This window comes from Numenius arquata, chromosome 14 (genome assembly GCF_964106895.1).
Source record: "Numenius arquata chromosome 14, bNumArq3.hap1.1, whole genome shotgun sequence".
Classification (NCBI taxonomy): Eukaryota; Metazoa; Chordata; class Aves; order Charadriiformes; family Scolopacidae; genus Numenius; species Numenius arquata.
Window position 1 is genome coordinate 4,447,715 of NC_133589.1, and position 138,992 is coordinate 4,586,706.

Below are 138,992 nucleotides of genomic sequence, written 5' to 3' on the forward strand. Positions count from 1 at the left end.
CTCCTCGTTACTCGGGAAGCAATTTGGCTGAGCTCTAGCCGTTGCTGATCTGTCCATGGGCTAAGAGAGCTTGTAGCTATTTAAGGTTTGCCATTTTGACCTCTATCACTCCGTGGAGAGATCCAATTGCTCCCTTTGCAGCTCGCTCCTCCTGTGCGGTAAAAACAGACAGTTCTGCACATTACACATGAGCGAACAGGCCAGAACCCGTTATTTATTTGATGCATTTCAGGTCCTTCTCCGTTTGTCTGAGAACTGTGTACGAACTTCAGTCACAGATTCAAGGATTCACACATGCAAAAATTCCAATTTATTCCATTGAAATAATTACCTCAAAAAGCCCAGAAAATATGACTTGCTCCGGATACATTCCTGAGAAGTTAATCACAATTTTCAGTACTCGAGACTCGAGCTGGCCCCGGTTTCTGTGGTATTATTCTGCTCCTGACGGAACATGCCGAGTTCTTAGAGTCAGATTTTCAGGGTGAATAGTCAGTTACAAATTCAAGAGGTGGGTGTTAACATGAACTCTCTAATTTTCACCTCAAAGCGGCTGTTTATCTGAATCTTCCTGTTTGGAAACTCTATCCCAAGCGTATTCACCCGAAACACCCACAATGGCAATAGCTGCAGAGTAACCGCATCCCAGACGCTCCAGCTGAGGCAAAGATAGCAGAGAAATACTTAAAGCTGATACAGAAGCAGTTGTTTCAGGGCAGTTCACATCCTCTGAGGGACTGAAACAAGCCAGGCTGTAACACAACAACAGCCTTTATCCGCTCTGCTTGTAGCAAACCCAAAGAATTTAGTCATCATAAACGTGGGGCGTAGGAATTATTTTAAAATGAAACTCTAATCCCATCACCAACATGGTGAGGTGCTGGAGCAGGTCCAGAGAAGGGCAATGAAACTGGTGAGGGGTCTGGAGAATAAGTCTTGTGAGGAGCGGCTGAGGGAGCTGGGGGTGTTCAGCCTGGAGAACTGGAGGCTGAGGGGAGACCTTCTCGCTCTCTCCAACTCCCTGAAAGGAGGGTGTAGCCAGGGGGGGTCGGTCTCTTCTCCCAAGGAACAGACGATAGGACAAGAAGAAATAGCCTCAAGTTGCGCCAAGGGAGGTTCAGATTGGATATTAGGAAAAATTTTTACACTGAAAGGGTTATTAAACATTGGAAGGGGCTGCCCAGGGAAGTGGTTGAGGCACCATCCCTGGAGGTATTTAAAAGACGGGTTGACATAGTGCTTAGTGACACGGTTTAGTGATGTTTTTTTATCAGTTAGGTTAATGGTTGGACTAGATGATCTTAAATGCCCCTTCCAACCTTGACAATTCTATGGTTCTATGGCTGCTCCTGCATGGATTCGCTTTGTCTGGCACAGGTCAGCTCCTCTCACCGATGAAATCCGCCAGTCCACCTTGGCAAGAAGGGCGCAGCCAAAGATGTGACTTTGAATGAAGGCTTCATGAGATGGCCTTTCTATTTCAGCTTCTTGTCCCTGTACTCCAGCAGCCGAGTTCATAAACCACCCTATAAGGAGAGGAAAGACGAGGAGAAATCCCCACGAAACAAAAGCATTATCTGATCTCTCCTGAGGGACCAAGGCTTTCCCAACCAGGCTCCCAGCGTTACAGGCTGCTGAACTTATGGATAAGGAATGTCTTGTCTCTTTTAAAACCAAAGTGTTGGCTCAGGCCCTTTGGGCAGCTCCGAACGAGCCCTTGTCACATCACATCTTCCAGGATCACAGGTTTAGCCTGGTGGGTACTTGCTGTGTGTAACTGCTGGGAAGAGGTGTGGGGTGGAGGTCAGCAGGGACCTCATACCTCCACGGGGCAGAAAGAGAAGAGCACAGTGCCTGCGGGTGTATATGAAGCCCATCTGGATCTATATTCACTGTGGGTTTTTTTTTATAACTGGTACACTTGAACTCACTGGTATTTTAACCTTAAGTTTATTAAATTCTATGTAATTTTGGGGAAATGAAATGTCAGAATTTTAACTCGCCCCCAGTTGTTGGCATGGCCTTACCACTTCCTTGACCTAGGGCCTTTGGGACTGCATTTATGCCTAAGCTTTTAAGAACATATATTGTCTCTGGGTACCTAACAACACAGCTGAGGGCTGCCCTTAGAGGAGCTAAGCACCAGTCACTCCTACTGACTTAAGGCCAGAATAAAACAGACTTTTTGCAGGTACTTTATCTGCCAAAGACTGGACTGATTTAAATTGATTTAAGTTGTTGTCATGCTGTGCCTCAGTTTCCCCAGCTGTAAAAGGATGGTGAAGCATAAAGAATCTAAAGTTCCATAAAAATCTGAGACCTGCACCCAAGAAACTCTGAAGTTTTTCCAGTCACGTGCATTTATCTGCTGTAGGTGTTTGGTTTAACATTTCATTGATCTGTTGCAGAGACCATGCAAGTTGGTGGACTTCACAGAGGTGACAGACACAGTGTAGTCCTGAGCCTTCTGTGGAAAGGGGCCATAGACTCAATTCCTCAAAATATATTGCAAATATGGCCATCTAGAACCAGCAAGTCTCTAGATTTAAGTATATAGATTGAGGGGGGAAATGGCTGCTGAGCTGTTACAGTTCCTTATCTCTGCCTGATCAGAATTGGAAATTGAGAGGAAAGCTTCTCCTTCCCACTTTATGGGTGACATTCATCCCAGAGCAGCAGATTGCGATTGATAGCGTTAAGCCAGGATCTTCTTGAGCCCTAAAACCAGTTTCCAAAGGTGCAGAGCTGCTGCCTTGGAGCCCTTGCACGTGAATATTTTTAGACCACCAAGGTTTTCAGGAGGATGGTGGAGAAAATGAGATCAGCAGAAGGGCCAGCGCCGTCACCGTCTCTAAGCAGAGCCAAGCCCAAGCAGCAGCCTCGAAAACCAGACCCTGCTGGCAAAGAGTCCCCCACCCACCCCGGGGGCATCTTCCTCTTACCCCAGACGGACTCCTCTGCCTCCTGTGCAGACTGTGACTCACCGGGCTGGCACAAAGCATTGCTTGGGGCTGTCATCACAGGGGCTGCAGAGGTGGAAAGGAGAACAGCCCTTGGCCTGGGCAGTGTGTCCGCACAGCGAAACAAAGCCGCAGCACAGCCCGTGTTCCCTTTAATCTCAGTAACGCACGGCAGTGATGAAATCAGCTTTGCCTCTGCAGGGAGCAACAAGTCGAGCAGGTATTGTAGGCACGTCTTTAGGTAGCTGGACACTGACAAAGACTACTCACCATCAGCAGTTTGACTGTTGCCTTGACAACACTAAAGCTAGTTCAGATGTGTGGGTGGGGGAAGGAAGACTGCCTGGAGTGCGGGACATAGTCTGCTCCCAAGATGAAACAGGTCCCAAAAAATGCAAAGCCCTGTGACATGAGTCATGTCCTTGAACTCTCCTGCTCCCTCCTGTGGAATGGCTTTGCCACAGGTATGGTCTCAGGTTGTGACAAGGGTGAAAACCACCAAGGGGCATGTGAAGTGGATGTGCCATGGACTCTCCTCCATTACCCTGGTGGGTTTTGATGGTTGAGGACAGGAGCTGACGAACCAGGTCCTCCCTTTCAGGTTCCTCTGAACCCTTTTTACAGCTGTGCCTGCGTTTGTGCTATTTTGTGCTTTTCTGTGGCCTCTCACGCTAAGAGGGTCTATGCCCACACTGCACAGGAGGCACCTGCACGGGGGCTGCCTTACCCCAGGGAGGGGGTGAGAAGCGCTGTAGTTGCTTTGACCTACAGCTACTTTATGGATTTCTCTGGGAATCACAGAAAGCCACCAATGCCCTCAGTGCTCCCGAAATCCCACTGGCACCCCCCATCCAAGAACTGCCCTGGCCAGAATTGAGCTTTAGGGTCTTAGAGTTTTCAGGAACAAAAGATGGGAGAAAGGCCCCCTTTCTCAGGCATAGGCAGGTTCCCAGTGGCCTGGCACTGGACAACAAGGAAGGCTGAAGAGAAAGTGGAAATATTCTTCCTGTTTCTCACCAGTTAAGCCCTTGTTTCCTTGCCCCTCTTAGGAACTACCACCCAGGTTTGGGAAGTTGTCTTGCCTGTTCCTTCTGCTGCAGGTTCTTATTGAACTGGAAGGTATTGTTGGTATAAAGAGGACAGCACCACAGGAAACTCCAGGCTTCTTCAATCTCTGCTTTCTCAGCAATGTGGGAAGCACTGTTCGCCTTCTCCTTTCCTTCTAGTTTTACCTTCTGCTTAGATGTCTGATGCTTATAAGGAAGGGTGTGTGGATGATGCTGACCCCACGCAGTTCCTGGCTTCTCCTGAGAAAGAGAAAACTGAGGCCATGAACAAGCTCTATAACATCAAGACATCCTGCTGGGTGAAGGATGAGAAAGAGGGCTTCCTTGCTGGGGAGATCCAGTCTGAAAAGGATGACAAAGTCACGGTGACGATGGTAATCAACAGCTAAGCTCTCCTTTATGGGTTCAACAGGGAAGCAGTAGCCTGATGCCCCCAGACAAATGCAACCACGTCAGAGTCCAGACCTGTTTTGCTCTGTGGGTCAGTTGACTTGTGGGATTCCTTTTCTGAGGCCACCAGCCAGGGCAGTGGCAGCTAGAACAAGACTTGAAGTGGAAGCATGTCCGAGAGAGCATCTTCCCATGTGGTCCATGGAGACCTACCTAGGGTAACACCACTTACTTTCTGTTCCCCAACACTGCAGATCATCATCATGAAGAATGTCCAGCAGATGGATGGAACAGTGGACGATGAACTCACCCAAGTTCAACCCAGATTGATGACATGGCAAACATGAACTTCCTGAACAAGGCCAGTGTCCTGGACAACCTGTGTCAGCAGTACACCCATGTGAGGATCTATGACTTGAAAGGGCAGAGGGGAAGAAACAAAGCAGCATGGGGTAATGGCAGGACAGGAACTGGTCCTGACTCAGAAGGCCAGCCTGTGCTGCTGTAAACTGGGTGGGTGGGTGTGATTTAAATCTTCCAATGTCAGCTCGTGTCCAAGCCCCTTTTTCCTGCCTGTCTGTCACTCGTTAAAAGCAAATGGCAAAGCACCAGGACATTTCAGTGCTCTGCTTTCCTCTTCCCTGTCTTCAAATGAATTCCCTGCATTTCTTTTTTTCCCATTCATAAAACAGTGTGATATTGATCTGTGGCTGCAACGAATCTACCCTCACACTGAGCTCTGGGGGCTTGCAGGTGGTCTGGAAACTGAAATAAACAGCAGTGGGAGGAATAATCACAGTGTTTGCAGAGAGCATGGAGATTCTTGAGAGAACAGTGCTGTAGAGCAGCCTCAGGGATCCTCGGCCAGGTGGGATTTCCCAGCGCTTTATTTCCTGCCACCTGCAAAAACAAAACACAGTAAAAAGTGGTTTATCTGGGTAAAACATTCTGAAGAGCAAGTTGTCCAAATAATAAAAGAGACAGAAGCATCAATAATCAGGGAGTGAGACCTGGTCTTTTCTCTCATGATAGCAAAGAAGTTTGTTTCATAGCAAATAGAAAGAAGCTCTCCATGCTAATGGCTGCTTCACCATGCAGAGGCATTGCAGCTTCTAAGGCTGAGAGCAGTGGTTTCTCTTCTCTCTTTCTCTTTTCCTCTCCCTCTGACTCTACTATGGGGGTCAGTAAAACAATTCAGGATTTAAAGACATAAATAGCAGCTACATTTGGCCTTGCAGCAAAAATCCTGTTATTCTAGCCATGTGGGATTCCTTCGGTGGCTTCCTATTTCTCCTTCCAGCTTCCTCACCACCAGAGCTCCGGACTGTCATGTCCCAGCTTGTACCTCTGTGCCTGTTTCCTCCTCCACAACTTCTCCCCCCGAGGCTGTCCCTACCCTACACACATTCCTAGCCTGTCTTTTGCTGCCCTCTATCCTTGGAATAACCTTCCTCTTCCTACAAGCAACAAACCTTACTCCTCTTTCCTAACCTTCTGCCTGCAGATCCCAGCCTTGCCCTACCATTCCCCCGTGGGTCTCTCAATCCTGGCACATCCCAAAAACTCTTCTCTGGAAGACCAAAGTTGTAAGCACTGAAAACTGCATTGCACTTTGCATTTGGTGTTGCTTCTTGGAAATGGGGAGATCAGCCAGACTCCTGCCTGCCCCAAATCCACCAGGCTGGACCTCTGTGGAGAGCCTTTGGTAGGACTGAACCTGGAGAGGAATTACTGCTCACAGCAGTAACTCAGCTTTCTGTGGGAGCTGCCAGAAAATGTATTTACTGGGTTGCTTTGCATGGTGAGGAGTAGTTGTGCTCAAAGCCCAAGTCTTCAGTGTTGAGCATCCTGCCGATGCTGACTTTTACCTTCTTTTATTTTTGTGTAGGAATCCCTGGAAGATCACATAATCCAGGCGAATCCTGTGCTGGAGACCCTTGATAATCCTAAAACTACGAGGAAGAAAAATTCCTCCCGTTTTGGAAGTACCAGCCCTTCACTAATAGGTCATTGGTAGGTCATACAAAGATGTTCCCTCAGAAGAAACAAAAATTATTTTAAAATGCTTTCTCCAGCACTACAGATAGTTTATATTTACTAACATTTCACGGGAAGCATTATTGGTTCCCATTTTCTTGAACTAAGTTTGTCAGTTGATATTGTTTTGACTTCGTATTTTTATATGTCAAAAGAAAAAAACAGTTTTCATCAACCCCAAATCCATGCCCTTTCAACTGTTTACTTCTGCAAAGCAGTAAACTTCTGCTTTCAGTTTTTGCAAATTATTTTTAATTTTGAAATTGTCAGTGAAAATGTAAAACATTGGGCTTTTCAACTGAAGTCTCATTCCTCTGGTTGTGTGCACTACATACTTCTGCCATATGCTGCAGAGAAAGGAGGATTTCTTTAAGCTCTAATACAGAATCCAAGAAGAAAGAGGTTTTTTATAGATCTGATCTTTGAAAAGATTAAATTTCCTCTCACTGACTTGCAAATTTGCCCCTACAGGCAATGCTGTCTGTCCCTGATGAATGCTCAGAACCTCTCAGCTACTTTCTGTTTTCTTACAGATATTGCAATCTTGATTAACAGACTCATCTTTTATTTTCTCATCTAGGGCAAATTTATCTGAATTCACTCTGGTAGCACAGGGAAGCTGGCTGGGGCTAACACTGAGAGCTGTAACTACGCGCGTAGTTCTTCATATTAATTTTGCTTTTGGATTTTTTCTTGTGTCGAACGGACCCCGTTCTGATTACATCAGACACGTGCAGGTCTGAAATAAATTCTGTTAACTTGAGGGATCCGCTCTGCTGTAAATGAACCCCAGATCTGCCCCCACTTCTGCAGTGAAGTTACGTGCTTCAGATGAGAAATTTCTTATTTCTTTAGTTGCCTATGAGACTCTGTGTGAACACATAAAAGACACAATGCCTCCCCCAAAAGCTGTGCACTTTTCATTCTACAATTATATTGCAACCATTACTCACATTCGTCACTACAACGGTATAATTGTCTTGCAACCAAGACCCTAAAAATAGCTGTCCAGGGAAGGTGCATTGTTCCCTGTTTGCACACGTGCATCCAAGACTAAATTGAGAACCACAAATCCCAGCTCTCAAGGTAAAAAGACCCCACCATGTTTCCTGACTAAAGCCCTTTAGCACACAGAAAAAAGAGAGAGGAAACATATGGACGGGTTATTCTTTAATGTGGGATTGTCTGCATCCCTCCTACTTTCAACTCATCCCAGATTTGCATCACACCCAGAGACCGTATGTTGGATTTGCCTCTCCAGACAATGGGCCAAGGCAAGTCTCAGGTTGTTTACTGGCAGGTTGCATCTTCTGCCAGCCTGGTCTGGAGAGCAAGGGCATGGACAGATCTTCACTCTGCAAGCAGCAGCACCGGCTCAAGGTCCTTCTGCACCCTCACTGAAGCTCTGCTGGCAGCAGGGATTGTATGAGTGCTCCCCAAAGTCACCCGGACTAACTAAAATTGGCAATAAAGGTTGTTTGAGTCAACCCAAATTTGTCTGAAGAACTCACATGATGCCGTTCACCAGCAGAGCTATATGGACAGAAGACTTCAGCTGAGAGGCAAGGAGGAAAAATGCCCAGCCAGGACTTCCAGCGAGATCTGGTGATTTGGTGCAGCTGAATGAATTGATACAATGAGATCTAGAGGAGGACGGTTTTTGTGGAGACCAGAAGCCAAACCGAGCACATTAGTGCCTGACAGAAAGTATGGACAGAGTGACTACAAAGTACAAAATATATTTTCCAGAGCTCTTCTCGGAAGGAAAGGGCAGTATAAGGACATGTTTCACAGGTCAATCTTACAAAGCATGCACTGGCAATTCAGAGGATGCTTAGAAGTACAATGAGTTAGTCTGGAGATCTGTTCCTGAACCCAGCACTGACATAACTGGACAATTCATGGCATCTTTTGCCTCCATTTCACTACCTGCCAAAACAGCTGCACTAAAACTTGTGCCAGGAGGAATGTTGTGAAGCTTAAAAGCATGCTCTGACAGTATCTCTGAAAGATACTGTGGTTCTTGCTGCACTCACAGGACTTCCAAAGGACATAATTGGTGAAATGACGGTTTCGCTGGTATTAAAAGCAAAATTCTCACTGACATCCACAGAGCCATGATTTTTCAATCTCCAGCTGCTTCCTACACCTGGATGTGTTTCCTTTAGAATTCCAGGTCTGGAGAAGTCACATGTCGCTTCCCAGGAAGCAGCTGACAGATGTTATCGTATCTTCCATCAGATTCTCTCCAAGAAGAAACTCGAACTTACTGGTACGGCACTTTGTGTGTGTTACTCACTCCCTTTAACGCACACATCCGTGCTCAATCCGCTCTTTCTAGAATAAGAAACCTACTCACCAGAACTGTACTTGGCTGGAGATTGAAATAGGTTCTCTGCAGTGGGGGTTTGTTACTAATTATCCAGGAAGAAGAGGATTGCAAGTGACTTTTCCTTAGGCAGGCCAGGGTGAGAAAAGAAAGCTGTCTTCCCTTATCTTGATCAATGCATGGGAAGGTCCCGCTTGATCCAGCAGGGCTGCCACTAAGGTAAAAATGATAATTTTCAAACTGAAGTGTTGAGCTGCTTCACGTCAATTGCTTACGTCTCCTCAGGACAGGAAAGACAGCCAGGACAAGTTTTTCAATAGTGCTGAAAAGGTTTGGGTGTTCAATCCCACTTACTTTGACACGGCTGTTGTCAAAATCTCCTAGGTAGTCTAAGCAACTCATCCCATAACAGGCTTTTTTCTGAAGTGATGCACTCAAAACGTGCTCAGATATTGAAACCTGAGGGAGAAGAACCCTCAGTGTCCAGTCAAAAAGCTCATGTTTGATTGTACTGATGGCAATTGGTGTAATCACCTCTTGGTCTGTCTCTTGCTGCAGAAACTGCTTCTTGTGCCCAGTCCTAATCATTACCACCGGGTGCATCGAGGTGCGATCACAGCAGATAACGCGGAAGATGGGGAAGAATCACTTTCTTACTGAAATAAGGAAGAACATCAGTGAAATTGAAAATACAGAAAACAGGATGCTGCTGCCCCAGCCTGAGTTTCCCCTAGGAATGAAATTCGGCTTCTTCAACCTGAGGATAATTAAGCTACTGAAAGAGCAGCTAGGGATAACCTAAAGATTTCTTCCAATTGTTTGTGAGCTGAAAGCTAAATGTAAAAGATGTGCTCCAGAGCAAATGAGCTTGACGGAGGAGTTTCTGGTTAACATTCAATGGCCTGGGGTTTGCAGGACTTCAAACGAGCTAGTATAGGGTTTGTTTGAAGCCTGAAAACTGACAGATCTGAAAGCCGTAGCAGAGACCATGGGTTAAAACCTGTTCATCTCGCATACATATGTAATCTCAAGGAGCACCTTTTTGGGAGAAGAAGACTTGACCCTTTGTCTGGTTTTGACACACGTTTTCCTTTTTAATATCATTTTGAAGAGTATCTGTTACTGAAAAGAGCTTATTGGTAATGTCTGTTGGCTCCCGAGACTATTATTACAAGCAGGACTTGAGCTACAGAGAGATCAAACAGTCTCCAGCTGCTGAACTTACAGTGCCCCTTCCAGCAGCTGTTGGTATTTTATAGCTTCCAGGATTTGTACATTGGGAACAAGCCTTTTGTACAAAGCAGATATGATTTTCACAGCCTCTACAACAGGCAGTCCCAAATCAGGGCTGCGAAGTTCTCTTGGTGTGCTCCGAGTCGTGCGCTCTCCCTTCTCCGGGCACGTTGAGAGAGCAAAGCACCGTGTTCCCTGCAGAGCTGCGCATCCTCCATAGCTCTGCCGCCTGGGAGGTGGGATAATTGCTACAAGGGGATGTTGCTGCTCACGTCCTGCTGATTTTAAAAAGCGTGGTGAAGAGTGGAATGAGCTGATATCCCCGATGCATTTTGCTCGTGGTATCGGAGACACTTAGAACAACTGCTGTCAAAGCACATGGTTCTTAGCTGGCATAAATCAGTGTACGAAAGAAAAGCAGAGGGCTGGTTTACAGCAACACTAAGCTACCCTGTCCCACGCCAGTCTGAAGGGACCTGGCTGGTCAAATTTCAATGGGCTGGAAAATGATTTTAGATGTTTAGCACTACGGGCTGGCTTCCAGCTTATGGTGCAGATTAAGAATTCCCTTGTGTGGGTTTGTACCCCTTCTGCCAGGTGGCCTTTGATGTCCTGGGCTCCAGTCCAGAAGAGAGGATCTGTGTTTCCAAGCTGACGAGGGGTATCGTGCACTTGGGCGCTGTGAAGTTCAAGCAGAAGCCAAGAGAGGAGCAGGCAGAGGTGGACAACACGGTGGCAGGTTGAGGTCTCACGCCTGGTGACAGCAAACCAGGACGAAGCCAATACGCTACGAGCTCAGCCAGTTCGCTAAGACTGAAAAAGCTGCTAAAACCAGACGCTCGTTCCCAGGGAATATAAAATGACCTTAAAAAACACACTGATTTTTTGTTTTTTGTTTGTTTTTTTTTTTAAATGAACAGATGTGCTATTGAGAGTCAGAGCTGGCATTCACAGCTGCCACAGGGCAGCAGGCTGAACCAGATGGCTGAGCTGTCAGCTGAGGACTTGATCCTTCTTTGTGGAGCAGCCCTGCTTTGCAGGTGTTTTTGGAACCAACGGTGGAGCAAACTGGCACATGCCTCCCAGAGCATATGGGAGCCCAGACACGGAGCAGTTGCTGTAACACCTTGTTTGAGGTGTGTGTTATTGCCTCGGCTCCATACAGCGAGCTCTGCTGGATGGGGGGTGTGTGTGTGAAGGGACAAAGCTGAGACCTTCTGCCCTTCTCTCCTTCTGGAGAGCTGCCCTGCCCCTGAAGACAGAGTCTGGAACCATGTTTCCGAGTACACAGCAAGGGGATAGGGATGATGAGCAATTTTCATCCTTTCACTGAGGTTAACATGGTCATCTTCTTCCCTCCAACTGACAAAGTTGCTCAGCTCATGGGTCTGAACTCTGGAAAGCTCCACAGGGCCATCACCAGGCCCAGGGTGAAAGCAGGGAACGAGCTGGAGCAGAAAGTCTCTCTTAGGCTACACTGCCAGGACCAGGGATTTGGCCAGTGTGTGCATGTTCCCCAAGGCCACTGATGGTCAGTGAAGGCTGCCATCTGTAAAAACCACTAGGTTGGCACAGCAAGTGCGGACCAGGGCTGCTTCTGCCACAGCCCTGTCTCCAACCCCGAGAAAGCTGGCATACGCACTGAGCGAGGGCAGACACGAGGCAAGTCCTCTGTATGAAGAGATCACATCCAACTTCCATGGGTTTTAACGCACAAGAGCATTGGAAAAAAGTACTTTGTTGGTGCAAATTAATGTGGCCCTGTTGCCCTAAAGAAGTACTGCAGCCAGAGAGTGGCTCAGAAACGTGCATCTCAGAAATAATTTCCAGTAACAATTAATTGAAAACACTGATTGTGCAAATGTCTGACCAGTGATGCAACAGCTGAGCATTTTAACGTACACAGAATCTTCAACATGTTGCCACTGGCCTCCATTAAAAATATAATCCTTATAGATATTCTGAAAAGGAAAAGAAACCCAAAAACTCAAGCCCACGCTTGTTTCTAGTAACACAAACCCATAGGAAAGCTACCCAAAAGGCACATCAGCCAAAGGATTAAATTAATTTTTGCTTCTGTTGCTTACATGTTGCTGGAAGAGCCAGAGTCCTGCAGTTCGCTGCAGCTTGTCGAGTCTTTCCTGGTGTATGTGACTTGCCTCTCTGCTGTGCTGTCAAGCAGCCATGCTAATGCCTACCAGCGGGAACAGTATTTAAGCATATTATCAAACTCCACCAGTTATTCATATACTCCACTGCACAGACATACTGACAGAACACGATCAGAGCATGACTCACAGGCCCTTTGCTCTATCTTTTTTACACTCAGCAACTATTTCCTTTCTTTGCTACCGAGCAGGTTTTTGAATGTGACATTTTGACTGTGCCAAAATATGTTCTGATTGTACTCGGTTATACCAGTCTATAAGCCACATTGTCCCCTCTGTCAGCGTAACCAAGTAGGAGCCTAAAAGGTAAAAATATAATCTCTCCACAACATCCTTTCCGTTGGCAGTTCTGCAGAATCCTTTATTCAGGGCAAATGGGCTTTCCATGGTAAGGGCCCCTCGTGAGTCCCGAGGCTCCAGGGAGTGCATTAATGCTATTCCCGTGCCAGCATTTACTCGTTTCCTTTCCCTGCACCCACGGAGGATTTCTCCCTCTCTCTACACAGGTTAACAATCAGAAATCTGCTTTCTCATGCCCTGCTGCTGGGCTATTTTCTCATTGTACCTGAACTGGGCAGGCCTTTTCTCCCCTGCTCCTTTCCATGTGTGACACGGTATCACAGGGTGGTAAGAGAAGAACGACGATGCCCTGAATGAAGCAGTGGTGGGCTTGCTCCCGAAATCCAGCACTGCCCCTGCTCTGGGTCCTTTTTAAAGAGGAGGAGGCTGCAGGGAGGGTGAATGTTATGCGGTACAATCAATACTGTCAGCTCAACGTGTTGGCAAGCAAATGTCATCGGTTCTGGTGCCCAGTGCTTCCCCATCATTCTTTCCTGGAAAGGATTAAGGCTGTCATTATAGCACTCTCTTCATCCAGGTGACAGCCTGTGTCTGCCTCCGCAGACTTCTCTTCCGTGCCGAAAGACAATCTAGTTCTGCCCTTGAAAATTCCACCCCTCCAGTACCGAGAGGCAGCCGGCACACACCGTGTTCACTTTGCTCGTGAAGGCACTACCGAGGGCTGCCACAGAAACACGCTCGCACAGATGGAAGCGTGAGCGCAGGCCCGGCTTAATGACGAGCTACATAATCCCCTCCTGGCAGTCAGCGGCCTTCTGCTGCCCAGACAAATGTCAGGTTTCCATCAACCAGAAAAACTTGCTGCCTACTGGGATTGTCATCAGCCCAGGACTCTGCAGCTGAAAGGTGAACGGGAAACAGTTTAGGAAACTGCTTGTCAGATTTCGAGCTATCAAATAGGGTGGGATCTTATTTCTACTTCCTGCATCTGCAACTCCATCTCAGCCTACGCTAAACTGGCAAAGCAGCACCAGCGTAAGTGAGAGGAGACCAACTTAGAGTGCAAAAAATTGTGAATGCCAACATACTGTGAATGCAGCTTCTCTTCTTTTCCAAGGATGATGTTCACTTCTGGCTTGAGGATTTCTTTAGGGTACTAAACAACAAAAGAACAACCTCTAAACCAAAGCACAATGCAGGTAAAATGATGCATATTTTTATTTGGTTGGTAGTTTATCCAGACAGCACTGATCTGTTAACTTCAGTCAGTCAAGGCAGATTTATGTTGGAGGCTCCAATATACTACTGCAGTGTGATTCCTTTTCAAGAGCATCGCATCTCCCATATTCTGTGCAATAATATTGATTTTAGCTGGTGGCAGGAAAAAGGGTCCTTTTTTGTGACTGCCTCCAACTTCTGCAGGGTAAGCGATCATCTGTGCCTTTGTATTTAAACTGCCATCAATGCCTTTGTATTCCAGCAGCAGCTCAGTCTCCCTAGTTCATCTTCAACCTTGCCTAAGGCTGGATAATGGCGTTACCCTCATTTTACCAACACAGATCTGAAAGAGTCTGCAGCACTGCAGAGGAATCCTCAGGCAAAGCCACACCGTGGCTCCAGCACAAGCCGTGGCTGGTGGAAAAACAGATCTTTATTCAGGAATGAAAGAAGTTGGGTCATCGCTTCACAGACTACCTTGTACCCCTTCAAGGGAATGTTAGTCTGAAAGATGCTTCCAAGCGCCAGGGCTAGAGACAGGATGTCTAATAAACCTCTAATTTTGTGAGAGAAGCATGAAGAATTAGGAAATACACAACCTGGAACTAGACAAATTGGCACTATTATTCATTAGGCTGCATTGCCTCCTGCAACCCTTTTTTTTTTTCAGTATCAACCGCAGAAACAGTGAATCGCAGAGAGGAAGAGCAACCTAAGTTTTTACCTATGACATATAATAAAGTGGAAGGGCAAGTAATGGAAAGCAGTTGGAAAACGGCAAACAAATCTGCTATGAATAGGCAGTTACTCATGTTGTTTGAATTCCAACACTATGAATGCACATCTTCCACTTTCAGATGACGGAGGTGTGCATCCTGTGCAGTGGTTTGTCCGTAAGGAATCAGAGGGAGTGGGTATGAATGCCTACTTCTAACACTTCTGCGTCCCACTCCGAGAACTTCCACTTTTCACAGATGGATAGAAATGTCCACAATCTTCCTTACCACTCGTATTTCAGTCCATGCCCGTGGGGCCAGGAAGCTAAACCAGAGAAGATCTTAAGCAGCGATTAGCCTTTCTGCACTACCGCTAAATGTAGCTCTTATATCATTATACCTGTCTTTCTCATTTTAGATACCAAAGGCTGAATCCCGGCATAATCCCTCCAGGGTCTGTGGACAATAAGAAGGTATCAAAGTTGCTGCTTTGCTCTGCTGACCTGGGGGAGAGAAAGAACAGAATTGGATATAATGAGGTCCTGTTTACTCCTACCAAATTGAGCTAAATAAATTGCTGGCAGTTATGACTCAGCATGCCTTTGGTGTAGATATAGCTGCAGAGTTAGAGTTTCTACAGCAACCCACTTCCTCATGCATGTAATGTTCTCTCTTACACATGCTCCCCCAAACTGACTTTTAATCAGACAGTACAGTTAATATAATGCAAATGAAGTGCACCTTAAGCTATGCAATAAATCTCACTTGCTCTTTACTATTCCTTAGTCAGGCAAAAATCCTACTAACTGATCATTTATCCAATTTAAGACTGGAAAGGAAAATGGAGAGAGACTGTTGTAGCTGTCTAATATTGGCAGCATATATCATTAATTGTGCATATATGTTTTTGTCATAACATAATGAAAGTAGCTATTGTAACAGCCATGCAAAAGGGAGTATTCCGTTCTTGGCATGAACCTAAAATCTGCATTTCCCAACTTTTATAATAATTACACAATATTCATCGCTTCTCCAGACTATTCTAGCCTTAAATTTCATCTTATGGATGGAGTTTAGGTGGGCCAGACACTGTCCCTGATGTTACTTTTAAAGACAACAGCCACAAAATTACTACTATTATTCTTTCATTGTCACTGAGACAATTTTTCATTGTCACTGAAAGGAGAGGAAAGATGGAAGGCAAAAAACACCCTTTCAATTAACTTACAGTTTATTTCTATATTTGTATATTTTTATTTGTATATTTCCAGCAGTATTTGGCTCTTCTACAATTTTTTAAACAAATTCAATGCTGTTGTCCCTTTTCCTATGTCAGAAAGCTGCTATGGCTCTTCTTGCATGCTAAAAAATTGTGGGGCATCAAGGTCTACTCCATTTGACCAGGACTACATATTGACTCCAGCATTCTGCTGCGTACAATTGAGAGTGAACACTTTGAGTCCCCCTACATACAGCACCTGGAAACAGAATTGTTTCTAAGCCACACACGTTCTGTTTGCTGCAGGCTAGACCTGATGGCAATGCAGAGGAATGTCCAGAAGTTTCTGCAGCTGCTTTTCTGGGGAGGGTGGAAATTGTATGGTAGGCTGAGGAAAGTACTCTGAGGTTGTCCTCATCTGCAGAATTAAACAGTGGCAATTACAGGCACTGAGAACCTTGGGATGTCTGGGCAGGAAAGATAAGGGCTGGGAGAAAAAAAATATAATGGCCATGTTCACTTAAGTAAAGACACTGGGAAAGCCAGTGGCACTCCTGTTAATTATTAATAGGGCAAGGGGCCTGAATGATTTCCTTCCAAATCAATGTCAGAAAAGTTAGTAAACAGAGAAAGTCCTGAAATCTGAGTCTAAGCCTGCTTCCTCCAGGGAGTGGAAAGAGAGTGTCTTACAAATTCAAGACCTGGACTTCCCACTTCTCAAAAGAGCATCTAGAGAGGTGGTGAGGTTATGAGCACGGGACTACAAGATTTCACTAGTCATTAACATTTAAAAGCCGAAATAAAGCTGCTTAGTTCACTTCTCTCAAGCAGGACCACATTGTCACCACGGAGGGGCAGTTCCAGCTCGGACTCTCTTCAATTAGTCCCAGGATGGATAATTCAGTTGGTTTTCTGGTAAGAGAGGAAAGAAAGTGTTGACCAAGACACTCAAGCTTAAGTAAAACAAAACTATGTTAAAGTCAATCTTCCACACGTAGGTGAAACAAAATCTGCCTTTTTACCTGGGGACATACCTTCCCAACTCCAGTGCAAACCAAATGAACTTCCATAGCCTTAGAAAGAAAGAGCTTTCAAAGGATTCTGGTCCCATTTGGATTGGTACGAATCAAGAGCATTATAAGAATCATTCTGCATTTATATCAGTTCAGAATCTGGAATGCAGTCCTGATTTCTATGCTGGCACGCAGATCTGCTACTGTGCACCAGAACAACCTTTTCTAGGAGTGGTATTAGTCACACTATAGATATGAAACTCTCTGCACTAAACAGGCATTTCAGGAAACACCAGGTCTCCCACTGGTATGCAAAAACCACCAGGATCTGATAATAAAAGGACCACCTCAGGGCTTTCAGGGACCATTATAATAGAAAAGGCTTGTTTGGGGAACCTCATTGCTTGAACTCCTTACTTTCAGGTGAAGCCTTTGCTGAATGTGGCCCAACAGAAGAAGAAAAAGTAACAGAAGGAACTGGAGCTGAGAAGCATCATGTCAAAGACTCGGGACCCCACAAAACCCGCAAAAGAGCAGAGGAGCAGACAGGGACCCTCAGCGAGGAGAAGAATGACCTCCCCATCCAACTGCAGGCTGAGTGTTATCAGTGGTTAAAGGCTTCATATTCGCTTAGGCAGGGCATCATCTTTCTCAAATGACTCATAAGAGGCTCCTTTTCAGAATATGGAATGAATAAAGAGCATATGGGGATGATGCATGAGATTCACAGACAGCCTGACTGTATCTTAAATAAAGTTAAGTCCTTAGAAAACAGAGGAGACTGAGAGGCCTCATGGGTAAAGCAAAGGAGCTCTTGTCACAAGTCCCTAGTTCTCTTCCTTGTCAACCACTGTTGCACAGCATGATCTACAGCCCGTCAGGGTGGCATCTTTTTACAATGTAAACTCTTCTTTAAGGACCTGTACGTGTATAAACAAACAGATTTTTTGATGCTTAACTTTAAGAAGCTATGGCCTGAGTCACGGAGATTCAGATCAACAGGTATGTTAAAGGAATCTTAATAAACTCTGCACAAGAGGCAAAATCTTGCACTTCTTGCTAATGGAAGTTTCCTGCTGTAAGAGACAGGATTGTAGCAGCCGTTCATTGTATTAACACTGGGTTCTCATGCCTTCATTAGGAACAAGAGAACTTGTTGGATGCTGAGGGGCACCTGGCCCAAAAGAGACAGATCCTGGATATGAAGGAGCTGACATTAAGTGCCAGCAAGCGGATCCTGGAGGATCAGCTCAGGGATCTGAAATGTCTCTTGGAAGGGCTGGAGACTACCTTGACTAAAACTCAGAAGGAAAAGCAGGCATGAAGCATGACAGAGAGGGTTTTTTCTGTCTCATTCTTCAGGGAAATGAACCCCAACATCCATTACAGCTCCTCCAGTCAGAGCACCCTGTAAGATGCTCAGATTCACTCAGCTGATCATCCCCAGAGTTTCTTATATTGTCTTCCAGCATCTCATATAACCTGGGATGGATTTAATTCTACACTTCACCCTTCTACCCCATAGTAATACTCATTTCACACCAATTTCTAGGGATCCCTAGAAATGTCCCTAAAGACATCTGCATCTCCTCTACATTCTTTATTAATTATACCCACTTTTACATGGCAATATTGGCCAGCCTCTACTTATAAAATGCTCCCCTCCACAGCCACGTAACTCCTTTCCACCTAGCTTTGGAGAATACTTTTCCCTCTCCTGCACCTGAACTGTTTTTGATTTAATGCAATTGGAGAAGTTTTAAATCAGTACTGTAGCAGCCATGTGGCTGTCTGCTGCTTCTTCTGAAGTCTGTGTTAACATCCACAGGATGTTAAACTCACAGATGCCTCATATGTCTCAGAATTTATTAACTGAATCTCAGATCCCTTCTAAAGGAATATAAGCTTCCAGTGACATTTTGTCCCGATGCTGCTAACGGCTTGTGCGATCCACAAAACCTGCATGATGTTCCCTTTCCTGTCTCCAGGCATTAGACCACAGAGTCTGAACTCTGACTTCAGATCTCTCTGCTCAGAATGACTCAGTCACTAAATTCCAAAAGGAGAAGAGGGCTTTGGAGGAAGTTCATCAGGCAGAAATAACTGCTCCATTTTTCTTTACTTTCTCCCATTCTCATTCTCCCAGTCTGGGGAAAGGAAAAAAAACAACACTGTCTGCTTGCTTAAATACTGCGAGACCACAGTTTGCTGCACAAACAGGAAGGGTTTTTCTAGGTATTAACTCATGGCAGCACAGTGAAGTGTTGCCAACTTGTGCCACTGCCCGAAAGAGCTACATGAATTGCTGAGGGCGAGCAGGATTCTTCCGTAAGAGTCAATGCTGGACCAGATTCCTCTGGGCCTATTGAAAATACACACGTGAAGCGCATACTGCTTTCGGGAGGCATCTCAGATGAATCTATTCTTTGGGTTTTCAGGCTGAGTTAGTTTCTCACCCAACTCTGTGCACTAGTCTTGGTCTCTCCCTTCCTAGAAAACTGCAATGTGAGGAGAACAAGGTGAACCACCCAACCAAGAATAGCAAACCTACCACTCAGATGCATGAGGTGAGGTGCAGTTGCCATGGTCTGTATTTTAGATGGCCCTCTTCGATCTGCTTTTGGTATCTTGGACCCTTCTGATAAACATCACCTGTATGTATGTTACAAAGCTCTTTTTCACACTGATTCCACTTTTTTCAACTTGCTGGAGGACAAGTGGGAACAAGAAAAGATGATCCATGGCAAGGTGGAAAAGGCCCATCGTAAAGCAGAGAGTGACCTCAAAATGACAATTGCTAACCTCAATGAGATTAAATGAGCCAAACTTGAAAGAGGTTGTAAAGAAGTGTCAATTGTAACAGAATTTCCCAGGGTACAGGATCCTACTGGGTGCAGTTGTGCTACATCATAGCTCTGACAGCATTAGCTATACCTGAAAAGTCACTTGATCGTAAAGTCACCGGGAAAATCCAGCGTCATAGCCTGATCTCTTCAGTATTAACCTAATGACAAGCAGAAGTACGGTTCAGTAGATCATGCAAGCAGAATCAGAAATACCGGATTTTGTTTCCTGTGTCTTTCTCTGACTCATTGTCTGATATTTGTAATTCATCTTCCACGCTCACCCACATATAAAAAGTGTATAATCACCGGGAAGTTATGAGGCTTAAATGATTCATGTTTATGTAAGGCCTTATGATCCCCAGATAAAAACTGGTTTAGAAATGCAAAATATTATCACAAATTAGAACTTTATTTTAGTGTCACTATTGACTGCTTTAGTGATGGGTCTGCCAGCATTTCTCTGAAAAACCTCCCCTTTGAAATTAACTTCCCAACTCTATATTGGGAACTCTATATTATCCAAACCACTAATTTACCTAGTTAAAGAGCTAAGTAGCTAAGGCAATGTGTACAATCATTAATAAATACTGGCAAGCTTTGCTAATTCAAATTCTAACACAGTGCTCCACGGGGAGTACAAGATGCTTGTGCTTCAGAGCAAGGCTACTGGGACGCTTAAGTGACAGAAGAAAAATTAAGTGCTGGTGTTAGTTCTTCTGAGCTGCAAACAGACAATTCAACTTCCTGGGGTGCTTGTGCCTTTACTTGCGGACTAGTTAATAATGGGGTAAGGAGCAGCTTCCACAAAGGAAAAAGGGACTTAAGTGCCCTTCCAGTTCTACCAAGGAGACAGGACACTAGATCTCAACCCGCTTTCAACAAAGATTAACGTGTTCACTGCATCGCAGAAACACTTATTTGGCTTAACTCATTTGCTGTAACATCCTTCCTTTCCTTACCCGGCAGTAGCCTGCTTGCGCAGCTTTATCTTTTTGATAAGACTTAATTGGCATAAAAGATTAATACAGCCCTTTTAAACCTACCCTGTTAAAATGGAGTCTGGAGCCTATCACTCTTCAAACCCTTAAATAATAGAACCAGCTGAGATCTAGTATTTATTTTTCCTCAGGTAGATTTTGACTTTTTTTTTTTTCTGCAGCAGGTTCCGACTACTTCTCTATGAGCTTGTGAAGCCCCTCAGCTTGCAAACATTTGTCTTTTTAGCTTCCAGTGAATCAATAGCTCAGCCAGCTCTGAGATGCAGCTTGCCTTGTATATTATCCACTCACTGTACACTCCGCTTTCTTTGAAGTCTGGGAAACGGTATGCTCACTGCAGATGTCCTGCCATGCTGCTATGGCCTGAAGAAAGGTGATGTGCTACAGGCACCCCCTCTTCTCTTTGCAGGCAGCCAGCAAACACAGCCGATAGATCTCTTCACTCACATTAATGCCAAAGGCTCCTGGAAGGCATTCTCCCTCTCACCATAGAAGGAAAGGCGGTAAATAAAACCAGAAATGAAGCCACAGCTCACAGGATGCACAGTGTTACCATTCTGAATTCAAATATTTCTGTCATCCAACATATTTCAGTGCCCAAAACTCAGCGTTTTAACAAAAAAAAAAAATGACCCACAAACCTAGACTGCAGCTATTTCTACAAATAAGCCTCTCTTTCCCTCAAGTAACCAAATCAGCTTGATTATATTCCTGAAGGCCCAATTCCAACATGATACAGGGAGGTAACAATGCTGCAGATAACATCAGCTGTCTGCTGAGACACCTCGCCAGGTCTTTCCTGCTTTGTTGGCTGAGTATTCCCAGTAGATCTCTCCCAGGGAAAAAAAAAATCCAGTAGAGCTGACAGACATACGGAAAAGGGAGTGAAGAAATTACAATTCTTGTTTGTATTTCCACAGATTTCTCTCACATTTCTTGCTCATAGCCACTGCTGTGTTTGTGTGCACCCTCCAGGCCCATATATTGAAGAGTTGGAAGAAGAACTAGAAGCCGAGCATGCTCTAAGAACACAGGTAACATTATCCAAGGAGGGAAAAACTCCCCAGGGGAGTGATTACACCTCTGAAAAGACCTAAAGACGTTAAACTACTAATTAAAAACCCAAAATTCCTCATGAAAGAGTAGTAAGATGGACAACAATCTTGAACTCTAGTTTTAGCCCAAGCAAACTCACCGTTATAAATTGAACATGCTACTCCTTTCATAGCAACCTCTGAGGAAGCCAGTTACGGATAGGGCAGTCCTCCACAGAGCAGGAGAGCAGCAGGTTGGGAAAACAGGGATTTCTCTGTCCCGTGTTTCAGCCATCAAATCACCCTATCCACTTTTTACAGTTCTGTAGTGATGGGTGGATCTACTCTAATAAATCTTTCGTAAATTGCCAAGATGTGGTTGTTAAATATATAATCAGATTCATTAACAATGGAAAAGCCTGAAGATAATTCAGTCCCCAAAAAGGTTATATTTTAATAGAATGCTCTGAACACAGTCTAATGACTAATACAAATTGATAGCATCAATAATAAGAAACATTTCCATTTCAGTTCACTTTAGAAATGCTAGCTAATTAATTCTCAACCATATCAGGAGATAGGTCAGTGTTAGACACCTTGCACAGGTGGGAAAACACGAAGTAAAAGAACTTGTCCAGTGACACAAAAAGCAGCAACGTGAGTTAAAGCAGAGCACAGCACCGGGGAATTCCTCTTCCCTCTCTGATTATGCCCTCGCACTTGCTACCGTTCTTTCCAAAATGGTTATGCTTCTAAATTACAAAGGCTCTTTGGCATGGAATAAGAATTTCTTCCCCTCTTTCCCACTAGGTGGAGAAACAAGGAAGATTGCCTGGAAGAAGCTGGTGTTGCAACAACTGCTCAGGTAAAACACATTCCCAATGTCGGAGCATCTTGTCTCTGCTCAGAGAACGACAAACATCACTGGGACTCTCCAAAGAAAAAGCCTCTTCAGCAGCTTCTCTGAGCTCGTAAGCGGGCGAGATCCTGCAGACCTTACCCAACCTTCTCCTCACCCTGCAGACCTTGGAAGGGGTAAAGCACCGAGGCTCCAAGAAATTCACTGCGAGCTTTGTTATTCCTATAGAGTTGGAGTGGAAGGTGATCAGAGATTCATTAGAAAGTTGCTAATTCAGAAGCATACAGTAAAAAGAGGAAGCAAGACTGTTAGTTGTATTTTCTATTGTTTTGCAAGGAAAAATACAATGCCTGCAGTCCAAAGAATTACTCTGAGCTTTAGCAAGGAGGCCTAGAGATGGTTAATCTTCCTGGAAGAGACAAGCCACTGACCTTCTAATGGATAAATACCAAAGATGGGATCTGTCCCAAATAAAGAGACTATTAAGGCTAAATAAAAAGCTTCCAGAAGCCTTTCTTATAAAGCATCCCCGAGGGCCTTACCGAGACTCCAGGGCTGCCAGATCCCAGCTGACAACACCCACTTGGCCCCTTCTCAGATCTAATAGAACTGCAAGCGGGAAGCTGGGCTGCTGGAGCTGATCCTGGAGCTGGAGGAGGAAGCCCGGCAAATCAAGGCCACAGGCTCTACCCTGCCCAGGAAGCACATAGCTGCAGATGGCAGAGCTCCTGGAGCATCCTCAGAGTCAAAGGGAAGCTGCAGACAAACAAATAGGTCACGAAAACAGAGTGCAAGCATGGAATTCCTGCAGAAATCCAAGGTGAGAGGCCAGGAGGGAATTCCTCAACAAACTACCAATGCAGCCACGGGTGCAGCCGTCAGTGCAAGGCAGAATTCAGCCCTCCACAGCAGAAGATAACCCACACCAGCAAGCAGCTGTCTGCAGGTGGTGCGAACGCTGCCCGCCCCAGCTGATGAAGCGGGCATCCCCCTCACTAAAGATCCGGACACTCTCCGCTCTCCCGGGCTATTACAGTAATCCTGTTATAAATACAACCAATTGGAATAAACTTGAGTTTGCAAGAGAGGGAGGATATTTTGGCCCTTCAAGCCTTACTCAGCATCATATGACCGACTTCCCTCTCACAGATTAATTCAGACGCTCTTGTTCACAAGCTGGAAGATAACCTGTCTGAAGCCAATGCCCAGCTGGCTGAGGTGGAGAAGAGCCAAGCTGAAATTAATGCCATCAGGCTCCAAGGTAAATTCCTTGACAGCTTTGTGCAATGTTACCTCACTCTGATCCTCCTCTTCCCCTACATTTCGTTTAACCCTGGCAGCCTTGCCCTGTCTCCTCTAGCAAATCTGCCCAATCCTTCCAGCCTTTGCTTTTCTTTCTCTCCAGTCAGATTGAATTAGTTCCTCTCCTGCTTCGTTATGCACTTTTCCCACAGACGAAAACAGCCAGCTGAGTCGGGAGCACAAGGAAGCTCGGAGCAGGCTTAACCAGATTGTCTACATGAAGATTTCTCTTGCCTCGCAAGCAGATGACTTCAAGAGGCAGCTGGATGAAGGGCTGATGGTACTGGGGACCACCAACTGCCTACAGAGGTATTGGGAAATGTAGTGCCTGCTTTTTTGCATGCTGTCCACTGCAGAGTAACAAATCTTTTGTTTCCTCACAAAGGAAAACTTTCTCATCCAAATTAATCTCTGGGCTTGTCACCAGTTGATCTTGGAAGCAGTGGGGGGAAGGGGGCATGAGCATGGATATGAAAATAAGATACAGAATCTGCAATGAATCAGCAGTGAAGAGCAGAACGCACACCTCTTGATTCTCAGCCCACTGTCCATTCAGTGGATTGTACAGCAGTTTATTTGCATAGATCCCACAAGTTTGGCTCAAAATATACCAGCATTTCAGGTCTGTCTGACACATCTGTCTTGGAAATTTCTGCTTATCTCCAAAGAGTAATTCTAGTGCTGCACCTGTATATCAAAAGTCTGGCAAGAATTGCCTGTGTGTTCAGAACAATCACCAAATGGGTTTACTGTCATAATTCTTTTGAAACACTGTTTGAGAGAAAACAGCCATGATGACAAGCCAAGTTCTGTTTTCAGTTGTATGAACTCAATTCAATTCACTGCAGTACAGCAAAAAGCAGGTACAGAGAACAGAAACTTGGCTCCTGACCAGGAAGGTATTTTGAAGCTTGAGATGTTTCTAGCTGGTTCAGAACTGGGTTGTTCAAGTGCAACACTCCAGCTCCGGGGAGCGGGGTCAGTGCATTCACGCTTCCAGTAGGACAGATTGATGGTAACAGCTGTGCTGTCCCGAGCCCTGTGCTGCTGCTGTAGTGAGTCTGGCCAACAACAAGCATGATTTGGACTCAATGAAAGGGTAGTTGGAGGAAGAGGAGGACAGCAAAGCTGAACTGCAGTGCCTGGTCTCTAAACTCAATACTGAAGTGACAATCTGTAGGACTAAATACAAAACTGATGCCACTGAAAGAACTAAAGAGCTGGAAGAAACCAAGTGAGCACTTGGCTTTCAGAGAATCTGGGATGGGACTTAGAGCAGGCTCATTATTCAGTTTGACTGCTGAGTCACAGCTTAGTGGTGTGATCTGTTAGGACTCAATTCCGTAAGACAGAGAGAAAGCAAAGAGCTCCAGCCAAGAGAAAGAAAATAATACTTGCAATAATAAACAGGGACTATTCAGACCTAACACTTACACACTGACAACAGAAAACCAACACCAATCCTTTCTGATAAAGGTTTGGATTTGGACAGCCTTTCTTTATTCCAACAAGGACTTTACTCTTCCAGCAGCCCTATTGCTTAGAATCAGGTCCTTGAGATCTGGTATTACAGGCTAGAAGTTGAGCCAATCTTTGCAGCAGTCTCTCTAACAGAGCTAACATAAAGATGCTTTCACGTTAAGAGCAACAAAAGTTAAGGCATCACTATGCACCTGAACAAGTTAAGACAAATGGAATAAGGTAGTACATCTCTGCATGACTTTGTACTGAATCCCAGGGATAGTCACAAGGGAGGGAGCTCCTTTGCTCTGAGACACTATCCCAGTCCTTCAGATACTTTAATGGGAGGTGGGAGTGTCTGTCACCGGGTTACAACCCAGTAATAAAGAGCTGAGCTGTGGCCCAGTATGCCATACCCCACCAGTGGAGGGGATGAACCAGCCACATCCTAGTAATGGTTTTGCAGTCCCTTTTCTGAGTCTGCTGCCAGGTTTTCACCTTTTCACTGGTGAAAACAGTGATGGTACTCAAGATGAGGGCTCCTGACTCCTACCACTCCTCACTCCATGAACTACTTACTCACCGGGATATTTCTGCCCTCTCTCCCTCTGGAAAAAGTTGGCTGTGAGGCTCAAAGGAGCAGAGGAGACAGCTGAATCAGTCCAAGCCTGGGTTGCCAACATGGAGAAAACTATGCAGAGACTTCAGAAAGAAGTGGAGGACCTCACTGTTGACCTTGAGAAGGCAAGAAATCGAGGCTATTCAACAGTGCATCCAGCACAAGCCTGACCCAGCAAGACCTAAGACCTGGTATTGGAAGCCCCGGGAATCTTTCTGTTAACTCAGGTCAGCTTTGGACTGGTCCCTTATTTCTTAATATTTTAAGATCTCTCTATTTAACGTCAAGTAATCTGTATGACCATGAGAAGCAAGGGTAAGATTTATCACATCAAGAGAAAACCCGTATGAGAGCCGCAGCTAATTCCTAGGAGCACACAGCATGCTTCTGGTAAGCTCATTAGCTGACTTCCAGAAACAAGAGTACAGCTAAAGCAAAAGCCCTCCTTTACTGCAAGCCAAGGTATTCATCTTCTTTTTAAGGATAATGATATCCTGCTTTGAACTTTTCAGTGTTGCAGTACCAGTGGGTTGGCCACTGGTTATTAACCACCACACTCCAAGCAGATCTAAACAACATGCAGCTTAAACACTAGCAACAAATGCTCCTTCATTAAATTAGTATTTCTATTCTTGCTAATGTTGGTGTAAGAGCATGAATAGTAGTGCAACTGTGGGGCGTTTGAATAAAAATGTTACTCAAAATAGGCACAAAGGCTGCTCCAAATCCACTGAAGTCCTTGGGTATCTGCCAATGACTGCAGTCGGCTTTAGAACAGGGTCTCAAGAGCTGAAAATCCCACATACATCATTACATTACTGGGCTGAAAATCTGTTTCACCATCACTTTCTTTAATGAAGCAGTTCTTTATTCTATGGCTCCTGTGGTGTGCTTGTCACCATGGTATCTGAACGCGTGTGTGGATCATAAGGATATGTAGAATATTTGTGATTAAAAGCTCCTAGGGAAGAAAAATGTACCTTTATTCCTTCCCTTCATGACAAGCAGTTAAACACAGTCCAAAATAGTCTTGAATAACATCTTGTTTGTAACTGAACTGTCTTTGAAATAGAAAGAGTCATACTAATCAACCCAGGCAATTACTAACAGCACATCTGCACAAGGAATATCTGAAGTGGAAAACATTTGCTCCACAGCAGCATCATTATAACCGCAGGAGCAAGGAAGACTATCACACTGATGGGAACTGGGTGATCTTGTTAAATTCCTAACGGTGAGGAAAGAAAGCCCCGTAAACATTTTAATCATCCATTCAGAGTGACCAAGAGAAGCTCTGCCAGTCATTACAGTGGCTGCCAATTTAACTGTGACTAGCTGGCAGCACAGGCAGAGAAGTGAAGTGTAAAGAAAACTTGTGTCCGGTGAATGCTTGGCTTTATCTTTCCAGGTCAATGCTGCTTGTGCTGCCCTGGACAAGAAGCAGAGAGCCTTTGGTAAGTTGCTCGCAGAATGGCAACAAAAATGCAAAGAGGAACGTACAACTGAAAATTTTGAGCTAAAGACTGTCTACGAAGAATGCTTGGAGCACCTGGAATCTATGAAGAAGGAGAACAAGGCCTTTTAGGGTAAGGACTGGTTTGGTGTTAAAAAACTCTGCAAATCATAAGCCCCCTGATTCCTACTGGTGTCTCCCAGCACCAATTCCACTTTTCTTATTCCTAGCAATACTTTCCCTCTCCGGAAACATACATTTGATGCACCTGAAGTCACAGGTTAGATTCTGCTCTTGGGACAGCAGAGTCTAACACTAAAGCACTGCATAAGGGAATAATGGACTGGTTATAGCATTAGGCTTAAATAAAACAGAGGCAGTCCCAGTTCCTGGCTACCAGCATTCTCTCTAATTCTGAGCAATTCACTTAGGGGACTATTAGCAATGGCCAGCTTTACACTGGGAAGATGTTCCCTTGAACCTCAGTGGGGAGGATTAGGCATCTCCAGGAATCAGTTCAGAGCAAGTCAGTTAAACTCCTGCTCAGAGTGTTTCTCTTGGCTTTTGGTTGGTTGTTTTTTTTTTTTTTTTTAAAAACACTTCTGTAAATTGCAAAAATTGATCTCTTACAGGAGGCTGGAAGATGACACTGTAAATATTTAGAAGATGCTACAATCTGCTGCCCTTGCAGCCAACAGAAAACAGCGATGGACTCCCTGGCACAGCCCCGGTGTTTTCTGGGCTATCTCCCCCAACCCTTTGCTCTGGCCCACATCAGCTGGCAGAGAGCCCCGCTCTGTTCCACAGAAACGATGTGGTGCCCTGTTTTCATGTTGTAAAAGCAAACATCTGAAAAGGGGGAAAGGGGCAGGCTGGATAAAAACTGTAAAAAAATTCTCTTGATTTAATAGGCTTCATTCTTCCACCTCCATGAACACATGCAGCGAGGGGGGCTCATTCAGAAATCCAGGATCATATTTAGCAATGAAAGAAAAGAGCAGCTGATATAAAGTGACTGGAATCATTTCATGCCACTTCCATTCAAAGAATCTGCCTGGTGCAGTTGGTAAAGTTCATAGTCCTGAAATAAACCTATCATATGAAATATCTGTTTTCTTCCCTAAAGGAAATTAAGGATCTAATCAATCAGCTGAGGGGGAGGAAAGAGCATTCATGAGCTACAAAAGACAGAGACTGGAGATTGAGAAGGATGAACTGCAGGTGGCACTGGAGGAAGCAGAGTCTTCCCTGGAGGTACCAATGCCACAGATGCGAGAGCCTCACGCCAGCTGGGTGGCTGCTGCCCACATTCCACCAGACAGATTTTGTATGTTTAACCCCACAAAGGGCATTTATTCATCTGTTGCATCCTTCCTTTCAGGCTGAAGAAAGTAAACTGACTTGTATTCAGCTGAAAGTGGCTCAGGTTAAAGCTGACATTGACAGAAGAACATGAGAAGGAGGAAAGTGAAACAACCAGGTATAGTGATGATATGACATTAAGTCTCAGGTTGCAGAATAAAGGTTTTAACTTAGACGCTGGGAAAGATTTATAATCATTAAGGAGAATTACTCTTTAGACCAAATTGTCTGGAGTTTGTAGAGTGCCCGTTATTGGAAGTTAGGTGCAGTCTGGTCACATGTTGTCTGGGTGGACTGGTTTAGCAGGAGGTGATCCAGATTTTAGGCAGCAGACTTTCAAGATGACCATTTGAAAGCCTCTCCCTGCCCTATGTTTTAAAAGAAGGTATTCATGAATGGCTTGGTGCAAAATACTGGTTTCTCAGTTTTAACTAGGTTTGAAAAGTTCTTATATATTTATTACTTGGTGGGCAATAATTTGATACAGAGGCTGGATCAGACTCAACAGAACAGAATGTTGTACCATATGCTTCGCTGGACTCCACAGCAATAACCACCAGCGCGCAATTGAGTCTCTGCAGGCGAGTCTGGAGGCTGAAGCAAAGGGAGTGCTGAAGCTCTCAGGCTCAAGACGACGGACACTCACCCGACCAGAATGGAAATGCAACTGGATCACGCCAACAGGAACGACAGTGAGCTTGTAGGGAAACTGAATAAACGGCAACAGCACGTCAAGGTAAACTGGAGAGGGTAGAAGCAGGTCCCCGAATGGCAAAGCAAACCAGTTCTATTTTATAGCTTAAGCAACAGAGCAGTGGATTACGTGCTCTTGTTTAGACAGACATTTTGAACAAATTGAGAATTTATATTCAAAAGCCCTGGTTCTCCCACTCATATCAATTTCAGTCTGCAGTAGCTCCAACAAACCTTATACGAGACAAGCATTACTATCAGCTTTTGTTGAACGAGAAACCCAAAGAACTAGTCCTATGTAGCTAAAACAGAAAAGTCTTGCTTTTAAGATTAGTTGTAATTGCTGTTAGAACAGGATAACCAAGAAATGGACTAGAAACCAACAGACGTAAAACTAAGGAGCTTCCTTTGATTCTTCATTTCCAAAATAAAACCAAGTAATTCAATTAGTAAAAGGCTAGTCTCTTTGTTGGAATAAAGTGGTACAACTGCTGCCAAAAATCCAATTTTAGTAACCTGAAGAATAACAACAAGGATTCTTTCTCTATATACACATGTGTGTATATATATATAGACACACTCAAACCTAACTTGTCCTCAGTTACATCAGTCTCAGTCAGAAGTAATTCTCTTGAAGTCAGCGTGGCTCAAAGACCCAAAACAGACATACATGATAATGGGATCTAGCGATGATTTTGGGTATTTTTTTGGGGGGGGAGGTTTTTTATTTTTTTAATTATTTTAAAATCTGCATCACCTTGAAGACCAGCTTTGCACAGAGAGACCTCCTACATCTTTCAGCTTCCTTTCCCTTCATTATTTACATTAATCCTTCGTTTTCTGATCTAAACAGATGAGGATGCTTGCCAGCCTGAGGAGCTGCAGGAGCAGTACATGCTGCCTCGGCCCGCTACAGACAGCGCTGGAAGAAGTGCAGACCAGCCTGGAGGGCAGCAAGCACTCTTACAAACTCCTAGAGCAGGCAGAGGTCATGGAGAAGACATAATAAACTCAATGTCCATGCACAGAGAAAGCAGAACTATTTAGAACTACTTTGTCAGAGAGCTTATGTACAACTGGTTGGGTAAGAAGACTTAATTCTGGGTAAGAAGTGCAGGCTTAGGCCAATAACGGGTAACAGTGGTCTCTAAGATAGGTCTGATAACTCCGCGGAACGTGAAGACCTCAGTGTCCTGGGTTGAGAGACACAGGACTAACTTTTCTTCTAATGCTGAGGAAAATTGCACTTTTAGAAGACTCAGTGTCTGAATTTGTGAAAATATTTACTTTATAGCCAGCCAGGCTCCGTGTGATTCAAGGTTAGTGTTTTCGAGCCTTGCCAGGTGCAGGGACAAGGAGGAGCAAGGCCTGGGCATTTGACCCAGGCTGGCCAACAGGAGTATTTCATACCATGAACGTCACATCCAATATAAATTAGAAAAGTTTGCTGCATAGCGGGCTCTCTCCCTGATGGTGACGGGTCCAGACAACTTCTTGCCCCGGTGCCGGAGCCCTGAGGCCTTCCCTTCCTCCTGAAGCCATTGCGCTCCCAGTGTCCAATACTTGCTATCCACTGCTGGGAGTGCACAACTTCCTACCGATATAGTTGGCTGAGTATAATTCCTGTATATCTCATATCAGTATCGGGATTAATACTGGTTCTTTAGTATTATTGTTAATTATTTAGTCTTAGTCTATTAAATCTATTTGTATTTCAACCCTTGTGTTTCTTTGTGTTCCCCAATTCTCCTTTCCGGGTGGGAAGGGGTCATTGGGTGATAGAATAATTGTCTAACGACAATAGATTGTTATGGGTTCTCTCAAACCATAACACCCAGTCTTTAGAGATATCACACCGATGATAGCAGGATTTTTAAAAAAGCACCATCTTGGCCCAGCTTTGCTCCTAGCAAGGCCTACGAAAAGACTTTTAGCAAATTTGGTGGAAGAGTTAAGGCACTGCCAAGCACTTGTGAAAAACCTACCTTAAAAGGGACAATGTAAAATTCTGCCTCCATTGAAACTATAATTTTACTAGTTGTTTCCATGGTGCTCGGATTTCTTCCATAGACTGTAGCCCACAGTGAGATCCGTTTTAGTGAAATTTTAAGCACCTTGTGTTACAGATTGCAGTATGAAATAATATACCTGCCATTTCATTTTGTGCATGGATTTGAGAAGCTACTTTAACATTGACCATTATAGTCTGCAGTTCTTTTTCATAAAGACCACACGTGCTAACGTTTCCAAGGAGAAGCGTATAACTTCTGGAAAGGACTGATAATACAAGAAACATTTCTCAGCTGCAATTATGGGACATCAGCTATAAAAACCGAGTCATAAATGTTGCTTTTATTCAAATAGGTTAAAAAATGCAACCAACACGTTCACTTCCAATCAACTGATAATAAAAGGATACATTTTTAGCAGGTGAACTGCTATCTCCATAGCGAATTTGGGGTTTTAAACTCATTTAAATGTTATACAAAACCTATATAGCACAGAACTTGTGCAGCATTCTGGAACACAATGGCACATTTACATGATGATGTCTTGCTGAAGAGCAGCTTGTGTTCCTAGAATGCAGTTTTTCCTATTAAAGCCCTTGTAGTTCTCCTTCCTTAGCGTGTTTGGTTGTTTTTTTTTTTTCAAAAAAAAGATATTATTTTTACAGCAGCAGCAACAACAGTACTCCAATAATTCGTATCAGTAAACAGTAAGCACTAAATGAGCTGCCGGGCTCATATTTTCCAAGAGATAAAGAGACACATACATATTGTAAACTGTGGAGCACAGACTACGTTTGTTTAGAATGCAATCAAATACAGCTTCAGCTGGGTCTAAAGCCAGCTGCTGCTGCAGCATAACTTTGAAATAAATAATATTGGTATAGAAACTCCAATCCATACACACAGAAATTCAGAAAAACAGACTCAGACTCAAGGCCTTCATAAACAACAGGGTCTATTACTGCCTCAGAGGTGTATCATCATTTTAGCTCTCATTTAGCGTGCAAGTAAATACACAGGTCCTAATATTCTGTAATGCAGATCCAGCGGGGATGAATCCTACTTGGCTTAACAGTGCACAATTTTATAGAGAAAAAACAAACTCTACAGAAGACTGATGCACAAATCATCCCTTTGAGAGCCAAATGGAAGAGCTGAGCAGATAAGACATTCTGAGTCTCTAAGACTGCTTTTTGCCCTCTGGAATCCATCTGCTTACTCTTAAATAAAAGCTGGAGCCTGACCTTCCAACACACTACTAATGAGCATGAGGAAATCATCAGTGAGTACTGAACAGCTGATGAGAGAGCAATAAAAGCTGCGGCTGATATAAGTCACCTCCTCACCTTTCTGCCCTTTATGTTCGTAGCTGGAAACCTTAAGGTATATATTCCATTACTTCTCTCCAGTGCTGATTTGAAAGCAAAGTGTTAATAATACACGTTAGCTCTTGCATTGCTTTTTATGACTCTGAAAAGCAGAATGCATGTTAGCTCACTGATTGCAGCCGCCTGGCAAAATTAATCCACAAAAGAAGAAATCCACTTCCTCTCTGCCTCCCTGGTAATCTACATCACAGATGGCTCACTGAGGAATTCCTCCATTTCCTCTCGATTTGTCCTCTCTTTCACTTATTACACAACTCCACTCATCACACCTATCAGGCCTCCAACAAAGAGTAGGCCGGCTTCCCTCTCTAGCTAGTCAATGGTATTCGTAATTGGCACAGAGGGGAGAAAAGTTGCCAGCACTGAGCAGATTGCTCCTTTGGCACTGTGCTGACAACTGGCACTTCAGAAATATCATAGCTAGCTGTGGATTTAACGCACAGCATTTCTTCCCAGAGTGGGGCTGAGCCTTCTGCCACCTTTGTGCTTTCAGCTACCGCATGTTCAGACAATATCTTCACCTTCCATCTACAGCAAACTCGCAGCCACCTTCTTTCCATTGAAGGGTAGAAATAAAAGCCTGAGGCGTCATTAGAACTAAAGCTATTGACATAATAATAGGTGGGAATAATACCCTTGACTAGTCCAGTGGTACTAAGTGAACATACCATCACCTGGTTTACAGTCTGATCTAGAGTTTTCCAAGGCAGCTGGGATCACTTCCATTGATTTCAGTGAAGTGTGGATCCAGTCTTCAGAAAAGCAGCCTGTAATATACAGAAAAATTAAAGATATGGCAAAATTTATCAGAAGATAACATATAGATATCAGATCTACATATCCCAGTTTTCAAGGATCTGTATAAATAGCTGTGCTGCCAATCTGTTTCATACCTTCTTCGTAGGCTTCCTGTGTGGCAAAAAATCTGTCAGGAGAAGGATCATTACGTGCATCTGGAAAAGATTAAGAAGCACTATTAAATAGCAATAAAAGACCTGTAAGTCAAGATGGAATAGGCTGAGCAGTTAACCCTGAAAGGAGAAAAAAAGCACCACCATGAAACTCCAGGGTAAGAAAAACATGAACAAATATATTAGAAAGATCATTCCAACAGAGCAGCTATGAAACTCCTTCCTGCATCTGAGCTCCCACATTCAGCACAAATACCTGAAGAGAAACATTATCATTTAACAGCCAACACGTCCCAAAGGGAATGCACTAATTTAAGGAAATCCACACCAGGCAGAAAAGATGCATGTAGGGCACTCTCGGCCCACTGGAGCGCAACAGAACTTCAGCACTTTGCATCCTGCACAGAACTCATCGATCGGGATCTTTATGGTGCTTGAGTACAGCGGTAACAAGCCCCTGGTATCAGCAGCTGATCCACACCCACAAAGGAGAATCTGCAAGGTGTACTGTCATCAGCGGCATGACTTGCTGTTTATTTTTCAGCTGCTACAAAAGTCTAGAGCATGAGTAGCTTCAAATTCCCAGGGTGAATACCATCTTCCTATTTCTTTTTCTAATCCTCATAATTGCACATCGACACTTCAAATCTCTTCCATAACCATTTATTCTTCTGCTCCTTTTCAGATTAAGGAACTGGAAAAGGAGCTAGACTCCAAACAGAAACACCACGTGGAGACTGAAAATTCTGCACAAGAAGGGGCCTCTAAAGGAGCCGGTCTTCCACAAAAGGTGGCCACAAAATCAAGCAGTTGCATGCAGGAACAGCTGGAGAAGATGCAGGACAAACTGAAAACTTATGAAAAACAAACTGTCACACAATCATACCTTGTGCACGGAGGCATATTGTCTCTCCGTACCACAGGAAGCACATACTCAATTTAAACTGTCAGCACCCCTAGACACGTGGCCCATTGTAGACTTGCACACACCTATTCAGACTGTTACCCACAAATGTGCATCACTCTTTACAAAGGATTACTCTCCTCTCCCTTCTTTGCAACCACTTCCTGCCCTCTAATATGTGCATAGATACGAACACACAATTAAAACCCCACTTATTAACTACCATTCTTTAGGGTCATGACTGTACTCTTCACCTTGACGTCACTATGCTGAAGAAACTCATCAGACACGTTCAGGTCAGCTTTTTCCAGTGCAAAGACTTCTCTTTCTCAATCAAACCCTTTCTGGTACAAGAACCAGAGGCCAACCAAAGCCTGGCCAAGGACAGGAAGACCATACATGAAGTGGATGATGCTGAGGAGAGGGAGATGGGATGGCTGAATCAGCTCTAAACAAACTGCACATCAGGCATTGTGTCTCAGCAAGCAAAGGGCTCAATTTTGGAGAGATTATCCAAGTGCCTAAAGTGCCTAAACCCTCTTCCTCTGCGTCAGCAGCTCAGCAACAGGCACCAAAGACAGAGCTCGCATGTTTGAACCCAACTGCCATGAATTTACTAGAGCAGAAAAGGGCGTGGGATGGAGATGAGGAAAACATAGGTGTGTTCTCAACACAGCTGACTCATGCAATTCCCTACAAAAGGGAACAGAGATATTCAAGTCCCTTTATGCACAGAGATAAGTACAGAGGTGTTTTCACTAATAAAACAGAAAGGGGAAAAAAGAAGCATCCTTCTACTTCCAAAAGGGATGCACATTAAGGGCTAAGTCTTTTCTCAAGGGCACCAAAATTGCACAGCAAGGACCGTTCTTAGGAAAAAGCCCACCTCACCCTGGCGTGGTACTCCAGGACACTTCTGTACACACCAGCAGCCTAGCAGGGAAGACAGGGACCAAAACTACACAAAGCAAGTATGCAATTCCTCCACCCTTTCTTTCCTCTGGGCTAAAAACAAGGGGTAGCACATCATTGCTTCCAAAAGTGATTTCTTTCCACAGCAAGAGGTCTGATGGGCACGTGCCTACACATTGGTAGCGTTTCTACCTTCCTTCTTAACAAGGTTTTGAAAGGTAAATAAGGTACTGCTGCAACACCACTTCAATCTATTTTTTTCCTCCAGAATACTATGCATCTTGCCAAGAGCTGCTCATTGAAAAATTGCTTTAGTACTGATTAAAACACAGGTTTAAGTCTACATGGGAAAAAGGCTAGAAGACAGAAAAAGGATGCAATGATCTGCAAATAGAAGAATTATCTGTGTGTTGGACCTGAAAAATTGCAAATAATATTTCTCAAGTATACCTGGAACGGTAGAAGACATCCAACACTACTTGAAGGATCTGTGTTAACACAGATTTGGGATTTTTCACATAAAGGATAGGAGGTGGGATCTGGGCCATCTCTTGCAAATAATTCCTCCCATCAATAGCCTTCATTCGTAGCCTTAATAAAGCTTATTGTATGGGGGAAAACTTGAATTTGTTTGCAGTGAGACAGCAGAACATTGTGGTTAGGGTTGCTGCTCAAACCTAAGATGTTAGACATAGCAGGATGCTGCAACAAGAGAGAAGAGCATCACAGAAAGAGCAAATTCAGACAAGCTGGGAGGCAGAAACAGCTCCTGTGGCAGTGCAGCTGGGTACAGCATGCAGGACGAGACTTTGTCCGTTGTAGGAAAATTACTCCAGAACTAAGAGGGCTGACCCCTAAGGAATCACAGAATGGTTAGAGTTAGGAGGGACCTTAAAGATCATAGAGTTCCAACCCCTCTGCTATGGGCAGGGACACCTTCCACTAGACCAGGTTGCTCAAAGCCCCATCCAGCCAATGAACCAGCCAATGTTAACAATGCCAATATACAATTTTGCTGCCATAATCTAAAAAAACGGTGATAATCACTGTTGCCGTTTCTTTTCTAGTGGTCATTTTCTGTAGGAGCTAGAGTAAAACATGGCTGTCATCCAAACACCCTGCTGCTGTTCACCAAGCCCTGCTCAGACAACTGGAACAAACGCATTTAGGCGTACAACCTTTGAAAAGCGGGCTAACGGGGTGCAGATGCTGCCAGATGTCACACACTTTACACTTTGCTCTGAAGGTGGTCATTTACAGCCTGAGCCCAGGGGCCTGCCAGCCTGAGCACGCAGGCTCCTACCTGCTCCACCGCTGGTCTTCCCTTCCAGGGGGCAAAGCAGTCAGTATCAAGCTCACCGCTACCTAGAAAACCAGTATTGCAAAGAGACTGCACCAGTAAAAGTCTGGTCAAGCTGCACACGGTGGGAGCAGTCTTCCTTCTATCTTATTCTGCGTTATGACCATTGCACACATTCCACATAAAGCTAAAACAGGAGTTGGTGGGGGGGGGAGACACAGAATTAAGTAGCAAACAAGCAAGACATTGGGATACATTGTCTTCCCCTGCTTAAAAATCCCAAATTTGCAGTGATTCAGATCATCAGTGACTTTACCAGTGATCTTAAGGCAACGTTCTTGATAATTCAAGAATATTACTGAAGAAAACCGATTCTGACAAATTACTGTGATCTACATGGCAGTTCTAGGGAAATGGGGAATACAATTAGGGGAAAAAATTACAGTTGTTGCATCTTCCTTTTAGACATCAGGCATGACATGACACCGTGCTGGAAACTGCTACATTTTCAAATACTAGGGTGAACAACACACATTGTTGTATTTTCACCCGCAATTACCTGTTTGTATCTCTAACAGCCTGCTTCCAAAAAGACCTCTTTTTGAGTAGCCGCTCCCCATCCACCTGCATTCACTGCATGAGGATGTCCCACCTCAATTTTTTTTTTTTTATATATATCTTAAGGTCAGAGTGCATCTAAACTACTTTCACTAAGATTGGTTCAGTCTTGCTTCCAAGGCCTTAATCTCAAAAACATTGGCATCCTTTCTGGATTAGCACAGCAGAATTGTATCAGCAATAGAGCAGGAACAATGGTGGAAAATTCTCCGGAAATCTTCAGCGGAGAAAGAGCCTTAGCTTTTAATGCTTAAAAGCTCTGCAGAGTTCCTCATTTGGATACTTTCAATCCATCTGGTGAAAATCGTTTTGTAAACATAAAACCATACTTAAGCGTAATTCCATTCATGTTACGTAATTTTACTTGTCCTAGTTGTGTATCTTTAATCTGTACAGCTGATCTAGTTTCATCGTTAAGCCAATAAGGGCTGCAATGATTACATATCTCGCAGTTACAGAACCATAGTGACACTGATTTAGGAGACCATCGACTCTACCCTCCTTCCCAAATGCAAGATCTTTACGGCACTTTTGCCATTCTGACAAATATTTGTCTGATCCATTCTTAAAAATCTCTAAGAAGAGCCTTGCATCCTGCCACGTCAGTCCAACGCAGGGCTTGACTACTTCAAAGGAATCACCGAGAATTTTTTTCACTGTAACCTAGATCTGCCTTGCTCTTATCTCAGCTTACGACTTCTCACCCTACCCCCAGTGGACATAAGAGAACAGATTGTTCTTTTCCTCATAGCAGCAGCCTTTTATCTATTTGAAGGCTTACCACATCTTTCCTCAGTTTTCCGTCCCCTCAACAGGCTCAGCAAAAGTCATGTGTTCAAAGACTCTGATCATTATTGCCACCTTTTTCTCCAAATCATCCATATTTCTCGTGTGGAGCCCAGGACGGGACATACTCTTCTAGCACAGTTCAGCAAAGCAGGATTCCTGTGTATGCGTTAATAGCATTTTCTTACCTATATGGACCTGCATGATGTTTGCTCCTTCTAAAACAGCAAGATGTTATGGACTCCTGTTCATCTTACGACCCACAGCAGCCCCTCCATCCTTTCCTTTCCCAGTACAAACAGCTGCCCAGTTCTTCCCAGTCTCGCAATTCTGAAGTTGGTTACAATAAAGTGTGCATCATGCACCTGCTACCGAACTGCATCCTATTTTTTTCCACAGAGCTCTCATTTTGAAACCTAGTTCTTTGTGTTTATTCTGCCTTCAAACTCGATCTCATCTTGAGATGCAGTAATTACACTCTCTATTTCATCATGGATGAGTAATGGACCCAGGATAATTCCTTGTACAAGCACTGATATCAAGTACATTTTTCCTCAACCAGTTCTGCAACTCCCTTAGAGTGGTATCATCTAGACTGGTTTCCCAGTTTATTATTAGAATATCCTGCAAGCCAGTGTCAGAAGCTCTACTAAAAATCAAGATATATGACCTATACTGCTTCTCCCTTATCTGCAAGCTCTGTTATGCTGCCAGAAAAGGAAATTAGATTGGCTCAATTCATTCACAACAAAGCCATACTGGCTAGCATTCACCTTCTCGTTTCCTTCTAGATGCTTATAAATTGTTTATTTTCTCTCAGACTTGAAATTAAACTCACTACTCTATTGCTCCTTAGTATACCTGGGAGTCACTAATCTCTCCCCATTCCCCCCTTTTGCCTTTTGTTGTTGTTGTTATACTTGAGTTCACAAAACCCCACAGGCAATGAAGTTTCGCAGGAGCCAAACCCTGAGACCCCAAACAGCAAGCAATTCCTCAAGGGGATTAAGAGTATGGCAAAGTACTGCAAACGCACTTCTGTATTCCAGACAGATATGAGGGAAGGTCCTACAGCATCTGAATGAGTTAGGATAGGATTGTTATCCCCTGCAGCAGGGAGCACCTTCCTTCCACCCTGCAGCCCCCAAAAGGGGAGGAAGGTCACAAAGACTCCTCAGATGGCAGCTCTGTAAGTCAGCCTACGCTGAAGAAGCCCAAATGATCTCCCTTCAACTCCTCACACTCCTTCCCAAACCTGTGGCTCTTCCCTGGTGCTGCCCACCTCAGCGCTGACACAGCCCCTAGCGCAGGAGGCCTCACCCAAACCAGCCCCAGCTCACACCCAGGGGACCTGCAGACACCTGGCTCACGCCCCTTCCAACAAAAGCAGCCACGACCTCCTTCACCTCACAAAGCGACAAAGCGACAAAGCACCGGTGATGCCAAAAGCTCCCTCCCCTAAGACGATTTAGTACCTCCCCATCCCCTATCGCGTTCACCCCTCCGTGAGGAGCGACCACCCCTCACTGCGCCTGCGCGCCCCCGGCGCCCGCCTTTGTCTGAGGCACGAGCACGGCCCCCCCCGCCCTCCCGCTGCGCAGGCGCAGAGCGGCTCCCCGGCGCGCCCCGGCTCCCCCCCCCCCGCCCCTGCAGGGCGGCGGTGGCGCAGGCGCAGCCCGCGGGGCGGGGCGCAGGCGCAGAGCGCGTTTCCTGGCTCCCTTGTCAGTGCCGGCCCCCCCCCCCCCCCCTCGGCCTCCGCCGCCGGCCGCTCCCTCTCCCGCCGCCCGGAGCGGAGTCGCGTTGACTGACCAGAGTCCGCGAGTCCCGCTCCGCTCCCACCGCCTCAGGTGAGTCCCTGCAGCGGGAGGGAACGGGGGGTGGCTGTCCGTCGTGCCGCTGGGTCGGCCTGCCCCCGCCCCGAAAGGGATGGGGGGGGGGGCGAGGGGGAGCCTGCAGGCCCGCCGGTACTGAGGGGATGGCGGGGGCGGGGAGTCACCTCAGCTCCGGGGGGGGCGTTGGGGGACATCCTTCTGAGGGTGAGGCGATGGGGACCCCTCAGCCCCTTCGACCCGAAGGGCCGGGGCCGCGCGGGGGGACGGATGGGGCCGGGGAGGGAGCAGCCCCTGCCCTGCCCCTGCTCCTCCGCGGCCTCCGCACCGGCGCTGTGCACCTGCGTTATCAGCGCGGGGCCGGGCCGCAGCCCGCAATCCATCCCAAACCGGTCGGCTTTATCATGCTAATGGTGTCCTGTGTCAGTAGGCTCGCCTGCGAGGAGTCACCCTCTTGGGAAAGCTGCGCGGAGCGACTTGGAAAGGAATGACAGTAGTGGGAGGCAGTGCTTAATTATAGGCACTTCTCTTCCAGATGTTTGAAAGTGATGTAGGTGCTCTGAAAATAGGCAAGGATTAAAAAGATGCCTTTCTTTCTCTGTCACACACGCATACGTTATCTCCACTTCTGAGTCTGTATGCTTGCTAGTTGCTTGTCCAGGGATGGCCTCGTGCCACATATTTCTCACCCCATTGAGAGATGACAGCAGCTGAGTCCGCTACTTCCCAATTGTGATCTTTTCAGTCTATGTACTGAAAGAACCCCTGCTGTACAAAGTTGCAAGATTTCCTTTTTTTTTTCCCCCCCCCTCGTTTTTTAAATTTTATTGAAACTCAAGGACAGTTACTTTGCATTGGAAAGAAGGATCAGGGATAGCTGCGTTAAGTACTTGGCTGACAAAGTTACCATAACAGTATATTCCCTGTGTGAGATTCAGAGGCTGGCTGACAGGAAGGCATTGAGGAGTTTACTGCATATGAATTATATCAAGAATCGTAGAGCCAGTTGCAGTTTCTCTAGTGAAATATGAGTTTGATTTTGTCTGTGTATTGGTAAGGAATAAATATAACTGGAAGACTTCAGTAAGATTTATCTTCCCGAAGAAAATAGCTCTGCAACTATCAGATGACAGAAATAGTAGTGCTTTTTGAGATTATCATCACTGTTGTTTTTTACGAGTTTGTTACCAAACTAAAATGGAAAACAGTTGCTTGCTACGAGTTACAGTGCTCAAGAAACTGAATCAATGGGAAAGAATGAATGATATTGCTTGTCTAGTCTGTCTTTGGGAACAGCGTGTAGGTTAGTAGAAAACTCTGAACTAGACGTTAGGATGGGACCATATGGTTTATGTGTAGTGCCAGTCCGTGGAGTAAATACCAGGGTTGTATTAGAAAGTGTTTTGAAATAGAGCTGCGTTCCTTGGGGAGGGGAGGTTGGATATTTTTACATTTTATTTCGGAAAGAGTAGAAAAAGCTGAGCATTCCTTGTTGGTAGAATAGCTCTTCAACTTTTCCTGTATATGGAAATGTACTGCTACTGAATGTTGGCATGTACTAAAGCAAGATCGTGGAAAAAGCGATTTGCAGTTGCGTTTTGCTTATATTAACACATGGAATTTTAAATCATGGCTGTCCAAGGTCAAAGGTAACTTGGATTATGTCAACGTTTTCTCATTAATAAAAAGTAATTAATTATTTTGCTCAGGACTGCATATATTTAAAAACTTCATTTGATTGGTAGAATATGATTATTAGAAGAACCCTGAAAATCATGCTGGTTAAAATTGTGAACTGGACTTAAAGCTTGTATAGCTAAAAGTTGTATTTGAAGTACATTTGAAATGTAACTGTAAGTAGTATTTCTTCAAAATAGCAGTGCTTGATTTCTTTAAAAAAAAAAAAAAGTAGATCAGAAAAGAAAAAGTCTCTCCAATTATTTGAATTGGCGAAGTACTGTATCATCTCTGCTCCAAGATTCAGCACTTTCAGCATATTTGTTAAATGACTGGAGTGATAGTAATTGCTGAGCTCCGTAAGAACGTACTCATCTTTCATTCACTTCTGAGTTTCTGTTGGACTGCCATTCGTTTCCTGTTTGCTTCCAAATTCCTACCTTGTCCTGAAGTCTCCACCCTCTGCTAACATGGCCATACTTGGGTATGTTGTAATTTCAGGCTGTAATGGGTGTGGATGTCTTGGAATGACATCACAGAGAGATTTCTTTTTAGATGTGTATGTAGGGGTAAAAAGACTTTGAACCATCAGCCGAGGATAAATTACTATGAAAAATTAGTGGAATATATGGAAGGAATTGAAAAATCCAAGTTATATGTATTGATTTACGTGCATTTTAATTATTCCAGGTGACCTTGAGTTTTTATGATGTTATCTTCCATTCATTTATGCTGCCATTGATTAATACAGGACTTAGAATACAATATGATACTTTAAACAACTTTGTAATTGTGGGTCAGTGTGCCTCCAATTGCCGATGTTCAGCGTTTTCTCTTGTAGCAATTATAAGTTAAAGAAAAAAACTAGATGTTTTAGCTTTTTAAAAAAACAAAATACTTAAACACTAGAATGATTCAGCTTGTTCTTTTAGTGTTTGAATCTCATGGGGCCAAATGGTTAACTATAAAACAGTTAAGTGCTAGGATTAATTTGAAGAAATTAGTAATTAGTTGATTAGTAATCTTAATAATTTTCCCCTAGGACACATATAAATGGTTTTATCAAATAATACATCAGCAGATTACAGTTACGTATCAGTATTCTGGACACACCAATTTAGCCTCCTGAAAAGGAAGAAGAAAAAGATTTTACTGTAGTGCTGCCTGTGAGCCTTGATACGTGTCAGGATCTTGAATCCATTCATTGAGCTACCTCCCTAGAATTTTTATTTTTTTTCCAAGCGTTCTATTTCTGTAGTAAAATTATTAGGTTTGTTAGATATCCTAACAACCTGCTGTCTTGCCTGTGAGGATATGCCAAGAAGTAAGCGTGTATGGCTTTTAGGTCAATCGCGAATAGCAGGACAGTTAAAAGTCATTGGCCAACTGAAGATATCGGGGTGTTTGGCAAAGGCTATTCTTTAGTGCCTTAACATATGAATAAGTTGTGATCTTCTGTAAGAAAATTGTAATAGTGGACTGAAACAACCTTGGTAAATATTGAAGGCTGACTTTGTTTTAATGATTATCGAATTTTGAAGTGTTTTGTTTTCAATTTTACGCCTTTCAGCTTTTTCAATTTTTACAACATAGGAATATCTTTAACTCGGAATGTCTCTACATCAGTTTTTACTAGAGCCAATCACCTGCCATGCATGGAACAGAGACCGTACTCGTAAGTAATATGTTAATTTAAATTTTTTTTTTTTCCAATTGCTGTTTTCTCTTTGCTGTCAGTTTGTGATCTTGTAATGTTCTGGATAATATTTAGGAAAGGTTTGATCAAATACATAGTGCTACATGTTAAAAGTTCCACTCAGGATCCAAAAAGCCCTCGTGTTCTAAATCTGAACTTCTCTAAACCTGTTACTGGAACTCTGGCATATGAGCAAATCTAGTCTTACGAGTGTTCCAGAAAGCTTTGCCTCTTGGTCTGCACCTCGTGAGAGTATAACCTGCCCTTTTTAACCTCTTTGACCCTCTATTTCCATACCCCAAACCAGCCTTTTTCTTGTAATAGCCTAGTTTTCCACTATAATGTGGACTGTTAAGTCTTTCTGTGCAGTATACTCATGACCATGTTACTTGAGATTATCCAGGAATGTTGGCCCTTCATTTACAAAACCTATGTAATGCTCTGAAATTTGAGAATACAATTTTCAAATTGGAAAGCCTTTCCAAGTAAAGCATTTGGTATTAAAAAACCTTCTGTACTATTGGATTGTTTTATTTCTTCTTCAAGAGATTGCCATTAGCCCTAATAATCATGAAGTCCACATCTACAAGAAGAGTGGGAACCAGTGGGTAAAGGCTCACGAGCTGAAGGAGCACAATGGGCACATTACAGGTAAGAGAAAATTGTGCTGTGCCACATAGGAAGTTTTTCCGCCCCCTGCTTTCCCCAGTTGAGAATCTGAACAGGAAATCTGCAAGTGTTGAGTAAATAGATCTTTTTATAGGTTGGCATTCCCACTTGCAGAGAGCTTTGCAGCATTTTTCTGGACTACATGCAATGAATGTTAGCAGGAAAAGCCCTATTTCATTTCCAGACATTTTGGTAGAGTAACTGAGCCTGCCTTTCTTATCTATTGCTTATTTTTCATCCATGAAGACATAATGAAAATAAATTTTCAGTCTTCTGAAGTAATCTGGTAGTGTGTCAAACTCTCCTGGTGATACATGCTGCTCCCTTTCAAGTGCTAGGGTTAAAACTTCATCAAGTGTACAACTGTTGTGTCAGTTTGTGGTTTCCGACAGCAATAAATACCTTTTTTTAGGGACTGTTTAAGCGCTTAAAGTGGTCAGTCCTGAACTTGTGACAGGCCGTCAGTGAGCACATCTTACTGCAGGCCCAGAGTATCTGTAGATCCACAGTGGAAATGTAACAAGAGCTGCTATGATGAGTCACAAGGTGTTATTTTTAAAATGTGATTGTCCTGCAGTAGTCGATTATATTACTGGGGGTTTTTTCATGGTGATATTTTTATAAGGGCTTAATTCTCTAAGGAAATGAAAGTAATTAATACAAGCACTTGCCCAAAACAGCAGTATCCTTTATTCTGTTCTCAACTCACTAATGGGCGGAAGTATCTGCCCAGCAGCGTTTTGCAGAAACTTTATTCAGTTTATCTGATTCTGTGTCAAAGAGCAGACCTGTACGTGCCCTTTTGTGAAGAGTCACTTGGGCTGAATTTACAAATGACGTGCTGTTCCCCAAAGACATTTCTCTGCATTTTCCTTGTACCTGTTAGTGTTAGAAGCCAAATATTCATGACTTGGGAAAAGAGCTCTCTCCGCTTTCCTGCCTAGCGTATACCTTTGGAATACTAAGTGCTGTGGTTGTCGTAAAGAATAGACTTAAACTGTGGTTAGACACAGGAGATAGACTGATCAAACCGCTGGTTGCCTCTGACGGGAGTGATTCAACCGCTGCCACTCTGGCTTCTGCTCACGAGGGACAAAGGTCCCTTGTCTTGCCTTCTGTGTCTTGATTCGGGTATTTGTGGCGAGTTGCCTCTGTTCACCTAAAGAAGCGTAAGCCTATTTTGGAGTAGACCATATGTGACCGATACAGTAAAATTAGTACAAATTCTTTCTATAATTTATATCCTTTTTTCAGTTTGTGTGCTTAAGGAATTTTTTTAATACCGAGCACAGTTATGGAAAGCCATTGAAATACAATTTTGTGGCAGGAGAGTTAAAGATGGCACTCTGCATCTCAAAGAGGGATGCTAAAGAAAAGGTGAAAAATGATGTTGCTGTGAGACTTTCCAGTTGAGAACATCCTTCACTGCATAAGAAGGGAAAGAAGCAATGGCAGGCTTATCAAAGGCTTTGTTTTATTCTTTGTATTTGTTATTTTCACTTGGTAAACGTTTTCTTTCTCATGGCACAGCTCAAGTAGGCATGGAAAAAATGTAAGGATTATTATCAGTACATAAAGATTAATAATGTCTAACCAAACAAAAAAACCCTGCTATCTAAACTTTTGGATCACGACTGTGGTCTGGCAGCAAACAGACATCTATGTTAGAGGTTTGTGCGTAGTTTTAGAATTGCTGGGTTTCTGCTCTCAAATCGGGTCTCTAGCAGAAGTCAGTGGTTTGAACGATGCAGACGGAGAGGCCTTAGCTGGTCTGCAGAGCTCCATCTGTTGGCCAACCCAGAGCCGGCCTCCTCAGCGGGCAAATTCCCTGTGGAATCGGGAAATTTGGGATCTGCAGTTTTGATGAAAGCTAGAGGGACAAACCGATATCCCTAACAGTTTAAAATGGTGCCTGGAGAATAAGTGAAGAAGGGGAATACTAACATAACAGTAATTACTGTCTCTGTAGTAGGCAGTTTCCATCGTTCCAGTTGTCTCTGTTTGGCTTACAGTAAAACAAATGGTATAAAGGTAAAAGTTTATTAATGTGAACTCTACTTTTCAGGTATTGACTGGGCTCCCAAAAGCGATCGCATTGTAACCTGCGGTGCAGACCGTAATGCCTATGTCTGGAGTCAGAAAGACGGTGTGTGGAAACCAACCCTTGTGATCCTGAGAATTAATCGTGCCGCTACCTTTGTGAAATGGTCTCCCCTGGAGAACAAATTTGCTGTGGGAAGCGGAGCTCGACTTATATCCGTGTGCTACTTTGAATCTGAAAATGACTGGTGAGCTGTTTAATTTCCATTTATGCCTTTAAGGTCTGCACAGGAAAGCTAAAGCCTGGAGTTTAATGGTGGTAACTAGGTTACTATTTTACTAATTTCTACAATCTGCAGGAAATGTAGAGGGATAAGCCTCGTTAGTTTTTTCATGGCCTTTTTACATCTTAAGGAAAAGGTTCCCTCTTAGTTCTTTACTCTGATGAAGCATCTGAAGGCCTTTGACTTAGCATAGTTTCAGGTTATACATGTTGGCGTGGACGTGTTCCGGCTGACTGCCATAAACATATGTTGCTTTTCTAAAAGTGCAAGAATTTCTACAGAGTAAAAATTTCTTTTCCACAACTGTATGATTGAAAAAAGAAAAATGTTTCCTCCCCCACCTCCTTCCAGAATGAATGAAGAAACCTTGACTTGAGTTCTCTTCCGTATAGATTATTTTGGGCCATTTCTTGTCATTAAAGAATTCAAGTCTGTCACTTATCTCCAGGGTGCTCTGTTAGAAGATGTTTGAGCTTGTCATTTACCTGTTCTGTATTCTGTCCTATATTTTTATCATAGCTTACAGGTTTCAGACAGGACTATCACAAATATTTCCACCATTAACATTTTTTTTTTTCTCTTTGGCATCTAAACTTAGTGCTTCTGATCTTTAATGGATCTACATTTGTAGCTGTACGTGTTGGAGCATAAACATGCCTAAAACCCCAGGTGTCTGTGCCCGCCTTTCTGTGTGCAGTCTTCCACATGGAGATGGTAAACAGTGATACCATCTGTAAAATACATTTTAAAGATTGTTTTGGACTTTTATGCTTTCCAACACATTCAGTTATTAACATTTTCTCTGCCTCACTTGTTTGCAGAAGAATCAAAACCCCATATGTTGAAGACAAATAATTTAATGCAGTCCTTAAAACTGCTTGTGCCTGATGGAAGTACCATCAAAGAAAAAGTACCATCATCCCAAAGGCCATCAAGTGACTCAGATTTTGTTACTGTTTTGTAAATAGTTCAAACAAACTAAATCTGTTGAGACGTATTTAGGCTAATATTGATTCATTCAACATCAGGATCATTTTTCACTGTATTTCAAGTAACTGGCATGTATGTGCTGGTCATATCATTGGCAGTTCACCCATTTACTTGTTACATTTTATAATTAGTGTATTATCGAACAGTAGAAAAGTGGATAGGCAAGAGAAATGACTGTAAAACTCATGGGAAGGAGCTGGAGAGGACTTTTACTTAGTGATCTGAGAAAACAGTGCTTCTTATCACAATATCACAGTCAAAGCTGAGCTCTTCATAGGATGTAAGGGACCAGGCAATTACTGTGCAAAATTCACATTAACGAGTTCCCAATCTGATGCATTATAAAAAATAGTTAGAAGGGGAATAGGACTCGGGTGAAAAGATATATTTAACATGAGCTTGTTCATAGTATTTAAAATTTAATTAAGATAACCATATAAAGTTCACAGACAGTACAAGGGAATGTGAAAGATTTGGGCATAATGTGCGTTTTGCAAAACTGATGTGTTTAGTCATTGGGAAGGGAGTGCTTTTTTGAGGGGTACTTCAAGGACTTGGGGGAGTCCGGTAAAATATTTTCATATAAATTTTATCCCTTTTTTTTTCTTTATTCTTTTTAAATCTAGGTGGGTGAGCAAACACATTAAAAAGCCCATTCGTTCCACTGTCCTTAGCCTGGACTGGCACCCCAACAACGTTTTGCTGGCTGCGGGATCCTGTGACTTCAAATGCAGGTGAGAGAAAACAAAGCATCCTTAAATGGATCTGGATCACTGGTTCATGTTAGTAGCATGAGCGTGTTGATCATGCATTTGCTATTAGAATAGAAGACGGCTCATTTCATACTGTTGTTGTTACTGAAATAAAATATCCAGCTTGAGAAACTTTGGCACTGCTGCATGCAGACTTTGGGCTACTAACGTGTCTGTGGAGGGACATGCCTGAATTTAATGAACTGGTGGGTTTCTTTACTAACGGTACACAGAAGTGGTACTACTGTATGTGCACTGAGTGCTGAGATCTGCTTGTCAGGCTGAAATTAGACTAGCAGGTGCTATCTTGTAGAGTTGTTAGGGTTTAAAAAGCAATATCCTAATGATGCGGTTCCAAAATTCTGAGCAACTTGGCATTTCCAAAGCTTATCTTTTTCATCCCGAGTCACTTTTTCTCTCTTCTTCACCGGTGTTAACCTTAACATTCCTGTAGCCCTGTGGTGAGCAAGGTCAAGGAGTTGATCCACCTGAAACTCAGTGCAACAAAACACGTTTTTGAAGAGCATTTAAAAAAACCCCAACAGATTGGTGTGTGAGATAGGTGGAGTAGTCTTTCAAACTGATTGTGAAATTACACCGTGAGGGATAGGTCCTGCCATTTGCTCTGTGCTGAGTGATTGAGGTCACTGCAATGAAGTCTGCACGGGGACCTGTCTGCAGAGTTGTTACTTTAATTCAGATTTTACTTAATCACTTGTACCTTGAATAATCATGAAAGCTTCTTTTCTTAAATTCTTTATGTAATAGGGCAATTTTTAAGCTTCAAAGTGTGTACTAAAAATGGCTAAGAAGGAGTGGGAGGGGGAGGTGGGACTGATTATTACATTCCTTATTTCAGAATGAAACCTATGCATCTAAATTCGATCCTTCGATACCTTTTTATGTAAGGAGAGACATTAAATGGAAGCCAGGAAGGTGAGGACAGTTGTCCCCCTTTCCTGCCTTATCTCCAGTGTTAATTAGATAAACTATTATACATGTTCACTTCCTTTCACAAAAAAATGTGATGTAAACGTACTCATTCATCTTCCAGAAGCAGCTGCTTTTCATGTGTGGAAATTTTTTCGTGTGTGTTCAAAAAGCATCTCAGGACTCTGACATTAGGTCAGCTGAGATCATATATATCTATCTATCACTTTGGACTTCAGCTCCAGGCTTTGGTTGGTGCTTGTTATGTACATTGCATCCCAGATTGTCTCCTCTTTCCTGTTTTCATTGCGAAGTTAGACTTCAATTATTTCCTGTTCAGTATAGGCTTGGGGATCTTGGGGGTTGTTTTTGCTGTTGCTTGTTTGTTTGTTTTTTTGGGAGAAAGTCAAGATGTCAATTCCAGTCGATTTCCTGGGAGCATTCTCTGGAAGATTTCCTTAGTCTTTTGTTTCCCATCAGAAAACTCATTGTGTCCTGCATCTTATTTCTCTGAAAAATGGTGTATATTTTGAAAAAAATCAGATCTTGGTTTAAAACTTTCTGCTGTGGCTTAACATTTCACTTCAGGATTAATCATTCAATAATATTTTTCCTTTTATCATAGAAATCTCCATATAGCAACATTAAAGGAAGAAAAATAGTGGAGATTGGTACCAGGTTTATGTTTCTGTTTCTTCCCCAAACCCAGGAAAGAATATTCTCTCTGCTAACTGATGAACATAGATCTCTAGAATTCCAGTTCTAGGGAATGTTTAGTTACATATTAAAGATAATGAAGATATCTGGGCCTGAAGTCTGCATCTGTTCTGATAGGTGGTTCTGAAGAAAATTACGAAATGGAGGTGCCAGAGCCACTGCTAGCTAATAAGCAGCTTAAGTGGGAGACAGTTTGGCAAAAGAATGGAGGGCAGAAGAGGCTCCAAGTTGATAGGTATTCAGCAGAGGTTTCTCGGTGGCTGACCTAGATGAGCTCCTCTTGTCTTTAGAAACATATATATATATATATAGCTAACAGCACCGCGTAGGTGTGAATTTTATATTCTTGCTGGAACAATGTTGCTGTGTGAATGAAAGTCATTTCCCAATGTTCTTTGAAGGCTGGGGCCTTCAAGCTGAGATGATTTTGGTTTTAAAAGAGAGGAAGACTTTAGTAAGGGTAAAGACTTTTTTTGGTTTTGTTTTGGTGGTTTTTTTTTTTTTCACCTAACAGTTATTCTTCAAGGTCTTCCACTGCTTAGGAATGATTTTTCTGCCTTGTGTCAAAGGCTGTTGCTTTAAACATCTTGTCCTATTTCCATACATTAAGAGAACTGTCCTTTTAGATGTCTCTACAAAATTAAGTTTGTGGAAGGATTACCAGTAGATTATATATAAACTGATAGAGCCAAGTATAAATTTGTACTTAATTCTCTGAAAATCTGTACCTAATATAGCTGCAGTTAAACCCTTCTTGTTCCAAATGATCAGCTTTATTTGAATAAGCTGAATATAGTTACCTTTTGAAGTGCATACCCCACACATCTAAAAGATTTAAAAAATGGTGAGGGGGGAGCGGCATTTCCTTAAACTCACTATAAAATAATTCCTTTTTGTGTTTAACTGCAACCATGAGTATTGTATCATGGTTTTTCTTTTATGCTGAGATGTTTCTCGGGTAGTAGTATGGCGTAGCTCCCTTGCTCCTCCTGTTCAATGGACTCTCATCCTATGTTTGTGACGTCCCAGTAACTTCCATGGTAACAGTCAAGAACACCATATTGTGGCATGTCTGAATCATGCAGAAGGAATTTGATGAAAGGGGGAGGATTTCTATTTAAACATATTTTGAAAATTGTAGTGCTGGGAAAAAAACGTATAAAAACATAGTGATAACTCAGGTTGTCAAGGCATTCTTTCAGGAATGAGCCAGAATAAGGTGGCTCAGAACCCCTTTGCTGGCATTTGGACATCGGGATTTTTTTTCTTTGAAATCCTGCTAAAAAAATGAATGCTCTTTAAAAGTGGATAATTTTGTAGGTGTTTGTATTAGCCTCTAATTATACAGTGCAATTTGTGGGTTTTTTCCCTAACTGAAGAACTGACTGTGGGAGTTATTAGCACTGCGAAGAGATGAAAGGGAAGTCTTTGCACAGTGGAAAATGGAATGACAGTGTATGGTTTTGTGCCATCTTCTGGAAAGAAGGAGCAAGATACAAGACAGTACATTTATGAGAACCCTGCAGGCCTTACACCCTCTGTCCTGTTGCTTTCTCTCTGTATGTTGAAAGTTCCCAGCTGCCAGTGGCTTGTTTAATGATGCTGTAGTATTTTATTTTGGTAGAATTAGAATGCACCTGGTTGTTTCCTATATGAAATGTGTATGTAGCTCCCAGGAGGTTTTTTTAACATGCTGAAATCTTTTATTTGCAGGGTGTTTTCCGCTTACATTAAGGAAGTGGATGAAAAACCAGCCAGTACCCCGTGGGGCTCCAAAATGCCTTTTGGGCAACTGATGTCAGAATTTGGGGGTGCTGGAAGTGGCGGATGGGTGCATAGTGTCAGTTTTTCTGCCAGCGGGAATCGCCTAGCCTGGGTCAGTCACGATAGTACCGTGTCAGTTGCTGATGCCTCAAAAAATATGATGTAAGTATGATTTTTTTCCTGTTAGTTCTTAGCTGTTTGACACAGAGGGAAGCAGTATGTGGAATGTTGTGCTTGCAACAACGAGAGCTGTGAGTGCTGTTTCCAGTTTTGACAATTTTACTGTAAATTCCAGGAGCCTCCTTGAGGCCTGTGTAAATAAGGTAGATACTTAGAATTTTAAATTATGTAATTTAAATTTCTTATAAGAATTCTTCAGTGACAGTGTAGTCAATTTGCTTGGGGGGGAAAGCATTTGAAAAAAAAAATGCATTCCACTCTAGTGATTGGGGAAACAATATTTCCTTGTAAATGGATTCAAGAGGATCCAGAAACATGCTCACTCCATAACTACTTAAACCCTATCCCCAACCAGGATCTGGAAAACAAGTTGTTCATTTCATGAAATGTTAATTCCAACCACTGTCCTTCAGATCCTGCTGCTGCAAGGTTTCAACTTACACCTCCCAATCCAACCAAATATTTTATTAACAATTCCCGCTTCTCCTTATTGAGTTGAGTAACTTTTCAGTGTTCGTGGCTTTCTAACCAAGAAGAAAGAGATTCCCTGTACGTTTTGATAGTAGAGATCTCTGGTGGATCATCCAGGCATTGCTGTGCTTCATTGTGAATTATGGTTCTGATGGCTACAGCTCTATAAGTAACTGGTTGGGAGCATCATTAAGTGTAAAGTGTTCCAGAATTCTTTTCTCAATTGTTATAAAATCACAAAAGTTGACTTAATTGACCATACAGGCTTTTTCCTCCTGAAAAGATGATGTCAAGCCCTAAAACTTCAAGTGTTTTTTAAATGCAAATGAAATGAATAGCTTCATCAATTTGAATCTTTTTTTGGGGGTGTCTTTTTTTACTCTTGCCGCTATTTACACCCGATACTAAATAACTTCAGCCTTTCACCTGGAATACTTCATATTCATTATAAATCTTCTAGGACACCTCCATTAGGATAAAACTTATTACCACAAATTACAACTTTCTGGTGTCACCTCAGGACAACTGAGCTACACTGACTTCTTTTCCAATAATCCTTGTGTGGGAACGGTCTCTATTTTTTGTTGGAGCCAAAGATGAGAGATTTCAATGAAGTCCTCTAACAAATGTTCTTGTGTTCAGGGTTTCGCAGCTGAAAACAGAGTTCCTCCCACTCCTGAGTGTGTCATTTGTCTCCGAGAACAGCGTGGTGGCAGCTGTAAGTGTCTATTATTTTCTCCTTGTAGAGTGTTGTAGTGTTTTGGAGAGGGAGAAACACCATAAATTACAAAGTTAGTAATAAGCAAGCTCTGCCATAGTGTTTATCTTTGCATTTCTGCAATTAACAGCAGCAGAAAAAAAGAAATGGTGACTGTTGGTTATGTTTCTTGACATTCTTTCATGATATCTGGTTGCAGGGCCATGACTGCTGCCCGATGCTCTTTAACTGTGATGACCGTGGCTTGCTGACCTTTGTTTCCAAACTAGACATTCCAAAACAGAGCATCCAGCGCAATATTTCTGCTATGGAACGCTTCCGAAACATGGATAAAAGAGCCACTACAGAAGATCGTAACACTACCCTGGAGACACTGCACCAAAACAGTATAACGTGAGTGTCTCGGCCGCCAATCCAAGGGGAAGGAACATTCTCTTTGTCAATTTGGTTTCCCAGGATATATTGTAAACCTACAGGAGCTCAAATGTGCCACGCCAGATGGGTGTAGCTGGTATCCTGTTTTCCTTTTAGTCTTTCGCTAACAGCTGTCTGTTTCCAGGGCTTAGATGGAAGCTGGTGAAGTTAATCATTAGCAGGGCATGCGTGCTTCTGCTGTTTGCTCGTGTTTAATGAGTTCTGTAACTTGAACACAGTTTATCTTATCAAATATGTAGATAGCTCACAAGAGGTTGGTACCACTGTGCAAAATCTAGGCAGCAAAATTCACCTGAAACAGGAATTCACATACCAGGTTCCTATTTCAGGTGTTATTTCCATGTGTATTTATTCATTAAAAGGATTGATTCAGGTTAATCGAGTAAAATACCCTTGCATTTGAAAAACTGTGTCGGCCCAAGGAAAACGTTTAGGCTACAGCCACCAAGCAATAAAAGAGCTTTCAGCATCCTTTTTCTTTGCTTAGTTTTCTGAAGTGTTGTACCAATAATCTAGCATGAGCTCTGCTGTACTCATGTCTCCCTTTGAGAGAGTAGGAGTTGAATTCAGCCCAAATTTCCCAGCTTTTTGGCTCTCTGGAATGGGTGTCTGTGTTACAGCTATCGCTCTCTGTTTTCAGCCAAGTGTCTATTTATGAGATAGACAAACGAGATTGTCGTAAATTCTGCACCACCGGCATTGATGGAGCAATGACCATCTGGGATTTCAAGGTATGCTTTTACTACAGTGTTTATGTGAACTGGGTGTGGTGGTGGGGTGGTGGTTTTTTTATGATCTCTGGCATCAACTTCTGGGGCTCAGCCCTAACACAGGTTTTATCAGCAGTAGGAAATCCAGACTGGAATATTCAATACCATTAGTGACCTCCCTAAGGAAGACAGATCCCAGATTCAGCAGAAATGTAGATATACTCTATTAGCAGATGGTGCTAATTCAGACTTCATTTTTTTTAATGGAACTGCTTGTGTCCATGTAGGAATCCCACAAATTCTTTTCTTTTCCAACCTCTACCTCAGCCACAAGGTGGGGAGAGACTCTTTAGCAGGGAGTGGAGCGATAGGATGAGGGGCGATAGTTTTAAACTGAAAGAGGGAGATTTAGATGAGATCTGGGGAAGAAATTCTTTGCTGTGAGGGTGGTGAGGCACTGGCCCAGGTTGCCCAGAGAAGCTGTGGATGCCCCATCCCTGGAGGGGTTCAAGGCCAGGCTGGATGGGGTTTTGAGCAACCTGGTCTGGTGGGAGGTGTCCCTGCCCAGGGCAGGGGGTTGAAACTTGATGATCTTCAAGGTCCCTTCCAACCCAAACCATTGTATAATTATGATTTGGAGGAAGTGCTTGCTTTGCTGAGGACTGGCCAACAGAGGTCTCTGCTGGTCTCCCCAGACTGCTGAGAACTGTGCACTGCCTTTTAGGAAGAGACTAGTTTGTCCGTGTTCTTTAATGCCAGAAGGCTCCAGTGGCTCCTGTCCAGTGGGGACAGGAGCCAAGTAAGAAACTGCGTTAATGCAGTTTCAGGGGGAGAGGGTGGAATCATTGGTCTCTATATGCATGAGCTTGAAATGAATGATTGGAATGATTGTAGTGGTGTCTGGCTCTTGAATATAAGTCTGATCTCAAGCATTTGGGTTTGTTTTTTTTTAACTTCAGCCTTGACACTGAATTATTTAACACAGGATACTGTAGCAGATTCTGATTAAGATTTTTTCCTCTCTTTCAAGACCTTAGAGTCCTCTATTCAAGGTCTACGAATCATGTAAAGATGGATTTCCGTGATCTAGCAGGACAAACTGCTTGACAGAATGCAGCTCCCACATCTGCACAGACCCGAAAAGGGAGGAGGAAGGTGGAATATTTGGAAACACTGAGAAAATACAGCTTGGCAGATTTTCTTTTGAATCTAAATTTGGTGAATTGTGTTGGTTTCAAAATCAGCTGTGATTGTTCTTTTTTTTTTTTTATTTTTTTTTTTTTGGTTGGTTGTTTCATTCCATTCATTACCAAAGCTGCTCCTTAAGTAGTTTATTGCAGGAAGTTATGAATCACTAACTTAAAGGGGGAATTTTATGTAAATTGTCTGCTAGAGATAATGATAATAATAATAAAAACAAAAAGAAAAACTGATTCTTTGTCTCGATGCTCGTTAGCAGGGATTAAAAAAGGGATATTAAGGGAATTAACTCTGCAAGAGAGGGCAGGGAAAACCCTGCAGCGATATTTTATGGCTTTAAAACAGGAAGAGTTCATCTTAACTGAAAGTTTTGTAAAATTGGCAGATGATGACCCAGAGTTCTGATGGTCTGGATGTGAAGGTTCAGCTGGGCTCCTTTCAGAGGAATTGTTCTCTTGAGGTGATGATATTAGAGGATGAACAGTTTTATCCTGCTAACTCTTACTGCTGTCTGCCCGGCATTTAATCCAGTAATAACGGCAAATTAACCTGAATGTCTTTTTTTTTTTATTGTCCGTTTAGTGGATCATAGTTTTCCAAAGGCAAAATGACCAGAATTATTTTGTAGTTCCCTTTTAGGATTTGTCCAAAGGCTTCTCACAGTGCAGTGCCTGGAAGGGAGGCTGCGTGTGGAAAGGGAGGAAAAAAAAAAAATCTGCTGAGCCAGATCTTGGGAGGACAAATTTAAAAGCAAATCACTTTTTAAGCCCGTGACGCTCCCCAGGCCTGGGTGCCGTGTTGGAGCCGAGCGCTCGGCCTGTGAAATCCTCTGTTTATAATCGCTGGTGGAGAAATGAAACACCCTTAACAGAAGCATCGGCGCGGTCTGGCTTCTCTGCAGATCCTTTGTCTCCAGGTGACCGGATCTTTTCAAGTTCAGTTCTGAGCCCCGGTAGCTCACGGAGGCGTTTGCACATAACTTATTTTATTCATGTGGTTTAATTACTCTTAACTGCGTTGCTGCTGTGAGGCTTGAGACGGGCTGTGCTCTGGAGGGGATTATCTGCCTCCCAGCGTTACTTTACAAGGTTTCAGACTTTGTAATTTCTGTTGAAAATGCAGAAGTGTCTTAAAAAAAAAAAAAAAACCCATGACTAAATTTACCACTTCCTCTGGAACCGGAGTTGCTTCGTATGCTGCTCGTGTCTCAGCTGGGAGGGATTGAGAAGGGAGGGTGGAAGATAAGCTCACGAAGCTGACGACTGCTGCTGTTCTGCTGCAAGTGAAGTGTGGCTATCGCAGAACTGGATCGTTCTCAGGTGCGGTGTCGAATCAACTGTTCAAACCCCAAATTTTTGATTTGAGATTTAACTGTTTTTTCCAGTTCCTTCAGGTTTTCTTGTGCCTTCCTCCCCTGGCAGTCGAGTGTGGCTTTGCAATTTCCTCTCTCCCTTCTAAGCATAAAATGATGAGTATGTACCCTCTACTCTTGCAGCCCGGTGACCCCATGTGTGACCCGGGGGGTTGGGTTTATCAGCTCAAATACGGCGCCAAAGGAGGTCGGTGTCTTCTGAAGTGACCCTGCCAGCCTTGGCGGATGGACAGAGGGACATGGGTTTGGCTTTGTCCTTCCCTGTACCCGCTATTAGATGCCTATTTCTCACAGACAGGAATGATTTTGTTTCTGAAGTCACTTCTGAAGGTGTGGTGGTTTATTTCCAGTCCCTTTATTTCCCCCCCTTTAGGGGGCTACAGGAGAGCTGGGGAGGGACTCTTTATCAGGGAGTGGAGCGATAGGACGAGGGGTAACGGTTTTAAACTGAAAGAGGGGAGATTTAGATTAGATATTAGGAAGAAATTCTTCCCTCTGAGGGCGGTGAGACCCTGGCCCAGGTTGCCCAGAGAAGCTGTGGCTGCCCCATCCCTGGAGGGGTTCAAGGCCAGGCTGGATGGGGCTTGGAGCAACCTGGTCTGGTGGGAGGTGTCCCTGCCCAGGGCAGGGGGGTGGAACTTGATGATCTTTAAGGTCCCTTTCAACCCAAACCATTCTGTGATTCTGTCATTTCCAAAAAGTATTAAAAAAAGTGGATTTTAAAATATCTGGTCCAAGTAACATAAAAGGATGGAAGAAATCTAACGAGAGAGGGGAGAAAATGGATCTCTAAACGTTTGTGCCTTGTTCTTTTTCTGTGTGAAAGAGCTGGAGAAGGTGAAATGAGCCCGTAAAGGTAAAAATGGCAAGAAACTGAGGTTTGATGAAACTGCTCAGGGTTACTGTCTGAGAAAGGCTGAGATGAAAAGCAGATCGGAGGTGTTTATATTAGAAAAGGACTGAGCAAGGGGAATATAAACAACCATCACTCGAGGTGTAATTCGGCTTACGACTGCCAGGTGCAGGGTGGCCGGGGAGAGCTCTGCGCCTCCTGGGGACGGTGGCTCTGTGTGGCTGTCACTCCGCTCTGGCAGGATCTTCCGCTGCCGTCCCACCTCCAGTCCCTTCGAGCCACTAGCGAAGGTCGATGCTTGTTTTGCCTCGACCTTTTCCTTGGCTGCCTCCCCCGTCTCTAGCACTGTCAGGGCGTCCTTTGTGTCACCCGTTGTGTCACCTACCCAGCGTGGGTGACAGTTCGCTAGCGTATGTGGCTAACTGCAGCCTCCCTGGCACCTGCTTGTGTGTGCTGGGGTTAACGGTGCCTCTGAAAGGGCTGTTCGCAATAAAGCTTGTGGCTGCAGTTTCAGTTCCAGGGGAGCTACTGGCTGCGTGTGCTCAACGTTACGTTGCCATTTAACAACCCGGGGGGGGGGGCACAAAAAATGGGGCTCCACGCAAGCAGGGGTGCCAGGGGGTGTTTGCTGGAGCCTGCCTGAAAAACTCCCCAGCCTCTAAATGAAAACAAGCTGCAGAATTCCTGCTCCTTTTCATCCCCTCTGCCCCACATCCAAAGAAAACGCCAGGAAAAACCCGTTCTGGTGTCCCCAGCCTCTGTGGGGTGGGGGAGTCCCTCCCCGGCCTTTCTGCGGAGCCCCCAGCGTTACAAGAGATGCTGCCGTGGGTGCAGGAAGAGTTTTCCACTTCGGAAAATGGAGGCAAAAAGCAGGTAAAGGATTTAGCCAAGCCTTGAGTCGGATCTGGCAGGAGACCCAGCTTCGTCCCTGGCCTCCACAGGCGGATTCCCCCGGGGATGGGTGAGTCCGGGGGGAACCCAAGGAGTGTTCAAAACCCAGCGGAGGCGGCTCATTGCTGCGCTCGTTAGCGCTTCCTCCTCCAGAAGCGATGAGGAACCGCGATGGCAGACACGGAGCCGCTCTGCAGGCAGCGCTGGGGGTGATGCTCTCCTCTCCCCTCTCTGACCAACACACCCCCATTCCTGCTGCAGATGTCAAACTGACATGTCCTTCCTTCCCAACCCCCCCGGGAAGGGGTCCGGTGCGAAGGGACGGGCAGAGGGATGGTCGATCCTGTGTCCTCCTGGTCTTGGTGCAGGAGGCAATGGTGGGACACCTGGAATGCCTGAACCTTCCTGGTGAAGAGGCAGAGCAGCTCGTAGGCCAAGGAGGACTAGAGAAAACGTGCTGGCAGCAGGAAAAGCTTCAAAAAGCCCCAGCTTTCAGCCGCGTGGGAGCCGCGGTGCGAGCCGTGTCCCTCCTGCCACATTTGGGGCGGCAGCGATGTTTGGGGTGAGCTGGGCGCTACAATGGGCAAACTGGTGCTAGAGGACGGGGCAGCTCGCTGCATCTTAGAGGGATTTTTTTCCCACTGGCGGGATTCGCTCCTGGCCAGAGCCGTGGAGACCCACCACCCTCTGGAGACGTCTCAGGATCTCTGCATGGGACCACGGCAACACTCTTGGAGGGAGACGTGGCTGATGGACTCCGGGACCAAGGGAGAGATGAGCTGCCGGCTCAGTGCCACCTCGCAGAGGCGTTACCTACAGCTGACCCCTCATTTGGGGATTAATTCTGCAGCTCAACGAGCGCGAGGTTATTGTAGCCGCCTCCTGCACCTCCCTGTGTGAGACCCCCATGAGCTGCCGTCCTGCTTCTGCGGCGTTGCTCGGGAAGGGAAGGGGTGAGAGCATCCCCCATCCCTCCCCGTGCCACTGCAGCCGGGGAGCGAGGAGCTGAAGCCCGTCTCGCCTTCCCAGCACTTTCAGCAGGAGTTGAGCTTCTGGGAGTTACCCTGCCCAGCTGGGAAAGGGGATAAAAATGAGTTGCTCTGAAGCAAGAAGGTAAAAAAAAAAAAATAGAGGGGTGCATGTCTGGTAGTGGGGGGTACACGCACGCAGCCGTGACTGCCGCCAGCCTGGGCTCGGGTCCCACCGGGCTCAGTGGGATGCAGGAACCGGCAGCAGATGCTGCTTGGGGAGGCCGGATCCAGGCACCGTGGGGTCCTGCCAAGCTGCGCATCCCCCCGGCCGTGGGAGGTGATGCCGACCTGTGTCTCGCGCCGGGTGGGCTCTGGCGGCAGCTATCGCCTGCTGCGGGCCATCGCGGGCGGGCAGGGCCTCCCCGCTGCATCCGTCCCCCCAAAACACCTCGGGGACCGGGGGGCTGAGCAACCCTGCTGCGGCCACAGGGAGAGGATGAGGTTCCTTCCCTCCGCTCTCCCGGCTCCATCCTTCCCGGGGCAGAGTTGCCCACATCCCGCCGAGCGGCGGGGGCTGCCGGGAGCATCCCGGGGCCGGTGGCCCCTCCATCCACGTGCGGCGATGGCGGAGAGGCCTGGCTCGCAGGCAGGCAGGGGCAGGGCGGCCGCCGAGCTGCTTTGCGCTCCCCCAACGCCCACGTAAGGAAGTGGTTGCATTTCTCGGAGAGGAAAAGGGAAGTCGGGCTGCCTCGGCGGGGCGGCCAGCAGCTCCCGCCGCTCGCTCCGGGGCTGCCGTTCGTGTCGACTGCCCAGAGTCCATGAACTAGCCCTGCCTGCCCTGCCCGCGCTGCCCAGCAAGGTAAGGAGCGGGGAGGCAGCTTTGACACCCCAGTGACAACCTGGGTCTGTCCCCCCCCGGGGGCTGTGGCCGTCGCTTCCCCGGTGTTCACACCCTGCTCGAGGGGAGATGGGGACCCCCCAGCCAGGGCTGCCCCGGGGTCCGAGGGGGGTGCAGGCAGCGCCTGGCTGCTTGTAGGTTTTGCTTTTGCTGGGTTTTGGGCTTTTGATTTTTATTTCCCCCCCCCCCCCCCCTGGCTTCGGCAGCAAGTTGGAGTTTCATTCTCTTGTCGCGGGGTGTTGGAAAGGGTCCCGTGGTGGGGGTCCCGTGGGGGTCGGTGCCAGCAGAGCCGGAGCCGCCTGCGATCTGTTCTCTCCTCGTCAGGCATCAGCTGCCTCCGGCTTTACCCAGCGCGATGAGGAAGAGGGTCGGAGCTGCCCTTCATCTGCCCCGGGGCAGCGATGTCCCCCCAGGGCCAGGCTGGCTCCTGGGGTACCCCACACCAATGTTGGGGACCGAGGACGGCTGTCCCCAGCCTGGCTGGCGGGAGCACAGGGGGGGTGACACCCTGCAGCCACCAGCACCCCAGAGGGGCTCCTGGGGGTCGGTGTCAGCGCTTCAGCAGTGCAGGAGGACAGGGCCACCACGGTGGCCGGGGACAGCTTCCTGGGGTCCTGTGGCTCCCAGTGGGACCCTCGCTGTTGTCCCTGTGCTGGTGGGTGCAAACCCACCTCCCGCTGTCCCCCCAGGCTCAGCAAAACCGAAAATACAGCTCCTCCAGCGCACAGCTTCCTCCCGGGGCCGGGAGGAGCCCCCAGCGCTCGGCTCCTGCCAAGGTTTGGTTATCTCCTCCGAGGATGTTTCCGAACCGCTCGGCGCCTCGGGGCTGGCCAGGGAGATAACGGAGCTGCCTCGGCTCCCAATCCCGCCCCGTCTGGCCATCTGGAAATGCCCGTTTTCCTCCCTCCAAAGCCTCCGTGTCTACTGGGGGGATAGGCATGGCCCCTCCGATGCTATTCCCTGCTGGGGAAGGGGTTGCCGAGCTCCCTGTGGGTCACCCCACGGCTCCCACCCTGGGAGGGAGCTCGGCTCAGCCCACGGGGCGTCAGCAGGGAACCGGCCGTAACCCGGCTGATGGGGAAACGAGACACAAACCGCCGAGGGAGCGGTGGGGGCTCGGACGGGCCGAGCAGCCCTTGCTTCTCACCCAGCTCCCGCAGCAGCCTGAGGACGGCTTCCGCTCCCAGACCCATCGGGGGCCGGCGTTAAATGGGTGAAGAGCAAGACACCCCCCCCCCACCCCCAGGGAGGAGGGTCCAGGCCTCTCAGCATCCAAACCAAATTAAAAAAAAAAACCAACCAAACAAGTATCTCTGTTTTCGTAGAGAGCATTGAAGCTGGAAAGCCCCGTGGCGTGCCCTGCCTCCCATCCCTCCTCCCCAGGAGCCGTTTCAGCCTGGTCCCCCCTTTCATCCAGGTCCCCATTTCACGCGCTTTTGCGACACCAACCGCAGCGTCCCCCCTTGCTGATTTTATTTGGTGCTTTAACTCTGCAGCTCCGGCCGCAGGGCTCGGGGCAGAGGGACGTGGTGGCAGCGGTTTTGCACCCTCCCGTGGGTCGCCCGGTGCTGAACCCCGGCAGGATCGGTGGGGCTGGGGGTGGGCAGCAGCTCAGCCCTGCCTGTGTCCTCGGCTGCTGGGGACCGGAGCTTCAACGTGGGCTCAGAAACGGGGTGTGTGACAGCAGGGCTTGCGCCGTGCGTCGGCATCGGGGTTTCTCCGCCTGCGACAGGCAGGTGACGGAGCTCCAAGGATTTTCTTTTTACCAGCCTTCAGGGACGGAAGTTTTCTAGGAGGGACTTTTTTCCTTCCCCTGTACCGTTTTTAGCTGCCAAAGAAAACGGGCAGCGTGCGGGGAGTTCCCAAAATAGCCGAGAGGCAAACTGTGAGTAATCCCCGTCCCTCACGCCCTGGCGAGGTGTTTTCCTACATCCCTGCGTTACCTTGGCTGGATGGCCCAGGGGCTGCACCGCTGCTCCCAGCCCTTCCCGCCCCTCCTCCTCCTCCCCATCCCTGGGCACCCGGAGCCAGTTTGCAAGGAGGGAGCCCGGTCCCACGGCACCCGAGCGGCCGGTGGGCGCTGGCGGGAGCTGCGATGAGCTCAGCCAGGGGAAGGGATTAGTCACCGGCTCGCCGGGGCTGAGCACACATGGGATGGGACGGGACGGGATGGAACAGGATGGGATGGAAAGGGATGGAGGTGCCTCCACAGGGTTTTGGCTCTTCCTCAAGGAGAGGTGGGGAAGGAACAAGCAGATCTGGCCCCACGGAGCTGGCAGGAGCAGCCGGAGGGAGGAGGTGGTGCCCGTGGAGGGATCCCTGGGATGTGTGTGGGGCTGGTGGTGCTGGTACCGGGGTCTCGGTGTGCCCGGCTGGCTCCTGCCCACCAGGCTCCAGCTGGCTGGGGCAGGATGATGGTGTGCTTTAGAAGTCCATGGAAGAGGTCCCCACTTCCCATCTGGCCATGGGACACCCATGTGGCACCCAGCTATGGGGTGCCTGGCCATGGGGCAACACCATGGGGGTCTCCTCCAGCTCTACCTGTTCCCTCCCTCACCCCCATCCCCAGCTGGACCCACCGGGGCACCCTTCCCCCTTGCTTGGGCACACTCTGAGCTTGGAAATCCTTGGAGAAACCTCTTACCTAGCAGAGGAGGGACTCAGTGGGCAGCAATGTGGGAGCAATCCAGGTGGGAGGGAATGCTTGGTGGGGCTGGGACCAAGGGGATCCTGCTCGTGGCCAGAGCAGCATCTCCTGATGGCCATGGGGGTCTCTCCCCACCCCCAGCCCGCAAGCCATGGCCTACCACAGCTTCCTGCTGGAGCCCATCAGCTGCCATGCCTGGAACAAAGACCGGACCCGTAAGTACGGCCCAGACACCCCATCCCCAAATCCCCAGGGATGTCCCAAAGCACCGGCTGAACATCCCTGTGGAGGGTGATGCTCCCCCGGGATGGGGCAGAGCTGGGTCGGGGCTGGGTTTGGGGAAGCATGTCCTGCTACGGACAGGTTTTGGGACTGGGACAGCACTTGTCCCCCCTAGTCCCACTACTGGGACAAAGCCACAGCCTCCGGGCCCTAGGGATCGCAACGGCTGGCACTGGGAGGGATTGGCAAAGCACCGCGGAGGAGAGGGGAGCGGGGCCGGGTGATTCATGGCTGATGGCATTTCCCGGCCGCGGCGCAGGGGGTGTGGGAGGGAACAAAAAGGGCTTTCTCTGCTGGGGCCGGCATGCTGGGCAGGCAGGGCAGGACGGGGCCAGATGGGAGCTGAGCACCCGCAGCCGTCCCGTCCCGTCCCGTCCCATCCCATCCCATCCCATCCCATCCCATCCCACCAGCCCCATGGGACCACACGCTGGGCTGTCAGGTCTGGGGGAGCTTCTCCCTTCCCCATAGGGACAGTTTGCCCCCCCCTTCTTCGTGGCAGCATGGAGTGGAGTTTGGGGAGCTTGGGGGGACCCCACTGTGCAGATGGGGTTCAGTGGGGTCCCACCGTGCCCTGCCGAGCCTGGAGAACAGGAAGGGGCAGGTCGATGCTGGCTGGCCCCGCTCCCTCTCCCCCGGCAGAGCCCATGACCCAGGGGAGGGCTTTACTCCAGCTGCTCTTGCCCCGCAGAGATCGCCCTCTGTCCCAACAACCATGAGGTCCACATCTACCGCAAGGACGGGGCCAAGTGGACCAAAGTCCATGAGCTGAAGGAGCACAACGGGCAAGTGACAGGTGAGTCCTGGCTGATGGAGGGGATAGGGACACGGATGGTGGGTGACCCTACCCCTGAGCTGGTCCCAGCCCTGCTCGGTGGCACTGGCAGCTCCTGGATGGGACTTGTGCAGTGGGTAGAGGAGAGGAAGAAGGATGTGTCTACCTCTCCTGGCCCCGATCTACCATGTCAGAAGGCACCCAGGGGGTGGGGGGGATGGGATGGGATGGGATGGGATGGGATGGGATGATTTGAGATGGATGTGGGAGTAGGGCAAAGAGGGACTCTGGAGCAGGGACCACCCAGAACAGCTCTGCCTTCAAATGGCCTCCAGCCCTGAGTCACCCGTCCACTTGGCTCCTTGGGCCACCATCACCCCCCTTCTCCCTTCCAGGCATCGACTGGGCCCCTGAGAGCAACCGGCTGGTGACATGTGGGACCGACCGCAATGCCTACGTCTGGACCCTGAAGGGCAATGTCTGGAAACCCACCCTGGTCATCCTGAGGATCAACCGGGCTGCCCGCTGTGTCAAGTGGTCACCCAAGGAGAACAAGTTTGCTGTGGGCAGCGGTTCCCGGCTCATCTCCATCTGCTACTTTGAGCAGGAGAATGACTGGTGAGGCTCTGCCATGGCCTTGTTGGGTCTGTCCTAGGGGACATGGAGGGGAGAAAGATAGAGGGGAGATGGATGGATGGATGGGTGGATGGATGGATGGGACGTAGGGAGATGGAAGGCAGATGAATTGGGAGGTAGGAGACTGGAGAAGTTGAAGGTGAGACAGGATGAGATGGAGGAGAGAGAGAGGAGCTGGAGGAGGAAGTGGAGACAGATGGGGAGATGGAGGGAGGTACTCCCCATGCACAAGCTGCTACTGCAGGATGGTGGCCCACGGGAGCTCCTGGGGCACTTGGAGCCCTGACCACCCTCAGCCAGCCCCACCAAAAGCCCAGGAGGGGTTCCTGGGGGTGGTGGTGCTCCCCCACTGACACCAGACACTCTCCATGCAGGTGGGTTTGCAAGCACATCAAGAAGCCCATTCGCTCGACGGTGCTCAGCCTCGACTGGCACCCCAACAACGTCCTCCTGGCTGCTGGCTCCTGCGACTTCAAGTGCCGGTGAGGAGCAGGGGGAGTGGATGACTGGGTACAAGTCGGGGGATACCCCAAAGATGGGTTGGGATTCAATCCTGGCTCAGCACACAGGTGTGGGGGGCAGCCCAGCATCCTGGGTCACTGGTGGGACAGGCTTCACCTCTCCAGTGCTGCTGAGAACTGGGGATAGGGCACAGGGGAGGCTGGGGGATACCCTGGGGACCATCCCAGCATCCAGTGTCCAGGGACACATTGCAGAACTCTCCCCTCCTCGCCCCAGGATCTTCTCAGCCTACATCAAGGAGGTGGAGGAGCGGCCCAGCCCCACGCCATGGGGCTCCAAGATGCCCTTCGGGGAGCTGATGTTCGAGTCGAGCAGCAGCTGCGGGTGGGTGCACAGCATCTGCTTCTCGGCCAGCGGAGCCCGGGTTGCCTGGGTGAGCCACGACAGCACCCTCTGCCTCGCCGATGCCAACAAGAAGATGGCGTAAGCAGGGCTGAGGAGAGGAGGGGACCTGGGGGGGGGCTGGGGGTAGCCAAGGTCGGGGTGGCAGGGAGGGTTGACCCCAAAACTCACCCAGGGGTGGAGACATCTGGGTTGGGTTGGATCAAGCAGGCATGGATGGAGGAGGTGGTGCATCCTCTCCTGGTCGTCTTGTGACTTCCACCTGTGTTACGAGCTGTGCCGGTCTCAGCACAGAGATGCTGAAGCTCAGCTCCCTGCTAACAACACCCTGCCCTCCCTCGTAGCGTGGCCTCCCTGTGCACTGAGACCCTGCCCCTCCTGGCCGTCACCTTCATCACCGAGAACAGCCTGGTGGCCGCGGTGAGTCCGGGCTGGGGACACGGGGTGGGCACCTTGCTGGGAGCCAGCAGGAGGGTGCTGAGCAGGGCTACCTGGTTCCCCAGGGCCACGACTGCTACCCGATGCTGTTCACCTACGAGGAGAGCCAGGGCGCGCTGACCTTCGGGGGGAAGCTGGACGTCCCCAAGCAGAGCTCCCAGCGCGGCCTCACTGCTCGTGAGCGCTTCCAGAACCTGGACAAGAAAGCCAGCTCGGACACCGCCAACGCCACGCTGGACACCCTGCACAAGAACAGCATCAGGCACGTACCGGGGAGGCGAGTGGGTGGGTGGGGGTCAGGCTCCGCTGGGCTACCCTTGGGAGCTGCTTTGGGGTGCTGGCCCCTGAGCATCCCCTGGTTGTGCTGCTATCTAGTCTGGGAGCTGGGACAGCCCCGGAGCATCCCTGTGTATCCCTGGGCATTCCGGGGTATCCCTGGAGCATCCCTGGACATCTCTGCATGTGGATGGGGAATACAGAGGGGTCCAGCCCCGGGAGCTGGGACAGCCCTGGGCATCCCTGGAGCATCCCTGGGTATCCCTAGAGCATCTCTGCCCATGGGTGGGCAAGATGGAGGGGTCCAGCCCAGGGAACTGGAACAGCCCCAGAGCATCCCTGGGTATTCCCAAAGCATCCCTGCCCGTGGGTGGGGGAGATGGAGAGGTCTGTCCCCGGGAACTGGAACAGCCTGAGAGCATCCCTGGGTATCCCTGGACCATCCCTGCCAATGGGTGGGGGAGATGGAGAGGTCTGTCCCCGGGAACTGGAACAGCCTGAGAGCATCCCTGGGTATCCCTGGACCATCCCTGCCAATGGGTGGGGGAGATGGAGGGGTCCAGCCCTGGGAGCTGGGACAGACCTGGGCATCTCTGGAGCATTCCTGAGTATCCCTGCTCCCTGGAGCATCCCTGCACATGGGTGGGGGAGGCGAAGGGCTCCAGCCCCACTGCCCTCCCACCAACTCCTGGGCAGCCCCGAGGGCTTGGCAGGGGCCGGGGGCTGACCCCCCACCGCCTCTTTGCACCCCACAGCCAGATCTCGGTGCTGGCGGGTGGGAAGGCCAACTGCTCGCAGTTCTGCACCACGGGGATGGACGGCGGCATGGGCATCTGGGACGTCAAGGTGAGGTGTCCCCGCGGTCCCCCCCATGCTGGCAGCACCCAGCATTGAACCCTCGTTAGCCACAGCTCTAATTGCAATCCCCCCCCACCCCCCCGCTGCTGCGCAGCTCTTTGCTGTGGTGGTTGGGCCCATCCTGCCCATGGTGGGGTGTCCCACAGTCCTGAGTGGGATCTCCTTAACCCAGGGCTGGGTGGAGGGACACCCCTGGGTGGCACTTTGACAGTTCACCATCAGAGGGGGGGGGTCGACACCAGCCTTGCGCAGGGATCCAGCACCCTCTCCCGGCTTTGGCTTTGCCCACATGGCTTGAAAAATGAGCCAAAACCAGCCAAAATTGGGATCTCCTCCCCAGCGGGGATGGGCTGACACCCCAGGGGACAGCTTCCCCCCCCCCCCAAGCTGTGCCCCCCTTCCAGCTCCCCAACCACCTCCAGTCACCTTGGAAAGCAAAAAGCTGATGACAAATGACCTCCCGCTTCGCTTTAGAGCCTGGAGTCGGCGCTGAAGGATCTCAAGATCAAATGAAGGAGCCAGTTGGGAAGGGCATCCCGGCTGCCAGCCTGCCCCTGCCCTGCCACCCCTGCCTGCTTGCCCCCGCCAGCCCCCCCCGTGCCACGCCAGCCGGCCGCGATGCCACCAGCGGCTTCCCCGGCTGCCAGCCAGCCCCGGCGGCTGCTCTCAGACAAAGAAAATCTTTTTTTTTTTACTATTTTTGTTACCATCCTACCCTATGCTGGTCATACATCGCTTAAAGAAATAAAAATAAAGTAAGGATTTTCCTGTATAAGTCAAATGATTTTTGGGGGGGCTTTTTTTTTTAAAATAGTTCGATGTAAACACGTGCATGATTAGAGCACATCAGCCGTGCCGCGTCTCACCGCTGATAGTCACATCCTTTCTGCTGCCAGCTCCGAGGATGAATCAGGACCGTGGGGATAAGGGGAACGTCACCTCCCCGTTCCCTGCTTCAGCACGGTTTCAAGCCAGGATTGGCATTAGAGAAAAGGTCGGGGTGAGGACGGAGGTGACAAGGTTTCCCATGTTGCTCCCAGCTCCTCCCAGACACTGGTCAAGCACCAGGAGAGCAAGTTGCCATCACGGGTTGACCAGGCAGCTCAGAGTGACGTTCCCCGTGGCAAATCCCCCCATCGCACCCTCGTGCCTCCAGCCAGGCACGGCCAGGATTACACAGAACTAATCACAGCATTTGTCATCCCGCATCTCTGCCACCGGGACCACCCCGAGAGCTCCTGTCTCGGCTCCAGGGCTGATTCTCCTCCAGCCTTCAGTCAGCAAGTCCGGGAAGCGCTGGCGTCCCTGGCACAGGGTGACAGCAAGACTCTCAGGGCACAGTGGGCTAGAGCATCTCCTGCTCCACAGCCCTACGCTGGGAGAGAGGAGGGCTGGTGGGGGTGACAGTTTGGGGACCGGCCTTCTGACACAGCGAGGAGGTCAGACAGCAGCCCGAGGGCAACTGTTTTCTCCTCTGTGGTAACCAGATTGTGCAAGGCGTCCATCAGAGACAGCGGGAAGAGCTTCGTGCCTTCAGGCGGCGTCTGCTGAGGGAGCTCCTCAACCTCCAGCCAAATTCCACGAAGCTGCAGGAGTCACCGCACCATTTCCTGCACCTCAGCGGCGGCCTGTACCCTCACGTTCATTCACACACACGAGAGAAGCACCGAGCAGTTATGATAATTTACATTTTAATCAGCCAAATATACAAGTTCTGTTGGTGTTGGTTTTGAAACTTTATCAAGTTTTTTTTTTTTCCATCTGGGTCTGATACAATTAATGTTGGGGTTGGTTTGTTGTTTTTTTTTTTTTTTTTTTCCTTTAAACAAAGGATGATGTGGTTAAAAACTGGCACTATCCCTAATACGGAGAAGGGAAAAAAAAAAAAAAAATAAATGAAGAGGAGGGAAAAGGGGAGACTGGCTGCAAGAAAGGAGGGATGAACCCGGGAAGGAACGGCACTCCAGATGTCCATGAAGTCAGGCTCCCAGATTATACTGCAACACCCTGCAGCAACATTTGACAGGCTGTTTGCCCCAAAGGATCCCTCAGATACATCATCCTTTGGGCTTTCACTAAGCAAGTCAAAGTCCCCCACCCCATGCCCCACCCCACAATGACCCCACAATCTATTTTCTTGCGATCTAATATTTGAAGCATCTCCCCTCCCGCACAGCTCCCTCCCCCCTTGCCCCCTCCCCCCGCCCCTGTCTATTGAGTTCTTAACCCTACAACCAGCAAAAACATTCAGGTTTCCAAACTGTTACAGAGAATTGCTGTTCAGCACAGTTCTGCCCCGAAGAGAGCAGCTGTCCCTAACCCCAAATGGAAATCTGTGCCAGGATGAGGACAAACACATCGTCAGTGTCTCTTGGAGGTGAAGGTGAGGTCGATGCCGCAGTAACACCCGACGTGGCATCGATGGTATGCAACACGACAGAGTTCCTGGCAGGCACCAGGCACAGTCCCCTGGCGTTTCCTCCTCTTGCGTGTCCTGTGCTTACTTGTTAAGGGATAGTGACTGCAGTCTTTTCCCTGCCATGGCCGCTTCGTCTTTTGCTGAGGGGGGGAGGGAAAGAGGGAAAACAATAGAGGTTTCGTCATTTCACAGTGCACATCAGGGACTGGTGATCACTTGATGGCCTCAGAGACCGAAATCCCGCTGGCCATAAACAACGAGGTGACAGGACAAAATGCGCCCCCTCCCACCAATTCCTGGTACATCCCCCCCCAGGGGTAAGAGGAGCGGCCCCCCTTGCACGTCCCCTTCTGTCCTTGGCCTCTCTTCAGGCGTTCACAGCTCACCCTGATGCTGATGCACAGGTTTCTCTGTGGAAGCCACTAAGAACACACGTTTATCAGACTCCTGGTTCTCCCCCACCAGAGCCGAAGAGAAAGCCCAGCAGGGGAGGGACGCTGCAGATTCCCCAGGCAGGCTGGATCCCAGCACACCAAGCAGATAAATCACACCCAACGCACGGAGCTCACTAAAACCCCAAACTGGAGTTTTACAGGACAAGAGGAAATGGGCGCAAACTTGAACATAAGAAGTTCCATCTAAACATGAGGAGGAACTTTTATCACTTTGAAGGTGGCAGAGCCCTGGAACAGGCTGCCCAGAGAGGTGGTGGAGTCTCTGTCTCTGGAGACATTCAAACCACACCTGGACACGTTCCTGTGCAACCTGCTCTGGGTGGACCTGCTTTGGCAGGGGGGTTGGACTAGATGATCTCCAGAGGTCCCTTCCAACCCCACATCAATTCTGTGGAGCAAGCACTGCCCAGGAGGCTGAGGACAATAAGGGTTTGAAGGGCAATTCCCTTCTCTCTTTCCCTGCTCAGATGTCCTAGAGCTTTATAAGAACAAACCGGCTGAACCTGGTTCTGATGAGAGGAGTTGTGATGACACTCAGCAACACCCCGCAGTCTCGGGAGATGAGGGATTACGATGTGTGATATGAGAAATCACGGCTCTTGGCAGTGCAGCCCTCACAAAGAGAAGTAAGAGGATATGATTAATTACTCTCTAACCTTTTCTTTCTTCTTCTTTCTTTCTGGCAGCTTCTTCCCTTTGCTTCCGAATGATGGCTAGTCGGGCGAGATCTGCCTTCGCTTGTTCTGTTTTACCAGCTAGGTGCATTTTCATGTATCTTTCTTTTGCCTTTTGTTTCTCTATTTCCTCCCTGTTTGAAAGAAACACATGGGTCACCAGAGTATCCATGTAACGGTGAACACACAGAGCCGGGGAGACTTTGCGACGGGGAAGGACGGTGAGGACAGAGATAGATTTCCCACAGAGACCGGGGGTGGCCCCTGTTACCAGTTTTCAAGCACAGGTTATATCTATCGCAGGGTTTGAACTAGGATGATGAGAGAGATCATTTCTACCTTCGTTCAGCTAAATAAGGACACTGACACTCAACGAGGTCACATGAATTAGCCCCAGACTGCACAGCTCCATGACATGCTTTTCCCAGCCTTCCCCTCAAAGGTGCGCTTCGGCCGAAGCAATCTCTATCCCAGATTAGCAAACTTAAATCTTCCACTCTGAAACTATCCATCGCTAAATGAAACCACCAGATTAAACTTTGCTTCTCGTTTTATTCATCTGCTCAGACAAATATTTCACCACGATCCCTGGAATCTGGGAAACCGCTACCTGTCACTGGGGCACCTTCTGTAGCAAGATTAAGTGGCCCCAAGGTGACCTCTGGTTAATGCATTTCAGTTACGGCTGATTTTTGGCATAAAACTTGAGGAAAGGAATGGTCTACACCTGCTTCACAGCAACAAACTTCTCTCTCTCAGCGCACCCGGCCAAGCTGCCCGGTTCCAGGATAGCCAGAGCACAGACAACTTCTGTTAAATTTGTCAGGAAAGACATTTTCAACCACAGTGAGTCCCGCCTGACACTTTGCTGCTGTTCAGCGTCTGCTTTGAAAGCAGCACATCCAACAGGACAGGGAACTGCTGGAGAGGGCACAGCAGAGGACCGCAAAGATGATTAGGGGCCTGGAGCATCCCTCTTACAAGGAAAGGCTGAGGGACTTGGGTCTTTTTGGTCTGGAGAAGAGAAGACTGAGGGGGGATCTGATCAACGCCTATAAATACTTAAAGGGTGGGTGTCAGGAGGATGGGACCAGTCTTTTTTCAGTGGTGCCCAGGGACAGGACAAGAGGAAATGGGCACAAACTTGAACATAAGAAGTTCCATCTAAACATGAGGAGGAACTTTTTTCACTTTGAGGGTGGCAGAGCCCTGGAACAGGCTGCCCAGAGAGGTGGTGGAGTCTCCTTCCCTGGAGACATTCAAACCCACCTGGACACGTTCCTGTGCGACCTGCTCTAGGTGGACCTGCTTCAGCAGGGGGGTTGGACTAGATGATCTCCAGAGGTCCCTTCCAACCCCATATCATTCTGTGATTCTTTGATTCTGTAAAGGGCTTCCCTGAACCACCAATGCACACGCAGCAAGGAAACACCTCCCCGTGAGGATGAAATTCCAGGAAGGCATTAGCTCCTGCCGAGGCAGCAGGAAAGACTCACCGCTCTCGTCGTGAGAGTTCCTTCGGTCCGTCCAGGTCCAGCTGAGTGACTTTTTTGGTTGTCTGAATTACACGATTGGGATTCTCTATGTCTATCAACCCTTCCACTCCTTTGCGCTTTTGCTAAGGTGCAAGAACAAGAGGAAGGTTTAGAAGCGCTCTCACACCCAACGCTGTGTTGTATCAGAGCTTACCAAATACGCTGCAACATGGCCCAAAAGCAGAATTCAACATGTTTTTACCACCAGACAGCAAATCCATTTACAAACCAAGATTTATACCACCAGGCACCTTCACCCTTTTTTGACATCTTCTTGCTTTTGCATTTTACTTATAAAAATACACAAGTTTTCATTCTGAGGACAAAATGCTGACAAATTAAGGGGTTTTTGGCTTCTAAAAACAGTTCTTCCATAAAAAAATTCTTATAGGTAGCTCTCAAAGAGAACTCTGAGTCAAGAGCGTGCATCTCTCTCCTGCCCCAAGAATCTGGGTGGTGCAAACACATTAAGTGCCCTGAGAATGACAGTACCTGATAATCCTCGTCATCTTCATCACTCTCATCTGAATCTAAAGACTTCTTCTCCTTTTTGGGGTCCCCTGTTGCTCCTTCGCCTCCTTCTTCTTGTTCCTCTTCTTCCTACAAAATCACAGGAAATTAGAGCAAGCGTATGTCAATAAAAATCCCAAATCCAAAGGTGACTCTTAAATGAGATCATTTTGGAAGGATGGGAGACAGCTCTGAAAGCACTGGTGTTCCTGACACGGCCTGGCTGTCGCAAAACAAGAGCTCGTTCTCAGCACAGAAATGTGTATCACCTGCCCCAGCAGATCCCCTCTAAACAACTCCGCTGGTCTCTCTGTGTAACAGGCCAGGAAAATGATTGTAAAAGACAGAACTGGCACTTTACTTTCCCCAAGTGAAAGAAAGATCTCCAGGAGACATTTTGGCCCTGGCTTCCAGTGCACAATATCTCAGGGACTGGAAACAACACGGATGTAGTGAAGAGCTGGATCCCATCCTAGATCTAGATTAAAAAAAAAGCCTAGAGAAGAGTAAATTGAGAACCACCAACCAGAACATTATTATCCAAGAAATTACAACCTTTTTAGCACAGCTTTTACCAGTCAGAGGTCTAGGAATTAATTTGTAAATCATCAGAAGATAAGATTAGAAGAACCAACATGGGTGCGAATAGCTCGCTTTTCCATTGCCAAATAGCCCTCATCAGATCAGAGCAACTGGCAAAGTGGATGAGCTATGGGCAGGAAGAGGAGTAATTTTGTTAATTGGTTTTCTTTAAGCTTTCCCTAATGAAATAGCGTTAGATGTACGGAGTATGGATTATCACAGAAGAAAAAGAAATCCTTCTCAAAGAGCAGTTCTGTGGTTTGTTCTGAAACAAGACAGACATTCCAAGTGGGGTCCTGCTCATTCTGTTCCTTTTCCATAACACTTGCAGAGTTTGTGAATGACATCGCACTAGTAGGAGTCGGAATCGTTTTGGAAAACAGGATCAGACCCATAAGTGGTTTCAGAATTTGGAAAGATGGCACGAAACCAAGAAGGTGGAATCAGAAAACAAACCAAGAGGAGTTATGCTTCGGAAGAAGAAATCCAACACAAAGTTGGAATATGTGGCTAAGCAGCAAACCACACACTCCTCTTGAGTTACAGCTGGTCAAAACATGAAAAAGGAATCAACAATATGGCTCATGACTGCTTGAAAGAGTAATCTTCTTCTGGGAGGTATTCATCAGTATTTCCTACATGGGGTATAATTATCCTCCTGTAGTCAGTGCTGTGAGGCTTCAGCTGGAATAGTTTGTTTTGGCTTAGGCAGCACTTTCAGGAAGTCACAGAAAAATAGCAGTGAGTGTTCCATCGTAGCTGTGATAATTTGGGAATACAAGGCAACAAGGATTGCAAAAAGTAGCTGTGCCTTTTATAACAGCAGTCAGGTAGCTGCGGAAGCTGGGGAGGAGCTGTTACAGTCCTATGTTGGGGCACAGGAATGTGTCCAAAAAAGGACTCAACGCCAGAAAACTGTTATCTCTCCCTACAAGTCAGAGGCAAACAAGAAAATCATTTGTACAGGAAGAAGTCAAAGGAGTTTGGTGTTTTAGCTCTAGAAGAGAAAGAGGGAAAACATAATACTTTCAAAATATATTAAGATGTCAAGATGTGAGCCCTTTTCTTCCACGGCCAAGCTGCAGAGCATGGATAAAAAAATGAGCTGGAGGCTAGAATGGTGAAATACAGGGGGAAAAGATATCCAGAGCTGCTGCGTAATCATCTTCCCTACCCTTTAACCTTCAAATTGTGAACTGGGAGATCTGTGGTACTCTACCAGGTCTACCACAGAACTGGTCTACCTCACCTCTGTGAGGAACCAGACTGGATCACACCTTGCAGTCTCCCCAGCCAGAGATACTCGGAGTTCATATCATGATCACCGACAGAACAACCTGCAACGCTTGACTAAGCCGCCGTTTCTCATGAACTGGAAGTTACGCTGCAGAAGCTGATATTTATGATACTAAGGACATAACACAGGCAAACACATACCCTTGCCTTCTGCTTTTCTGCTTGGAGCTGGGCATCAATCTCTTCAGGGCTTGTGTACTGTCTTGCTCGGCCTTTGTGGCCTCCTTTTCTACCTGTATGAAAAAAAAATAAAATTAATTGGTTTAGTGATAAGCTCCCAGAAAGATCCACTCCTCCTGCAGCACCCTCTCTGGATTTTTGGGGCAGACAGGACAAACCAAAATAGCTCCTCTGATAGAATCTAAACAACAAGGGAAAAAAGGACATATTGAACTTGCCAGTCTCAGCAAAACACTCCAAGAATTTTGGGTAAATTACACAGAGAATTGGGATTATTGATCCATAGAAAGATACTTGGAGAATAAATTCCTTCTTTCCCCTTGAGCTGCTTCTGGAGACACCAGCACCGAGAGCAGTCTATCATCAGCTGTACAGTGTTCTCAAATCAAGCACAGGCTTGTCCTACAGAGAGGGAACCAGGAAGGTGCTGCCCAAAGGGGGTACTCCTGTCCCTCAACCACCACAGAGCTGTGACACCAGTTTATCAGGCAACGAGATTCCAAGTGTCCCCTCAGCTCTCGGTGACGCCACCCTTCCTTGCCCACCCCTGCCTGCGCTCGTGGCCTCTCTGATTCACTCCCCTGGCAAAGGGTGCTCAGTCCCACGGCCGCTCTCTGCGTTTCCTGCGCAGGAGGAATCACAGCATGTTCCTGCGGCAGCCGCGGTCACAACCAGCTCTCCGGGGAGCTTGCCTCCTTAACCCCTCCCCTACGCTAAGGCTGTGCCAAGAGAAAATAGGAAGCTAATTGGACAAAAGCTTTGGGAATTACAATGAGAGCTGAAGAACTACTAAAAGGAGCCTCCATGTTTTACTGCTTTATAAGGAAAAATAAAAACAAGCTCTATGGAAGAGGAAGGTCAGGAAGAGAAGAGTCAGGTTAGCTGGCTGGGCTGCCTGGCTAAGATCTGCTCTCAAGTTCAAAATTCTGCTGATTAATGAATTGCTGAAGCCATTAATGCTTCCTGCAAGCGACTGCTCTGTTTACGTTCTTACAGCTCAAAGAACTGCTGGAAAGCAAGCTGAATAGCCAGTCTCTAGCCTTGAGCTACGGAGCTCAAGGTAAAACCCGTGTGCGAGACTGGTAAAGAGCAAACAGCTCAGGCGAGAGAGCTCTTTGCTGCTACTTTGAAGTCTGACAGAAGGAGGAGGAAATCCTCGCTCTCTCTCACCCTCACCTGCCGAGGACAACGGAAACCTTACGGTGGTGGGGAGGGCTGAGGAGATCGTCCCTCCTTCCTGGGGACTGTGCAAGACGCATGGGAGAGACGCATCTGTCATACCGCACCGCTGTGCCACAACCACCCCTGGTTGTGCTACTGGGATTGGAGGGAGAGGGAGCACCAGTGCAGGCAGCATCTGCAGGCCTTAGAAATGCAACATTTTCTAACCAGTCCTCCTGGCCCTGCAGAGACAAGCTCTCATACATTCTAGCTCAGTAAAAGCTGAGCTGTGGAATAAATTATCTCAAAAACCCCTCTGGGAAGGGGTTGCAGAGACCCCTGCGATGTTTTCTCACGTGAAATGGGGCAGCGCAGAGAGCAGATTCTTCACTCTGAACTCAGCTGTGGAAGCTCGTGGGCACCCAAACTGTAAGTGTAACCAAGAGCTTTGCTGTACCCAAGACATGTGTTTTCAGTTTGCCTGTTCCCAATCATCCCACGTGGCAATACTGACACCCTCCGGGAAGGAGATCTGCCGCGGGAGCGCTCTAGCCCAGGAGACATTACCTCACTGCCCAGCAAACGACAGCACTCTGGCTTGAACAACGGTAATATCCCTCACACACTACGTAACACCAAGGAAAACCTCAATAAACCAGAACAACACCGTGCTACAAGCTTAACCGATGCCAGGCAGCCTTCTTGTCCAGCTGGGCTCAGAACTGAAGAACACAAAAGCTTTATTACTGCAAATAAAAAGCAGTAATAATGGGAGGAAAGCAACTCAAGAGAAATTACATTCAATGCCTAAAAAGAAGCAAACTGAAGAGTGAATCGATCTCATCTATATTTGAGCCTGCACACAGAGAAGTAAGGCCCCTTTGAGCGGGAGCAGCAGCACTGGAGGGACTGTGAGGAGCTCAGCACGGGGCAGGGACAGGGCTCTGCTCTTCCAGGGATGTGCTGGTCCTACATCTGCCACTGACATACCACGTCACGCTGCTCGACTCACATCAGCGCTGTGCCTCAGTTTCCCCATCTGTAAAATAGGGATAATGACTCTTCTCTTCCTCTGCGAAGCACCTTTAAAATATAATCGCCTGCAGATTTCACCTGCAGTAAAGACCACTGGTGCCTATGGCAGGAACACCTGCAAATACCAAGTCTTCAGCTTTAAAGAGAAAAATGAAGGAAGATAAATCAAAGAGAATGAAATAATAGTGAAGGAATCACTCTTTTTGATTCAAGATATTAAAAAAAAAAGAACAAAATCCTGAGAACTAATCCTGTAACAAAATTTATTAATGGCTGGTTAGACCCCCCCCCCATTTTATATTAAACAGTGAGTGCAAAAGTCCACTCCACGATATAACAACTCCTACTGACTTGGGGGGTGGGCAAAGATCCCACTTTTCCCAAGAAGCAAAACGCTTGAAACAAACATTTAAAACTGTACAATGAAATACAGAGCAGGAAATCCTGAGTTATGGGACATTTAAATACGGCAACCGGGGTTATAACCCACGACAGTTCTTTGCCTTCACAAAAAAAATGCCAAAGCTTCATCCCCATCTACTAACACTGTGCAAACGGATACAAAATAAAGCTCTTAAAAAAAAAATCTACATAGGAAAGCAGATTTGCTACAAAAGCTTGGGAAATGCTGATGAAATAAATTGGAGCAAACTACAGAGAAGAGGAGTGACGAGGGCTAGTTTACATTAATGTATATGGCTGAGGTTTCACCGACGCTCGCACAAGAGCCAATTATGCAGATGGTGCATCTGGAGAAGGTTCTGGGTGGATCCAGCTCAGCCCTGACAGCCTGTCAGTCCCTCATTACTTCTCCTTAATCACACAAGCAAGTCGGTACCCGCTCCGCAACACCCAGATGCGGAGCAGCCAGAGCCACATGAAAGGAGCCGCATTTGGAGCCCCTGGACCAAAGACCACCCCCAAAACCCCCCACGCTGCCCCTCAAGGCCGGACCCTCTGCCCAGCCGCCCAGATTCCCCGTACCCGGCCCCAAGGCCTCTACCATCGAACCACCGGGAGGGGAAGGCCTTCAGACCCCACACACCGCCTGTGCGCCCCCTCGTCGGGATCCACAGTGCAGCTGTGAACTCCCCTCCCCGGGCATCTGTGTGCCCCAAGCCCTGTCCCGGGAGAACTGGCTGCAGCTTCCAGCCCAGCGGGGAGCACATGGGGCCCGGGCCAGTCCCGGTGCCACGCGGGGAGCTGACACCCCACGGCCCGGACACCACCAGGGGCTGCTGCGATCCCATGGCACTTGTTGGGGGGCACAGAACGGGACACACAGCCCCCCCCCCGCCCCGGATCTGTGAGAAAGGAGGAGAATCTGCCATTTTTGGGGGAGGGGATGCTCCCCCCCGAAGGCCTCCACGAGCGAGCTGGGGGAAGAAACCGAGACCTCCCCCCCGAGGCAGCCAGACAGAGGGGGTGCGGCACGAGGACCTCCCTTCGCGGCCGAGATGGGAGGAGGGAGACCCCCCCGCCGAGCTCCCCACGGACGGGGAGAGGAGGGAAAGAGACCTCCCTTCAGACCTGGTGGGGGAAGGAACGAGCCCTGCCCTCCCCGGGCCTCCACAGCCGGGTCCTCCCCCCACGCCCCTCCCGGGGGCTGAGGGTCCTACACCCCCTCAGCCCCCTCCCACCCCCGCAGGGACGAACCCTCCCGGCCCGCCCACGTTCCCCACCTCCTTTCGGCATCGCGGCGGCGATGGCGGCTGCGGCAGCTGCAGCGAGGCCCCCCCCGGCCCCGACCGGCGACCCGGAAGCGGAAACCGCCCCACCCCCGCGCGCGCGGCCCTCGGCGCCCGCCCAGTCACGGCGGCCCCGCGAGGCCCCCGCCGCCGGGGCTGCCCGCAGCGCTGCCGCTCCCGCCGCCCGCCCCTGCCCCTCTGGATCCTCCCGCAACGGAGAGCGGGGCCGCTTCTCCCCGCGGCGAGACGTGTCCTTCGCCCTGCCCGGGCCGAGGCGGCGGCGCGTACGGCGGAGAGGATTTCCGTCAGGCACCGCCGAGGGCACCCCAGCGGGGCGGGGCCACAGGGCAGCCCGGCTGCGGAAGGCCCCGCGGGTGACGGCGGAGCGGAAGCGGCGCCCCCCGGTAGGTAAGCGGGACCGCGGTCGCTGCCTTCCCCCTCTGCTCCCGGCGCGGCCCGGGGAGACCTGGCGTGTCCCGGCGGCTGCAGGGTTGGGGCTGGAGGGGCCGGGCGGCCTCGCCTGGGTTTTCGGTAGGAGCTGGCGGAAGTTGTCGCTGTAGGGTGGCCCCGGGGTGGGGGAGGTGCGGCCGCCGCTTCACTTCGCTGAGGAGAAAAAAACATTTTATCATGTTGGGGCGGGCACAGCGCTCGCCTCAGGGGCTGCCGGTATCGCCAGGGCCGCTCTGGGCGAGGTTTTGCCTCTTTCACGAGCTCCATAAAGCTCATTTTTATCGTCCAAGTGGATAATGGCAAAGGGGGACAGAAATTTTAGGAGAAATATGGCTAACAGTAGCTTTCCTTTCGTTTTTTTCCAGTGGTTCTCAGGACTGTGAAGCACCCGCGCATTTGAGTGCAGGTAGACCCTCGTTCCCGAGGCCATGCCCAAAGTGAAGAGGAGCAGGAAGCCTCCCCCGGATGGCTGGGAGCTGATTGAGCCAACGCTGGACGAGCTGGATCAGAAGATGAGGGAAGGTAAGGGGCAGAGTTGGCTCGTCTCAGGGAGGTGATCCTGAAACCAGCTAATCTGTAACTGCTTCAGGAAGCACAGCTCCTCCCGCGAATATATATGTACTATTTTTTATCTCTGTACCTCGCAGTGATACTGCAGACTGGGATTAGGCCAGTACTGGGCGCTTTTCTCTGGGTGTACCCAGGTTCCAGAGCACAGAGGTTTGTTGTACAGTTGTTTTAGGGCCCACCATGGCTGAGCCCCGGGTGAAGCTCCCCCGGCGTGTGTGTGGAGGGACAGGCAGTTCTTGTCTGTGCTGTTGCTCTGGTCTGACGAGCCAGGGCAGCTATGAAGTCCCCTGCCATCCCAGTGTGGGTCACTGTTGTTCTGCTTTCATTTCCTAAAGGAGCTGTTCCAGGTCAGGTCCCTCCCATTTGAATCTCCCATTAAATTCAGTCATAAAGTTATGAATGCTCTTGGAACAGCTTATTGCAAAGTGACTAAGGACATAAGTTGGCTGCCCGAAACGGTCAGCTAAAACCTGGTCTTTGTGTTCCCTCCCAGCGGAGACCGAGCCTCATGAAGGGAAGAGGAAAGTGGAATCCCTCTGGCCTATCTTCAGAATTCATCACCAGAAAACACGTTACATCTTTGATCTCTTCTATAAAAGAAAAGCGATCAGCAGAGGTGAGGAGCGCAAATGCTTTATCCTGGGCAAGGGAAAACAGAACAGAATAAAATATGCACCTGGGAACTGGGGCGTTGGTGGGAAGGATCAGGTTTCTGGGGAGGGAAAATGGAGGGAAAGCTGGTAGCTGCCTGGCTTTAACTACTAGTTACTACAGCCAGTAATTCCCAATAACGAGTCTTCTAGCACTTCCTGGGAGCTCTTTGTGATGGTGTCTGCTCCTCTACAGAGCTCTACGAGTACTGCATCAAGGAAGGATACGCTGACAAAAACCTGATTGCAAAGTGGAAGAAACAGGGTTACGAGAACCTCTGCTGCCTGCGGTGTATTCAGACGCGCGACACCAACTTCGGAACCAACTGCATCTGCAGGGTCCCTAAAAGCAAGTTGGAAGTGGTAAGGGGTTTTCAGCTTGTTCCTCTCCTTGTCTGGACCTTCACAGTACCCGCTCTCGCTCCTCCCAGGTCAGGGACAGCAGAGGAGGTCATGGTGGTGTTCTTCCTGGTCATTTCCGCTAGTTCCAACATTTTCTGCCTTTTGCTGGCAGAGTTGATACCTAGTTGGTTCTAAAGTTACTGTCAGGTTTGGCATGTAGTGGTTTAAGGCTGTTAAAATATAGTGAAACAACAGAAAACTAGATGGTAGAAACCCTTCCCATGCAGACCTTTTCTCTGCCTTGAGGCTTGAGCCTGCTGGTCCGTCTGCTCACTGGACCGTGGCTGAAATTCCCTCCTCGTGTTTCTTTTCCAGGGGAGAATCATTGAATGCACTCACTGCGGATGCAGAGGCTGTTCTGGGTGAAGCCTTTTAGCCGTAAGATTACTTTTGGAACTCTGAGGGATTTCATCCTGCACAATGGACAGTTACAGCCGCCTCTGTGCGAGTGGATGTTTCTGTATAGCAATTAAAGCAGTAACGTATTCACCTGGATCGTATTTGCAAAGGTGGTTGTGTTGGACTAGGTTTTTGTGTAGCCATTTATTTTAAAATAAAGTCTGCCCTCCTCAGAGAGTGGTGTGATCTTCTGGCAAAACGTTTCTATGCCCCTCTTCTCCTCTTGGGTGTGTTTTGGTTGGTTAGTTTGTTTGAAGGTTGCTCTAAATGGGGGTTGTTTTTAAGCAGCTATTATCCCTGTTTCTCAAATAACTGAATTTAAAAGGCTGCGGGGAAAGGAAGTAATACAGTCCTCAAACGTCCAGTCTGATTCAAGCTCTCCCCTGATCTCGTGTAGAAGGAAGCTGAATTTCCCTGGAACTCTGCTAAGGTTTGCAACCTGGAATTAAGTGTGTAGAACCATTCAGGAATGGCAGTAGTTCAGAGACTTGCAGGTCACACATTAAGTGACCAGATACACACAGAACACAGGAAAGAAACAAAACTAGCACTGAGCTAAACCACTGTTAAATCTGATTTTACTTCTTCTTTGTTTAGCACAGCGTTTGTTAAACTACAGCCTTTCTAATCCTCTGCGATTTAAGGAAATGCCTGGAAACATATTTGCTTCTCCTTAAAACAAAGGACAATTATTTTATTATGTCATTAACCAGAAAAAAATGGAAATATGAAGCAGCTTTACTACAAAACAGTTTAAGGGAGCAAGTTCCACGTTCTTCCAGCACAAGGAAGATGCAAGAGTTAAACATCCTGCTCGCTCCTACTTCTGCCCTGGCTGCTCCTGCTCAGTCTCTTCCTTGTTGTCATCTACCGCCGCACGTTTTGCTGTTCTGTATTTTTCCCAGGGGTGAGGGGTCTCCTCTCCTGCCATTACTTTTAACCACCGATAGTAGTAGCCGCGGAAACCGTCAATTTTCTCCAGGTATGGGTTCTTTGACTTATACTGCAAACAAAAAACCAACAAAACAAGTTTCTATTAGAAGAGAGCTCACTTCAGTACCAGCACACGATACCTGCTTCTAAAGAAACAGCGTTAACTGTCAGCCAGATCAGACAAACCCAAAGGAAAATGATTTAAGCAGACGTCTACGTTTCCCCTCCCTCGTTGGTGTCCTCTGCCACACCTTCACAGTGTGACTGGTCCTGGCTACTTACCCTGTCAAATTTCGGAGGGTACTGTGCAGCGAACTCCAGCTGGCGTATGATAACTTCATTCGGAGGCACCTGGTTATTCCTCATGTCTCGCAGGATCTCCGTGAGGTAACTGTAATCCAGCTGCCTCACGGCGGCAGCAATGAGGGTGCTGTAGATGTACTTGTTGGGAGTTACTCCAGACCTCTGCAAACAACAAATGCTACAGTTAAATGTAGCAGATTAATGTAGCAATGTTAAACTTGTTTATCTGCCAATTAGCGCAGGGCTAATAGAAGGAAAAAGGCACGTGGGTAGTTCATACGCAAGGAGCAAGGCTCTCACTCCACTGCAGCAGCTTCTCTGGTGCCAGCACCCCTTCCCGTGAGCCCTCTCCTACCCCAGCACAGGTCTAGGACATCCCACCTGAGCTGGCACCTCTAGAATTGCATATTTTTGGAGTGAGAACACAACCACTCACCACAGAAACCTCAGCGGGTCTTTTTATAAGCATTAACACTTCACTTTGCCTCTTCCTGCAGCAGTTTTTTACCTTCAAATCTGCGAGTAGCTGCAGTCCATCCTTCTCTCGGTGGCAAGCGATTGCCAGGCTACAAAAGGTCTGGAGGTTGGGCGACAGTCCCCTTTTCACTAGAGCTGGCAGCACACTCTGCAAGATACAAAGTGCTGACATCAGTTTCCAAAAAGTCTCACTGTAGCTTTCCAGACAGAGCTAAAGATGGCAGAACAGAATCCATAAATACTAAGAAATTAACCCAATCACTGGTTTGTGGAAAACAGTGTGAGATCCTCAGTTTCTGTTGTGGATAGAGAAACAGGTCTGGGAACAAAACGCAGGTCCTGCTGGAGGCCTGAGACAAAGAGATGGTGACACAGCTGGTTCCGAGGGTTTTTTTTTTTTTTCCTCACCTTTGCTCCTTCCAGGTCTCCCTGTTTACTTTTCTTCCTTATTAAAGTGTTAAAGAAGGTCACATCTACTTTCACTTTATGCTCATCTAGGAGTGCCAGCAAAGAGGACTCTGAGGGGCTTTGGGGTCCCACCAGCTCAGCCAGTAACGTAAACGTTTTAATGTTGGGTTCTGCATTATCCTCTTTCATTTTAGTCAAGAAGCCCTCCACGTCCCCCATCAAAGCCAGTCGATCGGACGGTGTGGCCACTGTCCCCAAGGAAACCACGGCTGCGTCAGGCATCCTGGAATCCAACAAGTTGGGCAGGTTGCAGAAATGCTGCTTCTGGCTTAGGAGTGCTCCTTCCTGCTCCATCTTGGTCTGGCCTCTCCTCACCAACGCTCCAGTCCTGTTGTGAGATACGCTGGGGCTGTCGAGAGCAGCTGGTTCTGTTTCAGCTCCAGTCACATCTTTATTTGGTTGCTGGATCAGTTCTTCAGGCTTCACTGAACTCTCCTGAAATAATTGCCTTTCCATAGCTTCCACATCCAGCTGGACAGCAGCTGCGCTCTCCGATTCCTCCTTCTTCTTCTGATTTTTCACCTTTTCCTTCTGCCTCCCCGGTGCAAGCCTTAGCTGAGGCGAGTTCTCATCGCTGGGTGCGAGCAGGAGCTCAGAAGCCACGACTGGATCACCTATTCCACAGTCTCTGGCTGCACGCAGCATCAAATTGTACGTGTGGCTGTCGGCCTTTATTCCAAGTTTAGTCATTTGTTTCCAAACCTGAAGAGGGGAAGATGAACATCAGATGTACATGGTATGAAAGCAAAAGTCTAGTTTAGAGAACTTGTCCTAGGAGGAGCTGAACTCCTCCTACTTCATCAGCTCTGAGCAACCTGCTGCCTTCTGTGCGTTCAAGTGAGGAGTACAACAGAGAACCCGCTCCTTCCTCCCCACTTAAGACACGAAGACATACCTGTAAGGCGTATCGGAAGCCATTTTCCCTGTCCTTTATGCAGCTCATGAGAAGGAAGCTGAAGGTCTCGGCTGTGAGAACATGGCCCTTGTGCACCATTTCCTAGAAGAGCAGAGAGAGAGCTTAAACTTCCCAGTTACCCAAACAGTCTGTCACAGCTGGCTGCAAAGTTTAAATATCGCTGTTGTCTTCTGGGGATACGGCAGCAACAAAGCACTGGGTGAAGTCCCAGCACTGGAGCAGGAGAAAAAGAGGCCCAAAATGCCTCCGTAGATTCTAGCTGCTTCTTGACAGGAGCTACAGGGAATTTGGGGGCAGGAACAACAATCCTTTCAGCTCCTCCCAGACTGGCCTTTCTGAGAAGAGCTCTAAAAGGAGCTAGGCATCAATATATGAGTCTTCAAAGTGAGGAATGGAGACAGACACAGTAGCTGTGAACTGCCCAAAAACTTTGTTCGATAAGACTTTGACACATCTGACCAGAGTTTTAAAGCCAACCTCTGCAGCTGCCTCCTTTTATGCACTCAAGCTTAATATTTGGTGTGTACCAAGACAATTTCATTGTATGAGACCAAGGATCAATGAAATATAAACACGTGATCTCGAATTATCTCTGCTGGAAGTGAAATAAAAAAGTCTATGCAATATGGCAACTTCCAGGAGCTTTAACCACAGCAGACTACCCTTAATACAAGAAAAGTCAAACCTTTACCTTCAGTACATCAAAGCACATCCTGAGATCTGAGCAGAGGGCACAGACTTTCAGCAGCGCGTGGTAAGTGAGCAGGTTCAGCTCTTCATTTTTGCTCTTGAGCTGCTGCCGTAGCTTCAGAGCGCTCTGCAGGCCCGAGTCTTTCCACGGCGATTCGGCACAGGCATTGAACAGGGCTGTGTACGTGGCCTCAGTAGGAGTTAAGCCTCGTTTTTTCATCTAAGGAAAGAGAAGAAGAATTTGAATTGGCTTTTTAGGAACGGACTTCTGGAACTTCTTAACTTGTTTTTATGAGTTTCAGGCTAAGAAGGTGCAAACACTGACACAGAGGCATTTTGGAGACAAAGTAACGTGACCAAACGCTTGAAACAGTTTTAACTTACAAAAGGTAATGAAGGTTTGAGAGAGAACGTAAACCTACATCATTGTAGAGCCTGAACGCCTTTTTGACGTAGCCAACCCTGCCACAGCCGCCAATTAAAACAGTGTAATTGCTTTCTTCTGGCTGCACACGCTCTTCCTTCAGCATCTGTACCTCAAACAGCTCCAGAGCCTCCGCCAGCTATAGGGAAGAGGAAGATCCATGGTGAGGCAGCAACAGAATCAATTACAATGGATATTAATATACATAGCTGTGGGCAAGTTGTGGTAGAAAGGACAGAGTATGGAGATTCCTCATAAATTCTTATTTTACTTCTTTACGTAAAGATACTATACCATACAGATGGGACAGAGCCGCATCTTTCATCAATGCTATTAAAAAAAACAAGTAAGCCAAGAGTGGGGAACAAACCTTGTCATCTTTGATGAGGGCCTTGCATTTTAAGAAGTACCAGTATGGGGTGTTCTTAGGGCCGCGTCGAGGTTTTCTCTTCGGTTCTTCCTCTCCCTCTTCTCGAAGCTTTAAATTCTGAAAGCGCGATGTGGTTTTGTGATAATATTTTCTAGAAGAGAATTTATTAGACAGCGTCCCGAACTCCACGCCGCCGTCGTCGTCGTCATCATCCTCCTCCTCCTCCTCCTCCTCCTCCTCCCCAACAGCTCCAGCACGGCTGCCCGCATCGCTCTCTCTCGGGTGGCCACCGGGCAACTTGCAGGAGGCCTGTGAGCCGCTGAACGGCCTCCAGCCCAGCGGCTGCGGCCCCTGCCCCGTGGGCTGCGGCGGGCGCGGCGCCTTCCCGACCCGCTCGGGGGCTACCCAGCGCCACCGCGAGGCCAGTGGCCCCAGCGGGGGGTGGAGGAAGAGCCGCGCCGCCCTCATGATGTGCCCGTGGCCACCGGGCGGGCGGAGCGGCGACCTGCCCCGGGGCCCGCCCCGGTCCTGCCGCCCGCCCCTCAGCCACCGCGCCTGCGCGGGCGGAAGGGGCGGGAGCGGAGCCGAGGGACGCTCTGTGATTGGCGGAGCCCCGCGCGCTGCCCGCTGGGCGGCGGGGTCGGAGGTGGCTCCCGGCATTCCGCGGGCGGGCGGCGCGGGGCGGCGAGGTGCTGCCGCCGCCGCCTCCCCTTTACCTCAGGCGCTGCCGGCGCGGAGCGGAGCGGGGCGGGCCGGGCCAGCCCGGCCCCGGCCGCCCGCGGCCCCCCCGCCCACCACCATACCCCCCCTTCCTTCCCGCTGCCGCCGGCCCCCAGCCGCAACCATGCAGGAGCTCATCGCCAGCGTGGACCACATCAAGTTCGACCTGGAGATGGCCGTGGAGCAGCAGCTGGGGGCGCAGCCGTTACCTTTTCCTGGCATGGACAGTGCGTGCGGCCTCCCTTCTTCACCTCCCCGGGTGCTCGGGGACGGCTCTCGTCCAGTCCCCGGAGCCGTCCGCGGGGCTGGGGCCGCCTCAGGGCGCCCGTCCGAGGGGAGCCCGCCTTTGGCTGAGGCGGCTGGGGAGGGTGCGGGGAGGTTTCCGAGGGTCCGAGCGCTTTGCTGAGCTCTTCTGCTTATATCCACCCAGCTTCTGCTTTCCCTGTGGGCTTTGTCTTAATCGAGATGTTTTTCTTTCCCAATTAATGAAAGTTGCAGTTACTACGGTAGTTTGCAGTGAATGGAGTTAAATCTGGTTGGTGGCCAGTCACAAGTAGTGTTCCCCAGGGCTCAGTATCGGGCCGGTTCTGTTTAGTATCTTTATCAATGACCCGGATGAGGGGATTGAGTGCACCCTCAGTAAGTTTGCAAATGACACCAAGTTGGGCAGGAATGTTGATCTGCTTGAGGGTAGAAAGGCTCTACAGAGGGATCTGGACAGGCTGGATCAGTGGGCTGAGGCCAGTGGTGTGAGGTTCAACACGCAAGTGCTGAGTCCTGCACTTGGGTCACAACAACCCCATGCAGTGCTACAGGCTTGGGCAAGAGTGGCTGGAGAGCTGCCCAGCGAAAAAGGACCTAGGGGTGTTGGTCAACTGCCTGCTGAATATGAGCCAGCAGTGTGCCCAGGTGGCCAAGAAGGCCAACAGCATCCTGGCCTGTATCAGGAATACTGACTAGGGAAGTGATGGTGCCTCTGTACTGGGCACTGGTGAGGCCCCACACCTCAAGCGCTGTGCCCAGTTTTGGGCCCCTCGCTACAAGAAAGACATTGAGGTGCTGGAGTGGGTCAGAGAAGGGCAATGAGGTTGGTGAGGGGTCTGGAGCACAAGTCTTGTGAGGAGCAGCTGGGGGTGTTCAGCCTGGAGAAAAGGAGGCTGAGGAGACACCACCTCGCTCTCTACAACTCCCTGAAAGGAGGGTGTAGCCAGGGGGGGTTGGTCTCTTCCCCCAAGTAACAAGAGATAGGACAAAAGGAAATGGCCTCAAGTTACACCAGGGGAGGTTTAGATTGGATATTAGGAAAAATTTCTTCACTGAAAGTGTTATCAAACACTGGAACAGGCTGCCCAGGGAAGCGGTGGAGTTGCCATCCCTGGAGGTATTTAAAAGCCGAGCAGACGTGGTGATTTTGTCAGCGTTAGGTTGATGGTTGGACTCGATGATCTGAAAGGTCCCTTCCAACCCAGACAGTTCTGTGATTCTAGTACCCAGGCGGGCTGGAAAATGAAAGTTAATAAACATAATTTTCCCACACAGTGCTTTATTATTTTTTTTCATTCCCTTTTGAGAGATGGGGCATTTTGTTGTCAGGGAGACTTCATCTTTAGGTATATCTGTGGCCTGGACTCTAAACCTTTTCTTCCAGTCTGATAACCTGACGTGGGTAGTTTTGGGAGAATCGTAGTTTGCTGAAATTTTCTGGCCAGGCTACTAAACTTCTGTTTTTATTCCCGCAAATGTTGTAGTTCCTGTTGGTCAGGATCAGCAAGGGATAAGACGCTTACGGTTTTTTCAGGCTGTTCTGGTCAAAAACCACGAGATTGTTGTTTCCAGGACTGTAAATACAGGGTTCACGGATGTGATTGACGTAACAGCAGAGGAAAAACCAGTCAATTAAACCTAAATATCTGAAAACAAAACAAACACCACCAAATCTGCAAATTACCCATGGTGTCCCCTGAGAAGAATACAGATATTTGCGAGGGCCAAACTTGAGCAAGGAACTTCCGCGGGAAAGTAAATTCCCCAAACCAAAATGCTGCTTTTCTTTGGATGTTGAGGACTAGATTGTATTGCTGGGGAAAGAAAGATTTTTAAAGTTGCTACAAAACTTTTTTTGAAGTCAGTTATGTTTTTTTGTTCTCTCTACAGAATCAGGCGCAGCTGTCTGTGAATTTTTTTTAAAGGCGGCCTGTGGAAAAGGCAAGTAATATTTCTGATACAATTGTACTCATTGAGGGGGAGGGAGGAAACTAGATTTTCTAGCACTGGCTGTAGTACTCCTGTTTTTGTAAAGATGAGGGGATAATCAAGGTAGAGGGTAAAAATGATGGATGATGGAATAACTGCAGCAATTGTGAAATAATGGTATTTTTTTGAGAAGTTGGGAGGTGAATAAGAAAAGCTGCCTGTGAAGGAAGGCTTGAACTTATCACAAGCAGACCTTGCTGTGGATGTGCCTGTATTAGTTGCTGTAGTTTTTGGTTGCCAGAGTTAGGAGCTGGAGACTCGTTAGAGGGTGTTTCGCTCATTAGAGAGTGACATAAGATTTGTCCCAAATAGCCATTGCCACTAAAGGCTAAATTCCTAAGAAAGTGATGCATTCTGAAACCCCTCTTGCAGAGGGGAACAAAGTGTTGCTGTTGCCCTGTGCCTTCTTGTGCCACAGATTTTAATTGTGCTTTTTTTCCCTTCTCCTTGCTCCGTCCTTCCGCAGGAGGCATGTGCCCGTTCCGACACATCAGCGGGGAAAAGACTGTTGTTTGCAAACACTGGCTACGAGGACTGTGCAAAAAGGGAGACCAGTGCGAGTTTCTGCACGAGTACGACATGACCAAGATGCCCGAGTGTTACTTCTACTCCAAATTCGGTAAGGGGTGTTGTAGCTCCTGCTTAGAGTTCCTTGCTGGCATGGGAGTCCGGTGAAGAGGATCCTGGTGCATCCCTCTCATCTGTCTTCAGAGCACCACAGTTCTTCTCTGTCTGATGTTATAGATAGATTGCAATTTTTTCAGATCTGCTTAGTCCTTCGCCTGATTATCCCCCTAAACTTGTGACATATTGTAGATGTCTTCTCTCTCAAGAGCTACTCCCTTGGGGGAAGAGGGGGGAAGTTCAAGCTTTTACTGGGTTTTGTGCCTTTTGTTCTGGTTTGGGTATGAGATGAGTAGGCTGAGCAGTTGGTCGTTGCATGACTCTTATTTTGGGGAGTTGATGAGCAGCAGAGGGCATGGGAGTGCAAAACTTTTATGCACTTGCTTTCCAGCTCTGGAGATCTGGACATAATGAGGCAACTTGCTGTCAGAAACTTACAGTCTTGTAGGTTTCCTTGGATTGAGGTTAGTGCGCAATTTGTAGTTTCTCCACACTTCTGGTGCACTAAATGTTTGGTTGTTGTTATCATGACTGCTCTTTCCAATTTAGTTTCCGCATTATTTTTGAAAGCACACATAAATAATCCAGTCTGGTAGAACTTTACTCACCAGTGGTGAGCCTTTGGTGTTCTTCATCTAGGTTAAGGCAGGCACTAATACTGTTGTGCCTGAACTTATAAATGTCGGTAACAGCTTTGTGGGAGCTACATGATCCAGGTAATGTTTTTGAGAGTCATTTGATCTCGAACCTGCACAATTGACTAAGAAGTGTGTTTGCCTTTGGTACAGGGGAATGCAGTAACAAAGAATGTCCATTCTTGCACATTGACCCGGAATCTAAGATCAAAGACTGTCCCTGGTATGACAGAGGCTTCTGCAAGCATGGTATGTATGTCGTACAGTTGCAGCTTCTGTGGTTATAAATCAAGGGTAGGGTGTTGCTGTTCTTTCTTTGCATGATATGCTTGTCTGCTTGCTACTGCTGAGTGCTGGGGTGGGTTTACACGGAATATGAACTGCTGAGCTTTGTGTTGCAGGTCCCCTCTGCAGACACCGGCACACTCGGAGAGTCATTTGTGTGAATTACCTGGTAGGATTCTGTCCAGATGGACCTACCTGTAAATTCATGCAGTGAGTATGTTCCCAGGCTTGTCCTGCAATCTTGTGTTTCCCTTCTAATCCGGGGTATGTCAAATGAGGGTGCTCCAGTGCTTCCCAATGGCTTTGGAGATTTGGCCAACGTTTAGTTTCTTGTACCGATTTGAGGATATGGGGCAGGGCCTCTTCAGGGAGTTACCAGTAAGACTCTGGAGTGGTGATCAAATGCCATCAGTGCAGTGGGATCACAGGGGTTTATATTCCAGAAGACTTCACAGGCAGAGGGATGTACTACATACTGGGTTGTCTTTTTTGTATATCTAATTACTGAGCATCAGAATACAAAGAGAAGTGGGAGGGAGAGGTCTGTTTCCTGTGACCTGAACTTAATTTTCTGAATGTTTGTTTTGTTGTTTGGAGTTACTTGACTGAGCTGAAGGTAAAATGTGGGCATATGATTTGAGAATCAATTTTCTTGTTTCCGTCTAAACCAGCCCTCGGTTTGAACTGCCAATGGGAACCACAGAGCAACCACCACTGCCTCAACCGACACAAACACAGCAAAAGGTACACAATTTCCCTGCCTCCCCTACAGGCCCACCCTCAAAGCATTTCCCACAGTGCTTTAAAAGAGGGTGTACTGTCTAGTGGTCAGAACTGGACACCTGGGCTCTTGGATCTGGCTTGGAGAAATACTCAATGAGGGAAAACCATTTTACAACAGGGTGTGATACTCTCTTGTAATTAAAAACTTGGAGACAAATCCTTATAAACTGCAAAGCACTGTCCCTTCTCTCCCCTCCTCCCAGTCCTCTCGTGTCCACCATCTGATCACAACAGGCTGCTGCTGCCTTCGACCTGGGACCGTGGTATTTTGCCTGGTCCTGTTTCTCCCCTCGCCTTGGTTAACCTTCTGTGGTTAGCCCTGTCCTCCAGCTCAGAGGCCAGCAGTGATGTTCTGTTGCTTGGGGCAGTGCCTGGAGGGGAGGGTGCTGTGGAAGAACTAAGAAGTGAGCAACCCTGAGTGCCGTTACGGTGATGAAAGCCTTACAATTGCTCCAGCTTTACGTGGAGATCTAGTCACAGAACACTCCCACATTACATAGAAGCACACCGTACGTGGTTGTGCAACAATCTGCCAGTTTTCGTCGTCTGCGTGACATCTCTCAGTGATGACAATGATATTTTAGCAGCCTAAACCTACTCTTTAAATCTGCCTTTCAGAGAAAAGCAGGATCTCTGGGCTTTGTAAGCCTCAGTGCTTGATTTCTTCTCTCTGGTGCTCCAGCTGGCAGAGCACCCACACACAGATCTGGAGGAAAATTGATCATTTGATGTATGGGGTGCTCTTTTCCCTTCTTAAAAAAATAGCAATCATAAAGGTCTTTGTCCTCGATGCACTTAATGAGTCAGAACTCTTCTCCTAACCAACAGAGGACACCCCAAGTCATTGGCGTCATGCAGTCTCAAAATAACAACACTGGGAACAGAGGACCCCGGCCGTTGGAGCAGGTCACCTGCTACAAGGTAATTCAGAGGGGAAGGGACAAGGAGGGAAAATGGGGTGCTAGACTGAAGAAGTACAGAGGAAACCCTTCCACAATGACAGTTGAAGGAAACTGCCGAACTGTATGTTTCAAAACAAGAGTTCATATTAGTTTTATCTCAGGAGTTAATTTGCTTACACTTGGTGACTGTAGAAAGGTTTTCTTCTCCGCTGTTGGGTTGGAATGTCCTTGTGAGTAACAGAAATCGAGTATGCAAAGACTGTTCAGTGTTTCAGCTGTAAATACACTCTGTTGCTGTCAAACCAAGGAATGAGCTGTTCACCTTGGTTGCTCATTGAGGAACACCAGTAAAACTTTGACGCAATTGTGTTTCCATCTCTATTTTTCCACAAAAGTCCCAACCGTAGCCACTAGAAAAGGGCAAAGAACCTTCCCGTCCCATCAGCTTTGACGGTGACATTGTTGTACATGCCAACTTTCGTGCCTTTGGTGCTTGTTTGGGTAAAAATTACTGTGACTGGACAGGGTTATTAAGTAGCTGAATTCCATTTCACTGAAAACCTGCAATAGCTGCTTATTTTTTTAGCTGCAAGTAAATGACATATCTGGGAAATGCTGTTGCATCAGATACTGGCTTTTCTCTCTGGGCTTGAATCACTTCAAGCTGCAAAGCCATGAATCTCTCCTTCAAACGCAGTTTGATCTGTCTGATTCAGGATGGTGGATCAGGAGAGTCCCCGTGTGTCTCTGATGTAGTGCAGATCAGATGGAGTAGTCTTGGAAGCCTCAAATGTTGAAATTCTCCTTGTGTGTTACAGCCCTTGGCTGTTTGTAGCGATGTGATGAGAGCTCTCTCCTTTGTAGTGCATTGTAATAACGTGGCGTCAGGTTGTTCCCAGCACAGAAGCAGCTTCTGCTCCAAGGAGTGGAAATAACCCATAAATCGTGTCCCTTGTGACACCTGTGTTTCACTTCGTCTGCTAAATGTCACTTCTTCCATACGTGGAAAAGCTTCCAAATCAGAACAGTTGCTGGTTACCTTAACAAAGGCAGATAGAGGGGAAAAACCCCTTTAATAATTCCTCTCTCTCTTTCTCTTTTAGTGTGGTGAAAAAGGTCATTATGCCAACAGATGCACCAAAGGACATCTGGCCTTTCTCAGTGGACAGTGACAGAGCAGAACGAAGAGCGCAAGAGGAGCTATTAACACTGAGCAAAGGTTTCTGCCTAGCACTATGTCTTGAACTATTAATCAGGTTGTTTTTTAATGCCATTACTGAAAGAACTGGTCAGAGGCTGGCTGCTGCTAAGCAACATTTTTGTAATTGTCCACAACTTTTTTTCTTTTTTTATGTTTTAACCTTTTTAAAAATAGATTTTGGCCTCCGCCTGTTTTCATTGAGCCCTGCTGAAAGGTAGATCTAAAAGCCAATAGATATGCAACCCCCCCCCCCCCCACCGGTGCAGCACTCCACGTAACCGCATCTTACGCCAGTGTTTCTTTAAAGTTGTTTTCCTTCTGCCACTTCTCTTTGGAGAACCTGCAGCGTTTCAGCCCTCCCTGTGGAAGCAGGAAGACTGACTGGGAAAACTAATACTTGAAATGCCTTCCCTTCAGTGAGGAAGCAGGGATTCTGCTGTCCCGTAGCTCATAAAAGAAAAAAAAAAAAAAAAACCAAAAAAAAAAACCAAAATCCTGTTCCCTGGTCCAGCCTGTTGTTGGTGAGTTTGTCCCGGTGCCTGACTTTAAGCATCACGTGCATCGGGCTGTAAAACTCTCGTCCACTACTTTCTTTCTGTGCTTCTTGCTATACTGAAGGTTAGAAATTAATCTTCTGGGTGAGAACCGATCAAGGGGAGAATAAATTGGCATCTCTGGTGGTTAAGCCAAACGAGGAGGAACAATGATGGTAGGAAAGCCGCAGCTGTGCTCGTTTCCCTCCTCGGTTTCTGCAAAAGGGAAACGAACACGGCTTGAAGAGTAGGAATAGAAGAGCCTTGGCTCAGGGCCCCCCCCCCCCCCCCATCGTCCAGCTCACACTGAGCAGGTATTTCCGTAGCCTAGAGAAGATCAGGAAGTGGAGATGTGTATTCTTAATGGAACACTGCTTTTAGAAGTGGTAGAGTGTTCTTCCCAGCACAATTTTTGCCAGCCAAAACCCATTTCATTTTGTGAGAAGACTATTTCAAAAGGGCCAATGATAAAATGTGAATTAAAAAAAAAAAAATTGCACCTACAATATGAGCCTTATTGATTCTAACCCATTTCTCATTTGCTGACTGGCTTCATACTTTGTTTTTATTGAAATGTACTGATGGAAAAAGCTGGCTGTGAATTTTTTTTTTTTTTTTAAGAACAAGAGAATATGACTAGATTAAGAGAAGTGACAAGAGCCTGTGTCAGTTTGAATGACTGTGGTTATTTCACTGTGGAGATTCGGAGTCAGCCACAACAGAAGTCTGGAGTGTGACTGGGGTGTGACAGACCATCAGACACTTCTTGTAATGCGTTGTGCCCCCAGAGGCTGAGCAGTGGCCACACTTCGAGGTGTGTTATGTGTGTAACTGGGCATGTGGAGAAGGAACTGGGACACTCTGGTGTCGGGCTGCCTTCCCCCTCCAGCTCAGCTCTTTGCTACCGCAACAGATGTTTTCCAAAACCAAAAGCCTCCCAGTTACCACTGTAGCTTTTGAGAGGTTCTTCATATCCCTTAACAAGGGGTTTTCCTTCTCCCTGCTGTTCAGAAGAGGGTAGGATAGATCGTACCTGCAGTGCCCTGCTGCAGTCACAGGCTGCAGCAGGGAGTTGTGACAGGGGGACACACTTGCTTAGAGGGGTGCAGGAGGAAGGGCATCAGCTGAAGCCAAACCCACCCGTGCTCCTTTAAGCTGCATTTATGCACAGTGTCTCCTGTTAAACTTCTCACCACTGCACTGAAGTCAAGCAGCAGAGCTTTCCTTTTGCTTAACTTCATAGACCTTTGTTACATTAAAGGTCTTTTAAGCTTATACCCGTTCAGAATAACTTCCCAGCTTCTTTTAGGAATGAAACTGCGTAGAGTTTTGATAGAAAAGCATTATTGGAGGTAAGAAGCATTAGCATCTCAGAGACAGGATGAGTTATGGACCTCCTTAAAGCCAAACCCATCTCCTCTGAGGCAGCTCTCTGCAGTGACGGGAAACTGTCCAATACCTACAGTCCCCGGGTGAGAACCAGAAACATGTGGTCACGCCAACAAGCCACCTAAAGCTCAGATACTGTTATTTCAAAGCAAAATATTATATCCTTTCAGCTAAAATTAAAATACTATATCCTTTCAGCTAGTTGTCCAACCTGTACATAACACCTATTAAGAAGCAATGCAATGCTTTTTAATTTTATCAAACAGTTAAACAGGAATAAATTGTAATAGTTTCCCCAGTTCACAATGCAACCCAAGGAGCAGACGCTTTCCCAGCTGTCTCTGAACTTATCATTGAGGGGTGAAACTCCAAGAAGACAAACTCATTTGCACAGTACAATTAACAAGTCAGTTACGAGAGTGTCAGCTCAGTAAATGTAAAGCGTATGCACTTTATTGTTGGTCATAATAGTACAGATTTTAACATGAATAGTTCTGATGTCTTGTGTCAGAGTAACTGTTCCAGGAGCCCAGTCTGTTCCAAGAGCTACACCTTCACGCTTCAGTGGTACTTCCTGTGGCGGTCGTGCTCTGTGTCATTCAAAGTAAACCAAGTTAATGTCACTGAAGTCACAAGAAAAAAAACACCACTCCTGAAACTACAGGAAAGCAAGCACTCTAAAAGGAATTTGAGTTTCTAAGTACTGTCAGGTCAGACAGGCAACAAGATCCAAGTTTCCTTCATCACCAAGCAAATATCGGCCGTCTGATAACTTCCTAAAAGCATTCAGGTTCTCTACGGCTAAAAGAAGTTTTGGATTCAAGCAGCAATGGTTAGTACAGTTTTTTGTTTTATTTCTAAAAGCAGCAGCAGATTAATTGTTTTTATTGCTCCAAGCAATCTTCCAAGCTGCACTATACACACTCAGCTTTTACTTACTCAGGTGACTGTAGCTCCAGATGTAGCTGATGACAACATAACCAGCCAGCACCATGGAGATCCCACCGAGGCCCCCTTTCTTGACATTAATATATTTATTGTAATATCTGTCATAACCTGCGTACAAGAAAAGTTGTTTTTGTAAAAGCCAGGTGAGTTGCAAATTTTTCTGTGTCAGAAAGCAGCAGCGTGGTTTCACAGAACTTCAGGACATTGTTTCTAATGAAACATCTGAGGGTCTCGGAAACAAGTTTGAGAGAAGGCAGTCTGTGTTCAGCAAGGTGAACTCAAGTTAATAGTGCTAAACCTTTAAAAAAAAAAAGGGGAGGGAAAGCCACATATAATTTCTCCCGAAACATTGTTGTGGCTTTCAGGCGCTCAAGCTGCTTTGGAATTACCTAATTCTTTCATATACATTGTATAGACACTAAATTTTAAATGTTTAGATCTACCTGAATGGCTTATCTGTATCTATAGCCAAAGGCATCAGTCAAAACCTTAGCCAAGCGATCTATAAAAACCCTGTGTCCTTTCTTAGCATCTTTAAAGATCAATTCCATTTTTTTATTTATTTATTTGTGATGTTGGGAAACCTCAAGATTTCCAGCAAATAGGCTCAGGAGTAAGGTCACCATATTTTCTCCTTATTGCCCTGAAGCAGCCCCTGTACTGCCAGGTCCTCCCTGCCGCAGCCAGGGATGCCCATGCACTCATAGAATCACAGAATAGTTTGGGTTGGAAGGGACCTTAAAGATCGCCCAGTTCCAACCCCCTGCCCTGGGCAGGGACACCTCCCACCAGACCAGGTTGCTCAAAGCCCCATCCAGCCCGGCCTTGAACCCCTCCAGGGATGGGGCAGCCACAGCTTCTCTGGGCAACCTCGGCCAGTGCCTCACCACCCTCAAAGGGAAGAATTTCTTCCTAATATCTAATCTAAATCTCCCCTCTTTCAGGTTAAAACTGTTCCCCCATGTCCTATCACTCCACTCCCTGATAAAGAGTTCCTCCCCAGCTTTCTTGTAGCCCCTTTAGGGACTGGAACGGGCTCTAAGGTCTCCCCGGAGCCTTCTCCAGGCTGAACCCCCCCCAGTTCCCTCAGCCTGTCCTCGCAGCAGAGGTGCCCCAGCCCTCGGATCATCTTCGTGGCCTCCTCTGGGACCCGCTCCAGAGGTCCACGTCCTTCTTGTGCATCTGCCTCGCTCCCTCAGAAGAGGGGATTCACACCTTCCAGCTCCCCGCCGGCCGAGGGGCTGCGGCGGGTCCCCCTCAGCCCTCCTCACCTCTTCGTATGGCCCCCGCGATGCCGCCGGGGGTGAAGTCTCTCATGGCCAGCCAACTGGGCAGCTGGCCCAGCTTCACGTCCATAAGCTTCATGTCCTTGAGGAGAACTGCGGTACAGAGAGAGAAGCACAGCCCGGTCAGAGGGGATGGAGGGAGGGGAAGGTAAGGAGGGAGCCGCGGTCACCTTGGCGGCGGGCCCCACTCACCCGGCGGCTGCGCCATCTTGCCGCTGCTGCCTTACTCCGCCGCGGGGGAAGGCGGGAAGGGGCGGGCCGCACCGCCGAGGCTCATGGGAAGAAGGTCGGACGGGAACCCGGATGTTGGGGCGGGTGGTGAGGGGCTGGTGCCATGTTGGGCGGGTGGGACAGCCCCCTTTCTCCCCTCCTTCCGCCTCAGGACGGGGCAGTTGAGGAGGTGTTGGACCACGTGTCGCCTTGTCGCCGTCCCATCTCCTCACCAGGGCGCTCGGTTCCCCAGTGGGGGCCGCACACGCTGCATCAGTTGCTACAGGCACTGGGTTGAAGGTTCTGCGTGTGGGGCCCTGTCACAGGGCTGAGGGGTTTTCACTCCAGCAAGTCCCCTCAGGAGCCAGGATCCTCCTCAAGGGATGCCAGGTGACTCGTGCCTGGTGTCCTCCAACGCCCCAGGACAGGCCAGCACCTTGTACTGCCCCCCCGGTAGATTTCAGGGTGTTGGGTGCCAGCATTTGCCAGGTCTACGGATCGTGAGAAGATAACAGAGAAAAAAATCGCAAATCCTCTTCGGTGTCATTACAAGACTTCATCATCAGCCTTTTGGGGGCTGCTGGTGTCCCACAAATGAACCTTTTCCAGTGTGTTCTGAAGAAGTTGCAACTCTTAGCACTGTAAATGTACACTCACAAACAGTATATACTGCAATATACATTTAAATTTGTTACATATTTTAAGAAGTGAGGGCTTCTCAGACCTCTTCCAGGGATCACCTGCCCTCTCCTGCAGTTGTCTTGGGTGGCTTCAAGGTGAGAAGAAGAAAGTTAGACTGCATTTTTCACAGTGATTAGGTGACAAATAAGTAACGTATCATGTTGTCCCATTTCAGTGCCCACTCAGGACTTTTCCCTGTGGGAATATCCTGCATTTTACTACAGCTCCTCTGGAAGGATGTCAAAGGCAAAAGGAGAGGCTGGTCCTCAGTATACGGTGGAAGCAAACCTGCATAACCAGAATGATGGAAGAGATAACGTGCAGATAAAGACAACTTTTTCCTTCCTGCAATAGGAAAGAGCCACCCAGATTTATTTCATGTTCTCAAGTGTCTTTCTGGAAGATTTAGTGCACGCTGGGCTGCAGAAGGATCACCCTGGGCAGGTAAAATACTGTGGTGAGACGAGGGTGGGCTATGGGGAAAAGGACCCAGCAGGTGTCACTCGCACTCAGCAGAATGCAGTTGCTGGAAAGATGCTCTCCATTAGCCCGACCTCTAGAGGTTTTAAATCGTATCATTCAGGTTCATAAAATAGTGTCAGGTTTTGTTGTTGTTTATTGTGCTGAATGTGGCAAGCAAAGTGATACAGCAGTAAACAGGGAGCAGCCATCCACTGCTGTTTCTGACAGGTCAGCCAGGACCCCAGATTTTCCAGATATTAAATTTCCATCCTACAGAGGACTGTTAGAACGGATCAGAGACAATGAAGACTAAATTAAGGACGCTGAAGGGGGCCCATAGGGCTCCTGCATAAACACTAGTCTCTGCAGCTTTTACTTCTCTTAGGTCACAGAGTCTTATTCCACATGCCTTCCTCCTGCCACCGCAGGATTCTTACATTATAACCTGTAGGGTTTCTGTTACCTGGTATTACATGAGTAGAGGCACGGGACTCTGTAATGCATCTTATTCAGAAGCTGGTCTACATGTCTAGCTTCACCCACTATTTTACTGAAATTAATTTATTTACATTGAATAGTGCTATCCCATAACATAAAAATAAAAGCAGGAGGAATAGTTTACTGCCTGTTTTTTCCTCTTACTTATGAACAGAAGGTAGGATTTGGAAAGTACAGCGTGCCTTGAAGAAAGGGCTCCAAATTTAGTCCTTGCTAAATGGGTTAAAAATCCCTTTATTAAATTAGTCTTTATTTTATTACTGGACTTTACCGGTAACTGTCATTTTATTGCTGAAGTGTCCCCTGATGAACTACTATGTGGCCTTTTACAGTACTTGCATAAAAGCATGCTTCAAACTTGCTTCCCTCATTCTTGCAAGGCAACCTAGTGTTTTAAATAGGATTACTCATGCAAGGCAGATTAATTCACCTGCAGGAAAGAAAGCCAATGGCGGGTGCCTCATTTTAAGGAGTTCCCTGCAGAGCAGAAGAGCACACAGAGTCGCTCAAACTGCTAATAGCAAGGTCTGGGGGAATTTGGTTTGTTAGAAGTGGAATTAAGGTCTGTAACGAGGATCCATCTCCAATGCAATTGGAGACAGCACTGACCCAAACCTGGGGCTGAACTGCCCACTCTGGTAGAGCAAGAAAGAAACAGTGCTGTTGTCTTTGTGCCATCTTAATCCTGACCCACGCAGGAAGAGTTAAACGGTACAGATGTGCGGGAGGTTTTGCAGCCCACGTTTCCTCCCCTTGACCCGAGGTGCTGGCTGAAAATCAGGGTCCTGTTGGTTGCTCCAGACGGGAGGAGGAGTGATGAAAAAAGGTATTTCTGATGTATTTCTGTTTGCTTACAAGAATGCTCACAGCCTTCCTTTCCCGTACACAGAAGAAAATATGCAGTTGAGAGCCAGTTTCCTTGCTTATAGCTCTAGACCTGCTCCAGGCAGCAATGTGACCCCAAATCCCTGTTTCTGTATTCAGTCCAGGTTTTATATCAATGATTGTTCAGGCTGTTTGAAGTTTCCGTTCCCTGCCTGTTTCAATATGCTGTCTCCTTCTCCATCTGAACTGTATTGTCCATCCACACATAACCTCCTTTCCTTTTAATATCCTGCCCGAAACTGCCCTCCCAGAGCCTTCAGGTACTTGAGCAATCTTGCATTGTGGGTGGAAATAGACTTAATGTCTCCTTCAGCTGCCCTAAATAAAGGAACGCAGTTAAACCTACCAGTTTCAAGAAGGTTTAACCCAACCTATAAAAATAAAAGCCTAATGGAGTGTTGCCCCAAGGTTTTCATCTTACTGAAGACCCCTCTAGAAAATGCTGTGAAGTTTATAAGTAATGGCATAGAAATAATAGGGAGTACATCATTCAAAAAACCCAGCAAAAGACGTCAATAGATACGAAAGAGGTTTCCTCTTTCTGGTAGCAACCGTAACACATAATATTGCAGCTTTCAGACCAAAAATTTGGTTGTGGCCTAAAAAGTTAGGTAACGCTCTTCATTAAAGTTGCTGAAAAGGAAAAGTAAAAAGCATAACACAACCTCCCTCAGACTGTAAGATCTTAGAGGCTGGGATCATTTTTTCTGTTCTGTGAGCCACCCTTTGAAAACTCAGGGACTCAGCTGGGTCTGGTGCTCAGTGGTACTGTAGTAATAGGCAGACGTGGTGTCCATAGGTGTGTAAAGTAGCACAGAGTGGCCTTCAAGAAGGTCACGAGATGAGGATTTACCCAATTGATCCTGCGCCCACTGAAACTGATGACGAAGCATCCAGTGCTTTTAATAAAGGATCAAACCTACACGAGTGGACAGATACAGTTCTGAAACGTGCGGTTTGGCATCGGATGCTTCTTGGCTCCTAAATACTTATTTCAACCTGATGTCTTCCCACCAGCACAGGTTAAGCAGCTGCAGCCATCAAGAAGAAAGAGAAATCATGGGTTACCAACACTTTCAGAAGGTCAATGGAGGGACGCATGCTTTATCAACTGGTAATTTGGAGAAGAGTTACGGTCCCAGGTAGCTTGATCCAATCTGCTATCTTTTAATTGCCTGAACAGTTTGATGTGGTGAGAGCAGTGCAGCTGCTCAGCAGAGGTCTCAGCCTCATTCATCTAAAAATGTGCTTGCAGTGGAAACCAGGCGCGCAAGTTGAATAGGATGAGAAAGGGTGTGGAGTTTGGAATCCCTTCCATGGCCAGACTTCCTCAGGAAAATAGTGAATTGCCTTGCACAGATAATAATACCTAGGGATTGACCCAGCAAAAGCAGTTGAGAGAATTAACCTATGATTGTAAGCGGATTGCTTGCTCTGTGTTACTACAGAGCCATTTTCCTTAGTCAACCTCAAAACACTTTACAGAGGAGATCTCTTACCAATGATTAATAGTTTAGCATGTGCACAGTTCTTTTCTCCTTCACAGCACTTGAGTATCAATGCATCTTCATGCTCCTCTGATAAAACGTGTAAGTAAATGTTATGATTATCTTTTCAAGTGGAAAAATTTGAGCCCTGTGTTTAGGACTGGGGAGGGGAATTCCTCCCTCCTCCTTTTGTCCCATCCTGCTGGCCTTTGCTTGCATCTAGTGTCAGCTGCAAAAGTACCTTATTTTGTAGGTCTTTGATCAGCCTGCTGGTTAGCTAAATATATACCTGTGGGGAAATAATTACATGCTATCAGTAGTAAAGTGTAGTAAAATAATTTACGTTAATTAAAACACTTGCAAAACCAAAGCAGGTATTTTCACTAAGAAAAGTCTGCTGCAGTGACAGCTGTATCTGAGGCTGCCTGCTTCCCGGACACAAACACGAAAATAAAACCAGGGACCAGTAAAAAACAGTTTCTTCATGCTGAAAAGAGAAAAGACATATACCCACTGGGAAAACCATGGTAGTATCAACGCAGAAAGGTAGGGCTTAACACATCTTCCATCTGTGCAAGCAGATCTGCGTTCATGAGCACGGGGAAGATGGGTATGATGAATCCCATCTTATATCAGCATGTCTGTCTGGCTAAGTGTGAGTGGCCCAGCAGGAGGGTTGTACAAATGGGCCTCATATTACTGGGGGAGGATTCAGAGACTTGTTGCCATGTCTCAATCCACTGTCAGTTTCTCCAGCACAAGTCTTGTACTTTTTCTCTCTCCCCACATTTACGTCTGATGAAAATTCTCAGCACTTTCATAGCCTTGTGTGGCAATTGTCTACCATCTGACCTTTCCAGCTGAAGCACTCGATGGCTATTCTCCCTCTGCTACCTTGGAAGAAGCTTGATTGCTGACATTAGTCTTTTCAGACCAAAGGCACTGGTAGCTTTGGGACGTTATCACTTCCCCGTGGAGGTGCCCATTGATGGTGCTTTCTGCAGATCTCAGAGCACAGACAGTCTCCAGTTCAACCCAATGCAACTCCCCATTAAGCACTTCTGGAACGGCTTGTCTCCCAGGGTTTCTCTTTCTTCCTGATGGCTGCAGTCTCTTAAAACTCTGATAGTGAGAAAACATCAGACTGAAGTAAGTGCTTAGGAGCCAAGAAGCACGACTGTTTCATTTAGACCTCATTTATTTTTTTACAAGTGGGTGAGCCAAGCATCTTCTTAGAAGACACAACGGAATCAGGAGGTTTGTAGGGCTGCAGTGGGAGAGCCACAGCTCAGCCACCCCCTACATCTGTAGCCCAGGCCTTCCAGTTTGGTAATTGCACAGCAGAGAATGAGACCGTGCCTCTTTCTCCGGTCAGTAGATGCAGTCACTGGTGCAGCATTCACAGCTGTGTTTGATTCGTTGGTGAGTGAGTTGGTAAAATACCTCCTCCTCTGTCTCTTCTCCCTTTCCTCAGTGCTTCTCGGTGGATGCACGCATGTTTCTTTGTATCATTCTCTCCCCACACGTATCTCTGTCTTTTTGTTGTCATACTTCACGCACAAACGAGTGATGCTTTGCACCCCCTCCCCAACTTGCACCACAACAAATTCTAGCTTTCTGCAAGGTAGTGAAAGTGGCATAACAGATCTATCTAATCAGGCTTGCCCAGTGGCCATGTTATCCTATATGCTCGGCAAGAAAGGAGCTTAAAGCCAGGGTGAGAAAGAGATTCCTCTCTAAAGATCAGCTAAGAGTCGGGTGGGCTTTCAGCCGCACGACACTGACATTCAAGCAGGGCACATGGGCACCCCTCTTCCTTCTCCTGCTCTGCAGTGGGAACTGGGAGAGACTGCAGGGGACTGGGATGGGGGAGCCAAGCTGCAGCGGGGAGTATTTAAATGTATTTCATTTCAGGGTGACCTTTAACAGGTGTGGATTTACTGATGGGGAGGGGAGAGGGAAGTAAGCGAGGGATTAAGGGGACTTTACCCTCCCTCCACTTTAAGCAGCACCAGCTTGTACGGCATTCCAGTACTGTGAGATGCAATTTGTGGCTGTGTGGCTTTATATCTTCTGCTTCCCTTGGTTCTGGTCGGGGTTGTGGCTGCCCCTGGTCTTTAGCAGTGCTGGGGATTCGATAGATGGAATATTGTACTGCCAGGTGTCTCAGATATAAACCCGGGGTGTGGAGTCAGGGAGAAAAATCATCCTCTTATCTTCAACAGTTGGGATTTAACCCATAGTGGAAGTGCACAGTTCAGGGAGACACAGGGTGTGTGGAATATTCCCTGGGCGACTTTGCCTGAAGATCTTCTCTTCTCGTCCTGGTGCTGCTGTGTGCTGTTGAACAGCTGCTTTCCTCTAACCCAGAGTCTGCTGCAGTTCGGTGATGGATTAAAGCAACTCTCCATTTTCCTTATCCTTCTCCAAGGGGAGTTGTAAAGTTTAATTAATTACATTTTGTAAAACATGATGAGATTCTTGGATGATAAATGCTACACAAATGTAGAGTATTTTTTAATGAGCACTGTATGACGGCTGCAACAAAATGCTTGTTTAATCAAACCGATCTGAGCTGCAAAAAATCCTCACCCTGCTGCTATCAAAGGAAAATGTTGCCAAGCACTCTTTCATGGGCTATTTGATTTGAGAGTCCCAAGGCATTTTTCAAAACTTTAACGAAATAAAAAGGCAAAGAGTATATGTATATATCTGTATTTTGTAGATCTTTCCCTTTATGCCTGCAGTTTAGATTATATAACAATACCAGTTAGCAATAGGGAAGGGAAAGATCAGTGACTGGGGCGGCTGGATGTCATGGCTGTGTGGCAGGGGTATGGATGCCTGCTCTAGTTTTACCTGGCCGTGTCAGGCACCAGAGTTTTGACACCATATATTTTGTATTTTACAGGTTTCCCACAGCTGTGGGTATGTGAAATCAGCCTGGCTGCAGCTTCTCTGCCATTCCCTCCTAAGCAAATGAGGTTAAAATTAAGTCTGGGAATGTCTGTCTTTGTTGTACATTGCAATGTAAGCTTAGCCACAGAAATAAAGGTAGTTTCTGTAATGAAAATTGCAGCCTGCTGTAATTGCAAGCAGAGTGCCATTTCTTTTGCTGGAATTTAGTCAGGAAAAAAAAAAAAAGATAGCAATTTCTTGAGCTAAAAGAACTGCCTTGGGCTACTCAGTGGCTAGAAATTTAGCCTTACTCTTCCTCCAGAAAGCTGCTTCTGCTAATATTGGAGTGCTGAAGCGTCAGATCACCGGTGAACAGAGGAGAGATACGACTTGAAGAAGCACTTAAAGCAGAGCCTGGAAGAAGCAGTCTATAGATTTCCATCCTGTGATGACACAGCCTGGTCCTACCCAGCCTTTGGGATCCAAGGATGCTCTCAGAAGAGGCTGCTGTGGTTCCTGGCAGTGGTGGTGTGGGATAGAAACAGTGGCAGCAATCAGTCAGAGCCTTCAGAGTACTTCATCTGCACTACCATTGCCTTAAAACTGCCACTTTGCAAAATTTGCCTTTTCTGGACCTTTTATAATCTCTGCTTCTTTTGGTCAGCTGGAATTTTCCTTAAGAGGAGGAGAACGGCGTCTGTGCAGATACTGACTGGCTGTGCCGGGAAGGAAAAAGAAGACACAAGAAATGAGCCGTTGAACCCATGGTGATACAAGAGGGATGAGTGAGACATTTTAGGGAATAACCAAGCAATCAACCGATCTCACAAGCAATTTGTCTTTCTTCATTATAAGGCAACACCATAGTGGGAGAAATGTAGGGCCATTCTTCAGAAGATTTATTGCCCTGTAGCATCTGCGTGAGAAAACTCTAAGTGCTGAGTAGAGCAGGAAATTGGAAGTAGATTGCACAACCTGCAATTCAACAAAGTTCTTGGACCTTCTGTGGAAAGACAGTGCTGGAGTTTCAGAGCTGGGTCTGGCTTTTAAGGTTTTCTCAGTCCTGGGAGAAGAACCAGTGTAGAGCTGGTGGAGGCTTTGTCATTTACTGGTCTAGATAATACGAGCGTCCCAGAGTGCTGCTTTATAGTATGGAGGAAAGTACCTCCCAGTGCCGTGATGGATCTAACCGTGCCGAAGACTAGTGAACCAAATGCTATTGGAGTTTACAGGACCTGTGACAAGAGAGGGGTGCCTATGTTTCCTGCCTGTGAACATATGTTTTCACAGCCCTCTGTATGTACAGCATTTTCTCAGAAACCAGCCTCAGGGACAATTATACATTAATAGCTACTTCTTTCAGAAGCAGCCAGCCCTGCTCCTGAGAAACAGCTATTTTCAGGCAGTCTTGTTCCTGAGGAACTGCTATTTTTAGTGAGTTCTATTTCTGAGGCAAAAAAAAAAAAAAAGCAGCAGCCATTTCTGTATCCCTCCACCATGGCCCAGACCCACTGGCTGTGGTTGACTTGCATTTTGCAATAAACATTTCCTCTTTACATCTCAGTAGCCTGAAGAAAGTGGTTCTCCAGCCATTACAGAAAGCAGCAATCTGAGCTGGGGCTAATTATGCAGAGAGGACTTGTGGGAGGCAAAGCCACGCTCACATACTATAGATTCCATTAGAACGAGTAGGGAGATGTAATGGGGCTCTCCTGGGAGATGCAGGACTTTTAGATACCTAATTTGGAAGTCCGTTCTGGTATCCATTTTCAGCATCCCAAGAGTAATGATTAATCCTGTGCTCCAGGTTTCTTTGAATCAGTTTGTAGCTGTAGTAAATATGGGCTGAACACAATAACGTCATTGATGCTATGGGTAAATGACTTGAGGCCAGAGAAGCTCAGGTTTTGTGGCCATTAACTCATTGTGCACAGTCATCTGGCAGCGATTTCAACTCAGGAATCTGCAGCTGAGATAAAAAAGGCTCCGTCAGAGCGGAGGAATGTGGTGTTTTGCAATAGAAGTATCTAATATGCTGAAGGCCCCATAAACGCACCCCAGCAATGCTGTGTTCTCATTCCTGCAGCATCCCAACAGCATGGACCTGGAGATCTTCCCTATGTTCTTGCGGCCATGGCCTTTCAAGGGGCATTTGGTAGATGCAACCGCATGCAAATTCCAGTAATACCTCTTTGTTATTCACAGATTTAATGCAAATGCTGGTGTCCTGACACAAGGGTGAAGTGATTCTCATCATGCTGAAGCTGTCCTGAATTTCAGCAGAGCCTGTGCAAAGTTCATCTCAGGTGGGTTGTGATCTCTTCCCTACATCTACCTCTGCCTCTGATGGGTGTGTGGCTGAAGGTAACAGGTTTGGATAACAGTGGCATCAGTAAGGAACATACACTGGAACCATGTCCTGGCAGGTTTGTATATTCTAGTAGGTCTTTCCTTGGCAGGGTGTTGCTCTCCAGATTCAACAGAATTGGCAGCGTTAGGCTTTGGACAGGGTCATGGCAGTACTGAAAAAAAGCCGCCCATCCTTGCTCCGGCACCATTTGCTCAGGGGCTGCTCTCTAAAGGCTCTGGTGTGTGTGTGTGTGGTCTGAAGGTCACTTTTTCTCGGAGAGAGGCTCTTCTTTCCTGTCGAAGTGAGAAGGGGAGGCTGTTAGCAGTTCAGCGTGGTAAGCAGTTTCCCTTTGCTCTTGTGCAGGCAATACTGATGAACTTGGTCTCTAACTGAAAATTATTAATCTTGTTTTTAACCCTCTGCAAGAGGGGAACTTGGTTGTGTTTGTCCTGCAAAACCAGACACTCCCCCTCGGCCCCTCTATTTTTAAAATATTCCTCGTATCCTCCCATCTCCAGGAAAAGTCATTATCTCTGGGCAGTTTCGTGAAACCCAATTGCCTTTGTATTCTGGTCATAAGCAGAGCATTGTTCAAAGTGCGAGTGAGTCGTGGCTGCTTTTATCACAATGAGAGCCCATTATTGGCACTTTTCCCTTTTTACTGCTCCACTAGAGAAAGGCAGGCGAAAAAATGGGACAGAAATCTAGGAAATGAAGGGTAATTTACAGTTCACAAAGGAGCAGTAAAAATTAATTAGCTGTCTGAGGATCCATTCCGACCTGGGCCGTGGAGTTTGTGCCAGCTCTTTGCATTGCATAAACTGTCTGTGCTGTGCTAGGCTGCTGAGATCAGGCTTGTGCTGTGAAATTAAGGCTCTTTGCTGAGGTAGAAGTCCTTTGGGGCATGCAAAATGTGTATGCACACCTAATTTGGTGTGCCAAAGAGACATGATGGTGCATATAACTCAGGTCATTACATGCTCAACTGGCTACTTATGACGTTCACTATTAGTTGTCACAGTAACTGCTCATGTAAATTACGGATGCAGTTATCCGCATAATTTAACACTGAGCTCCTTTGAAAATCCAGGCCTAATTCCTCCGCCTTTTCCATGTAGGTGTCTGCGTGAATGAAACACACTTTACACACCATATCCATGTGGTCCAATTCCAAAAGGGGACAGAGCCCCAGGGGACCGGCGAGGTGACAAGATGCTGGCCCTGCTGGGCTACGGACCAGTTTGGTCCTGCTGTGGGATGCAGGAACTGAGCAACTCCAGCATCTTGCCAATCATGTTGCCAGCCCTCCAGTCAAGCCTGAGATCCCCACCTGGAGAAAGAACTTCACAAATCAGAAATGTCCTAAATTGGATCCTTTTTTGGTGCATAATTTTCAAAACTGTAATTTCCATTTGAGAACTATTTGTCCTGATCCTGAGCGTCAGCTGAACTCATTTTTTTTCCCTGTAGTTTAATTTAGGCAGCAGATGCCATCAGAATGTTAATGCCTTCTTAATTCTCACCTACATGCTTTTATTCTTATTAATTTGTTATCTGGGGCTTTAATATTCTATTTTTTTCCTACTTTGATCAGTTGAAATAATTTGATGGCAGCATTTCAACAGGGCTTGCACTGGGAAAGTGTGTAATGGTGCATCACCAATGTATGATGCTGTGTATCCTGCAGCGTGCTCAGCTGTTGTACTGCGAGCGCATGAATCATGTGATGTTTTTAGGTGATTATAGATGAGGCCTTACTTATCCCTGCTGTGAATAGCTAGAAAGGGAACAGGCTTTAAGGACCGTTTCCCTGGTTCAGGATTTTGCCCAGTGCAATCTAAGGGTTGGCAATCCAGGAGTGTGATCCTGGCCCATGGAAGTGGAACTGAGCTTGCATTCAAGGTGCAGCCCGGCCACAGCGGATGCTTTCAGTCGGCGTCCTTAAACCCTTGGTATGGGGAGGTGACGGAGGTATACCCCCAGTTCTCCACTCAGGGATGGTGCTTCCTAAAGGAGAGCCACAAGGAGTTGAGCAGGGACCTTTCCCAGCTGGGATGCGGCGCTGGAGAATGTCACCTCCCAGGAGCAGAGGGCAGCAGGAGCTCTTTGCAGAGAGGTGAGAGTGGCTGGGTTCATTCCTGCTCCTCAGCCGATACCACATCTGGCTGCACACGAGCATCTCTGTTGCTTGGGTAGAGGGAAGCAGCAGGTTTGGCTTCTAAGACAGGTGCAGTGAATGCTACCTAGGAAAAAATGTCTCAAGCTAGCTAGAGGTAATAAAAATAAAGTTAAGGAGTGCCAGAGAAAATGAACGGTTTTACTAATGTAATCAAAACGCTTCTGCTTAAAGGCAGAGGGAGAAAAATGCCCAAGTCCCAGACAGTTTCTGTCAGTGTGGTTCACTCCTTCCTGGGAGCAGAGAGAGGGGAAGCGTCGCCAAACCTTGTTGGCTACTTTGGTACAATTTCTACAAGCAAAAAAGTCCTCTTCCCCAGGAGAGGATGGGAATGACCTGAGTCCACTTGGAGGAGGTAAATAAGTAGAGGGAGAGGGGAACTATTTGACCCTTTATGTTATGACAAAACTCTGCTCTTAGTGCCCTCACAGGTTTGGGGTAGGCAGCTGGAAGGTTATTTTAACACAACTGAAAGATACAAGATCAGATTTTCTAGAGAGACTCTTCTCCATTGTGAGAGGAAAGACAGAAGAGGAAGGAATGAAGATGAATTAACATTTTACTTTGCTGCTTCTCAAGCCCAATTTCTACAATGGGTTCCAACAGGTGCATACTTAGTGCTCTAAATTGGGTCTACTTCCCCTTAAACTATCGAATTTATCCTTGTAAATCTAAGTCTGTGAGTTTGCAAATACACCTTTTTCCAATGCTGCTGGCTCAATTTTGGAAGGCACTAATTGAGGAATAATGGTATGATTCTCTACGTTCTTGTTATTGCTTGATTTTTAGGGGATGAAATATGTGTTTTGGGTTGTCCCCCAGACTTTCTGGGAAAATCATGGCACCAGGTTACATTTTACCCCTCCAATACTATTTGCAGATACCAGTGGGTCAGAGCAAACATCTCTTTTCATTGGATCCTACCTACAGGATGAGGGGAGCGGAAAATTGCAAAGTCTCGTGGTTGGCTTTTTGCAAAGAAATTTTTGGAAGTGAAGTTTGTGTTCAAGTAAGCAATGGCCTGTGTTTGCACTCCCAAATGTCTGAGTGAAGTCCCACTCCAGATGTGCCCTTTATAGACTGTTATGAATAACTGGTCTGTGTGGGTTTTTGCACAGGTTCTGTGCTCCAAGCCAGGCAAACGCTGGCCAGTACTATGTGCTCGGAAGTGCTGATTGTGTTCATTGGAGCACAGTGACTCCAGGTCAGAGCTTGCTCATGTCCAGGCAGCCTGAAGGGTGACTGAAATGGTAATGAGCTTGTGAAAGAAAATCTCTGCATTCAGACCAAAGGCTGCATAAAGCAGGGGCCTGATTAACAGCTGCCTCCAGCAGTTTGGTGGGAAAAATCTGAGTAGGGTGAAACTGTGGCTTTTATTTGGGCAGATGTAGTCCATCTGCTGATGGGATCAGGGATGGGACAGCATCCTCTGGAAAGCTGGGATTAAGATACACAAGCGGTGCGTGCAAATTAGGCCTCAGATTATGCACATGCGAACCATGATGGTCTTCTGGTATTTTGGTTGGCTTCCAGGTTCAGATTTGGAGCCCTTTATTTCTGGTGCATGAAGGCAGCAGCTGATGTGCCGTGTCTCAAAAGATGCTTCTGCCCCTGACGTCCGGATTCCAGCATGACCCAGTGCAATGGCAGTCACATAGTGCAAAGCTGTCCCCCCTCCCTCCGTACTTCCCTCCACAGGAAACTGGATCCTTCTGCAAACCAGTCCCAGCTTGGACAGAGATGCCAGAGGAAAAAGTTTCAGAGGCCAGGTCCTTCCACAGGCTGTGCCCTGTCCATCACCTTTGAAACTCAGTCCCATTAAGAGACGATAGCTTTCTGGCTGATGCGAACTGCTGCATGACACATCGGATATTGTGTATAGGACTGGAAGAGGTCGATGAGAGCTATCTGAATCATTCATTACCCGGTGAAGTAGGTGAGTGACTGCTATTGTCCTTATCCTTTTAGAGAAGGATGCTCAAACACAAAAAGCTTGAGAGATTTAGTGAAGGTCCCTAAAGGAGGAAGCATCAGAGCTCAGAAACAATGCTTGATCCCATGCTCAGACAATTATTCTTCACTTGTTTCTGTCTGAAAATCATGTACTAAGGATTGGTGTTATTATGGCTGGTCAGTTTATACCATAGAAACACTGTAATGTGAATTTAGTCTTTTCCGCTATTTTTTCGTAGTCAATGAATCAATCCCAGTTCACCAACCAGTTCCCACTGTGTCTCCATGATAAACTTTCTCTCTTGGTAGGTGTTCTGTGTGCTTGGTTGGTCATTTGGTTCACATGAGGTTTTTCCTGATTCTTGTTCTGAGGAATGAGACTGTTTTTTAAAAAACAAGGAAATCCTAGATGTTAGATTGCTGCTAACATTCCTTGGGGCTGCGTGGAAGGGTTCATTCTTTAGGCTTCCTGAATGGTTTCTTTGGTTCTCAGCAGCTCTTGCACCAGTTCACAAAGTTATTTGTGTCAACATTGACTTGGGCACCAGCGGTGCCAGGTGCTCTACAAACACAGAGAAACCAGGTGGTCCTTGTCCTAAGGAACTTAGGAGATCAAGGTTTGCAGTGTTCTGCAGGTCAGGTCTGTCTTCATCCTTCCAGCTCTAATTGTGAGAGGTAAATAATGGAAAGAAAAAAGTGGAAAGAAGGTCTTCTGCCTGAGATGTGTATCTGAGGTAATTCCAGGATTGTGGGGAATAGAGAAATTCATATATATATACACACTGGTAAATATGTATAAATGAGGGACTTTAAGAGACCTTCAGTCTATTTGGAAACAACTAGAATTCCTGCTAAATAAGACTCAGCAATTCGTGTGGCAACTAGGGTGGTCTTGATTTTTAACCAGTAAAAGAATCAGCCTCTTGATACCTGGCTTTTTTTGCAGTATCTGTTTCTTTCTCTCTTTTTCTTTCTCCTTTTCCCAGCCAAATGCTCAAACATACCCAGAAAAGCCAGTTCTTTTCCCAGCTGGCTGCATTTCTGTGGAGAGAGCCTGTGGCCCTCTCCCATTTCAGGCCCATTTGACCTTGCCTTGTAACCAGATGTTTCACTGGAGAACTTACACTTGGGAGAGCCTGGGTTGCATTCAGCTGCTGGTGAACTCTCTGCCTCGGTCAAGCAGCTGTAAACAAAACCAGCCCAAGAAAAACAAAACCTTTTCTAAACTGAGTTGGCCAAGGACAGAACTGAGTCCAGAGATGCAGATGTCTGTTAGCATGTTGATGAGGCTGCAGAGAGAAGCTGATCTGCCATCCCTGATCTTCAAAGATGGCTTTCACTTAACTGACGGATTGGTTTTTTTGGGATAACAACTATTGTTCCTCTGGTTTCCAGGGGTTTGGAGATACATGACCCACAGACTCCTTCCAGTGGTGCCCATGGTGCATCATACTGTTTGCAGCTGTCCCTGCATTTGAGTGAGCTTCTGGCCAGGAGTATTTAGAAAGTGGTGACTTGCTGGCCTGAAAGTCTCAGAAGAAGGAATCACAAGAACACCATAGCAAAATGATTAGTCAGAGACATCCTTTCTTCCGAGAGGCACGTCACATGCCTGTTGAGATTATTCCCCTGGCGCTTGTAGACAGGCTTTCTGCAGAAATGGTCCTGTCTTCCACATTTGATCAGGAGAAGATGCAAGTAATGTCTTCTGGGGTTAAAACTACAGCGGGAGTTTAGATTGTGAGAACGTTGTTCTTTGGTTTGGGAAGTGGCCAACTCTCAGAGTTCCCATTTTGCACAAGATACATTGGGGCTGATCCTTAGCTTAGATGCCCTGAGAGCGTCACTTGCAAGATGACATCTAGAACAATGTGGGGTCCCCTCATCCTGTAGTGACGAGTTACAGGAGTTGGAGGCTGCTGCCCCAGGCTCTTCCAGCTTGGTTTGAACCTGGGAATCAGCTCTGAGAAAGCTTTCTCCATCTGAGCTGTGCTTCGCCAGGTTAAAGGGCAAAGGAGCTATGCAAACAGCAAGATTTGCCCCATCATCTCTGAACAGAACCAGTTCTTGAGCCAGAGCCGTCCTCCGATGAAAGGGTGTATTATGCTGAGTGGAGATCGCTGGGAGAGGAATTGCTTGGCACATTGATTGCTGCTGTACGAGGAAAGATGGAGGCCTGTGACTGAGCAGCATGCACACAGAATTGTGTTGATACCCACATCAGCGATTTCTCCTCCACAAGGGTCAGGCTTGCCTGTCCCCGAACATCTGCTACCACTCAGCAGACATCCACCACTGTGTTGAGATATTTATCCAATATTCAGTATTCCCTCAGAGGGAAATGTGCCATCACCAGCTCCACTTTCTACAGCCAAGTACCAGCTTGCTGTAGGAAATGTCGAGGTGACCTGGCTACAGCCCATGGCCACTTTCTCCCCTGATCCATCTCTGGCCCATAAATCATTTTTAATAACCAGAGTGCTCTTAATGCAGCAGTTCTAATGTGGGCTAGATCTGTTTAACCTAATCTGAGTATTAAAGCTGGTCACAGTGATATCTGAGCACCTGTGACTTCCTCAGACCAGCTAGAATTCAGGACTGTGAAGCCAATGGCTTTTCCTGTTCATGCTGTACTGGCACATCCCTCTTGGGGTGATTAATACCTTCCTGAGATGGCATTAAGGTCAGTTACACCAAGGTAAGGAAAAGATGAATAGGACCATAGGGCAAATATTCCTTTCAGATTCCCAAATGAAGAAGTTTTCAGGCTTTCCAGGCCTTGGCTTCAGCATCTCAGGAAAACATTCTTCTTTTGTAAGAAGCTCGGGCTGGCATTGCTCAGCCAGCTGGGCACAAGGAGAGAGCTGGAAAGAGGAAGGGATCTGATAACACTGTTTTGCCCTCTGTGCTTAGCTCGACACTTCTCTCTGTTTTAAACATCCGCTTCAACATTCCTGCTGCCCAATTTCTCACTATGGCCCCAGCAAGAGCTATTTTAATCCCTCATCATTCATCGGGAGGCCCCTTCCTGTTCCCTTTCTATCTGCTCCCCCCATGCATGTATGCGCGTCTCTCCATCGAGAAATCCCCTCTGCTCGCTGTTGTCGGAAAGGTCACCCAGGGATATTCACAAACAGCAGGTGTAAAATTAACAACTGGTTTGATTCCAATCATCTGGCAGGAAGGAAAACATCGGACAATAGGTAGAGCCAGGGTAAAGTTTCCAGCTGAAGGCTCATTGCCTGATATAGGACGGCAGATCGGTGGGCTGGGAACTCTCCTAAGAATGTGAAACCGATAGGGTATTAGCAGGCTCTCTCTGCCCCTCCAACACAATTGTTTTCAGCTTGCTCAAAAATATTTGGAAATGTTACCGAGTGGGACGTGTGGGCGAGAAGTCATCCTCCAGCCAATCAGCCGGGTAGATTTCAGCCCTCCCCTTGAATTTCAAGCTTTTGTTTTCCCTGATGGAATGGAAGGTGAATCGTCCATGATTAATTTAGGGCTTTGGATGAGTTCCTGCAACACACTAACAAGTGGTGCTCTCAAGGATTACGGAAATTGTGGAGAGATGGCAAGATAGATGGGTGGATATACAATCAATACAGATTCTGACCCATTATAATTTTTGTTAGTGGAACTGATTTTAGCTGCATGAAACAATGCGAGTATGACTGGATAATGGCATCCTGAAGTTTTTTGGAGGCATGAATGGTAGATCTAAGAATCATAGAATTGTCTGAGTTGAAAAAGACCTTTAAGGTCATTGAGTCCAACCATCAACCTAACACTGACAAAACCATCACTAAACCATGTCCCTCAGCATCACATCTGCTCGGCTTTTAAATACCTCCAGGGATGGCAACTCCACCACTATCCTGGGCAGCCTGTTCCAATGCTTGATAACCCTTTTGGTGAAGAAATTTTCCCTAATATCCAGTCTAAACCTTCCCTGGTGCAACTTGAGGCCATTTCCTCTTGTCCTATTGCTTGCTACTCAGGAGAAGATATTGACCCCACCTCACTACACCCTCCTTTCAGGCAGTTGTAGAGAGCGAGAAGGTCTCCCCTCAACCTCCTTTTCTCCAGGCTGAACAACGCCAGCTCCCTCAGCTGCTTCTCATAAGACTTGTTCTCCAGACCCCTCACCATCTCTGTTGCCCTCCTCTGGACTTGCTCCAGAATCTCAATGTCTTTCCTATAGTGAGGGGCCCAAAACAGGACAGGGTACTCAAGGTGGGGCATCACCAGTGCCGAGTACAGGGGGACGATCAGATCTTGTTAGATCTTGACTAATGTCAACAACCAGAATGGTGGCTTGAGTCCATGAGCACAGGAGTAAGATTTACTGTATAATTCATGCTGTGGATGTACCCAAGGAAAGTTGGCAGCACTGAAAACAGTGAAGACAATGGAGAGTGGAAAAGATTGTTGAAAAGTTTGGTTTAAACCATGGTGAGCTGAGTTGTTCTGTAAGTGTAAAGTGCAGTAGCTGTTCCCAGCATGGAGAAAGAGTTTGGCCAGAGGTTTTAATTAACATATAGCCTTTCTTCCGCTAGTATTCAAACACAGAAATCTTGCCTCTATGAAGTAAGAATAAACGTATGGGGATCGCTGCACCTCAGGAGCGGTACATCAGTGCCTACAGCTATCTGTCTGGCTTCTTTAGTCTTCTCTGCCCTTCTCTTTCCCCACCCTCAAAGCTGTCAGTTAGCGTGATGTGACACCAGATTTCTTTTGGCAAAATGCTACTACACCACAACCAGAATTTGTAGGCTTCTTGTCTACTTTACAGGTGTCCACGATGTCCATCCTCTGCTTAAACAGATTTGGTACAAGCTCCATCCACCACAACACAATTGGTGCTGAAAAACTTCTGTTGGGGGTCCCTGAGCCCGTGTAGGGATCCCATTGCTCTCGCTTAGCAGGGATCTCACAGATGGACTGTGCTGACAAAGGATGCCTGGGCTGAGAGGAGGTCTGATAACGCGGTGTAACCCTGACATACGTTGTCAGCAGCACTGCCATCGCCAACGAGAGGAAGGGGGAGGACTGAAATTCTCCCGTTCAATTGGGCGAATATGACACCTTCTCGTTCTTGTGTCCTCGTGGCTCGGCCACTTGACATTTCTAAACATTCTCAAGCAAGTTCACTGGAAAACTATCCCATGTCAGGAGCTGGTGATGTCAAGGCTAATAACAGTCCTGAGGTCAAATCCTTCTGATCCTTCAGGCAAGGACCTCAAGATTTGGCTCCAAGTCAATAACAAGGTCTGTCACGTCGACGATGGCTTATTATGAATCCCAGCACAAGCCTTTCCCAAACAAAGTGCATTCGTTTGGTTTTCCATGCAGGAAAAGGTTGGCAGTTTCCAAAGGCGGGTTCTCTCTTCCTTGCGTGGAGCAGCAAGCAAAACCGGTGAGCCTGGAACGGGCAACAGCACTTCGCCTTGGCGCAGGAGATGGGGACAGTGGTAAACCTTTATATGGGAAATTTTTCTCTTCCCCTCTGGGGTGGCGCAAGATGATTGTTTTCATCTCTTGAGGTGCTGAGTTTTTTTTCTGTGTCCCCTTCCATCATTTGGATGTTAACAATACCACTCGTCTGCCTTTGTTAGAGTTACAATGGACCTCAGAAAGAGGGATCAAACCATATTGGGAAATGCACGGCTGGATGTTGGGGAAGGAGATAGCAGGGGTCTTACTGGCTCACACTTGTGCTGCAGTGAATAAAGGAGTTGTAGGATGACATTCATTTTGCTATTACATTATAATCCTGACAGCGTGTTGAGAATGATGCCACTGGAACGGTGTCCAAAATGATAATTATAACCACTTCCTATTTTTAATTTCCTCTTAATAAGGGAAACAGTAGTCATCATCCTGACAATAATGATTCTGCTCTGCCCTTCCAGATGCCAGAACATTATAAAGCATGGGTTAACAAACACTGATGTCTCTCTACAGGCCTTTCTTCTGAACTGAAAACTCTGTGCAACCCATCCCACCAAGACACACATCAGCAGGTACAAACCAGGGCACTACAGAAAATGCTGTACTTGCTTTTCTGTTGGCCTCATTTGAGTCATGGAGGAATAAGGTGACTCGCTCAATGTCCCTTGATGAGTCAGTGGTAGAGAACAGATTCAGCTGTTCACATCTCCCCATTTTTCTCCGTCAAATGACCTTTTTGCCATTTTTTAGAAGGCATTTGACATGAGGTTCCTAAATATGTAAGCTGATGTTCAGAATTGCTGAGTCCTCATTAGCTCCCCTCCAGGCAGTACCTAAAAGATATCCGTGAGGAAAGCTGTCTTGTCTTGAATATCAGCAACCGCTAATGGTTATTTCTCTTTATGTACTTAGATGTGTTTTTGCAGGTGGACTCCAGCTCTGCACACCCATCCAGTCTGATGCATGCAGAACCAGCACAAGACAAGGAGGACCACAGCAGACAGCCCCAGGTTCCTGAACTGCTATTAACAACAGCGTGACTATTTCACATATCCCTCCTAAAACCCGCCTGACGATAGGAAGTCCTTTGGCTGGGAGAGTTTTAACTATGGTTGTCAAAAGTCTTAGCTAAGGGAAAGTTGGTCCACGTGGCTTGGCTGAATGATGCTTTGCTTCTGAACAGCTCTTGACTCCAAGGAGTGGCTTTCTCATTTTGCAGAGCACTTATGTCCTGCTGGCTTACAGGAAGTTTCTGTAGGATCTCTCTTTGTTGAAGGGCAGATTTCATGTATCTTCTGAGATCCTAGAACCAGGGTTCTGCTGTGCTAGAAAAGCAGAAAGGAGAAGACCATTTGAGGTTAGCAACATCTGAGCAAAACAACATTTATGGCTCAGACAGCAATTCCAATTATCCAGCACTTAGGCATCGAGAAGATTCAGATAAGAGGTCTCAGATTTAGCTTCTCTCTTCTCACTGCAAGTTAATGTGCCACTTTTCTTCTTCTTCTTCTTTTTTTTTTTTTTTAAGCAGACAATCAAATCCATGATAGCAAATTTCAAGTTAAAAGGAAAAGACGGTTTCTGCAGAGAATGGAAAGAACCATTTTGGCTCTGGGGTGAGTTTTGTGGTCCACCTGAAGCATGGGTAGCTGTCATTACACACACTTTAAACAGAAGCTAGTGAGCTTGTTGCAAGAGTAGCTGGATACAATCCTATGGCATTTTAATAAAAATATTTGAGTCCACGATAGATCATTTGCTGTGCTGGGTAAAACCTAACTGAGCTCCTGTTATGCTTCCATCAGGGCTATTTATACACTGTGACAATGCAGGAACCTAGTTTCTGACTTGTGCCTTAAATCTGAGCAGAGTCAATTGAAAATCGTATAGTTCCTGCAGTCAGGTCGTACGAAAACCTTAACAAAAGCTCTGCTCTGTAGCCCCATCCATTTCTTCTCCATTGCAAGGGGCCAGATTGCCAAAAGAAGAGATGTTATCATCAAGCTGATAGGAGCTGTCTCCCTCCCTTCCCTGGAGTATTTATACAGGTCAGTCCCTCTAATATGTAAGCTCTCATCTCCTGGCAGTTTCCTCATGGGAGACCTTCCCAGTTTTTCTTCTCTCCTCACTGCATAGCCACCCACAAACAGCTTTTCAGTCATCTGAATGCTTGTAGATTGCTAGCATATAGCAAAGCTTTGAGGAGCATGTGTAAACAACCTATATACTAATCCAATAGCACCATGTTGAGGCTTGTCTTTATTTTCTGAGATAGATAATCATCAGCTTTAGAAGAGCTTCTTCCTTATCACCTTGCTTCTAAAAGGTCATCAATCCAATCCAACTCTGTTTTCTACCAAGAGCTCTGAACCCTGTTACATTTCTGAGTGATGCCTGAGGCACTCAACCATTCTAGCTACTTCTGGTGACCTGGGTATGTCAGCAAAAAACTTCTGCAGGGTCCTGACACCTGGTGTGAGGGTGAGGCAGCAGAAAAGCTCTGCTTCTCTGAGCCTTTTCTATCTACCACAGAGTTGATTGAATCTCTCCCCCCCTGTTTGCCCTTTGCATTACGCTATGGGGTGGAGAGGAAGCAATCCTCTGAATCTAAAACTCTCCTACCCTTCTTTTCCCACACAAGTCAACTCCCAGCCCTTGCTTGCTTCTGCTCCAGCCCCCTTCTGAGCGTGCTCTCATTAAGACCCCAGAGGGAGGAGGTGATGCTCTGAAATTGTCTTAATTGCTCTTGTTTATGCTGGTTACGATGGCAATAAGTTGCCATGCAGAGGAGGCTTTCTTCAGATGTGCAGGTTCTCCATTGTTCCGTATTCTGAAGGATTGTCTGTAGGCAGCTCCAAGTCATTTACAACAATAGATTAATATGAAGATCAGTAATACTGGGTGACTCACAGTCACACACATGTAAGACCCGCCAATTGCTGTGACCTGCCACCGGATTTGAGGGGAGATTAAATGTTGCTGGTATGCTTTTGCAGGATGCTGAAGAGATAATGCTTTGCACTTGCAGAGTTTCTGCTCTCCAGGAGCTCCCCAAACATGAATGGAGAACGCTGCTTTGCTGTTACATTCACTGGAAAGCAGGGAACTGGAACAGAGTGTGGTTTTTGTCCAATGTAAATTTTCAGTTGCCGAAGTTTAAACAGGGATCAGGAATCCTGACTTGTAGTCCCCGATCTATATGCCAGGAACTCTATCATCCAGATCCTAAAGAGGATCTTTTATGTCTGTTATGCGCTACTTGTACTGTATCCCATTTATCACCCTTGAAAAACAACAGAGAAGAGCTCCGTGTCACAGGTTCTTCTCTAAACCTCTGCAGTACAGCGTCTGGGTCTTTATTTGGCAGAGACCCATTGGAGATGATGTTGATATTCCCCAGCTGTGGGTTTGCCCCTTCTGTCCCACTGTTCAGACGTAGGGCTTCATGCTGGGACTGACTGATTTGGACTAGGGGTACTTTGCTTTCCATTCTTACTTTTCTGGATAGTCCCAGTCTGCCAGATCAATATCAGAGACCCCCTACATCCCTCTGATCCATCCCTTGAACTAAGAGGTCTGTGTGCCATCCTTTCCCCTATATCCTTGGCTCAGGTGTATATGTGCCCTCCCCTCTAGTCCTCATTCCTCCATTCTCCTTCCATGTGCCAGACGCTCCATGTATCCCCTGCCTCTCTCACCCATCATTCTTTCTACTTTTCCCCTGCTGGCAGGGGCTCACCGTTCCCCCCATCTTTCCTTTCCCCTATGCTGGGTGAAAGGGGAGATGCCCACTCCCATTTTTTCCTTGTCTGGGAGATACATTATTCAAACAGTAGGGAACACAGGCAGAGCTGAGAGGAAGGCTGGGTTGTGCTGGAAGGGATTAACAGCTGCTCTTGACTCTAAAGTCCATTATGGAGCTGGGTCAAGCTGCTGAAACTCCTCACCAGTTTCCTATTTTCTGCCTATTTTCAGTCCTTGGGTGCTGACAACAGCCCCATAATTTCTAGTGTCAGTTAGGTTTGGTGCTCTCTGTTACCATATTGCACGTACTCCAGCAAATAGACAAGTGGAGAAATACTTTCCAGCTGAGTGTGAAAAATTGCCTTGCTCAGTCCATAAGTAACGTGCTTCGTTGAGCCTAGCTAATTTTCTTCCCCGTATAAAACAGTGCAGTTTCTGCATAATTTTGTGCATTACAAAAACACCAGATCTCAAGAGCTTGATGGTGGGCCAGGCCCCAAGTGTGTCGTTAAGCAATTACCGAGTCCCGGCCTGCCTCAAGCTGAATAAAACCTTGAGGCAGAAGCTGAGGACCTGACCCCTGATTAGATCTGTGTGCTTTTCCATATTCATAACAAGAGAAGTGTGCTTATACAGGGTCAGCAAAGGGCTGATTTGGTATCCTGTCTTATATATAGCCCCAAAGAGGGTGCCTAGGAAGGACTAGGAAGACTTTTCTTCCATAAATATGTATTTCATTTGGAAATATAACTTATATAAATGGTTAGAAGTTTTATGTAATTATGTAATCAGTGAATTTCTCTTCCACAAACTTTTCCAGACTCCTCTTAAGTTCATGCACATTTTTAGCCTTTTTAAAATCCTGTGGCAAGGAGTTCCTCAACTTAACCACGCATCTCTTCCCATTTGAACCTGAAATCCCCCTGTTCCCAGGAGGTTTTGAACCCCCAACCTTTTAGCTAGCAGTGGTACACATTAACAAAGATCTTGAACTAGCCATATATTTAGCTGTTAAGTTTGTCTGCTGGCTCCGTCCATTTGAATCCACTATCTGCTGTAAATCTGCACTGCAGCATAGTCACTGTGCTGGAAGGAGAAATGCAGAAGAACTTCCAGGTCTTTGAATGAAATAGTGCTGAGCACCTGCATGAGGTACCAGCGGTCCCCTACAAAACAGTCCCCTTGGAGTCACCACATGCTGCCATCACTAGACGGTGACATCTCCTAAGCTTTGAAGCAGACCTGGTTGACAATCCAGAAGAGGGCAATGGTGACACATCCTCACTGATGCTCTGAGCACCAAATCAGCTGAGGACAGCCACTGTAGGAACATAGCCAAATAGCCAAACCACCTTGGCTAGCAAATCTACATGTTCCTGGCTGGTTTGTGGCAAGCAGATTGAAGTGGGAGGCAGCTTTCAGCTACTGTCTCAGGTCAGATGGGACTGTCAGTCAATTGTTAATTATGACTCTTCTTCTTACTAATTTCTGTAACTTCTATCACCATGGCAGCTAACTGCCGTGGAAAGATTCAGCCAGAAAAAGGAGAAGACAACCAAACTTTTCACAGCAAGGGAAGAGGAACTAGCTACAGAGGAGGGGGGGGTGGAGGAAGAGATCTGTAAATTGTCTTCTAGCAGAGTCTGACGCCATGTTTTGAAAGCTGCTCAGGTTTGGCTCTGCATGGTCCTATCAAAGGGAGTCAAACCTGTATTCTGACTGGCCTGAGTTTGAGACCTTACATCCAGCTACCCTGGTCCCAGCAGAGCACACGATGAGTATGTGGTACCTGCTCATTGTGCAGGATGCTGGGCACGACGATTTTTCTCTACTCTGTGCCGACTAGTGGAAAACTGCATTATTGTCACATCTTCTCTGCCCTGACCTGGTCAGTCGATCGGTTCTAATCATTGATGATGGCTGTGTGTCTGCATAGGGAGGGAGGAGGAGAAACTTGACAGCACTTCGAGCTCTGATTAATTTTTAAACTTCCTCTTTTTCTGCTTATTTTGTAGCTTTTGTCCTGATGCTGAATATGTTGTTTCCCCCATGTGTCACTTCCAGAGGAATAGTGTGGAGATGAAATGCCACTCAGCCATCACAGGGCATTTTACCTGGGGGAGCTGGATGGAAAGCGGTAAGCAGGGACCATACAGGGTCCTAGGACCTCTCTTCAACATCTTTATCAATGATCTGGACGAGGGGATCGAAAGCACCCTCAGCAAATTTGCAGACGACACCAAGCTGGGTGGCAGTGTTGATCTGCTGGAGGGTAGAGAGGCTTTGCAGAGGGATCTAGACAGGCTGGATCGATGGGCTGAGACCAACGGGATGAGGTTCAATAAGGCCAAGTGCCGGGTCCTGCACTTGGGTCACAGCAACCCCAGGCAGCGCTACAGGCTTGGGGAAGAATGGCTGGAGAGCTGCCTGGCAGAAAAGGACCTGGGGGTGTTGGTCGACAGCAGGCTGAACATGAGCCAGCAGTGTGCCCAGGTGGCCAAAAAGGCCAACAGCATCCTGGCCTGTATCAAGAACAGTGTAGTGAGTAGGACCCGAGAGGTGATCGTCCCCCTGTACTCGGCACTGGTGAGACCCCACCTCGAGTACTGCGTCCAGTTTTGGGCCCCCTACCACAGGAAAGACATTGAGGTGCTGGAACAGGTCCAGAGAAGGGCAACGAAGCTGGTGAGGGGTCTGGAGCACAAGTCTTACGAAGAGAGGCTGAGGGAGCTGGGGTTGTTCAGTCTGGGGAAGAGGAGACTGAGGGGAGACCTTATTGCTCTCTACAAGTACCTGAAAGGAGGCTGTAGAGAGGCGGGGGTCGGTCTCTTCTCCCAAGTTACAGATGATAGGACAAGAGGCAATGGCCTCAAGTTGCGCCAGGGGAAGTTCAGGTTAGATATTAGGAAATATTTCTTTACTGAAAGGGTTGTCAGGCATTGGAATGGGCTGCCCAGGGAGGTGGTTGAGGCACCATCCCTGGAGGTATTCAAGAGAGGAGTTGACATAGTGCTTGGGAATATGGATTAGTGTTGGGTGGTGTGGTGGTGTGTGTGTGGGTTGCGTGTGTGGTGGTTGTTTTTTTTTGTTTTGTTTTGTTTTGGTTTTTTTTTGTTTTTTTTTTTTTTTTTTCATTGGTTGGACTAGATGATCTTAAAAGGTCCCTTCCAACCTCTGTGATTCTGTGATTCTGTGATTCTGTGACAGTTGACCACTTCTGTCCCTGCAGCAGCCCACAGGAACACAGTGACACGGTGCCTCTGTACTTCTGTAGACGGGCAGAACAGGCTGCATGGGATCATTAAAACAACAGCCATTTTGTTGCTGTTTTGCAGCAACAGCACCCAATTCTTGCTAAAATGACTGTCTGGCCCATTCAGCAACTTTCATTTCTGATTAAGCTTTCCAGCCTGTAGGTATCTTCTCTCACACCTGTCTTACCATTTCCATTTAGAAGGATTTAATTTAGAAACCCATTGTACCTGGTCTCGCACAGACCAAGCCAATTTATTTTACATAATGCCTCAGCACTTTAGGGAGGCAGTCTTGTTCTAAGTCCCTTCTGAAGGGAAGGATGGACTCATGCTTCAGGTATTGGTTTGAGATCCAGGAGAAACGGACCCTGTTCTGACAGTGTTCACAGAATTCCCGAGACCTTTATCAAATCACTTACCCTGCCTTGAACATAACTTTTGTATCTGGAAAATAATCACCACCACAGCACTTTCCCTACCACTGCTTTTAGGAGGATAAGCGTAGTATCTAGATGGTATCAAAGTCCTTGTGTTCTGTGCTTTACAAATAGAATAAAAAGGTGATTTCTGTGCTGGAGGGACTTCAGAGCCTAAGTGCAAGGTGGGGACAACAGGCGGGTGGAAGTCTGCTGAGAAGCAGTGAAACAAGGCAGAGCTGACAGGCAAATAGACCCTGGGCATTGCCCACTAGCTGCTGTCAGCCTTTCCATTGGCATCTCGTCAGGGATGTGCAGGGAGAAAACAAATCACTCCGTGGGCGTTCACAGGAAGCTACCCCCGAGCGCGAGGGAGAGGCACGGGACAACGCACACGAGGGGCGGTTTGAGAATCCACGTGGGTGGTCTTCCCAGCAAGCCTGGGGGACGGGAGACTCCGTGATATGCCTGAAGGAGGCACAAACACCCCCCTCCTTGGCAGAGAACTCAGCTGGCAAGGTTTGATCTTTTCATTCACTTGAGGTTTTCTCTTTGTTCACTAAATGCCCCTGGACCCTGCTTTTCAAGGCCCTTGTCTTTCTCTTTCGTTTGTCACTGCCACAGCAACACGTGAGTTTGAGAAGTTACGTGCAGGGGAAGTTGAGTTTGCACTGAGGAGGTGACTTGAATCCTTTGCAGACCCCACTGGAGCCAGTAGATCTGAAGACAGGTGCTTCCCATCCATGGGGCCACGAGCGTGGGTGAGCCTTCCAGTGGCTATGTGCCCTCCAGAGCTCTCGTCACTGTCAGTCAAGCTCTTCCCCACAAAACAGTAGCAGAGGAAGCTCAAGAAGTATTGCTTTTTAATTTCAGTGCTGCCACAGTCACTGACGTCCTCGCTAATCCTCTTGCGGCAGCAGGCTGCTAATCAAAAACTCTTTGCTTGCCACTTTGGCATCATTCTGGGAAGCCAACGGAGCGCAGAGATGCTCAATTCCTCCCCCTCCACACACCTTCCATTGTCTTCAGGACTGACAGCTCTGATGTGGAGCAGTGATAAAAGCCAGCTGATGCTGTCAGGGCCTGGTGCAATTGTACCACAGGGAAAAAGGCGACTGGCTCTGACTCATCCTAGCCGCCTGGAGCTCAAGATGCCTTGCACGCGTGCTGTCTAATGGCACGGCTCAGCACAGAGCGATGCTACCTTCGGTGGGTTCTGGATACTGCCCTCTGAGGCAGGAGTTGACCGTAGGCCTTTGAAAGGGCTAGCACTGGTGGCCAAATGGGTGGCCAGCCATCCATTGAGATGAGAGAAAAACGCACAGGGAAAAAAAAAGACTTGTTTGCAGATCTCTGCTGAAGCATTTGGTGTGTATGGAGGAATAAAGGTAGTTGGTTGGATGTTCCTCTGCCTGAGCCTGACCTGTGTTCATGGGTGTTTAGCAAAGCATTTGTGCAGTGAGCAGTAATCTATGACAGTAGCACCTCTCCCTCAGCTCCTCACATGCCCATCCTTACCGACTGAGCTGAGCCGGGGTTGAATTTTTGGGAGGTTCCAAAATGCAGGGGATCCAGACTTGAATTGCTTCAGGAGTGCAAAGCCAAGAAGGGAAGGACATTCAAAGAGGGGTGGTTGGACTGTGATGTGAACTTCTGGGTGACCTTGAGGAGACTGGTTCAATGCTGCCCATCCTGGCCAGGTCAGCAGCTGAAATTTCCATTACTCAAGGTAGAAACTCAGGGGTCATTTCTGTTTCATTTTTTATTTTTTCCCAAATATGACATTGAATGAGAGGCATTAGGAGTTTCTCCTATAAACAGGATCACCCCTGTCAAAGCCAGTTAAGACATACCTGGTGTCAAGCCCATAAACAAGGTGCCTCTCAGATGCACTGCCTGGAAGGTGCGGAGGGGTGTACAGGGAAGTTTGACAGCTCCCTCTTTCACTTGTTGGCACTGGGACACCAGCTATTTTCAAGGCACCAAACATAATCATCCCCAGCTGACATCTGGAGAATTTGGGGAGTGGTGCAGGACAGAAGCAATGTGGTTGAGGACCATGGCTATATGTTGTAGCAGAAGTGGAGCCTCCCAGCTGTGTTGTGAGAGGAGGCAGCTAAGGTGTAAAGTATGCGGGTGTTGGGACCTCCATGGCTGCTGTCACAGCAGGGGTTAAATGCTCTGATTTCATCTATTCCTTCAAGGTCTTTCCCCAGGTCTGCCCTAGGGGTCTGGGATTACCTGCAAACCCTGCGGCTTTCAGTTGACTCAGTTTCCCCTGGAGGGAGCTGCAGTTTCCCATTCCTTTAGAGCTGCCCAGTTCTTCTTTAGCTCCAAGAGAAGCAGCAGTTTCAGTGTCATCTGTTACAAAGCAGCTTTGCCGTACTGGACGTCAGCTGGGGCATGGCACTGAAGCCAGAGACACAAAGCAAAGCATCTTTGAAACAAGAGAGTGTAAGTGTCCCCTCGTGCCAGCTGCAGGGACATCTGGATGGAGCTGGCCTGGCAGAGCTGCAGGGGTCACCAGGGTGATGCATCATGGTGGCTCCATAGTGGAGCACCTTGGGGTAGCGGGAGCTGGAGACCCTGAGGTCCCCTTCGCTTTCCTTCTCACCCCTGGGAACTTCTTCCCACCTCTTCACCAAACTGTGTGCTGCTCTGAGACTGGGGGTTGCAAGGAACCTGTTCTGCTGAAGTGATGCAAGTGAATGTGTCTTAAAAAAAAACAAAGAAGGATTTTTTTTTTTTTTAAATAGATCATTTCTGTGGTCTGATTTCCCCACAGATCCACAAGCAGTTGCATCAGTACAGCTGAGGGGGTGGAAAACTGAAGTGGGGGAAGAAAGGAACAAAAACTTTCTAAGTCAGCTTTACCACTGATTTTTTTTTTCTGTAACTATATGGAGACCTATAGCTTCTTGTCCCTTCCAGACTTTAAGAGCTGTCTGGTTCTTGTGTGCAGAGACAGAGGCAGCAGAGCAGAGAGGAGAGATGATTTGTTTGGAGCTGATCTGGGAGAAGCTTAGCAGGGGAGGAATTGCTACTTGTTCTGAGATAGGCTAATTATATTCCGTGTCCTTGGAAGCCAACCCTTCTCTACTCTGCTTAATAGAGATCCTATAGCTTTTCACAGACGCACAAGGGTTTCCCTCCCACCACCGCTGTACACAGCAGCCTGTCCCGCTGCCAACCTCCACCCCAGGAGCGTCTGGATGTCAGTCCTGCATTCCCCGGAGGGCTGCTGAAGCACTTTGGATTCCTCAGAGATGGAAACCTTTCTAGAAACACAGGGTAGAGTTACTCTAATTCCTTGCTGTTTGGGATCAGACTGAAGCCTGCTGCTTAATGGGGGATAAGTGGATGTAATGCAGTCAGTCAATAACTTTATGCACACACGCAGAGCCTTTTGGATTACTGATTTCCAAAAGAGAGACTTTCCCTCACGAGCCCTGCAACACACTGACTCAGCCCTGAGCCTTTTGGCTTTGTTTTCCTTCTTTACAAAGTGACTTGTACTTTTAATTCTTCCCCCCTTCCCCATTTATTCATTTTTTTTCCCACTTATTCATTTTTTTCCCCCATAAAAGTTTTCAGCTTGTCAAACGACTCTTCCCTCTCCCTGTCTTTGCCTTTTGCAGTGGGAGGAAAGATAATAATAAAAGGAGCAGTTTTCAAATAAAAAGCCCCACGTGTTACCTGGGAACTGTCTCTCAGCATCCAAATACCCGCTGGGGCAGAGATCGCCGAGTCCCCGCTGTTGTTTTGTACCCGCCAGACAACTGTTTGTGTTTTGTCACTAAATGCTGCTGTCAGGTCTGTCACTTCGTACAAGCAGGACTGGCTGGGGCCTTGTAAAATAGGATTTCCCTTTCCACCTCCCTGCTAAGCGCTCCTCACTCCTTCCCTTCCTTCTTACAGGGGAAATTGCTGCTGCGGCTGCTGCCGTGGTGGTTTCTAGGCTGGAGGAACGGCTTTGGGATTGTTTTGTACTCTTCTGCCTCATCATTCTGAGATGCTCCTCGTCTTGGGCATCCCTTTGGTCCTGCCTTACATCTCAGCGGGGAGGGAAGAGTGAGATGAAGGAGTCGGTGAGCCTGCCTTCCTCTCTCAGACCCAGTCCCTGCTCAGCTTCGAGCCAAGCCCTTCAAAAGCTCAGCACTATCCCCACCCTCTTGGGACATCTAAGTTTTGGCCACTTTTTTTATGGCCTTACCGAATTGCTCCTAGAGGGAGAAACTTGCAGGAGAAGGAGCTCCAGATCAAGGTATTCCTGTAAGATCAAAGGACTTGAAATGGCTCCCTTGGGCCCCCCGAAATGGGGAGATGCAGGAGGTGATGACCCACACTGCCTCACTTATCCCAGCCCTCTCCATTCCCCAACAGGCTCTGAGCTAAAAAGTTCATTTGACTTTTATGAGGGCTGGAGAGACCAAGAAAACAAAGCCTCAGGGTTTAGTCAGCGCCAGCGGGTACAACATGTGCCTCTTCCTTCTCTCCTCTCCTTTCATTCCTGCTGACGGCTCTCCCGAACACGTGGTGTCTGCTCGGCTCGGGAGCCTCTCCTCGGGAATGAGCCTATTGATTGGGGCCGGAGAGCATTTCTTACCATCTTAAGTGGGAGCCACCTTCTCTTTCACTTCCAGGACATCTCGGATACCCTCTGAGCTCCAAGGAAGTGAAGAAAGACAAGGAAGGGAAGGGGAAAGGTTCTGGAAGTGTCTTGAAGCGTGGAGATGTTTTATTGGATGGAGAAATGATTCAGGCATGAGCCCAAAATCTTCCAGGAGCATGGCATTTTCCTTCCCTGCTCTTTCCTGGAATTCTGACTTATAACCACAGCCTGTCCTTTCCCCTTCAACAGTGGGTGGGGGTGTGTGTCAGAGTAATTCACAGACCTTGAGCTGTGGTGCCCACAACACCAGGCTCCCCCGAGCTGAGGCAGTATCTGGAGCTGCAGCAGAAAAGCTCCTTTCCCCCCACACCTCTGGGTTCTGTTGACTGTAACAAACCTCTCCCCTGGCTGCTGGACCTGTGCTCTGGGGCCGGGAATGAAGCATTGCTCATCCTGCTCATCCGTTCGCTACAGGAGTTTTGGGAATCTTTGTAAATAAGCCAAGAACATGAGAAATAGAAATTCCTCCCGTCCCAGGCCCTGCCTGACACTGCACAGATCCTTTGTTCTTGGCATCTTCCTCCCTCCCAAGGCCTCAGAGAAGTTCTTCCAACAACACACCACCCTGCTCAGCCTCTTCCACCAATTAGGAGTTATCCATTTAGTAACCATCAATAATTCCATCAATTAGCCCATCTCTTGAGGGTCTCCTTCCCCAGGTGCTAGCAATGCCACTTTAGCACCAACAAGAAAGGAACACTCAAGATAGATATACATATATATATATATATATGTGCTTGTATAGGACCTCTTTATTCTTGCTAACTTTAACTTTATGGTGCTTCTGGTTTCAGCTCGTCCATGGAGAGCTCAGGGTCAGCCCATATCCTTCTTATTGCTAGGAGTTCTGGGCTCTGCTGGCAGAGAGGAATTGGACCTTCCTGGCATCAATTTTCTTGCTTTTTGTTGGAAGTAGTGTGTGAGGATGCCAGGAAGGCTTTGAAACAGCCCATAATATCCTGTCACCTAGTCAGGCGTGATGGATCTGGCATGGTAAGAAATAAGTGAAAGAAATATGTGTTGCAATGGAAGCTGTTCAGTAAAATAAGTGTTTTCAAAGGAGAAGGAAAATAGCAGGAGCCAGTAGAAGAAAGGATGTTTTCAGCCCTTGAAGGGGAACCTGGAGAAAGAGAAATCCTTTTTAAAGTGTAAAATGGTGTCAGTGGGAACATAGTGTTGTTACTCCTTTGATGAGAGCAGCTAGCTGAAAATGGGAGGACTTGCAGGTTATCCCAGGTGGGAGGAGAAAGTGGTAACGGAGTGGGGGTTCCTCTGAAGAGCTCTGGTCCTACAAAGAAAGGAGATTCCTGCTGGCCTGTACCCAGTAGGAACTGGAACCGGGGACATCCACACTCACAGCTCTGCCCCGCTTTGCCAGTGCTCAGCACAGACATCTCTGTCCCGTGCTCTCAGAGCCCTGCCTGGCTGAGCCTGGAATTTCTTTGCTGCTTTTCTCCCTTTTCCATGGTTTATCCTGCTTATTTCCACTGCCATATGTACACTGCCTGGCATTTAAGACATCCTCTAGCAAATTCTTTCATCACCTTCCAGGGCACATCCGTGTGCTTTTGTTTCATGTTGTTTGAGGTGTGGGTCGCTGCTGGTTTGTTATCTTCTGTCAATGCCTGTTCGAAGGCTACAGGTGTGCCAGAGGGACAAGATCAAGGCACAGGAGGAAGAGGGAAAGTAAGTGGATTAACCAGGACAGCTCTGCACATCTAGAAGCTCTTAAACTGTGTGATGTTTTTGTAAGGGAAGTGATGGAAGACTGAAAATTGAGGATACTCAAACCTAGCCTAAGGTGGAGGGCAGAGAAGGAGAAAGAATGTGATACTCCCTGACGTCTGCTTTTTGCCCTTGCACCTCCAGCTTTCAGTTACTGATAGAAGCAGGGAAGCACCCAGCTGGTGTGAGCGGAGCTCTACCTGCTTCCATCAGCCAGGAAGGGGGGGGGGTGTGTGTGATTTGATGCTACACTTTTAGTGCCTGGATACCTTTTGAAAGCTTCTCCACCTTGTCTCTTTTCACAGAGCTGTAAGGGAACATGGCCAGCTATTTCCTGGTTCCCTAAGGGAAATGCCAAGCGGGGACCTGAGAAATTACGTACCCAAATCCCGTAAGTAAGCCGCGGGTGCTCTGCTGCACTAAGCTCGGTAACGCAGCTAGGCGGTGCACTCGGTTCTGCTCAGGTAACACAAAGGAAAAGGCCAGTGGCTGCAAATTAATTACTGTTAATGATGCCACCTTCCTGCAGAGCGCAGCAATTTCTGCAGAGGGCACAAAGCTTGGTTTTGTCAGATGCCCAGCCTGTAAAGATGCCTTCTGGCATGCCTGCGCTGTCCGTGAGCCCATATGTTCCCAGTGGGAGCCAGGGAGCCATCAGGCAGTGCCGGATGGAAGCATGTTTTGACTCGTGGGTCAGAGGCTGGGCAGAGAAGTCCATCGTTCCCAGTCACTTCTTTAATTGACACAGTGAAAGAAGCCACATCTTCCTGCCTGATTCTGACCGGGTCTGTAATTGAATCTCGCTCAACATCTCCGCTCCAGCCCCCCAGGGGCCCCTCTATTAATGATGGATTTTTTCTCGCCTTGGGAATTTCCCCTTGCTCCCATTCTTTTCATTTAATAGGATCTAGTGAGAAAACCGGCAGTAGTACATCTCCCACCCTCTATTTCCTACCTTTCCCAAAGGTGCCTCATGAAGAAAGGTGCTTGGGCATTAAAAGAGAGACAAGTGAACTTCAGGGACTGAAAACGTGTGCAGCTTTCCTGGCTTTTGTTCGTTCATCCTTTCTCTCACTCCTCTCAGGTCTTTTGTTTCTCCTTGCCAAAACTGCTTGCGCACACTTCACTCAGGATCTAATGAGACTGTTTTAGAAACTGCAACGCTGAATTGGATCCTTCTTTTTTTTTCCCTCACAGTGCAGTGTCTGTTTAACCTTTCTCCCTTGGCATCTGTCTCTCCCAGCAACCTTTTTGCAACGCCTATGGTTGCAAAGAAATCCCAGTGCTGACTGGGTTTAAAAGGGGGGTTTCTGGGGACGTAGGCAGGAGTATGTGAAACACTGTAGGGTACAGTTCCAGGCTGGCTGCAGGGGGCGGTTTTTCCATGGATCTGACTTAGCTAGGTCTTCCCAAACCCTGCCAAGAAGTAGAGGTTTTTCATTGCTCCTTGAAAGGGAAATGTGATTTGCATGTCAAAGGGTGAGAAAGGACAGGGGTCGGCAGTTCTCCAGCCTCTTTATCCTCTTCTAGTCTCTCTCCCCCTCCCCACACACCCCCCCAGCTTTCCTTTTGGCATTCCTTTGGCATTAAAGCATCCAGTTATCACGGGAGAAATCTTGGGGTTTCTTAAACCGTTGGATCCCGTTGAACATCCTTGTTAAACTTCGCCCTTGCTGCTGCGTGCGGGGAGCTTCCCACGCAGACCAAAGTTCGGTCCCCAGCCCACCGGTTCTCCTCCACAGGCAGTGACGTGCGAGTCTCTGCACGCAGGAGGCGGTGAGGGGAGGCTGTTTGGGAGAACGTGTCTCTGAAGCAGTGACTGTTTGGTGAATGTGCAGAGACAAGTGAATTGGGTTTGGTGGTTAACCAGGCGAGAGCATGGTGTCTCCAGTCCCTGCTTTTAGAGAAAGCCCCCTAACCCTGCTACTTGACCTTGCCAGCCATGGCTGGTGATGGGTGGGAAGAAAGAGCGGAGGAGGCGATCCTTCCCTGACCCTCTCCTTGGTGGTTCACTCTTCCTGCATGCACATGTGAGAAGGGATGAAGTTGCCCAGGTTTTATAGGAGGTCTGGGTCCGTTATACCTGCCTGAAGGACTAGAAGGTAGAGAACTTTTTGCTTCCTTCCCTTTGCTCTGATTCTTTCCTAGTTTCCAGGATTTTTTCTGGTTTGTTGTTGGAGATTTTTCGGTTGGGTTGGGTTGGTTTTTTTTCATATGTGACTGCCAGGTCTATGCTACCCTTCTCCTTGGCGATCCACATTCTCTGCCCAGATGTCCTGGAGCAGGAGAGCCAGGAAGATGCTGATATACAGCTGGGAAGAGCGTTTGAACCTCAGGGTGTTGCATCCAGCCACCTCCTTCTGAGACCATTAAGACAGTATCTTCACATGCTGCTGAGGTGCGTTACAGCAAGAACTCATAGGACAATATAGCTCTGCAGTGTCCCAGAGATACCAGCACCTGTCATGACTGGTGAGAGCAATCACCTGCTCTCCATGTACTGAGACCTCTTCTAGCTGGCAGGGACAGTCGTATCAACGTGCGCTTGTGTCCTGTCTCCACCAGCTGTGAGGAGGAGGAGGAGATCCTTGTTGTTAGGTTGTGCTGAGACATCAATGGGATCATTGGCTTAGGGAGATTTAAGTGTTTGTTTTCTATTCACAGTATCTGACTTTCCCAGGCCTGGCAGAGAGCAGGGGAGAGTCATCTGCAAGTCGGAGTTCAGATCGGTGGGAGCAGGGCTGTCGCCCTGTGCCTGTACAGGATTGTTCTCACGCCCTGTTTCCTTTGTGGACAGAAAGAAGAGTTATCAGGAGCCTGCACCTGCTTCCAGCTGAGGAGAGGAAATGCTTCTGAAAGGTGACAGAGGATGGTGGTGGTGTCTCAGGAGTCCAGGAAAGAACGGGGCTCTGTTGGACTCCGCATGGTAGAGACTGATACTGCAAGCTTGTGGTCAGGGTGGTTGGAAAAATCATTGCCGTCAGCTGGAGAGGACTCAGAATTAAAGTCATCACCCTGATGATTTGTAGAACTGAGCTGCTGGTGTAAGTGTGAGCGGCCCCAGGCCACAGAGGACATGTTCCTTAGCCCATAGGTAAGTAAAGGCTGTAGCTCCCCTCCTTGCACTGCCTGCTGCCTCACTGCTCACAAGTGAGGAGCACTCCAGCTGCCCCCACTGCCCTCCTGGCTGCTTTTGGGCACAGCTGGGCCTCTTGGCTCTGTCCCACAGCAGCGCTTTAGTCTTAGGGACCCCAGGTCTGCCCTGGTTGTGTCCCAAAAGCCCTGGAGACCTGAAGGAGGTACCCAGGCAGCTAAGCTGCATGGCCTGAGAGAAGGGAGGGCAAATACATTTGAGCTAAGGGGTGTTCATGTCAGCATGATGCATTAATAGGGAAATTGAGTTAAAGAACTTCATCAGGGATGTAAAGTGAGTTGGTGGGAGGCTGAAATTCTCCTAATGGGCACTCTCCCCTGTGTTTTCTACCATCTTGTGAAGACAGGACATGCTGTTTTCAGATAGTACATTAACTTGGCACTAAGAGGCTTCCTAGAGGTGGGTGGGGAGGAGGAAGCCGGGAGATAGAGGGAAGCACTAGAGAGAGCAATGCCGAGAGATGCAGCTCAGAGGGTTGTGCTGGATCTGAACTCCCCTGCGACTTTGGGCACATCAAGAGCCTGGACACTCCATTATGAGGTGGTGACTCAGCTCTGGACACCACAACCCCAGGCCTTCCCTAACACCGACATGTCCTTGGGGGTACCTTCCCACATGAGGTGCCAGGCAACAGCAGAACCAAGTGCCCCCCCTGGCACAGGGCACCCAGCAGCTCTACTTACCTTTGTATAATAAGGTTAAATCACTGCCTCATTAGAGCCCTCAAATTAAGTCACCACCTTGCTGGATCAATACTATTTTCCATGATGCACTTGTGACACTAAGTCCGGGAGATGGATTGATGCTGGAAGGCTGAAGTGCTCCAGGGCAGCTGCAGTTAGACCCAGCACTGGGAAGGGTTTGTTATCAGGGGAAAAATAACAAATTTCCATGGAGGGCAGCAGCTGACAGCAGAGGCAGGAGGTGTGATGGAATGGGGACATGAGGAGAGTGCCCGTTTCTCTTGGCATCTCGTGGGGCTTAGTGCTGGACCCCATTTTAGACTATTACAGGGAGAGGGTCCTTGTCTGTGGGAAGCCTGTGGCAGTAATGATCTCCTACAGGTGTCCGCACTGGGAGCTTTGGCTAAAATGGGCTGTTCTCTCCTCTCCCCCAATTCCCCTTCCCTTTGAGCAAGGTCTGGGAGAGGAAGGATCAAAGGAGCAGCTCCCATGGGGTTATCACAGTGGCATGCAGGTGCCCAGGACTGCCTGATGCTGTACTGACCCTTCTACACAGGAGACACAACCTTCCCACCCCAGCAGCCACCATCAGAGGCTCCCTGTCCCCACCGTCCATGGGAACTGCCACCACACACTGGCTGGTGTATGACCAAAGGGGCCCTCCAGCTGCCTTGAGCCCTCTGGAAAGATGTGAACTGGTGTCTACCAGGTCACTGTTGCTCAGATGGGGACTGGGCCCAAATGAGGAGTTCCTGGGGCTGAGTTTGAGGTGAGTTGTGGGGCAGTTTGGGATCCTGGGTGCCAGATCACTGTGCTCTGAGCTGCAGCAAAGCCAGAAAAAAGTTTGTGACCAGAGTGAATCTTGGCAGTCCAAGATCCCAGACCTGGGACGTTTGCACTTTGGCCAGCGCAGGGAGGTTTGGAGTGGACATCTCTGCCCTTTCCAGGGATGTGGTATGGATCAGAGACCACCCACCTCATTCCAGCCACCCACCCTGCTCCAGATGCCAGGGCTAAGGTCGCTACTGCATCTCTCGCCCCCACCTCCCTCACCCAGTGCCTTTCCCCCCTCCCTCACTGCTCTGCCCCCGGGACCACTAAGCACAGGATCCCCCGGCACTGGGTGCTTGTTCAGCTGGCTGGGAGGAGCAGGCAGGACAGCTGGGTGGGCGGTAAAGAGCAGGGGCTACAACCCCCTTCCTGCTGCTGCAGCTGAACACCATACCAAGACCAGTTGGGTGGGTGGACTGGGTGGGTTTAACCCTTCCAGGACAAGCCTGGCTCTGTTGAATTTCTCTGTGCAAAATCAGAGCTTTCTGCAGAGCCAGCACTTCCCAGCCCCCTTACTGGGAGGATTGGGGTGGGATTCAAAGGAACAATTGTAGCCCTAAAAGCATTCCTCACCCCACAGACCCAAACACCTCGTGCCCCCAGGGTGCCCACATTGCTGCCAAATGAGAACTCCTGGGTGCTGGCTGTATTTTCTTTCTAAACCTGTAACAGCACAATTTATTTGAGATACTTGGCTTCAAAAATGGGATTCCTCCTCTTAATCCCTCTCCAGGCATGCCCAGAGGTGATCTAGCAGCTGTCACAGCCTTGTCTTTGGGCAGAGGCGGAGGAGTGGGTACCAAGGCAGCAGGTTGCTGCCCACCCCAAGGCATGAGGGGGGATGAGTGGGTGCATCTGAATAAAATACTAAGGCAACAGAAGGAGGGCAAAGCTGGTAAAAATGTCCAGAGCATCTGTGGCAATGTGGGCAATGAGGTGATGCCGCAAGTGGCTGTCGCTTATTTTGAGGCTTATTGTCTATAGTTTGCTTAAGAAACCTTGTTCTTTCTGTCCTAGGAGCCCTCTTAGGAGTTGAAGCATTTCTGTAACCCAAATGTCTCTGATCTGGCTCCAGCAGGGACACAGAAGCGAGTCCAGGGAGCAGAATGGGACCTGTTGTGAGGAGGGGGAGCTGCTGGCCTCTGTGGGCTGAAAAGGTCTGATTTAAAGGTGAGAGGAAGGAAGAAACTTTCACGTTTTCTGGCTCATGCAGTGAGTGGTTCATGAACTGATCCTCACCCTGGGGAGCTCATCCCTGGCCTGGAGAGCAGGGAGAGGGCACACAGCTCATGTTGGTGCTGCCAGGGCAGCGGGTTTGTCCCCATGGAGGCAGAGCTGAGCTCTTTGTTCATCCCTGCCCTGCTACGAAGCAAGAGAAAAACGCTCCTGCCGAGCACAGCCAGAAATAACCCAGGCCTCCAGCAGCCAAAAAGCTTCCAAGGGGGAATTTTAAAGTGCTGGGAATTTGGCCTCTCAGCCTGTGTTTGGCGCTCCTCTGCTGTCCTAATGTCCCAGGCAGGGAAAGGCAGACCCTGAACACAGCCCCGCTCCTGATGTCCTGGAACCAACATCTCAACAGGGAACAGTTCACTCCTGGGTCACCCCAAGACCTGCTCATGTCCTGTTTCCACCACTCTTTTCCAGGAGCACCATCACTGACAGAGCTCCTGCCTTGAAAGGACAGCACTTTCCCCATGGAATGTGCTTCAGGGGTTGTGATGCCCCAGTATCCCTCAAGAGCCCTTCACTTTGCTGCATCGCTAGCTCAGGACGCCCCTGAGATGAGGCCACCTTGCAGTGACAGCCCTGCTGCTGGCGAGGACAGAATTTGGGTATCTGTAAGGGGAATATAATAAGGATGAATAAGTTTGAGCAGTCCCATTGCCCACGGAAGAGAGGAGTTGGGGCAGTTAAAAACAGGTCTTCCCCTGTCTCCGGAAAGGACAGCAGATTCCAGATGGGATTTGAGTCACACCGTGATGAATACAGTCTCTCTGTGGCACATGTCAGAGGCTGCAGGGAAGATCAATGTTGCTTCATTGCTCTGGCCCCACCATTTGTTCACCCACAGGGATCTTCTGTCCAGCTTTTCTGTATGTCAGCATCTTCTCACCACCCCAGAGCAAGGGCATCACATGGCAGATGCTCTGCGAAGGAGGTGACACCTCGTTACACAGCAACAGCTCTGCTCCAGCTCCTGGGGCAGCTCCATCCCTTTGCTTGGGGTTGTAACCCAGTGCATTGCTCGGATCCCAGCATCCACAGGCTGCAACCCTTGGAAACCTCCTGCGCCCCTGATCTGTCCCTCCACACCCCAAACTGACCCTCTGGTGCAGGACACCAAACCAGAAGGAACCAAGTGGTCTGAGCACATGCAGGAGGTCATTGAAGACATGCTGCCTTTGCAAAACAGATCCCGTCATGGATACAGGATTGTCTATTTATTTTAGGTTTTATAGGGGGCATTTTCCCTTGCCAGGAGCTGGAGAATAGAGGACCCGGGTACCATCTGCCCAGGGGACTGGTGAATCATCCTATTTTCCAGTTAACCGCACTTGTTTGCTTTGGGAGATCTCCAAGTGAAGGGGAAAGAAAAAGAAAACCCAACCCATGGATCTTTTCCCACACAATAAGAAAAATGCTTTTTTTTTTTTTTTTTTTTTTTACAAAAGCCAGTGTCAACTCTGCTTTTACTTAGCAGTGGGCTGGATAAAAATAGACAGTGAAGTCATGACGCCTTCAGAAGAAGAACCAGGTATGGTCTGGGGGAGAGGGACATGAAGCCATCGTAATGGGGACAGGCAGGGGTTTTGTCCCAGGACCATGCTGGGAGAAGGAGAGCTGCTCACCCCCATGCCTTGTGATTTCTCCGGCACGTTGCTGGGGGAGGCAGGAGGCTCTTTGGTGGATGCACCAAAGTTCAAGCTGCCGTTCACGTGATGCGGATGGGGCTGTGGCCCAGCAAACACCAGGAGATCGGCTCTTCGCAAAGCCGAGACATTCGGAGCTTGAGGCACACTGGAAGGCAGGGTAGGGAAGGGAAACCAAGAGGTTGTGCTCTTGCTTTCTCCAGGACCATATTGCTGCAGCCTCTACTCTTAGGTTTCTGCTCAGATCTGGCTTTTTCTTCTGTTTTATCGCCGTGCCAGGCTGTGAGGATGCTGGGCTGTTTGGAGGAGCACGCATGTGTGGGACTTTGATGTCTTCTGCTCAGGGCAGGGACCTTGGAAGCCACTTGGCCACCTGGAGCACCAGGAGGTGCAGCTGATGCCCACATCTCTCAGTTCTGCTGGTGGGAGGCTCCTGTGGCAAAGCCGTCATGAGGCTTTTTGTGCAGGGACATGTCCTGAACTCAGTCAGACTCTGTGCTGGGGTGGCTACAGGTGAAGATCCTCTGGGCGGAGTCTCTGTAGCATTTCTGCATCACAGGAGAAATCAGGGATGTCAGGGCAACTTTACAGCCCCCCCCCCCCCCCAAGGGAATGTGAAAGCCCAGGGAAATGGTGAATCCCTCCTGCAGGGCTGGAGACATGTCAGGTGTGTCTTGGTTGAGTGCTGAAGAAGACCACAAATAGCTGGTTGTCCTCAGCCCTTGTTGCAGTGGGACTCTGTGGTGTCCCCTTGGTCATCACACAGCTTTAGTTCTCCTGCCAAAGCCACAGCTACCGCACTGATTTTGTAGCCTTGCAACCAAGCACCAACTTAGGTCACAACTGAAATGAATTTGGCAGGCCTCAGCATGCCCTTCCATGGGTATTTCTTTACATGCTTGGAAACACCATGGTGGCTGCAAGGAGATGCCAATTTTACGTAGCACAAGAATGCTGCGCAGCAGGGGCAATGTGCCCTGCCAGAACAGGGGGAGCCAGAACTTCAGACTTTTAATTTTCAGGATACAAGGTGAGGGTTTTTTTGCTCTTCTACTTAAACAAATAAAAACTTCCAAGGGAAAAATAAGCCCTGTGGAAACTTCAGCCTCGCCCGCAAGGAAGGAACCTTCTATCAACAAGAAAATTCACATGGTGGGGAAAAAAACATGTTCTTTTCTGCTCAGCGGTGAATGCTTCCACCCGCTCCTGGACGCTGAGCCGTGGTTTCTCTGCAGCAGGAGGTTGGAGAGGCGCGAGGGGAATATCTGCATTTCTCCCCGATCAGTCACTGGAACTAGCATTATCGCCGGAACAATGGGCTCAGCCCAGGCCCGCCTTGCCAAAGTGGCTTCGCTGCAGCGCTTGCTCCCGGATTTATTTTTGTCCGGGCTTGGAGCGGGATGCGGAGATCAGGTGACGGTGCCCAAGGAGCGCTTGGCATCGCCTGTCCTGCTGCCGTGCGTGCACATGTCCACGGGAGTAATGAGCAGTCAGGGATGATGGAGCAGGGCTCAA

General features: G+C 47.5%; 8 protein-coding genes across 12 annotated transcripts; 5 read left to right on the forward strand and 3 right to left on the reverse strand.

Moving 5' to 3' along the window:
- Positions 1-4,203: 4,203 nt before the first annotated feature.
- On the forward strand, positions 4,204-27,354 carry MYH16 (myosin heavy chain 16). The gene is given in 18 exon segments (XM_074158735.1): positions 4,204-4,401; positions 4,743-4,817; positions 6,306-6,430; positions 15,944-16,034; positions 17,074-17,182; positions 17,185-17,245; positions 17,791-17,968; positions 18,639-18,756; positions 19,147-19,216; positions 19,356-19,524; positions 20,809-20,819; positions 22,339-22,393; positions 22,995-23,207; positions 23,537-23,648; positions 23,842-23,969; positions 24,727-24,923; positions 25,762-25,894; positions 27,178-27,354. Coding segments are annotated over 18 exon segments (2,220 nt in total).
- Positions 27,355-39,795: 12,441 nt separating this feature from the next.
- Positions 39,796-55,370, forward strand: ARPC1A (actin related protein 2/3 complex subunit 1A). Of its 2 annotated transcripts, none has more exons than XM_074158248.1 (10): positions 39,796-39,952; positions 43,182-43,286; positions 43,854-43,958; positions 46,042-46,264; positions 47,917-48,024; positions 51,403-51,615; positions 52,747-52,822; positions 53,022-53,215; positions 53,898-53,988; positions 54,998-55,370. In XM_074158248.1, the coding sequence occupies exons 2-10, from the start codon at positions 43,223-43,225 to the stop codon at positions 55,034-55,036; spliced, it is 1,113 nt and encodes a 370-aa protein (XP_074014349.1). In that variant the 5' UTR covers positions 39,796-39,952; positions 43,182-43,222; the 3' UTR covers positions 55,037-55,370. The 2 variants fall into 2 exon arrangements, with proteins under 2 accessions (XP_074014349.1, XP_074014350.1); XM_074158249.1 differs by having other exon boundaries at positions 39,814-39,952; positions 43,205-43,286.
- Positions 55,371-59,977: 4,607 nt separating this feature from the next.
- ARPC1B (actin related protein 2/3 complex subunit 1B) lies at positions 59,978-67,706 on the forward strand. The gene is made up of 10 exons (XM_074158261.1): positions 59,978-60,113; positions 62,941-63,014; positions 63,773-63,877; positions 64,252-64,474; positions 64,867-64,974; positions 65,231-65,437; positions 65,701-65,776; positions 65,860-66,056; positions 66,826-66,916; positions 67,403-67,706. The coding sequence occupies exons 2-10, from the start codon at positions 62,951-62,953 to the stop codon at positions 67,439-67,441; spliced, it is 1,110 nt and encodes a 369-aa protein (XP_074014362.1). The 5' UTR covers positions 59,978-60,113; positions 62,941-62,950; the 3' UTR covers positions 67,442-67,706.
- An 896-nt stretch (positions 67,707-68,602) lies between these two features.
- Positions 68,603-78,551, reverse strand: PDAP1 (PDGFA associated protein 1). Its single transcript, XM_074158496.1, has 6 exons — positions 78,458-78,551; positions 74,541-74,632; positions 72,504-72,611; positions 71,973-72,094; positions 70,459-70,610; positions 68,603-69,487 (listed from the first exon to the last, which is right to left on the reverse strand). The coding sequence occupies exons 1-6, from the start codon at positions 78,468-78,470 to the stop codon at positions 69,429-69,431; spliced, it is 546 nt and encodes a 181-aa protein (XP_074014597.1). The 5' UTR covers positions 78,471-78,551; the 3' UTR covers positions 68,603-69,428.
- A 41-nt stretch (positions 78,552-78,592) lies between these two features.
- On the forward strand, positions 78,593-81,129 carry BUD31 (BUD31 homolog). Of its 2 annotated transcripts, none has more exons than XM_074158564.1 (5): positions 78,593-78,867; positions 79,279-79,435; positions 79,977-80,099; positions 80,330-80,496; positions 80,851-81,129. In XM_074158564.1, exons 2-5 carry the CDS (start codon positions 79,342-79,344, stop codon positions 80,899-80,901), a joined length of 435 nt encoding a protein of 144 aa, XP_074014665.1. In that variant the 5' UTR covers positions 78,593-78,867; positions 79,279-79,341; the 3' UTR covers positions 80,902-81,129. The 2 variants fall into 2 exon arrangements, with proteins under 2 accessions (XP_074014665.1, XP_074014666.1); XM_074158565.1 differs by having other exon boundaries at positions 78,865-78,994.
- A 366-nt stretch (positions 81,130-81,495) lies between these two features.
- Positions 81,496-86,175, reverse strand: PTCD1 (pentatricopeptide repeat domain 1). The gene is made up of 8 exons (XM_074158797.1): positions 85,516-86,175; positions 85,144-85,284; positions 84,723-84,941; positions 84,011-84,112; positions 83,056-83,817; positions 82,679-82,795; positions 82,150-82,332; positions 81,496-81,937 (listed from the first exon to the last, which is right to left on the reverse strand). The coding sequence occupies exons 1-8, from the start codon at positions 86,173-86,175 to the stop codon at positions 81,755-81,757; spliced, it is 2,367 nt and encodes a 788-aa protein (XP_074014898.1). The 3' UTR covers positions 81,496-81,754.
- Positions 86,176-86,359: 184 nt separating this feature from the next.
- On the forward strand, positions 86,360-93,926 carry CPSF4 (cleavage and polyadenylation specific factor 4). Of its 3 annotated transcripts, none has more exons than XM_074158799.1 (8): positions 86,360-86,462; positions 88,390-88,440; positions 88,955-89,107; positions 89,901-89,996; positions 90,149-90,242; positions 90,704-90,776; positions 91,623-91,736; positions 92,821-93,926. In XM_074158799.1, the coding sequence occupies exons 1-8, from the start codon at positions 86,360-86,362 to the stop codon at positions 92,887-92,889; spliced, it is 753 nt and encodes a 250-aa protein (XP_074014900.1). In that variant the 3' UTR covers positions 92,890-93,926. The 3 variants fall into 3 exon arrangements, with proteins under 3 accessions (XP_074014900.1, XP_074014901.1, XP_074014899.1); XM_074158800.1 differs by having other exon boundaries at positions 91,644-91,736; XM_074158798.1 differs by lacking the exon at positions 90,704-90,776 and having other exon boundaries at positions 91,644-91,736.
- A 1,143-nt stretch (positions 93,927-95,069) lies between these two features.
- On the reverse strand, positions 95,070-97,319 carry ATP5MF (ATP synthase membrane subunit f). Its single transcript, XM_074158801.1, has 4 exons — positions 97,267-97,319; positions 97,060-97,167; positions 95,780-95,896; positions 95,070-95,430 (listed from the first exon to the last, which is right to left on the reverse strand). Exons 1-4 carry the CDS (start codon positions 97,280-97,282, stop codon positions 95,402-95,404), a joined length of 270 nt encoding a protein of 89 aa, XP_074014902.1. The 5' UTR covers positions 97,283-97,319; the 3' UTR covers positions 95,070-95,401.
- Positions 97,320-138,992: the final 41,673 nt, after the last annotated feature.

What these genes read in the sequence shown, in the direction of transcription:
- ARPC1A (XM_074158248.1), top strand. Translation starts at nt 43,223, where the DNA reads ATGTCTCTACATCAGTTTTTACTAGAGCCAATCACCTGCCATGCATGG. An exon ending in ATGGAACAGAGACCGTACTC is followed by an intron (nt 43,287 to 43,853) that starts GTAAGTAATATG and finishes TTCTTCTTCAAG; the next exon opens with AGATTGCCATTAGCCCTAAT. An exon ending in GATGCCTCAAAAAATATGAT is followed by an intron (nt 51,616 to 52,746) that starts GTAAGTATGATT and finishes TCTTGTGTTCAG; the next exon opens with GGTTTCGCAGCTGAAAACAG.
- PDAP1 (XM_074158496.1), bottom strand. An exon ending in AAGATGACGAGGATTATCAG is followed by an intron (nt 72,095 to 72,503) that starts GTACTGTCATTC and finishes CTTGCACCTTAG; the next exon opens with CAAAAGCGCAAAGGAGTGGA. An exon ending in GAACTCTCACGACGAGAGCG is followed by an intron (nt 70,611 to 71,972) that starts GTGAGTCTTTCC and finishes TCTTTCAAACAG; the next exon opens with GGAGGAAATAGAGAAACAAA.
- ARPC1B (XM_074158261.1), top strand. Translation starts at nt 62,951, where the DNA reads ATGGCCTACCACAGCTTCCTGCTGGAGCCCATCAGCTGCCATGCCTGG. An exon ending in GCACAACGGGCAAGTGACAG is followed by an intron (nt 63,878 to 64,251) that starts GTGAGTCCTGGC and finishes TCTCCCTTCCAG; the next exon opens with GCATCGACTGGGCCCCTGAG. An exon ending in GATGCCAACAAGAAGATGGC is followed by an intron (nt 65,438 to 65,700) that starts GTAAGCAGGGCT and finishes CCTCCCTCGTAG; the next exon opens with CGTGGCCTCCCTGTGCACTG.
- CPSF4 (XM_074158798.1), top strand. Translation starts at nt 86,360, where the DNA reads ATGCAGGAGCTCATCGCCAGCGTGGACCACATCAAGTTCGACCTGGAG. An exon ending in AAAGGCGGCCTGTGGAAAAG is followed by an intron (nt 88,441 to 88,954) that starts GCAAGTAATATT and finishes GTCCTTCCGCAG; the next exon opens with GAGGCATGTGCCCGTTCCGA. An exon ending in AGCAGGTCACCTGCTACAAG is followed by an intron (nt 91,737 to 92,820) that starts GTAATTCAGAGG and finishes TTTCTCTTTTAG; the next exon opens with TGTGGTGAAAAAGGTCATTA.
- BUD31 (XM_074158564.1), top strand. Translation starts at nt 79,342, where the DNA reads ATGCCCAAAGTGAAGAGGAGCAGGAAGCCTCCCCCGGATGGCTGGGAG. An exon ending in GGATCAGAAGATGAGGGAAG is followed by an intron (nt 79,436 to 79,976) that starts GTAAGGGGCAGA and finishes GTTCCCTCCCAG; the next exon opens with CGGAGACCGAGCCTCATGAA. An exon ending in CTAAAAGCAAGTTGGAAGTG is followed by an intron (nt 80,497 to 80,850) that starts GTAAGGGGTTTT and finishes TTTCTTTTCCAG; the next exon opens with GGGAGAATCATTGAATGCAC.
- ATP5MF (XM_074158801.1), bottom strand. An exon ending in CGCGGGGGCCATACGAAGAG is followed by an intron (nt 95,897 to 97,059) that starts GTGAGGAGGGCT and finishes TCTTGTACGCAG; the next exon opens with GTTATGACAGATATTACAAT. An exon ending in CTGGAGCTACAGTCACCTGA is followed by an intron (nt 95,431 to 95,779) that starts GTAAGTAAAAGC and finishes TGAATGACACAG; the next exon opens with AGCACGACCGCCACAGGAAG.
- PTCD1 (XM_074158797.1), bottom strand. Translation starts at nt 86,175, where the DNA reads ATGCCGGGAGCCACCTCCGACCCCGCCGCCCAGCGGGCAGCGCGCGGG. An exon ending in TGTGCTTTGATGTACTGAAG is followed by an intron (nt 84,113 to 84,722) that starts GTAAAGGTTTGA and finishes CTGCTCTTCTAG; the next exon opens with GAAATGGTGCACAAGGGCCA. An exon ending in ACCCTCCGAAATTTGACAGG is followed by an intron (nt 81,938 to 82,149) that starts GTAAGTAGCCAG and finishes TTTTGTTTGCAG; the next exon opens with TATAAGTCAAAGAACCCATA.